We start from the raw sequence: 116,519 nt of genomic DNA, 5'->3' as shown, positions 1-116,519 counted from the left end.
AACCCTGTTAATGCCCAGAATTTAATATTCCTTAGATATTTCTGCACCTCTTGAGGTGTATAGGGTTTTGCAATAGGGGCGCTCGAACCTTGACAGTGAGTAGCGGCCATGTTGGTGAAACTAAAGTTGTCAAATTTGGAGGTTTTAATAATTAATGTTAAGCAAATTATCATGAAAAGTTAGTGTCGAGCAACGCTTGCAAATCATTAAATTTTACTATCAAAATAAGTGCACAGTTCGAGGTATGTTTCGGATGGGAAATCATCTTCAGCAACGAGGCCCATTTTTGGATGAATGGCTGTGTAAACAAGCAAAATTGCCACGTTTGGGGAGATAACAATTCACACAAGATCCGTGAGTTACGAATGCATGCTGAAAAAGTCACTGTTCATTGTAAATTTTGTTCCGGTGGGGTCATTGGTCCATACTTCTTTTAAAATGAACAGGCACCGCCGTGACTGTCAATGGCGAGAGGTACAGGTCGATGATAACCAATTTTTGGTAGTCTGAATTGGAAGATATGGATCTCAACGACATGCAGTTCTAACAAGAGTGCGCTACGTGTTATACAGCGCATGTAACAATGGATCTTCTGCACCACAAATTTGATGGCAGTGTTATCTTGCGTTTCGGCGACATCAACTGGCCACTGAGATTGTCTGATTTAAGGACATTAGACTTTTTCTTGTGATGCTACGTTAAATCACGTGTCTATGCGAATGAGCTGTCGATGTTTGATGCCTTTTCTTCTTCGTTTTTTAATGGCCTTTTCACCTCTTAACTCGGGTGTTCTTATGTTTGATGCCTCAAAAGTCAATATAAACCTTAGAGTAATAATACGCTATTGGCTAATAGAGTTACCCGTACGGACCAAAACCATTCTATGATTATTAAACACGAAGTTAGCTACAATATAGAACAATACAACAGGGGAAACCGCCCACCACACATTTGTTAAAATAAAAATTTGGATCTCTATTGTTCTATGCAATAGAGCTAAATGGCTTCTCTTACAAATTATTACTATGAGATATAAACGATGTCATCAGTAATATTGAGTCTAATTTATGGGGTTAAATCATCAAAAATTGAACCTCTAGGATACACGCTGTCCAGCAAAGCCGCAGCGGCTATTTAGCCGATATCATATTCCATTCATAATGTAATCAAATACTCCAAATAAGATTTTTTCAAATAATGATATCTCATACACATCTTGTTTTATTTAAATTTAATCTTCGAGCGCCTTTAATGAAAAACCCTTTACATGCGTTTATTTTGTCTATAGAGATTAAAAAAGTTTGGCTTTTGTATTAAATAATTTATGTGCCTTAGCATAAATTTTTTGCCAGTGCATTTTATGACTGTTTAACCGAGATATTATTTCTAACCATATATTATATATGTATAGTGCCGCTTCTTGTCTCACTTAAAGGCCGTTTATACATAGACAATACAATATTGTTTTGTCCCAGAACTTGACGAAAAATTGTATAGAGACATTGCCACAGAAATAGACATGCAGGCTATCTCCGCAGAACAATGATTACCCCCACCACCGCAAGCGCCTGCATTTTCCTTGTGTGAACATGCACAGACAGGATCTTGTGACAGTAGCGATTTGCTCGATGTGAACGTGTCGCTTCCCCACATTTTTTCTACTGAAAATTGTGGCAGAAATAAATCCTTTTTATTGTTTAGTTTGTTCTTCAACAGTTTCAGTACATCTTGGTATAAAATAAATAGTATTTTTTGCAAACTCTCTCGAAATAAACGCCGATGTATATTCATTTTCGCAGTGCTGACGTGTGAACTGCGGCCGAATGTTTGTATTGTCTCAGCATTATGTCCTGCTCGGTTGAGGCTGTTCACGGAGCTGGGACAAGACAATATTGTCATATCTATTGTATTGTCCACATGTAAACGGTCCTTTGAAGTCTTTTAACTGGCAACCTTTCCTTACTTTGTTGTTAACCAAAAATGAGGCTGGCTACACACAATATATACAAGTTTTATCGTGTGCATTATATAACATAATTTTTTATTTAATGTAAACGTTTTAGTATATTCATTAAACTATTTTTATGTTTTTATCATTATATTTGACAAACTACAATATACCTGCTAATGATACTGGAAATTAGAGATATTCTTATTTTAAAAGTAAATTATTTTATTTCAATAATAATAGGGCACTACATTGGTACTTAAATCGCAGCATATATGGATCAATTTTATTACACGGAACGTAAGGCGATCAGCCGACTGCTGCACTAGGAGGCGGACTTATCTCCACTCGATTTCCTTTTTCAGGATGGTGATGAAATCAGGCGAGAGTGTAAATCTGGGGCAGGTATAATTGATAAGATTAAGAAAGGGTTTCTGAGATGGTTTGGCCATGTAGAATGAATGGTAAAACAAGTATATATGGCGAAAATGAACGGTAACGTGAGACGAGGACGACCAAGGAAGACGTGGCATGATCAGATAAACCAAAATCTTAAGTCTAGTCATGTTGAAAGCGGGCAGAACCGAAGGGCATGTACGACAAGATGTATGAATTCGAAAGAAGCTAGAAATGTATGCCAGGATAGACGTGTGTGGCGGTCCATTCCTTGATGGTAGCAGTAGGATTTTTTTACTTGAGATCAGCCACCTAGTCAAAAACACTTGTCAACGGTTCCGGTTCTGTTTCTTTCTTCTTCTTCCCCTGGGACACGGAGAAATATTAATATCTATATCACTCCCGTTTCTATATTTTTTCTGATTCAATTCCTTCAACTGGTTTGCGGCAAACACTCGCATCTCCTTCTCCATTCATTTCAGTCCTCAGCGGCCCGTTTCAACTAGCCATATGATGTTAGTTCAGATCTTCTTTAATTTGATCTTGGATTGGATCTAGGCACGAACCATAGAGAATAATCTTTTGGTGGAGTTTTTATCCTTTTTTCTTAGCCCTTTTACCAGAGCATGTGGGGTTATTCTCTATGGTTTGTGCTTACTACTATTCCTTCTAAAATAGTGTGCAAGAGATTTTTGTGGGGTAAAATGTGGTCGATCCAATTCCCACATTACAGCTACCATATTTGCACTTTTTAATGATATATTTGCCAATTTCCAGTATTAGTAATATGTATGTATGTATGTATTAAAATATGTAGCTAAAATACTTGTGTCAAACTATTATAAGCAATTTTACTATTAGGAATTAAAATGATTGCCAAAATTCCACCAAATGTATTTGCATAATTTCATGTACAAATACATTACATTACTATTGACTTAGCTGGTCTACAATTTCAGCTGACATTTGCTCTCCGCATTGTTTAATACCGGTTTAATAATGAGGAAGTTAAGTATTATCGGAAATGGTATTTTTAAAATGTTTTCATTGACATAACAATACACACATTTAATTGTAAAGCAAAAGTTTGGATACATATTAAATGCGCATATGTGACGCCATCATTCACAAATTAGTTTGCCAATCATGAATGTATGTAGAAGTGAAATGTGACTGTATATCTTTAAAAAATCAGTGTCGTCAAAATAAAACAAAAAAAATGTTTTGGCTTAGTGTAGTAATCAATAAATCTGTTTTTTATTTAAGGAAAACCTTAGTTTTTTCATAGGTGATTTGGTGAATGCACTAGTTCACATTTTCAGATATCGTTTTTTAACAATTAGGACAAATAAATGCGGTTATTTATTCATGGTTATAAGTATTTTACTAATTTTAGCAGCTCATTTTGATACTGGCATATTTTTAAAAAACAAATTTTTTTTCCAGATTTTTGCAGTAATCCAATCTCATTCACAGATTTAATGCACTTAATGTTTAATAAAACATGTGTTCATTATGCTCTTGCATTACAATTTTTACTTTTGTTTACCTCAATGTAATATATTCTCTATTTTTGTACATACATCCTTTGGATAATGTAAATAGTCACTTTTAAATCAAATAATATTTTAATTGCATTAAGGAGACATCTATAAAAAATCAAGATTTTATACTTACCCACTTATTTTTACTATATTAACAATTGCATACATACCAATCAAAAATTAAAACTGTGATTTTATTATGTTATTTCCAAAGTATTTTGTTCTCTTACAAAAATGCATACGAGGCTTTATGAAAAATGTGTACTTCATTTGGTTCAGTTGTAAAACACATTTTCATTTTTAAATTTATTGACGAGCTTTATTTGTTTTACATGCGAATTATTGAATTTTTTTCTAATTATATGTATGTATTTGAATTGATCTCCAAAAAGTGATTTAAAATGCCAAAAGAGAAATCAAATTGAAAAAAATATTTTGATATTTTTCTCTTATCTATTTTTAAATTGCTGAATTTCTTTCTTCAGAAATGGTATGTTATGTTACTTTTTAGAGGTGAATTATAGCATAGTATGTATTAGTTTATTTTAATTCTATCAGCTTGCCATCAATATTTGTTTTAAAATCCTGTTTTTATTCTTATCTAAAATGGCTTTGTGTCCAAAATAAAATTAAACAATGAATTAATAGTTATTCTCATTAATAATTTCAATACTGTGTTGAATACCCAAAAGCTAATAATTCTTCATGAAAATTATAAAATTCCCACTTGAATGATAGAAAGTCCAACACCATGTCTGGAGGAGCTTCCGAAAGGACATCCTGGGGGAAACGGGTCCTGCCAGCAGAACTCATGTTCATGGTACGATTTGTATGACCGAATGAGAGTTGTCCTTCTGGCAGTGACTTCACGTGTTTTTGCCTTTTTTTTTTCATAAAAAATGCAGTTTTTGCCCATATGCAGATGCCATGTCTTAGACGGACCTAAGAAACATGATTCAAAAACTCACAAAGAGAGAAAGAGACGCACTACATTAAAAAAAAAACTGCATCCTACTAGCAACTCTAGAAATTTGCGTCCTACTGGTACGTTCTATCATTAATGTTAGATTTTGTATGTGGTGAAACTTTCTTACAGTATTCCTGCAATCATAATTACAACACTATATTTAAAACGTTAAATAATATAATTATTCTGCATTAAAATCTCACATTTCTATGAGCGCCTTTGTGTGTACATATGTGATGTGATGTAGCATAGTGTAACAAGACAAAGTAACATTACATCTAAGCAACTGAACCCTATTCTCATCTTTATCTATTTAAACATTCATCGTTATTATTGAAATGCCATTTAAGTTAGTGTAAATATGAATAATAAATTCACATAGCTTCTAGGTGATACTCTATAGAGTATGTATTTTTTTGTGTATTAGGTAGGTTTACAAATTGAGATTTTTCTAATCACAAATTGTTACAAGCTTCATCATTATTATATGCATGTCTTATGTGTCAATTACAACTTTTGGAACCTTCAGAAGTTTCTCACAAAGTAACTTACTAAGATATTTTCTTGCATACATTATTATATAGCAATTTTACACTGAGGAAATCAGAAAAAAATTCAATCATTTACATGATAAAATAAATTATTATTTATTAATTTATATATTTCTTTAGCACTTGTGAGAAAATTTGAATGAGCCAAGATTCCTCTGTATTATTTTTTCACCAAAAATTTTAAACAATAATGTTTGTTACTTTTATAAAAAAACTTTTTGGTGTTATTTATCATAATAAAATCAATCCCCAAAATAATTGGTCTTTGTGCGCAATTTGTCCTTGTGAACAACTTTAAAACAATATAAATGTTAATTTTTAAATATCGTACATGTATTTCTAAAGTGACACAGTGAAAAAATTATGTTTTGAGAAAAAATCGAAGAACTGTTTGCAAACTTAATTTTTTTTTTAACAAGACCAAAAAGATTTTTTAAAGTAACTGGCGCTAAGAAACAATTATCAAATTATAAGAGAAGAAAATAAGAAAGCGCCCAGAAACAATAATTAAACACGAATTATATCCCCTTTTGATTTTCAAAATTTCTAAAGTGACTCGAAATATTAACAAACTTTTGTTTAACCTTGATTGAACAACTTTTAAGCTGACACAACTTGAAATAAAACTTTTTTTTCATAAATTTTATCAACAGAAATGTCCTTTCTTTAAATGCCATACAGAAAAGTTTGACGTTTCATAGACAAAAATGACATAACTCGAAATACTACAGTTTTGAACACTACCAATATGCAGTTGATTGAAGTGAGTCGAAACAACAAAAGTGACACTAACGCCATTTGTCCATTGATTTTCAAAGCTACTACTACGCTCTTAATGATTCTTAGATAAATATTTTCTAATCCCCAACATGCGATAACTCGATAACACAAATTTTTGAGTTGTCACTTTAGAAATACATGTGCATTATATTCATTAAATGAAATTTACACTATGTATTTTTTATTATTCAATTACTGAAAATTTGTTTTCACTACATTATTTTTCGTCACCGGATGTGAGAAACACCGACGATTGGTGGGGCTCTTACTAATTCGGAAAACTGATAAGTTAAGAGAAGAAATTAATAAAACTAAGAAATCCAGCTGAATGAAAGTGTATATATATATTTTTTTACTATGATTTCACAAAAAAAAATGAGCCTTATTATTTGATCAAAAATTTAAGACGGTCAAGTGAATTTTATATTTAAAAAAATATTTTTTAAGTTGCTTGACATGCGGTATATGGGGTTTCTGAAAATTGCAATTTTAATACTCCCCATTTCCCTTGGCTTTTTGAATGTAACTGTTCTGATTTATTATTTTATTTACCTATTTTTTTACACTATTTGTTTTTTTTTTTACCACTTGACATATCTTTGATGGGCGGACATAACTGCATTTTTGTTCATTTCACAATTTATATGAGAAAATGTTCCTTGTGTATTCCTGCATCAATGGTAATAGCTAATAACTAATTCGTGAATTTGTCATAACTTTTAATGTAAAAATTAATGTTTTAAAAACACAAATAATCAGTTTTGTGCCTATTAAAATTTGGTTTTAATAAATTAAGTATTTGTATCATATTTTAAGTGGCACAAATAGTACAAGATGGTCACAGTTATATAAGTAGACGCATTTCTAGCATTCGTTGAGTGGTACAAATATTATAAGTTATTTCTAGTAGGATAAGTAGACTCATTTCTGTCCCATCTTTAATGGTTCGAGTAGGATACCTGGAATATTTCTTTTATTTGTACAAATTACTCCCATGTGGTTACACATATGAAATGATCTGTAAATAATAACCCATTTTGCAAAATATGAGTTCTGTAACTAAATAATTGGGTTCATAATAATGTTTTTTTTGCTCTCCTAAAAAGTTACACTTCACGGTTATACTCTTATGTCTGGCCATCGAAGATATAATATAAGTAATGTAAATTAATTTTGTGTTGACCTATACTTGTAAAACATAGATAAACATGTCTATACCACCATTGTTATTATATTGTATTATCTTTTTGCATTTCTGCTGGGCAACCAAACAAATAAAATGAAATTATTATCGAGGAAACTTATAAAAGTTTATGTTGATAAAGTAAATTCAGAGTAGGTTCCTGGAAGATTTTTCAAAGTTAACTTATAAAGTTAATTGAGATTTATATGTATTTTATGTTCTATGATTAAAGTCGATTGTGTATAATTTTCTTAATTTATTTAATAAACATTTTTTAAATATCTGTTGCCTTTTCTGAAATCATTTCTTTTGGCAACATAAAATAGTGTGATACTAATGTAACCTAATGTTTTATCCAAAATGTTAGCTACGTTGATGGTCACAAAATAGGTTATGAAATGTCACCCCAAATTAGCTTAGTTTATATTAAGGTTGCACGTTTAATATAATAATTTGTAATTATAATCGATAATTTGATAAATAAAGTGTATTACATTTTTATTAAATACGATATTGACAAGATGGTGAATTCTCTATCTTGTTTAATTTTGTATGTAAATAAGCTGTAAGGAATGATGTAGGTACACTTGCATATCATTTTGAAAAGACTGAGGGTTGTGATTTTGAATATAAATTAATAATAGTGATTGTCTTGTGAATATTTAATCTTTTTGTCAATTCGCACTCTTAAATAGTTTCACCTGTATGATGTGTAATTAATTATATTCATAGATTGGTTTGAAATATATGATATTCAAGAGTGTGGATGTTTTATTACATAATAATAAAACATCTTTATTAACCATAATACATAAAGGTGTCTCAAAATCGAATTGAATTTGAATTTTTATCAAAACACATACTGCGGTTGAATTTTGAGGGTGTTTTCTTTTCTAAAGTTTATATTTGAAGCACTAACTTTGTGGTTATTCATTATCATAAAATAAATAAAACAACTTTGTTTTTAACCACAAATTTTTACAAAAATTTTTATAAAAAAAAAAAAAATTCGTGGCTAAAAACAAAGTTGTTTTATTTATTTTATGTTTTCTTTTACGGAGGTTACATGTGAAACACAACATCCGACCAATGCCTGCCTTGACTTTGTTGGCGAACGTTCACCCTTTTCACTAAATTTTCCATCACATTTTGACATAATTGTGGATGAATTTCGTCGATAACTTGTTGATTTCCTGTTTTGAGCTCCGGAATTGTCTGTGGATTATTTCCATACACCCTTTCCTTCGGAAACCCCTAAACCAAAACGTCCAGAGGTGTCAGATCTAGTCAGTCTCACAAAAGGGTAGTGAATTTTCACAATTTCTATGCGCTGCTCGATTGGAAAATTCTGCATGACTTAACCTCAAACTTTTCTGATGACAACCGAAAAATATCAGCCTTTTATGTTTGACAACAAATATTATTTGAAATTCAAAATTCAAGTGGATTTTGAGACACCTAATACAATGTGATTAATACAAAATAATAAAACAAAGCTATACACGGTTGAATGGCAGACTTATTGCCATTAGCAATTTCTTAGCCTGACCAAAAACAAATAAAAATATAATGTTAATTAAAATTAAATTCTTAATAATAAATAAATTGTCAAAAGTTATGGTGTCCAGTGCTTATATTATTTACATAATGCATTAATCATTTTAATTTACTCCTTTGCATCTTCCAAATGTTCATTAATACCATAGTGACATTTATTTATTAAGAACACTTAACACTTTCAAAAATTTTTACACCAATGATTTCCATTGAAGTTTATTAAATATTTTTACGGTCATGCATATGGGCATAGAATTAAGAATAGTCCAGAAGGAGCGTAGAATCATATTTGAATACATCGGACTGTGTCCAATAATCCCCCCACTATGCTCTACTTTCGCCGCGTAATGTTGCACGATGGGAAAAAATATAATTTAACACAAATGTAAGGTAAAAAAAGCAATCTGTTAATTTCTCTAAAATTTTATTGCGCACGCGGAAATATTGATTGACACAACAGAGTAGATAAGTAAAGGGTCATTTAATAAGAGTAATTGAATTAATGAACATTAAACTTAAAATATAAAACAAATTTTATTTTTCATAAAACGGATATTTTTATATCATGTTAAATAATATTTGATGTTTTAAAGATAATGTCGGTCAAATGTCCACCACAGAGTTGTTTAATCCGAGGTCAAATTTTCATTAGTTCTCTCATTAGATGAGCAAAGTAGGGTAAAAAAAATACTACCCTGGCAACACTAATGAAATGTTCATTTTGTTTCTTCGACAATCTGACAGATGAAAAAATAATTAATTTTTAAGGAATGCATTTGCTACTTACATATTCGTTTACTAAGTACACATGAAATGTGATCCTATCCTGTTTCTTTAAGATCCTAGCAGTATTTCTACACTTTAAAAGGACACAACACGCCATAGTTTAATTCAAATCAGGAGTTGCGTACTGAGCGACGTCTACAAAGAAACTAATGGATCAAAACGTAAACCTACTCATTTATGAATAGTTTAGTCGCCTTCTGTTTGATGTGCGTATGCGGTTTCTGGACTATTCATAGCTCTATGCATATGGGCTTTTTGAATAAACAGTTTTTTCACCTTCGGAATTTTCAATTTACTTCTGTTTCTAGTAATGTGAATGTGGCTATTTTCATGTTTACAAAAATATTCAGGTCTCGATTTTACAATAAGACAATGTTCCATAGTATAAATACCCGTCAATGTTAATAAATTTAGTCTAGAAAAATTGGCCTACATGTTTCCAAGCAATCAGCATTTACCATTTTCCTAATACAGTCGAACTCGGTTATAACGATCACGAAAATAGCGAGATCTCGGATGTAAAGAGGAAACATTAGTTGACATTTTAGTTCATGGTTTTCTCCATACAATCATTCACTGTTATAAAGAGCTACTTCTCGGACATACCGAACCAAAATATTGTCAAAAATTACACAAAAAATCTTCAATTGTTAAAAATATAATTCTCTCTAATAAAATCCAAACGGTCGGCTAAGGTAAAAGTTAAATACTGCAGGGCGTTGGGATCGGATCATGTTTATGATAAGTGTCTAGGTTACCTAATTGGATGTTTCGCCGACAATATTGAAAAATGAATACACATGGTTTTTAAAAAATCCAATCTTTGTGAACTTAGTAAGTGCCGGTTCGGAATATTGTTACAATTTACAGTTGCTTTTGTAGTTTATGAATGACATGCTTGTTTCGGGGGTTTTTTTTAGATTTGTAATGTTCTATGCTTATTTTAATACACAATAAACATTACAAGTGGGTGATGTCAAATGAGTTCTCGACCAGGGCTGGTATTCCAAACGAAATTATAGCGCGGTATAGTGCGTTTTTACGTAATGAAAATACGCATTATAGCGCGCTGTAAACGCGTTCGTCGTACCAGCCCTGATCAGTTAAAACCGAAACCCCGAATTATAAACATGTCTACTTACAAGAGGAAGAGTCTCTCAATTCGTGAAAAAGTGGCCATTTTCCCTAAAATTAAAAAAAAAATAATGACACTGCTTTTTATAAGTTGACATCTCTGGGCATCGTTAAGATGGTTGCCTTGTTGCGTCATATCACAGCATATCATGGCCGCTAAATAACGGCACCGCTTTCATAGGAAACCATAGCTTTAAGTTCTGTATATATTCAATTAACGTGTGGCATTGAATAATGGAATTCCTTACCAAACCAATAAATTTATTTTATGTTACTTATTTAGTTTAGCAAGCATATAATATCTATAATGACACAGAAAGCAAATAATTCGTGAATTTGTCATAACTTTTAATGTAAAAATTAATGTTTTTTTTAATCATTTTTAAGTGGTCACAAACCATTGGAATTTTGCAAAAATCAAATTAATGGGATATTTATATGTAAAGTAAACCAAAACCCAATAAAAAAAATATAGAGGAATTTTTTAATTTTTTATTTAATGCACAAAATTCACAATTTTACATAGACACAATTATATGTTTTTAATGTCCCGACTTGTTAGAAAATTCCGTGTTAAGTCGGGACTCTTCGATATATAAATCAAAAATATTTATTTGCATATTAAAACAATATACAGGTAGTCAAAACAATATGCAAAATAATCAAAACAATTTACAAAATAATAATAGAAAAATATACATAATAATAATAGAAAAATAAAAATAATAAAAATTTATAATATATGTCGTAAATGGAATCAAAAGTTATATAATAATACGTATGACAGTGATGACATACACATATACGATATACGTATATGGATAATAATGAAAACAGCAGCGATGTTATGCATTTATTCCCGAAGCAATCTCATACAGTGGTCTCTACCCCTTGATACAATCCAATTATGGATCTTCATCTTAAATATAGACGTTGTTTTGGAGAACTTAATATGTTCATCCAAGACGTTGAACACTCTTGGAGCTATATATGAAAAGTGTCTCCGAGCAAACATCGTACGCGTTCTCGGTATTAAGAAGTTTAGGTTACGCGAAAACCTTGTACGGGCATTCTGTTGGGACCTTCTTCCGTAGTCGCCTGACCAGAAAATTGTCAATACATTCTTGATATAGATTTGACGAATATCAAGAACTTTTAACAATTGAAATAATGGTTCAGATGGGTAGGTCGGAGGGCACCGAAACATAACTCTAAGAATAAGTTTTTGCGTCTTGATTAGGGGGTTCATGACAACTGTCGAGCAACCTCCCCAGCCAATTATGCCATAAACAGCCACCGATTGAAAAAGCGCAAAGTAGACATTTTTAAGAGTGCTAACGTCCAGGATGTTTCTAAGTGAGCTAAAGACATGACACAGTTTTCTTAATCTAGATACCAGGGACTGAACTTGTATTTCCCATCGCAAATTTCTGTCAATTACAATGCCTAGATATTTTATATTATCAACTGGTTTCAATAATTGGCACGAATTTCTAGAGTTTATATGAAGCTTTAAACTGGCTTCAGGTGGTGACCCATCTCTTATTCTAAATGTAAGATATTTTGTTTTATCCACATTCAGCGTTAGCAGATTGTCATCCAGCCAGTTTTTGACACTTCTCATACCACAATTTGCTTTTTGAGTTCCAGTCACTAGCCTCAAACAAAACAACTGTGTCGTCAGCAAACGCTATAGTTTTTCCGCCATTACTCAAATCACACAAAGAGTTTATATATAGAAGGAAGAGAACAGGTCCCAAGACACTTCCTTGTGGAACTCCATAAAGGATATTGGAATCCTCACTTCGTACAATTCCCTGTGGTGTTTGGAGTATTGTTGATTGTGACCTATAAGTAACAAAATCCTCTAGCCACATAAGCGCCTTTTCTCTGATACCAGTGTGTCTGAGTTTTTTTACAAGTAATAAATGAGACACAGTATCAAATGCCTTGGCGAGATCTAGAAATATTGCGATGACTCTTTTACCACTATCAAGACTTTGAGTGATTTAAAGAGTGACAGCAGCTATAGCGTCGGCAGTGCCTCTGCCCTCCCGGAAGCCATATTGGTTCTCCGACAACAAACCATTTATTTCAAGAAAGATAAGGAGTCTAGTTTTAACAATCCTTTCGAAGATTTTCGATACAACACTCAAGAGAGATGGGACGATAATTTGAAATATATGTTTTTTCACCTGCTTTGTAGATAGGGACTATTGTTGCTTCTTTTAAGCAAGTTGGGAAACATCCAGATTTGAGACGTCTTTTATTGAAATGTCTTTTATCTGTGTGTTTATTGTACTGATTTTATTTATTTTTTTGGTTCTTTGCTGGTATCACAGAGTTTTCATTTGAAATATATTATGTAGATCATTATTTTGTACGGCATATTTCAAAATCAAAAGTTTTATGAGGTACAATATTTTGGACCCCTGGATTTTGAAAAGAAATGTTATAGTGCAAGCATTAGCCACCAAATAAAATTATTGTAGTAGGTATTAATCTAAATTCTAAAACAATATTTACAACTAAAAGAAACTCACTCTTAGAAAAATTGACATTTACCTACATATTTTCTTAATTGAATAGATGAATTAACCTGCATTCATATTTTTATAAATATATGTGTGCATAAATTCAGCTTACGGAACAAAATAAGATAATCTGGAATTCAGTATTAAGGTTATGTTTTTATAAATGTCTTTTTAAATCATTTATTCAATAATTAGCCCAGATATGAAATCATTGAAATAGTGCCCTAAAGAAATATTTGGAAATAATGCGTTATATCAATTCCATTTAGTATTTCAAGATGAAGTGGTTTTTCTGTGTGTTTTGGTATTTTTGCATTTATAAAAATGTGGAGGCAGAGTTATTTACTGCTATGGCAGGTATGGAATCACTTCTAGAAATTGAAGATGCTTTGTTAGCCTCTCTACACGCTAACATAATTCATCAGGAACATCAATTAAAAATGCTGAAGAAGTAAGTTTCTAATAAATTTACACTTGCATAAATTACATTTACGTTTAAATTAGATCTGAAAATAATCTAATGAATCATTCATATCCGGTATTTCAAAGATAAAAGACATTTGGGCGATGAGCATTTTGGTTATAGAGGCCTGTGGCCACTCAAAAAAATAGTATCTATTGAGGGGGGATGGCTGGCCACAGAATTCAAAAGTTAAGAGAAGAATTCATAACAAGTGGTTACCTCCCCAGGATGCCAAACAGATATTTCAAATGATAAATTGAATCAATTAATGTATTCGTTAATTCATTCATTCAATTACTAATTCATTCAAATGAATTACTGCATTCGGACTTTAATTCGAATGCATTAGATTATTTACATTCTAATTAATTATCTCTAGTTTAAATGTTGTTAATACCGAATATATGTTTGTGATTTTAGATTGTATGAAGTTTACCATTCTGAATACGAAGCTGCCATAAAGGATGCTAGTAACTATTTGACTAATCCAATAAATTCTTTCAAATTAATAAAACATATTACATTAGACTGGACAGAGGTTGAAAGAGGGATTAATGAAAGTGCTGTTCGTAAGTGCACATTGTATATTAACACTTTGTATCCCGGAGCCGTGTAAACACGTGATTATATAACCATGCGTTGTGTCCCGGTCCCGTGTTTTCACGTGGTTTATCAGCTGTCTAAAAAAGTGCATTTTATTGATATCTAGTGACTTTTATTAGTACTTTTTTGCTGCTGGTAAACCACGTGAAAACACGGGACCGGGACACAACGCATGATTATTATGATCACGTGTTTACACAGCTCTGGGATACAAAGAACAAAAAAAGGAGTGAGGCCCTGTATATGTGCGAACATTGCAATGCGCAATGTGGCTCTCCTCCATAAAAGCCAAAGTTGGCAAAACTATCATACAAAAATGACTTATACAATTGTTTCAAATAAATATGAGAAGTTTGAATTTGTTTAACCCAGTATTTTCATAATTATGACACTTTTAAGAAACCCCTCACAAAGCATGAAATTTCACAAAAATGGGCCGGGCACAGGGTAAATTCTATGTGTATTCGGCCGGTGCTCAAAGTATTAAGACTACATTCTCGCTATTTGAAAATTTTATTGACTCACTGCTTTTTTGTTTTTGTGAGTAAATAAGTTTTATTTGTCACAGTCAACAGTCTAGAAGATCTGATTGACAAAATAAATATTTTCAGATCTTGGTCATAAAAATAATTATATGTTATGTATGTTTATATTTTTCACAGATTACCTGACTATTTTTAATGCTCTAGCTTGAGTTTGTGAATATATATTATTTTTTACAGTTTTGTTTTGATTTGAAATTTTTGACTCAATGGCTGCTCTTAGGTAAAAATCCTGAATAAGGAAATCAAGTGGAGATACGCCTGTCTCGTTGTGAAGTGGTTGGCACATTTGCCTACCATTATTAAGGTCCTAGGTTCTATTCCTGGTAGGATGGACATAAAATACTGATTTTCAGGTTGTTCCACAGACACTATTTCATTGTTCATAAGACTGGTCACTTTAGCTTCACGTAACAGATTATCGAAATGCGTATGTCCTATGCACCACTGGATGTGAAAAGACGCTGATGACGTTGGAAAGGAAAAAGGTTACCAGGTGACATGTGGCAACTTTATAGAAGAGCCAATTGAAGTTTTTAGTTTTATTTTATAATTAATAAAGAATGTCATATTTTAAATTTTTATTTAAATAATGTAGGAATGACGCCAAAATAATACATATGTATGAGATTTTTTTATTGATTAAAAAAAACACGCTTTGATTGGTTCTTCTGTAAAGTTGCTACATGTCGCTTTGTAACTTTTTCCTTTCCAGCGTCGCCATGTATATTATGTACGATTCTATAATTGTCTACATTTTATATGTAAATATGAATCCATAATGTACCTATGAAATATATATTTTCACGTCTACTTAATGCAATGTGAATTTTCAGTGTTCTCTAGTAATATAACAATATTGAAAGATGATCTTACATTTCCCACGATTGAAGATTTAAATGGTTGTGCTGAAGGATTAATAAGACTACAAGACTTGTATAATTTAGACACGTGGGATATAGCTGAGGGAAAACTTAATGGTGTTAAATACAGGTGAGGTTAGGAAATCAACGTATTTTTATATAAATCTATTAATTTAAACTCCCTATAATGAGTCATTTAGAATATTCAAGCATAAATATTATTCCACCATTCATAATTTTCCTCCTGCACACTTTTCCTGCTTATATTAGTTAATGTTTTGAACCAAATTGAATTAGGCACTTAAAAAAAGACCACGGCATATAATATTATGTTAATCATGAATTAAAGTCAAAGAATTTACTAAAGTAAATATTTTCTTTCTTCTTATTTTTTCACATGCTCCTAAGTGGAGCATGTGGAAAAATATAGGAGACTGCTGCGCCTTGTTTTGGAAGTTAATGTTAATTATGAAATCGAACTCCCTAATATTCTTCTTAAACACTTACTCTCAAAACTCAGAAGTTTGGCGCTTTGAGTTTTGGTAAGGCGCCAGGATTCGCACTCATATACGAGAGTTGAATAATTGGCAGTTTGTTTTGATCGGGTTTAGACTCGAGTTCCAGACAGCACGCATTGTGTCAAAAGTTCTGAGCTCTTTGTGCATGCCACCATCCTCAGTCATGTAAACTCCTAGGTATTTAAAGCTGTCAACTTTCTCGATTCTCTGCCCATTTATTGTAGAGAGACTCAGCACCGGATTTGTTGCACATAATCTGGGTCTTTTTAGTATTAATATTAAGACCCGAATGAGCACAGTTTTCCTGGAGTTTGTCAACAATTATCTGAGGATCACCAACAGACTTTTCAAGAAGAACCGCATCATATGCGTACTCCAAGTCGCACAACTTTTGGGGGGAGTTCACTTCTATGCCTCGATCGTAAAAATAGGCAATTATTATTTTTACAAAATAATATTTTGCTGCAGTGATTCAATGACAGCCGAGGAATGCTTTGAAGTAGGCAAACAAGTATACATCTCGGGAGATTTTTACCATGCGGACTTGTGGATGATGGAATCATTACACAGATATGATGAGGAAGCAAACAAAACAATGTCAAAAATACTCATTCTCGAGCATATTGCTTACAACTCATACTTATTGGGTATGTTTCATATTTTCTATTACCTTTTTACTTGCATTTTACAAACTAGGGTCAGGTGGGGAACAGTGGAACACGGGGTACACTATAACTTATAATAATATTTCCTTTATTTTTTTTCATTGCAAAACTGTTTTTCTACAGCCAACGAGAGTATTAATTTGTAAATCGAACAAAATCAAACAAAAATAAACTATTTATTCTTCTTTAACGTTTGACATCTCACAAGTCATCAGTTATAAAAATGCATACAGTTATTTAATTATCGAAACTTCTTACAGCTCATTTTATTTTTAGTTTGATAGTTTTTATTTAAGTCTGATAGTTAATTTAATATTGTCCCAACCATCCTTAAGAACACTTAACAACCACTGGCGGACATTACACATGACACGTGTATGACAAAGACGAAGCTCTACAATGCCAAATATAGCCGGTCTCTTTCTAAATGCCGACGTACAATATATATTTCCGGGTACTGTACCTAGTTAGGCATACTGCACATAATTAAGAGATATTTATTATCATGAAAAATAGAGTAGATAAAGATATTTCCCCAGTGAGGTCACAGTATTTTTCTTATTAAACATTGTTTGTAATGTGAAAAAAAATTAAAAAATTGTAATTTCGTTAATAAACTATTATTATTGGTATTATATCAATGAGTAAATACTATTTTACTGACAAGATATTATATGGAATATGTACTTACTGAATTCTTAATTATAGATGAGATAATAAATTGATATCTGGTAATATCTCCTATGTTTTGATTTTCAGGGAATATTTCTAATGCTCTATTTTTTTCAAAACGTGTTCTGGAAGAGAATCCCAACATTACTAGAATAAAAGAAAACATAGAAAATTATGAAAGAGAAATTCTTGAAATTCCTGACGAGGTTAGTATTTCTGTGTCTTGGGTCTAAAAGGGCCAATGTCCGATTTCTTTTTTTCTGTCCAACATTTTGTATATGGTTTATGTTAATGAAAAATATAAATATGTAACAATTTTATATAAAGAAACATGTGTTTTTTTTTATTAATAATAGTTTCAAACACCTCAAATAGTTTGTTATAACATCACAAAATTACTGTAAAACTACTCTCCTGTAATGGTGTGATTTATAGTATTGGCCCTTTTAGACCCAAGCCACAAATTAAATTGGTAAAAATATACATTTGTGATGGAATAGTAATTTATAAATATCAGAATATTACACCTTCCCTTATACTGTGCTAATAAAATCTGCGTCTTCCGGTGCTGTGTAGTCAATACACATACACAAATGAGGGATTTACGATCTGAAAAATGGAATATTCATAGGCAATTGCTTCACTTAACTATATTTGAAGTCAAAAGTCATAGTATTTGAAATATAATTGCTAAAATCATAAAAAGACCGTCCTTGGCAAATTTCTGAGAGTAACTGAGAGTGAACGGCGTTTTGTGGCCAGTGGTACAGGCTGGCCTGCGTCGCGCACGAAATTGTCTCTCTTGCACGCGAATATATCTATAGCATCGAGAGTGAGACGTAAAGAGTGTTTGAGACAGTCGTATAATCGGTACTCTTTTACTAAATAGCCGCGACAATGTGACACATTGGTAAGCTTTTGATTGTAAAAGTGATTTACCTCCAAATTCTAATAAAATGCTTTTTCTGTGCCCAATAAGTATTTATTGTTTAATAATCAATTATTTCAATCGATACGTAATAACATTTGCTATAGTATAATTTTTGTTGTTTTTGTTTACAGGAGAGAGAAATGGTTATGCCGAAATTCCCCGATGAAACTTATGCAGCGCTTTGCAGAGAAGATCTAGAATTACCTTCGAGTGTAAAGAGACAGTTAGTTCATTATATTAAGAATATTGTATTAAATACTAAACTAATGTCACCAACATAATTTATCAATTTATTTATTTTTAGTTTAAAATGTCGTTACTTTTCTGATAGTCATCCATTTTTGAAACTAGCTCCCTTCAAACTGGAAGAGCATTACTTGGATCCATATGTGGTAGTATTTCATGATGTCATGTACGATAAGGAGATGGAATATATCAAAGAAACAGCTAAGCCAAGGGTAAGATTTTAGTCATTCAATTTATATAATATAATTTTCATGGTTTAAATTTTGTGATTCAACTAAACCCTAAACCCTAACGGGTTAAAAAATAAATAAATAAAAAAACATTTGTCACTGAATATTAATTTGTATATAGATAGACTCTAACTGACATTTTTGTAGTATTTTCCACCATATCACCTATATATTTTTAAACATGTATAAGTGGATATATTCCTTCTAGACTAATTGCCCACTATAAATTATATAGCGCAATTTTTTAATTAATCTGACTTCTTACAAAAATATTTTAGTACATTTATGTCTTATATGTATATCGCACTCCGAATGTAAAACCAAAGTATGTGCAAATACTGTAGTTTAGAGATATATTTATCACTTTGCTTAAAAAATGTGGATTTTAAAATGTTTTTTGTTTTTTTTTCGCCTTAATATTTTTATGTATAATTACTTTTTTTTTGCACATTCAAGATTGTGACAAATGGGATTGCAAAAGCATTAAAACCCCAAAAATGAGAAATTTGCCCTTACTTTAGTTTTTCACACAGGGTGTAATATTATATGATTGCCCTTAGGTAATGTAACTGTTATTTTATAATAATTTCAGCAAAATATTTTTTTATCGCTCTAAATTATATTTTTGTTTTAGTTCACTCGAGCTACTGTAGTTGACAGAGATACAGGAGAGCCGGTCAAAGCAAAGTTTCGTATTAGTAAAGCAGCTTGGATTAAGGATTCTGAAAGTATAATAATATCCACCATCACTCAGAGGGTTGCTGATATGACAGGACTAGACATGGATTCCTCAGAATATCTTCAAATCGCTAACTACGGTATTGGTGGACATTATGAACCCCATCATGACTTTACAATGGTACGACCTTAAGTTATTTTAGAGTATCAATGTTATTAATATAACGGATGAATATAATTGAAATAGTAATAATTTTATAATTTGTCAGCGATCTACCCATTTTTCTCAGTATCTACCATGATTGTTGTATCTGGATACCAAATATCACTAAAGCTTTGTAATGCTGATTCAAGCGCGTATTTGTGGAAATACAGTAATGGGGAGTTTTGTAGCAGCAGTAAAATGTTTGCGTACTTTTTAAAAAATATTTAAAATTTAATAATTTGTGTCATTTGCAAACACATGGATTCTCCTTATAGGCGAGTGTGCACTGTAGTTTGTTGTAGATACATTTATAAAGAAGAGTTTTTCAAATAGACGATTACTTTTCGGTCTTGAAGCACCTTTAACCACTGGATAATGCCGTTTAATGATTACTTCTTGGCCCCAGAGCACATTTAACCACTGGATTATGCCGTTTAATGATTATTTCCTGCTCTGAAAGCACATTTAACCATCGGATTATGCCGATCGATTACTTTTTTGGACATGTTTCACTTCCAATTTTTACTTTTGTACTTTTTCAGAACGGTAAAGTTGATGATTATGGTGTACCCTCTCCCGAAGGAAACAGGATAGCTACGCTGTTATTTTATGTAAGCTTAGTTTACTGTAATTTATAAGACAATATCACGTTAATACATTTTTATAACTGAAAATTGATTAAATTTGCAATAGATGACAGATGTGGCTCAAGGAGGAAACACCGTGTTCCCAGATATCGGGCTGAGTGTGAAGCCAAAGAAAGGAACGGCAGTTTTCTGGTTAAACCTGTTTCCCTCTGGAGAAGGAAACTTCGCAACTCGTCACGCTGCTTGTCCCGTACTGCAGGGAGAGAAATGGGGTAACTTTCAAAAATTTTTCAAAGTTTATTTATTTATTTATTAACAGACATTGTCCATTTATACAATTTATAGGGTTTAAATATTACAATGAAGAATAGTTAAAAACATTTTTAAAAAAAGAAAAGAGGCATTGACAACATGGCTTCATGTCGTCAAAATCGACTCTCTCTAACTTAATTTTATATGAAGACTATATTTCTAAATCGTTTTTATTGCAGAAGCAAGCTGATTCTGTATATACAGATTTCAGTAAGGCATTTGATAAGGTGGATCATAAGATTCTCATACAAAAATTATCAATGTTTGGTGTAAGTGGTCCAATGCTGTGTTGGTTTAAAAATTATTTGACTGAGAGAACACTTACAGTGAAAATTTGTGATACTTTGTCAAATCCTTTTCTTGCTACTAGCGGGGTTCCACAGGGATCGCACCTGGGACCATTATTGTTTTTAATATTTATAAATGATATAGTTGACATATTTGAAGGAGTCGAAGTATTATTGTTTGCAGATGGCATGAAGATTTTTAAGACTATTAACAATGTTGATGATTGTGCTATATTGCAAAATAATTTAGATAAGTTATCTGTATGGTGTTCTATTAACAACCTTCAATTGCATATAAAAAAATGCCATATCATGAGATTTTTCAGGATAAAAAATCCTATTTTATTTGACTACTCAATCGGTAACACTGCATTGGATTCAGTAACTGAGATGCGGGATTTGGGTGTGATTTTTGATCAGAAATTGTCTTTTATCAGTCACATTAATGATATTAGTAGTAGATCTTCGAAGACGCTTGGGTTTATTTTGCGCATCACTAAGGACTTTAAAAATATAAACACTTTAAAAATTTTATACACCTCCTTGGTGAGAAGCATCTTGGAGTATAATTCTACAATATGGAGCCCTTATTATGCCTCTCACCAAATTACCATAGAAAGAGTTCAGAATAAGTTTTTGAGATATGTTAATTTTAAATTAGGAATACATAATGAATTTCGTAACTATGATTAATTATGAAATATATTAAATTTGATTAAATTAATGGACAGGAGAACTATTAATGATTTATTAGTTCTATTTAAAATCGTTAATTCAGTATTGGACAACCCTGAAATTTTGGCCCTCATTGGTTTTAAAGTACCAGTTAGAGTGACAAGGCTAGCTCAACTTTATCACTGAAACAATCATATCTCAATATATTCTAGCAATTCAGTACTGAATCGTCTACATGCGCTGGGTAATAAACATTCGGATTTAGGTGACATATTTTTATTGAAATTTCCAGCTTATAAACAATTACTTGTAAAGTGTGGAATCAATATTTTAATTATGTTCTTTCTAAGTAAGCATTGAAAAAGTTGTTACTGTATATACTCCACTGTAAATACTGATGTATGTATGTAATGTAAAAGGTACTTGTACCGTTAATTTTTGAAAATAAATAAATAAATAAGGGACATCAAAACAAGATCTGGACTATTTATTTAGTGCTTTTTAAAATTGTTGTAAACTTAACCCAAAAAGTCAAAATCTTGTCTTGAGTTAACAATACCACAAAGACAGTGATCATCATTATCTGTCATGATAATCTATCTATAAATAATAATTGGACTAGACTATATTTATATATAGTCCGGGTTTTGACGAAAATGTGTTGTTACTGTGCGTGACTCACCAATGGATCTGAGACATATTAATTACGTAGAAACGGTTAGTCGCTTTCTAGTATTTGGTTAGATCGCACCGCTTTTTTCCTTCATTTTCAGGCTGTTTTAACCGTGTATTGCCAAATGGATTAAAAATATTAATTATAGAGAAGAACTAGACTGTTGGTATATTTAGGTACTAAGTATTTTTAAATGTCAATTATTCTCAGAAGTCATAAATTCTTTAAATAACACATACCTTCTTTTTAGTAGTTGCCAGATACCTTCAAATGTTAAGCATCTACATTTTTAAATTTCAGTGTCCAATAAATGGATTCATCAACTTGGTCAGGAGTTTCTTCAACCGTGTAATTTGGAATTTCAAGAAGAAGGATTTAACAATATGGTATATCCAGAACCCATTTGGAAACAAATGTAGAGAATATTATTTCAATTCAACAAATCAGATTTAGTATTTTTAGATTTAAACAATCACTAAGATAGACCAGATTTTGTCTTGAGGTAGTAATTATTATTTTATTTTTGTCCTAGCTCTCCTCTCTTCAGAGTATAGTGTTATTTTTTTATGTATTTTTATTTTCTTAATTCTTGTTTTTAATTTTTGTATAAGATTGTAAGATTCAATATTCTCTACTTGTAATTTTCATTCAAAGTACTTGTAATTTTCTCAAACTGAACGGTTTAGGTAGGTAGAAAGAAATTGCCTTAAGGTAATATGCCCGCCCTTATATGTATATGTATATAAATTATATATGTATATAAAGTGTTAAATAAATAAAATAATAGGGAAATATCACTTTTTTTCATTTTTAAAGTGCCTATGAAATACTGTTGAGTAAAAAAAAGTTTTTTTGCTACTTATTAGTAGCATGAAAAATATTCTTAAATTTGTAATTTTTAATTGAATGTCGGCCTCGTGGTGTAGCGGTCAGCGCATTTGCCTACCGCGATTCTCGACATGGTTGACATGAAATATTTATTTAAAAATGTGTTTTTACACTAAAATATTTCATAGTCCCCTGGACTGGCACCTGAAGCGTAAGACTGATCATCTTACCTTCATGTAATAAAAATAATCGAGATACGCTGCGATTGGTCTACCAATTCAGTGCCCTATGCACTATTAGGTGCGGAAAGGGAATGATGATGGTGAATTTTTAATTCCCGCAAAGACGGTCATTGCATTGGCCACGCCCCTAATACATCACGATTCATGTTATTTCGAACTTTGTTCCTAATTGTATAAAATTTTATAGACCATCGTCACGAAACTTGACGTCACAACTATCAATGCCAAACATGTCGCATTTTTCTAGTGACATGTTTTTTTATAATTTTTTTTTTGAACTTATGTATGAAAACATTTCTCCACAATATCCATACTGATTTTGAAAATACAATTAATTATTTTAAATCCATTTTATGTATTTTTGCTGGTATTCGTAGTATGTGATATTTCCCTATTCTATTTAGTTGTATTTTATTTCAATTGTACCTGTAAATATTATAAAGAAATGCATTTACCATTGTTAAATTGACCTTAAACGTCCATAAATAAATAAATCATATGTTTTACCATTAAAGGGCAGTATATTAAACCAGATCAATAAAGACAGAACCTTTTTGGATTCTATATTGGTTTTCCATAAGTCTTTTTTGTGTAATATTTTTGTCATCTAATGTTTTGTTTAAAATTTGTGTTAATGCCATTGTGTGAATTATCATACATGGTTTGAAGTCGTGAGTATGCAATAACTTTTATGTGAAAACGATCACTATCTTGTTTATAGTTTTGTAGAGTAAGACAAAAGTATTACTTTAGTACTTTACTCGCATAACCATTTCCAACAGCAAAACTGTTTCACAAAATCAAACAGTTATTTTCTATAAATATAATTTAAATGCTTTTCGGAATGTGTAATTTTCTTTGTTATTGAGAAATCACACTTTTAAAAAATATTTTTATATACGAGGTGAGTGAGTTACGAGCTATGAGCTGAAGTATTACGTTAAAAAGGTAAAAGGCTTTTTAAAATTTAAAACATATTCAAAGGAAACATTTATTAAACACCTCTTTTTTTATTGATTGATTTGGTGTTTATTTTGTAGAACTCCATATTCAAACTTATAATATAAGAAATCAAACACTGATTTGAGTGTACTGAACACTTTATTTTATTTTTACAAATATAAAAAATGATACTGGACTAGATTTAAAAAAAAAATCTACAATAGTGTCTGTATGTTGCGCATATTTTAAGTAAACTTTGATTCTCCCGTATTGATGCTCATTTTATATCTTCTTCTTCTTCCTCTGGGTTTATGTCGCATGACCTGTTTGTGACGGTGGGATGTCCTGAGATGATGACGTCCAGCTGTTCTTCCATCTTTTTGGCCGCTTTCCTGGTAGTCTACTCCTACTAGGGTTTTCAGACTTAGTGATTTTTGCGATCCTCGTATCTTCCATGTGGTCCATATGGTCCCTCTAAAAGCGCCTTCTGCTTCTTCCCCACCCCACTATATCTTCAACACCACTGACAGATCTTTTTGTTTTATTTCTGATCTGATATCTAAGAGTTTTGCCTGCGATAGAGTGTAGGGTTCTTATTTAGAAGCAATGCGAAACTTGTAGAGCATTCTCTGAAGAATATCTTCATTTTTTGGTAATATTGCAGCGGTTTCGGCATAAAATACTGTATTGATTACTTTATTTTTCATTTTGTCACCCAGGCCCGAAGAAGTCACCTGCTCTATAATTTTATCCCTAAATATGTTAAAAAGGAAAGGACTGAGACTTTTGATACTGGTTGCAGTAGCTGCCTCTTATGTTAAGTCTCCATTTGCCTTGATTCGTGTCTTCCCATTCTTTTATGTCTTCCTTTTGGTTTTTGAACAAAGTACTTAAATAACAAATTGTTGTTCATATAACATCACAAAATTAATACTTTTTATTTTATACTTTTGATTGTTTACAATTGTTTGATTTTTTAAAAATCAAGTTACTTTTTCGATAAAAGTTTTACGCTTATACATACAGAGGATGTTCGCCGGAAAGATTTACTACTTTATTTTTGTAAAATTTTATGGAAAATGAAAAAAGTTTCATGTTGATAAATGTTTAATTGAATGTTGGGAATTATGTATGGAAGACAATGTCAGTTAAATGTTCGCCTCTGTTAGCTTGACAAATGTTGGCTTTTTTAATAATATTTTTCGTCACATTTTTAAAATTTCAACCTGTATTTCATTAATTTCGTCACAAATTTTTCGTTTAAGTTGCTCAAGTATTTCTGGTTTATTGACATGAACCTTGCTCTTTAGATATTCCTACAAAAAGGAGTCCGGGGCTGTTAAATCCAGTGATCGTGGAGGCCAATCGACATCTTGAGATAAATTGTTGGGGAAACAAATCGCCAAGTAATTCCTTCGTAACTTTAGCCGTATGTGAAGTTGCACCCATCTTGTTGGAACCACATGTTAAACAAGCGCAAAGCATCCAATTCTGATATTTAAAAGTAATAACTTCTAATCATGTTATGGTAACATTCTCTAGTAACAGTAACTGTAACGCCACGTTCATCTTTAAAAAAGTAAGGATCAATGATTTCTCCAGACCACATAGCGCACCGTACTGTCACTTTTGATAGATGCAAAGGTGACTGATGAACAATTCGAGGATTTTCTGTTGACCAAAACCAACTATTTTGTTAATTATCCATTTAACTGACAATGCGCCTTATTAATCATTATGATTTTTTTATGAAAAATATGGTTATCATGAGCAAGATGTAACATGAAATTGGCATATGTAAGGCGTCGTAAATAGTCTAGCGGAAGAAGCTTTGTATCAACTGAATTTCAAATAGATGCAAATGCAAATCTTTATGCATAATTTCCCACAAAGTTGTTGTCTTGAGTCCAATTTCTTGAGTACGAATTGAGGTTGATGGATTGTGTCAAACACTCGCCCAGGGTTCTGGTTCTATTTCACACAAAGAACTGTATTCTTTATCTGCCTGGACACAGAGGAAACGTGATAATTTTCGACTCAATGGGTGCTCTCTGGTAAAAATCCTGAATAATGATATCAAACGGAGATAAGTTTGCCTCGTTGTGTAGTGGTAAACGCGTTTACTTATCATTCTTGAGGTTCTGGGCTCGATTCCTGGCAGGATGTAAGTAAAATATTGATTTTCAAAGTTTTTTGAACTGCAATAATTCCATTTTTCCTAGACTGGCACCCGAAGTGTAAGGCTGATCACGTTACCTGCATGTAATAGGTGATCGAACTATACTAAATTTGGTTTAACAATGCAGTGCCTTATGCACACTGGGTGGGGAAAGGGAGATGATGATGTCATTAAATTTGTCAATCAAATCAAATCAAATTTGTTGCAACAGACAGGGAAAATATTTTTGAGAAGGAAATATAGAAGTCTTGGCATTTACAGGACTTATTACTTGTCATTGTCTGGTTTAAGTAGCCACATACACTGTGTAACATTCACTATTCTGCCTTTGTTTAAATCCATCCAATCTATGGACGAACGCGCATATGTGACTGTTTTTATCATTTTTATCAGGATAAAATATTTTAATACGCCCTGCCTATCTTAATGTGCAAATAGATAATAGCTTTTACCATTGATTTATCATTCAAATCTACTGATAATTTAGTACAACCTGAACACAGATTTGATATCAGTGTTTAGTATGTGAAGACTTTAGAATTACATTTATTATTTAAAATATAAGTAATTTCAATAATTATGTAAGAAAACATTTTATATTTTGTACATACTATGTAATTCGTTTTGCAAAATGAATCACCTTGTCTACATCGAGTCTTGTTATTTTTAAAAAATATTACGAGGTAAATCCAGAAAGGAAATTCCGTTTGTATTTCTTGCCATCACATCGTCGTGGTGCTTGTTTGAAATGGCGAGCAAAATTAGAAATCCCACCGCTTGCGAGATAAGGTCTGTAATTCATTTTCGCAAAGAACAATAAACCAGTCCACATTCATAAGCAGATATTGAAGGTGTACTGAGAATATCTGATAACTGACAAGTTATTCAACCGTAAGAAGATGGATGAGACAGATCAATGAAGTTTGTGATAATGTGCACGACGACGAACGATGTGGGCGTCACTCTTTTATGAAGGGGGAATTCAAAAGCTTGTGCCGCGCTATGACAAGTGCCTACAAAATGGTGGGAGTTATGTTGAAAAAAGTTTAAGGTCTAAAAAATTTTTTCACAATTTTTTTTTCTGTGTGAAAGTAAAGTAAAGTCTGTTTGTCTGTATCTCTAAATGCATTACTGACTGTACTTTAAAAAATCTATTTGAATGCTTGAAAGCCTTTTCAACATATTTTGAACCTTATAACACACTCATGAAAGCATTTTAGTTCTTTGAAATTGTTTCAAGATCAGATTTCGATAAAAAATATTTAGTAACTGCAATTAATGGTTTTCACTAGAAAACATTAAAAATATTAAAAACTTTTTAGGGTTTTTATACATGCTTACTTTGAAACTAAACCTCGGAGAATTCAGAGGATTTTATCAGTCAATGAAACTCGTAAAATGACATTACTGCATTCATTGACATATTATTACATAGACGCACCCTATAGAGTAAAATATTTTAAAAAGTACTGACACAAAAACGTCCCCATAATAACAAAGTTTTTTTTTATTTACACCAGGGCTGTATTTAACGATCATGCATATGCTATCAAAAACTGGAGGATACTTATTTTTCGTATTTAACAAATATGTGTTTGGCATGACTGAGCGTTTTAGCATGAGTCTTTGGGGGTCATCATTTTTGAGGGCTCAAGACATCTATGTGTATTAATATGTCAATGACTGCATCTTTAACTTGTTTTCTCAAATTTTGTCATTTAGAGGGTTTTACCAGTATACCGACAGTATGTACTCGCTTTATTTGCCCTGTCAAATGGAACTCACTTTCTGGATTATACCTCGTATATTGGAGTGAACTATTAACTTTACTCATTAATATTTGCACATATTTTCCACCATTCTCCCCTCCCCTAGTGAACATGGACTTGCTCCACACCACTCCTGCTGCAGTTAAATGAGCTATCCTTTCCATTGAATGGCCATCCCTTCAATTCTCATTTTTTTGATTTCTATTCATCTTTACTTATTTCCTCAGAGTAATAATGCGCCATGCTATAGACGAGCCCAAACGTAGGAAAACCATTATATGACTATCAGGTATTAAGTTAGCTACAGTTCGCAGCAAAACAATGGGCCGTACTCAGGTTGAGAATTGCCAAATGTATATTGATTTGCATTGTAAATATTTTTAAATATGTACCTGTGTATTTATTATTGCACGGTTATTCCAATTTATTTTTATATAATTCGCCTATGTTTATTTTATAAAACTGAAAATACATGTGTGTGTTTATATTTTTATTAATTTTATTTACAATATACTTATGTTACATTTATTGAGACATAAATCCCAACTCCATGGAACCAAAGTCCTGAGTTTGTTTGTTTGTCTGTCACATCTCCGAAACAGCGAAGCGTAGCTGCCTGAAATTTGAACACGTCATTTAAGATGCGATTTCAAGGTTAACGTTGCTATTTTCGAGTGAAATTTGAATCGATCTCTACCCGATAAAGACTCAAACTTCATATGGATGCCTATTGCGGCCCCGATGTATTGCACGTAATCAACTATCATTATCAACAGTAAACATACTTTAATTCATAAATGTATCTCCTAAATTGAGAACAAACAGTATTTGAAGTAAATATGTCCATATACGGAAAGTTTTTAAGCAACGTAATACACGTGTCGGGACAATAAATACCAAAAATCAATGTAAATCATGGGAAAATATTTGAAATCAATTACCTGTGAAAACTGGCTACTTTATATATATAGTTGGATAATTTATATAGCGCCATTTTTGTGAAAATCACCTCAAGGGCGCTGTACAATTAATAAATATCCCAGTACGTCTTGCAGCTACAGAGCGCATGGACGGTTGGGATTCTAGTTCCTCGTTTTCAATTAAGATCAATAAAAAATTATAACAGATAGGAGCTAGATTACAGGACGTCTTGCAGCTACAGAGCGCATAGACAGTTAGAAATTTAGCCCCCATTTACACATTTTAAAAATTGACAAATAAATTTAGTGTATTAATGTTACTAAAAAAAAACTTTAACACCTTTGACGCTCCTACTGCTGCAATTAAACATACTACAATTCACCATAGTCGATTTTTATTTATAATAACGTAAATATCCAAGTTATTTACAAACAAAGTCAAGCATAGCGACAAAAACATCAGATATAACCATTATGCGTATGTTGTCAAACAAAACAAAATGGCCGCCAATTTGTTGGTAAAGCTAGGGTTTCCTAGGACAGCGGTGCCCGTATTTTAACGGCCGTAGTGAACGGTGATGCAGTGGACAGTCGTCGTAACGGTGACTAGAGTGTGGTTTCCTAGGAAAACGGTGTTATCAACACCATTTAACACCGTTTTCCTAAGAAACCACTCTCTAGTCGACGTTACGACGGCTGTCTACTGCATCACCGTTCACTACGGCCGTTAAAATACGGGCACCGCTGTCCTAGGAAACCCTAGCTTAACCAACATCGCTTGCGTTCTATGCAACATGATGATAGGGCTTATCTATAGGTTGACGCATTATTACTCTGAGCTTATTTCCTTTTTATTTTTTTAAATACATTTAATAACATCCTAGTGAAATAATTATGATTAAATTTTATGTCAATTGCTATAATACTTTATGTACTTCTTAACTAGATATTGTAAGAGCCCCCGGGGCGTTTATAAATAAATAAATATTAAATTGGAATATTTCAATAATATCGATTATTCATCTAAAGTTATAAAATAGCCGGTTGATTAAGAAAAATAAATACAGTAAGGCCTCGCCAATCCGGACCCCCGCTTATACGGTGATCGTTGTGGGAGCATTAGATACTGCTTTGGAATGGGGTAGTGAATTTGATAGCCACAAAGTTATTTGGTGGACTAAGAGACTGCGCTTTTGAAATGATGTTGGAAAAACATAAGCAAAAGAGTATTGCAGACTTTTTTAAGACAACTAAATTACTTAAACCGGTATAGTTTTTAGGATATTATGAAAGCCGACAAAAGATCTAAGACGATTTCGATTTTGCCAAATCGATTGCACGCGTCTTCCCTTTAGCCTCACTGGCACTATTTGCCGGATCCTAGAACACCCCGCCATTTTGGTCCACTGCAATTTTTATTATTATTAAAAGTGCACCGTGACCTCAAAAAGGTTAAGAACCACACATTTAAACCTCTGTTTTTTTAGCTTCATTTCAAATGTACGGCGTTCCTTCATGTTTATTATTCATCGTTGTTAAAATTGTCGAGGTAGTCTTCTGATAATTAAAGAAATTTTTAAAGCTATATAATATATGTTTTATTAACTTTAAAGTATTGCAGACCGCAATCTAGGCAGCTTGGTAATCCGCCAAGGTCCTGTTTTTTGCCTGTCCGGATTGTCAAGGCCCTACTGTATGTACAAACTGGAAATTTTAATAAATAGTTTGTTGGAAAAGTTTATCTGTACATTATTAAGACAAATTGGTATGAAACTTGTTCTTTTTCCTTCTTCGAAATAAGTATTTTGCATAGCCAATTAGGTAAGTACTTTTAAATGTAGTCTGTGGGCTCCTTGGGCATAGAAATATTAATATTAGAACTGTAATTAGCACAAACAAAAACTGTTTTAGATTTTCTGTAACTGAAAATAAAAAATAATCAGTGCAGTACACAGTACACATTTATAAATAAGAAGATACCAATCGATTTTAATTTCAATAAATTGCACAAGTAAAATGAATTGGATCGTTTGGTTTTTGTGGTTACTGTGTATTTTCATAAAAGTTCAGGCGGAAGTGTACACTGCTATGGCAGGTATGGAGTCACTTCTCCAAACTGAAGATGCTTTGTTAGTGTCTCTAAACGCTCACATAAAGCAACAGGAAGATCAATTGAAGGCATTGAAGAAGTAAGTTTGTAACATGACATATATCTATAATTGTATGCCAATTTTATGCGAAGATAAGCATTAATTTATTTTATTTTACAGAACATTAAAAATTTACCGTTCTCAATATGAAACTGCCATGAAAGATGTTAGTAGCTATTTGTCCAATCCTATAAATGCTTTCAAAATAATTAAACACATTACTCTAGATTGGCCTGAAGTTGAAAATGTTATTACTAAAACTGCTGCTAGTAAGTGTATTTACATATTTTTAAATAAATTTAAGTATTTTTTTGTTATTAAATGGGTACATATTTTAAAGTGCAGAAACAAAATGTAACTAGTTCGAAAATTATATATATATATATTAAATAATAATATATACCTAAGATTAATGATCAAAACTTATATTGTATATTTGATTAAATAAATAAGCTGGTCCAGAATAAAAGAAATCAATATTAATATCTACAAAAGTCTGTCAAAATAAAACTATAAAATAATAAGGTGCTATTATTTTCCTCTTATGATAATCACCTGTATTGGACAACAGTTTTTAAATGTGTTGAGCATTGTGATCTTGTCATGACCAATCAGGAAACAAATCACTCATAAGTAGGTGTTGCTAGTGTAAAATCAAGTTTTCTTATTTTTACTGATTTTGACTCTTTTTTAATAAAAACTTACTTTACAATCAGACTCAATAACCTGTGTCAAAAAGAGTTGAAATTTATAATCCGACTTAATAACCCTTGTCACAAAGAATCTGAAAACTTGTTTTAACACCGGCAACACTAAATTATGAGTGACTTGTTTACTGATTGTTTTTAAAATAAGTCCATTGAGTGTAAAACGTAAAACATAAATAAGCACATGAAAAACAGACATACTATTGACAAGGTATTTATGCAGATTTTTCTAGTAATGTCGCTGAGTTGAAATCTCGCCTGACATTTCCAACATCTGAGGATTTAAGTGGAGCCGCTGAAGCATTAGTAAGACTGCAAGACTTGTATCACTTAGCCACACGTGATGTGGCAATGGGAAAACTCAATGGTGTCCAATACAGGTGAGGTTTGAAAGTTTCCTGTAGTACTTTTAAGTTCTTCTTCACCAGGTAATAGGAATAAATAAATATTGATAAAATGTATTTGTATGTATGTACATTTTGAATTTATTAAACAAAACTTTTGTAAAGTTTATATTTACACCTGATGATGGGTAATTCAGAATACCTTAAACTAGGGGTGTTATTATATGTATATTAAACTCTTATGTGGTAAAAATTACAAAGTGTTTAATTTTAAATAAATAACCATAGAACTTGAATGAAATATTTTTGCAGTGATCCAATGAAAGCTGAGGAATGCTTTGAATTGGGGAGACAAATGTACAATATAAACAATCACTATCACGCAAACCAATGGATGACAGAATCATTGCATATATATGACAACGAAAGTTCTAAAACTGTGTCGAAAGAATTTATTCTTGAACATATTGCCTACAATGCGTTTTTATCAGGTAGGTATTACTAAATAACAGTATTTATGTAAAAAAAAAAGAGAAATTTATAAAATTAAGAAAACATATTTTTCATCAAGTAATGTCAGAAGAGAAACCAGAGAGCAGCTAGAGAGAAACTCAATCTATTTACTGATTTTTACACTGGCAGCACCAAATTATGGGTGGATGGTTTTCTTATTGATCAAGACAACACGATGTTCTATTTTCAAATTGTTTTTAAAGTGTTGTGATGGAGAAAAATCATAAAAATGCCAGTGCTATTATTTTTTACTCTTTTTTTGACTGACTAATCATCAACAAAATACAAATATTAAAAAATTTAAAAATTGAGGTACGCAAGTATAAATATTTTTGTTAAAATAATATATCTGCTGATCAGTTAGTGAGAGTTTATTATAATTGAAAATTGAAACAATCAACATAATTTTTTTAATGATTTATTATAACTATGAAAACTGTCAAACTGAAATGAGTTATACTTATATTTATGGAATTCATAGGGGTTTTTTTTTAGCTTACGTTTTTAAAAATTATTTTTTTTATTAATAAATTTCATAAAAGGTACACGTTTTTAAAAAAATTCTAAACAGATCTACTTTCATACATCTAGTAAATGTTAACACTTTAACTCTCCAAAAAAAGAAACAAACTCTTGTGCTTGGAGAGTGACTTACACTATTGTAGTTATAAGAGTTTATATAATTAACACCAATTTATAAGAGTTTATATAATTTTAAATATACGAATACATGAGAAAAAAAAACATAGGATAAATAAATTAAAAAAACATAAAACATTAATACATTCATACTAATTAAAATTTAATGTAGTTTTTACACATGTTCAAAAAATTTCTTTAGATTTACTTTAAATTTATTTATTGATATATTATTTTTAATAGTTTGTTTAAAATTAATTCTAATCTGACCATGTCTTGACAACATTGAAATCAGTTATTAGTGATAAAACTAAGTGAATTTAAGCAGCCATTAATATAACTCAATTTTATTAACAAAATCATAGGCAAAAATTTAGTTTTAAAGAAATATTATGAATTTGAAACATATGTATTAATATTTATTGGTATGAAAACAAGATAGTTTTATATGATTTTATTTCCAGGAAATCTTTCTGATGCAGTAGCATTTTCTAAACAAGTTCTAGAAATAAATCCCAATAATACTCGAGTTCAGAATAATATTGTGAGTTATGAGGACACTATTCGCCAAACACCTGATGTGGTTAGTAATTGTTGATGAACAAAGAAATAAAAAGCAAATCGTTGTAAAATGCATAAATTTTGAGTACAAGTCACCGCACATTTTCTTAAATCGTGGAATCAAACTGGACACTGCCAGTCTCGTTTCTTTTTTTGGCTTTTCTCGCACTTTTATTTCTATATTGATTTTTGGTCCATACTTGCTTTTTATCACGGCCACTGACGAAAACCCAGCTTCTTGCAAATGTGTCGATGGAAATAAAATGTTAATATGAAATATTTATTTAAAAGGGTGTTTTCACACCAGAATATTTCATAGTCCCTGGACTGGTACCGGTATTTTAATGGTATTTTATCTTTATGTAACAAAAAAAATATGACCAAGATATGCTGCGATTGGTGTACCAATGCAGATCCCTATGCACCATTAGTTAAAATTCACTCAGCTTTATTTATTGCAATCCAAAATTCTGTCAATTCCATGCTGTAATATTTAATTTTTAAACGCTTACACTTGTCACAAGACAGCTCGACACGAATTCTTCTTCTGCACCATCGACCAATTAATACATAGAGACGCGCCCTGAGCCCTCAAATATGATGACACTTAAATGATGCTCGACACGTATTTAGTTGTTCTTCGACCACGGTGTGACGCTTAGAATCAAAACCAAAATGCCTGTTTGTGTTATGAAACCGTGTAAGAACCTTTCAGATTAAAATTGTAAAAAGGATCATGTAACTTTTTATTGGTAAATATTTCGCCGGAATCGTAGAACAACGAGTGTGAAAAATGCGACATTGATTATTATATTATATTTGATCTTGATAAGGTTTATAAAAGCTTTTTTCCAGGTTTGGAAAATACGAAATATATTTTCTTTTATTTTTCTTTTCTTTTGACTAACCCAAGCATCAAATGATATACTTTTGTACTTATCAAGTTGTGACATAAAGTGTAAAAAAAATAAATAAACAAAGTGTAAAAAATATTTTTTCCTGTAAACATCAAACCATTCTGTTTGAATGTGATGCTTTACATCATAAAAAGAGCCTTTTCCTCGGGCGACCACTTGTTAAACCCGAGGATGTTAAAGAGCTCGCCCCCTACTTAATTGCCCGATACTTTACGGATCTGGGCCGGGAGGGGGATATTTATCAAAATAAGAACTCTCGCATTGCACACAGCAACCAGGCTCTTTAGAGACCTGGGCTTGGAGGACGAGAACTATTCACGGGGATCTGTCACAATAGATCTTCACAGGTCGCAGTGGCGTCAGGAGCTTGCATAGTACTGACCCCCACCTCTAAGAATAAAAACATCAAACTACGCCTAGCGGCGCAATTGCGAAGCTTTTCTTATTAACAGGGATGCACTGATAGGAATACGTTTTAAAAATATTATAAAATTTATATTATTTTTGCATTTCCCAAAATCCAGTGAAAGAAATTTTAAGAAAGAATTCGATTGTGATCCACCAAAAATGAATGTTGATTGTAAACATTAAAATGAACTCATTTTTATACACCAAAAACAGTATCCTTCAATTTTCTGTAGTATATGCATGCTCATTGAATGCAGCCCTGGTTTAAAAAACTCAGTAACTATGGGTATGTTTTCGTGTCCATACTATTCAATATTTTACTCTATAGGGCGTGTCTATGTGTAAATAAGCCGATATTCTGTACAAATAAATTTTGACAGAGCACGAGTGTTAAATGGATTTTAAATCTATGCAAACATAAACATTACATTTTTTTTCATTTTAAAATTATTTCTGAAACCCATGGTGTGATAAATGCAACTACTATAACTATCAGAAAAGTTCTTTTGAAGTAAAAAATAGCTGCAATATGTAAAAAACAGACCTTTTCTGAACTTTCGTTAAATTTTCTTCTCCATAAATAGGGTTTTCTTATAAAAGAAGATTTTTTTCCATTTGCTTCAAAAGATGCATGTTTTTTCCCTGCATATTTCATCTGTGATGACAGCGCGGCTCCACAGGGCACTGCAGCACACATTAGAGGTTAGTCTCGGTGTTTACAGGAAGTCCTGTAAATTCAGACTTCCGCAAGGTTAACATAAGTATGATCTCTCATTGGCCGGTTTAACTGATTACATTACACACTCACCATTCTACCCACGTTTTAAAACTTGAAAAATCAAGTTACTGATTTTTTATTTATTTATCATGTTTACACATTTTTTATAGAAAAGCAAAAGTTTTCAACCCTACATACCTGAAAGTGTTTATTCAGAACTTTGTAGAGAAATCCTCGAGTTACCCGAACGTGTAAAGAAAAAGTATGTTTATTTAATTTTGTACTATTATTATTTCTATTCTATGTTTTACAAACAACTTGCCCATCATATTTTTCATTTTTAACGAGGCAAAGGAGTCCAAATATTTTAACTTTTTGTGGAGTTAAAATAAATATATGGCCTTATTTTTAAAAAAGAGAGCACATAGCAAAAAAAAAGTGTAAAGTCAAATCTAAATATGCAGTGTTGACGCCCATATAAAAAAAATGATAATAAAAATATTGCTACTGCTACAATTTTATCATTTTCTTTAGTGTTGTTGTTAGGCAGAGAGGATGGAAAGATACATGCATCTATCATCTATTATTCGTATCTTCTTCCACATTCATACATCTTGTCATGCAAATTGTGGTCCCGTGGCTAGTGTTGCGGACTCACAGGCCAGAAACAAAACCCCACTCTACCCCAACTTGATTTCCATTTTCTAATAGTGAGTTATTTACAACTCGTTGAAAATGGCCACCAAAATTGAAATATTTGGGTAAATTATAAGAATGCTAATATTTCTTTTTTTTTTTAAAAAAAAGTTCTTTGGTTATGTTCTGCTTTTGACATCACCAGATTCGAGATTTTGATTTATTTGATCATGCCACATCGTTTTTGGCATAAGAGACTTCTCATATTATTTGCCATACCTATCTCAATATTCACAGGGTAGAATAATATATTATTTTTTATGATAGAAAATATCAAATCGAAAAATTTGGTAATTATTGTTATGTCCATGTTCTGTCAGATTCAGAATATCAACTAACGACCCTTTCTAATACCTTCCGTGAGTTCTTTTTACCTCTACCAACTTATCTTAGAACAAATAATTTTCTAGTTTAAAATGCCGCTATTTCTCGGATACACATCCATTTTTGAAACTAGCTCCCTTTAAACTGGAGGAGCATTACTTGGACCCATATGTGGTGGTATTTCATGATGTCATGTATGATAGGGAGATGGAATATATCAAAGAAACTGCTAAGCCAAGGGTAAGATCAACCTAGCCTTATCTCACAATGTTAGCTTTAATTATTATTGTAGTCAATCTATTCAATGCTTATAATATGAGCTGTCGGAGAGAAAATAATATGTATGTTGGTAAATTGTAGACAATTGTAAGCCATAAATATTATTACACAAAATAATAATTTTGTGTTAATAGATTATATCCAAATGTTTGTGAACAATATTGTTCATTGTGTCGAGCACTGGCGTATTCCCATACTAGCTACAACTAAGAGAAAGCAAACAGAGCATTCCTTTCATCAATTTTGTTTATCTAATATATTTAATTTTTTTTTAAATAGAATACTTCAAGTCTTAATATTTTTACTGTAATAATTAAAGCCCTTCACTTGAATTGCGAATGCTGGATTAGAATGAACAATATTGTCACAAACTGATTCAACGATGCTGCATGCTTGCACCATTCCTTTTCACAATATTTATGGATTTTATATTTAGAAAGTCAATACCACCAGACCGAGGAATATCCATCTCCTCGTCTTCCCAAAAATTCTGCATCCTAGAGAACGATGCGGTTATTTTTGACAACTCAGTCAGGGTCAGTCATAGCTTTTGATTGAAAATGTTATTTGTGTAAGCTTTTAAGACTAAAATTCACAATAATTTTACAACCTCATCTGCATTCATATGCTCATAGTACAAGACATATATTTGCTGAATTTCAGTTCATTCGGGCAACTGTGGTAGATTCGAATACCGGAGTATCACTTAAAGTTATTGATCGCATCAGTAAAGCAGCCTGGATCAAGGATCATGAAAGCAAAATAATATCCACTATAACGCAGAGAGTTGGGGACATGACAGGACTTTACATGGGATCTTCGGAAGAACTACAAATTGCTAACTACGGAATTGGTGGTCATTATGCTCCACATTACGACTTTTCAAAGGTATATACTAAAAAGATTTATCATATTTTTTCATCTAGACTAGTTGGTATTTATAAAATTCTTATGGTGCATGGCAATTTATTTTGCAATGAATAAAGATTTGGAGCTACAGTTAAATTACTCTTGTAAATTTTTGACCCAGGAGACAGGTCTTTGTCCTGCACTGCGTTTTCCATCAATCTTTCCTCGCAACGTACTTCAGACTATTTTGTACTTTTCTTCTCTTATAAAATTCTAAATTACTTTAGCTTCCTCAGTAAACATAAATACAAAAAAATCCAGTTACAATGTCCGTTTTAAAAGGAAAATTTGAAGTAAAATATATGGAAATCACGTATCTCCCCAATTAAAAACTTAAGAGATTGGTTTCGCTGTAGCTGCAAATCCTAATTTAAGGCGACTGCAGACAAAATGAAATTTGTCATGATGACAGCCAACCTCTACATTGGAATGGCGCCATAAGAAGAACAATAGGAGAATTTATTTATTTATTTAATAAACGCCCGTGGGCTCTTACAATATATAGTTAAAAGTAAATAAAATATTACAGAAAATAACAAAAATTAAATCATAACTATTACAATTAACATGTAATTCATTCTAAAAAGAAAAAGGAAATAAAGTGAAGATGAATGGAAAAACACATTAAATAGGAGGGAATTGAGAGGATGGTCATTCGATGGATAGGATGGCTAATTTGATAGCAGCAGGAGTGGTGTGGAGCAAGTCCAACAGCTCAGCATAGTTATTAGCTGTTCTGTGAATGCGTGCCAGGGGAGAATGGTGGGTAAAGTTTGTCCTATTGTACTCACACTGGAACATGTGTTGGAGTCTGGTGGTCCTTGTGGGTACACGAAAGTTTATCAGGGACAGTAGTTTTGGGCAATCTATTATGGTGCATATCACTTTGTGCATTAGAGTGAGGTCAGCAATTGTCCTTCTGGTGAAGGGCAATGGTAACTTCAACTCACACATCAAAGTTTGGTAGCAAATTTCATTTATAGGTTTACCCTTTTTGAACTTTATGTAGCACAAAAATTTCAGCTGAACTCTTCCCAAGTTAAAAGAGTTGCAGTTGTACAAAGGTCTCCAGACTGACAATGCATATTCCATATATTAATTTTTACTCTTACATTTTCATATCTTTCCAGAAAGAAGATTTAAATGGTTTTGGTAGCAAATCCCAACAAGGAAACAGAATAGCAACAGTTTTGTTTTATGTGAGTTTAGTTTGATGCATTCATTAGTATAATGTAACAATGTCACATTAAGAACATTGAAGTTTTGTAACTGAAAATTGATTCCATTCATTATAGATGACAGATGTGGCTCAAGGAGGGAACACCGTGTTCCCAGATATCGGGCTGAGTGTAAAGCCAAAGAAAGGAACTGCAGTTTTCTGGCTAAACCTGTTTCCCTCTGGAGAAGGAAACTTCGCAACTCGTCACGCTGCTTGTCCCGTATTACAAGGAGAGAAATGGGGTAACTTTTTAAATCTATAAAAATTCTGATACGCAGAGTGCAGAAGTTTAAGGGATAAAACTAAATACAATCCTGTGCGTTACAGAATGATGTATGGAGTCTATAATATGAGAGATATGACATGATCTCCGTTCACTTAAAATACTATATTAAACCAATAAAATCAACTTTTCCAGGACAGGAAAAAAAACGTTTTCATGGCTTTAAATATATTTTTAACCAACTATGCAGGTCTTATACATATTCTAGTAAGTAGTAATTAAACCGCTAACATCTTCTGGTACCAAAATTGTACAAAATTTTTGCCAGAATGTGTATAAGACTCGTGTTATTCGTTAAACACATATAATAAGAAATAAAACAACTTTGGCCAAAATTGTAGTTTTTAAAGGCTGAGTCCTAAACACAGTCGAAATGTAACATTGTATTTTGTATTACAGTTTCCAATAAGTGGATTCGACAGCTTGGTCAAGAGTTGATTCAGCCTTGCACTCTGCATTATCAAGAGCAGGGATTCGACAATAAGGTGTACCCGAAACCCGTTCATAAACTATTAAAAACAAATTAGATAAGTGGATTTTGGTATTATGTATGAATGTTTGATAACAATTATTTTCTATTAAAGTTTACTTTTATAAAAGACATCCAATGCGTATAATACTTTTTAATTTAAACACCGAATTGTAATTTTGTAAAATGCGGTAGGTATCTGAAAACCTTATTTACTTCTTTATTTGGTTACCAAGCTTAAATAAAAATAAAAAACAGTTTCTTTCAAAAAAGTTAAAAGTTATACAATCGTTACCATGGTTTCCTTTCCACACCTAATGCTGCATAAGGCACTGCATTGGTACACTAACGGCATCATATTGTGATATATTTTTTTTTACATGAAGGCAAGATGATCAGTCTTATTCTTCAGGTGCCAGGCCAGAGGCCAGGGACTATGAAATATAGTAAAAGTTTAAAAGAAACCTATGTCCAGCAACAGAACGAATGTGGCTAGCAGTAGTAATAAAGAAAAATGGGAAGATTAAATTGGTGTTAAAATAAAGAAAAAAACATTTTTAGCAGTTTATTATAGTTTATTAAAATAATAAAATATGAAACATGATATGAAATATTTATCTATCTTTCATTTATAAAAATCAATAGGTACGTATACCCTTTTCCCTCGAATAATTTTACAATATACTTAATATAATAATAGCACAAAAAATTAAAATCTCTGACAAATCTGTTAAATCTCTTAGGTACAAAATAAAATATAGGTACTCGAAAAAAGGTACCCTTTTATATATTTTTTTCAATTCTCAATTATAAAATTATTATATTCATGGAGCAATATTCCAAGGTGTGAAAGTGCCAGGGAGTGGTTCCTCAAACTGCAAAAAAGTTTGATCAATGAAAATCATTATGTCAATAAAAAAAAAGATTTAAAATAGAAAATAACAAGAACGTCGGACAGCATACGAGTTTAACCATGACAGTAAATATTAATCAATCAAACAAAATAAACATCAAACTCTGAACAGAACTCAAACTCAAACTGAAATATTCTTATAAGATGAAACAATTATTACAAGAAAAGAGAATGTTAAAAAACATTTTTAATATTATGTAAGAAAAGGAATAGCTAATAAAATATTAATCCAAAATCGTGTTTAATTTGAATAATAATTAAATATGAGGTTTAATGAAATAAATATCATCTTAATAGTCATATTAGGTGTAAATCTTGATATTCGTATTAATTGTTTATTTTTTTTCTGTAAAAGAAAATATAATGTATGCTCACCTTAGTAGTAATGTGATCTTCGCACGCCATTCTGATTCTGGAAGCTGTCGCAGGAGACATTAACTGGAAATCAGCCCCAAGTCCTGACTCTTTACGGGCGGCTGTGATGGCTTCTCTTATCGCAAAGAAGGCGGAGGATGCGAGGAACAATGGAGGCTCCCCGATGGCCTAAAAAATTTATTTTAAAAAAAGATGCTCCCTATCACAAAGACATTTTTGTTTTTAATAATAATTTCACTATGCAATTAATAACAAAAAATAAATTTTTTAAAATTATTGCAACATTAGAATTAAAACTGAAAAAAAAAAAATTATACCCCTCCCCCCCCGCTATGCATCTTAAAAAGAAAGTACAATTTTTTTTAATTCTTTTTTATCTGACCCGTTAAAATATAACTACATATCAATTTATTTATTTAAATTAGTAATATGTACGAGTATACGTATAATGTACTACACACCTTGGAAGAATAAATGGCTCTTGGGTTAGGGGCTCCTTTTAGAAGGGACACATTGAATTCTGCAGGTATGTCAGTAAATCCAGGTATCTTGTAGGCTCCAGGACCTCGGCTGTATAGAGTTCCAGTTGGAGAGAAGATGAGTTCTTCTAATGTGTATAATCCATACCCTTGAACGAAAGCTCCTTCTATTTGCCCAATGTCAATAGCCGGGTTTATACTGTCTCCCACATCCATTACGATGTCCGTCCTGAGAACTCGGTGGTCTCCTGTCAAGCAATCAATTTCAACTTCGGAACAAGCTGCACCATATGTGTAGTAACTGAAAGGGGTCCCTTCATTGGTGTCTAAATTGTACCCGATATCTGGTGTGCTGTAGTAACCAACAGCGGAAAGGCTAACACAAGTAAGATAAGCCTTAGCCACCCAATCTTCCCACTTCCTGTTCGGGTTACTCTTTCGGATCGGAGCCAGCCTCTCTAAGATTTGATTGCAAGCGTCCATCACTGCCATTCCATTAGTATCAGAGCTGACACTCGCCGCTGTAGGAGACGTATTCGGTACCTTATCAGTTGATGTTTCCGAAATGTATATTTTTGACGAATCGATTTGGAGAACTCTAGAGGCAACCTGAATCATTTTCGTATGCAGTCCTTGACCCATTTCTGTCCCTCCGTGAGATAACAATACAGACCCGTCTGCGTAGACCAATACTAAGGCTCCGGCTTGATTTAAGAAGCTTATTGAGAATGCAATCCCAAATTTAGTAGGTACCATACTAATACCTCGTTTCTTCCAACGATTGTTCCTGTATATAAACAATATTACTTACTACATTAATTTATTTTATTTTAATATTAACTTTCTTAGCAAATAATCACAAAAAATGCCTGGCTTATTTTATTAGCAGATAAAAATACATGTTAAAGTCAATTTATCATTATATCAGACTACAAACTTCTACTAACAATATCTGTGTAGTTTTGTTTCTACATATTTGCAATAATATTTGTGCATATTTATTGTACTTTGCGTCATAAACGGCAAAAATAACAAACAACATTTCATAACATACTTGTCATATCTCAGCATAAATTATTGATTTATTTGTTAATGGACTTAGTCCATTAAAAAAATAGCAAACTCAAATCTTTATAATACATACAGGCACAATTGAAATAAAATACAAATAAAGAAAATTAAAGCTAGGACAAAACACCAAATAATGTTTATAATGTAACCCTCGAATACGAGCTCCTGGTTTTACGTTAATATGTTTGCGTTGACTATATTTTAGCCCCTTTCTTTAGTATGTGGTGTGCCACAATGAAATAAACAGTGTGTAGAATTAATAGTGAATTTTTTAGTAAAAAAATAGTTTATAAAAGATAATAATCCTCATCCTTGAAGGGTTAAATTGATGCTTCAATATTTATTGAGTTTGGAAACAGCAGTTATACATAGGTAACACTTCACTCAATAAACTTCAAATGCAAATTTTGAAATGGTAAAATTTTTCTTTTAAAAGCATGATAATCTATTTTTTTTTACCTGTTGTATTCTTCCACATCCTGCCAGCGTTTCTCATAATCAGACTTCACAAAACATTCATCCCAACACCTGATTAAAGTGCAATGTGTCAGGCTCTGCTTAAAGTGTGTGCTCTGTCCTTCCTCATACAGATTCATTCGAGCAACCTCAATTGGAGATTTTCCGAGTTTCAAAGCAACTTCTCGTAGGTAATTTTCAGCGCATAACATCGCCTGTGGACCCCCAAATCCACGGAACGCCGTATTCGAAGGAAGATTAGTCTTACATACATATCCTACAACTTCCAGGTTTGGAATGAAGTAGGAATTTTCACAATGCAATATAGCTCTTTCCATTACCTAGAAGAGGCAATAAAATATATTTTAAACAACTGCAAAAGAGAGTAAGTTTGATAATTACTTTGAAAAAAATATACATATTATCCTAAAATTAAAGTTGAATAGTTTTTTGTAGTACAAAGTTAATTGAATTTAGAAAAAGTATGTACAGTGAAAAAAAAGAGGCCATAATTTACCGCTGGTGATAGGTCCATTGAATATCCTGCATTGTTGTACATATATATTCTAGCTCCGGTGATTTTTCCACTTTTCATGAAAGCTATTTTGTACTTAAAGTAAAAGGGATGCCGAGCTCCAGATAATAACATGTCCTCATCTCTATCCAACATACACCTAACTGGCCGTTGTAGTCTGTGGGCAGCGAGGGCTACTGGAACAGCCACTAAGAGTCCCCGAGACTCTTTCCCACCAAATCCACCTCCGATTCTCTTCACTTTTGTTACAATACGATTGATTGGAATGTCCAGAACGTGAGATACTAATTTCTGAAAAATGTTTAAAATCACGATGATACTCTTAACTAAATAAATATCAAAGGTAATAGGAATCAATAATTGATGTAGGTACTTACACTTATTTCAGAAGGGTGCTGGCTTGAAGAGAATATTTCCAATTCATTATCTTCTTTAGGAATAACTCGAGTAGTGTGAGTTTCTAGATAAAAATGTTCCTGGCCACCAATGAAAAATTCATTCTCTATGACAAAGTCTGCATTTTTCATTGCTGTTTCAACATCACCTCTTACAATTCTCTTAGGACTGCCGGGGATATAAGATTTTGCGTCAATAGCATCTTTAATTGTAATGATAACAGGTTGAAGTTCTTCATATGTCACTTTGACGGCTTTTGCTGCCTTTTGAGCTATTGCTTGAGTTTCGGCAACTACAACTCCCAATACTTGTCCTTGGCTTGTGACCTTCTTGGATATAAATACTTCTTCATCATGAACTATAGGACCCATTTTGTTATTCTTCTCATTAATATCTGACGCAGAAAAGAATGCTTTGGCACCTGGCATCGCAAGGGCTTCACTCGCATCAATAGACAAAATATTAGCATGAGTTTTAGAAGACAAAACATGAGCCAAAAATAGTTCACCTTCTATGAGGGGCATGTCGTCGCAGTACACAGCTTCTCCAGTAGCCTGTTTTAAACCTGAAGCGTGTACTACAGGGCGACCGACAGGATCTTCTCCAGACTGATTATCAGAAGGCAGTTGAAAGTACTGAGACGATTTAAGAGTACTGTGACTGAAACCTCCTATCCCACTTATGTCACGATCAGATACTCTATTCACATGGGGCATGTTTTGTTGAGCAAGTTCATTAGCGATTTCTAAATATGCTTTGAAAAACAAACTCAATGTCAAAGAACGTCTGTATTGAATCATGCCACCAGGTGCAGACGGAGATAGCGGTAATTCAACTATTAAATTTTCAAAAGCCTTTTGCATCATACTCTCATTCCAATGCTCTCCGATAAGACTTTTCGTTGTGTTTTTTGCTACAACAGTTACTGGTGCCATCCCGCCAAATGCAAGGTTCATGGCAGTGATGGCTCCATTTTTCATATCAAATTTGACATTCATAGCCATGTTTACTATTGCTATATCATCATCCCTTCTTTTAGCCTGTTTGAATGCTTTAAAATATTCATTCTCTTTGGTAAATGGTACTTTAATTGAAACTAAAACTTCCTCTGGCTCTGCAATATTCTTTCTGTAGCCAGTAAAGAATGAATGATCCATAACAAGTTTTCTCTCCTTATTTGACTTTTTAAATGTCAAAGTAACACCAGCTGCAATAAATATGGGATTTAAATCGGAAATAGGACTGCCTGTCATTATGTTACCTCCCACAGCAGCTACATTTCTAATTTGTTTTCCAGCAAACCAATAGAGCATATCAACAATGGCTTTAAAAATTCTTGTTTTGAATGGCGGTAATGTTGCTATTAAAGAGTTCATAGCAGTTTCCATATTAGTTAGAGTAACTGCGGCTCCTAGTATTACTCCATCATCTAGAATATCAATAACATTGAGTTCTGGTACTTGGTTTGGCATAATGATGATCGGGTAGGTGTAATTTTTGAACTTGACTTCAACTCCAACTTCAGTATTTCCAGTAACTATTTTTGCTTCTTTGTGGATAGATTTGAGGTTTAGGAGATCTTGCAAATTCTTTGGACGATACCAAGTGATACTTGTTCCTTTGAAAACTAGTTTTTGTGAATCATATTCAGATGATAATTTAAGTTCTGGGGGAAAAATGGGTTCTTGAGATGGATCAAATGGTACAAATTTACTAGGAGCAAATGTCTCTCGAGGTCCATCGTTGTTTTGCTGTCCATTCGTTTGGTTTCGGCAACATTTTTCTCCCTTGCCACAAACACCTTGGGAACTTTGGGCAAGTATTTGCTGACTCTCCCATTCTTCAGTAAATGTCTTGTACCCTTCGATAATCGGCCTGTATCCTGTGCAGCGGCACAAATTACCTTGGAAAGTTACTTCCAAGTCCTTGTAAGAGGGTTTAGGCATACTCCTAAGGAGAGTATACATGGACATCACGATACCAGGAGTACAAAAGCCACATTGAGAACCGTGGGCCTTAGCAATTCGCTCCTGTACGGGATGTAAGCGAGTTTTAGTAGATCCGATTCCTTCGATAGTTGTAACCGCTAGTCCGTGCATAGAGCATACTGGAGCTAGGCAAGCATTTACCGCTAAATGACTGATAAATTTTAGTCAGGAAAATACATAAAAAGTCTTGTACTTCTACAATTCACTAAGAACCAGATTGCTGTCCCGTGGCTAGTGTCGCGGATTCACGAATCAGAGGTCCGAGATTTGAACCCCGCAGTACCACAATTTGATTCCTACTTTAAAAGTTATTTACAACTCATAAAAAATGGAATCAAAATTGAAATATTTGGGTAAATCATTAGATGGCAAATATTTATTTTAAAAAGGATAAAAATTTGTAATATCTAAAGCAGTGTTTTTCAACCTTTTTGAATATGCGACCCCCTTACGAGTAGAAAAACCTTGCTAATGCTTTTGCGTTTGAAAACCTCGAATAAAGTAGCCTTGTTTGGAGGGGATTTTTTTTAATCTAGATAATTTTGCGTACAGTTCTGTTAGTAAAATACCCAGAACCCTGGACGAGTGATTTAAATTCGATCCCTAAAGTAAGGTAAAAATCCTAAAAAAGAAAATCAAGTGGAGATAAGTCTGCCTCTACTGACCTATGATTGAGGTCCTAGGTTCAATTTCTGATAGGTTGAACATGAAATATTGGTTTTTATGATGGTTCTACACTGCAACATTTCATTGTTTCTGAACTGGCCACCGGAAGCATAAAACTGATCATCTTACATTTCCATGTTAAGAAAAAGATCCAGATATGCTGCGTTTGGAGTACCAGTGCAGTGCCGTATGCCCTGGGTGTGGATAGGAAAATATATTTTTTTAACTGTCTAAATTGATTCTAGGTGCTTTTAAATTAGAAGTTATTAACACGAGAAATCCTGTTTCGTGATAAATTAGAAAGGATACATAATTTTATTGTTGTTCCTGTCAAACTTGGAGACCATGACAGTGCAAGCGCCACATCCTCCTTCTGCGCAGCCGAGTTTGGTTCCGCACAGCCCCAGCTTCCTTCGTAAGTAATGCAGAAGCGTCCATTCCGGATCAGGATTGTTTTCCACCACCTACGAATCAATTGAATTGAGAATGAATAAACCCAGTATTTGAAAGAATAAAAAAATGAATAGATCTAGTCAACAATAATACTTGTAGACATGTAGATATTACAACAGAGATGGAGAGAGAACATTTTTGAGAGAGGAATTTCTTTCAAATTAGGTAGTGATGAAAATATTTGCTTAGATTAGATTTATTTATTTATGACAAAATACATTGTTTTTAACTTTACGTATTACATTACATTACATATTTCATTTGTACGAAATATTCCCAATTAGCAAAAGTGCTGGTATGAGGGGATATAATATATTATGACACAATAGTTTTAATAAAAAGTCAATAAAATAACATCACATATCACTCGTCACACGGGCTGTAAGAACTGTTTTATTTAGGTGTTTTTAGTATGTACATTAATAATTTAGTACGTATATGTTTTGTATATTTTTAGGTCATTAGAAACTTGATTGTAGAACTTTATTTCTATATACACAAAACTGTTTCTTTTTTTGTTAGTCCTAGGTTGTTCGCAAGTTAAATTATTTGACTCTCTTGTATTTCTTTGATGTATATTGTAGTTAAAATTAAATTTGTAAATAAAAATAAAAAATTCTCATACACAATAATACATTTATTAACTGATCATTTTATTTCATCAGAAAGCAAAGTTTATCATGTTATCTTTATCAATTATTTGAAATATTTCATAAATACATTTTTTTTAATCACCTTAATTAAATTAAACTTGAATTATATTTCAATTATTATTTTTGTGTTTATATTAAAATTAAATTTTTTGGTTTACAATAATTAAAAAAATAATTTTTGTTTTATGTGGAATTAAAGTATATTATTTTTATTTACTTAATTATTTCATGAGATTCGACTGAAACGCAGATCGAATTCACGCCTTTTCATAATTTTCTAATACCTGAGTGTTTTTTTTGTAAGTAATTTATTATTGGAGAATGGATAATTTAATTCAGAAAGAAGTGAAAAGTTATTTTTATTTTTTTTTTGTGTAGCACTGACTGAAAATTTTTTAAAGTTTTTTTTTATAATTTATATGTTATACTAAAAATATTAACTGATTAAAAATAAAATAAACGAATTATTGTAAGACGTCACTCCCCATTTTATACACAAGATTTGTTTTTTTTACGTAAAGCGAAATGTTAATGTAAATATATGTATTAAATTTATATAAAAATTGTATTTAGTAGTAGTGTTGTATACTTATATTTTTTTATCTAAATAAAGTAAAAAATAATATAAAATGTTCAAAACAAACGCATAAAATCATGATGTATCAAAGCGACCCCACCCGAAGGGTTCGAAACTGAAAAAAGTTACCCCATTCTACTTACTCTACTCGAATCATAAATTTTTACGTAAAAACTATCTCCGCATCCGATGACGTCAAACTAGGTGACGTCATGAGTTGTCTGTTTTTATTTATTTCTAAATGACTAGACTTTGATCCTTTATATCTCTCTTATTTCTTGACGGATTTTAATAAGAATAGTACCGATTGTCTTGTGATTTTTAAAATTAATTTATTAGCTAATAAAAAAATCCGTGATAATTGCCCATTATAATTATGCCGTAACGTTCAACGGTACCTACGTTTAAAATAACTACGATTTTTTTTTCTGTATCGATTATATATATTATTTATCGTCTATGCACACAATTTGTAGAATTCCATAGTAAATTTGGTAATTTACTCTTACTTGGTTTACTCGTTTATTGGATTTTAATTCTACTTTATTTTTTTTAATATACAAGAGCGTATATTGTGACGCGTTTTGTCTTGTTAGGACATTTTCAAACGAGTTTGAAAATGAAAATGAGAGAAAAATATATATATTATTTTGTAACCGTAAGTTTCGATAATTTTCATGAATCGGACATCACTAGTTTAAGGGGATTTCCCTGGATAACTTAGTGACTTTTGTATGAACTACCGGTTACCGAAATAACCTAATAAATCCGACGAAATATATTCGATTATTTAATAAATAATATTGTCTTACTTTTGGTGATAAATTTTTTATCACAAAAAGTAAGATAAACACAATTAAACATTATAAAACAACTTTTATCAAAAAACGCGCTGTTTAATAAGTAATTTATAACTGATTTTTTGATTGCCAGAGATTACGTCTCTTGAAATTTAGATAATAGTCTGTTTCTTTTTTACTTTAGAAGTTTTATAGTAAACACCTAAACATGAACAAAACTAACGAAAACTGCCCCCAAAAACGCTTTGGTGTTTTATTTCAGTCCGTTTCGACGAAAACGCTACAATAAGGAAGTTCATTGGTTTTATTTATTTATTAATATGTTGTCAAACTAAACCAAAATAAATATTATTTGTGAGGGCACTCGACTTTCTAAAAGAGACGGTGGCGTCTGCGCAGCGCCCCCTGACCGCAGCCCCTCTCTCGACGACGCCAGTACCTGTATTCGTCGCACGAGCGAATCCAGGGTCCAGGCGCTGCTAGCGACGCACCATCTCGGGTCCGGACTTACAACCCAGATCCAGGAACTGGACCATAGTCAGATTGGCGAAATTTTCATTGGCCAAGTGGCCGTCCGTGCCCTTCTGGTGCGGGCGCGCACGCGTGTCGGCAACAACACTTGTAGATAATTAATTAGCTATAAGTGGATCGATCTCTTTTTTCGTATCTGATTACAAATCAATAAATAATTTAAAACGACAAAATGTGAGTTGCAAGGGCTTACGCTCAATCTGATTCAGCGTACCTACATTTTTGTTATTTTTCTCAAAAGAAGTAAGGGACAAATATAAATTTTTTCATCGTTAAATATTAATTTATTTATTTATGACAAAATACAAGGTTTTTAAACTTTACATATTACATTTTATTACATATTTTATTAGTACGAAATATCCCTAATCAGCCAAAGTGCTGGTATGAGGGGATATTATATATAATAATACTTTTGGGTTGTGGTCCTGTGGCTTGTGTTTTGGACTCACGGACCAAAGGTCCGTGGTTCGAATCGCATTCTACCCCAACTCGATTCCTATTTTCTAATAGTGAGTTATTTACAACTCGTTGAAAATGGCCCTCAAAATGAAATATTTGAGTAAATCATAAGAACGCAAATATTTATTAAAAAAAAAATAGTTATAAAAAAAATTCAATAAATCAACATCACATATCACTCGTCACACGGGCTGTAAGAACTGTTTTATTTAGGTGTTTTTTAAGTACGTACATGTTTTGTATATTTTTTAGATCATTAGAAAGTGAATTGTAAAAAATTATTGCTGTATACAAAAAACTGTTTATAATAAATATAAGATTAAAATGTTGATCTGTGTATTCCGTATTAAAGAGTTTATATTTATTTATTTAAGTGTACAATACAGCACAACTTCCAATTACCTACAATGTAACATAGGAGTTGATATTAACGAAACCATGTAGGCGCACTATATGTCATTTAAGGAACAACATGTAGTCCATAAAACTATAATAAACAAAGAAGACAACTAAATCGCAAATACACACACGATATATATAGTTAGAGAAAAGTCCGGGTAAATGTTCTACTTTGAGAGTAGATATGCTATTGAAATACGATATTCAGATAGGTACCTACTAGGAATAAACACAACACTGCGTTAAATAAGGTTTAGCTTTAAAGGGGAATCAACATTACTAGATACCATTTTTATGATAGGTAATAATTTTTCACTGGCAGTCGTTTGTGTGCCCTACTTGCTGTTCATTTTTAGGAAAAAAAAATGTGAAAAATTTATACAATCCTTATGTTCGGAATTCAGATGTAAATTTTTAACACGACATATTTTTGACAATACAATGTCTATGTAATCGTAAGATTTTTAGATAGGAAAATTTAAAAAAATACTTATCCAAAGACGCGAAGTGCTGTAGGATGGATTATTGTCATTTTGCAAAAAAAGGTGTAACAAAAAGACCCCTTGACGATAATAAGAGTTCCTTCAATTGCTCCTAGTAGTAGTTATTTACGTATTTTGAAAATGTTTTTTTTATTAATTGGGTTGTTAGGATTCCGTATTAGGAACATTAAAAAAAACCGAAACATTAATTTCTAAATCGTCAACGTTAAGTGATAGGTGAATACTTTACAGCTAATTGCTTTTGAAAAAAAGAGTTACGAGTATTATTTTTCCATCTTGTTTATTAAGTATGTTGAAAAACATAAAACCAACATTGAAGATTATACTAAGGGCCAGTTGCACCTCAAAAACAAAAAGGTTTTTGTCGAAATGGGTAAATTTATCTTAATGCATATTTTTTAAATGAAAACAATTTAGACGAACACGTTAGTACTTGCACGTTAGTGTAGTGAGTGTCCTGACGAAGAGACGGGAACGTCTCGAAACCGGTAGACATAAAAAGTCGGTAAGTGGTTAAATACTAATATTTACTAACTATAATAAATACATACTTTCTTCTTGATGTATAATACGTTTAGAAGTAGAAAAGAAACCACACCAAAAATTAGTACCTCATCTAGCTGAGAAAATAGTTTTTTACGCAATTATTCACAAATTAATAAATTTATTGAAACCATTAGTTTACTAACACAGTGTAGGTAGGTACTCACGTACTTACCTAAATATATTTCTTTATTTAAACCAAAAATGGTTAATATCAGCCAAATAACATGTTTATAGATTACATATTTACAAATTACATAAAATTAATTACCTAATACGAATAATACAATAAATAAAAAACGGCAAGTTCAGTATTATAATGTGCCAGCCAGTATTTAAATATGGAGGCAAACAAAAAAAAATAGCGTGTCATTCGAAAATAATTGACCAAGTATTTGTAGTTTTCCAATATAGAACTCGAAGTTATGCTATTTTTCATCCAAATGAATTAAAATGATGATTAAAAAGTGTAGATATTTTAGTATCAAACTACGTAAATATTATCAATCTTGATAACCTACGCAAGGAGTTATGTTATTATTATTGATAACATAAAATAATAATGAACTTCTGATCTTAGGTTCATTATGCATTACCTACAAGTCTGTGATTACCTAATGCAGATAAAACGTAATTTGTGAAATGTTAAGGTTACCTTCTTTCCGTTTACGAAAAACGTCAAAGTTGTGGCAATCGGGGCTTCGTCAGACATTTTAATTTTTAATCCGAAACTGTAACACTAAACCATGAAATATTTGAAGGGGAATTTGTCTACAACTGTAAATTATTTAATCAAAAACACGAGCAGTGAAACGCGTTATCTCCCATTAACAGTTAAAATAAGACTAAAGCTAAAGCAACAAGACGAAAAAACGTCCAGCAGAATGGAATAAATCAGACTGTGGATACACTGGATACCGGCTACCGGCCCAGTTTATTTACGAAATATGTACTAGCCACTAGCCACAGATTATACACGTTAATACTAGTAAGAATTATATTGTACAGCCCACACACACAGCGCATAGCCATTTAATTTCTTGCTGATAAGTTCGAAAAAGACGTTATGTAGTTGTAATATGTATCTATTATAGATAACATAATGTAATTTAGGTACTTTACAAGAATTTGACGCAATAATAAAATAATAATATTGAAGGCTATCATTATTTATCAGTAAGAAAATTCAATTAAAAGATAAACAGTAGGTAAGGCCTGTTTCACACCATGGTAAAAATAAAAGATGAAACAGATATCCGGTAACTACCCGGTACGCGGCCCAATTTTAGTGTCCGACCGGATACCGGATAGGTAGTAGCTCGATATCCCGGGGATACGAAATATTCATTAAACTGCCAAAATTCTACGAAATCAACGCCACTTAATTTATTTATTGATATCAGCTGTGTTTGGGAAAAAAGAATTAAGTAACCCTCATTATTTCAACAATTGACTATTTTGCATTAAAATACTCGTAGTCATCAGTGTTTAGTATACATTACTCAAAAAGAATTTAAGTTGATAAATAAAAAATGTTTATAAACTATTTTTTTATTAAAAATACATATATTCGCGTGGAAAAAATAAAGCGCAAGGGTGAAACTACCCAATACCATTATAATTATTAACTCGATAAGCTTATAAATCATATTGATTTACTGCATGAACTATCATTAATCGATAAATGATCATTAAAAATATCAAGAAAATATTTTAACCCCTTTTTATTTTAAATCCATATTTTTTTTTTTCACCATTAGAGAAATTCAAGTACAGGGGCATTTTTATTGTTTTTTTAGACAATGGGCCCGATATATATCTGGCTTAGGGGCTCGCCGAATATTCAATATACGGCCAAACTATTATCCGTTTCATCACCAGTAAAAATCCATACGACGCGGCGCAGCGTCACGATAAAATAGCATATGATGCATCAATATTAATTTACCGTATCGTAATTATTTTTATTTATTTAAGGCCAGGCAAACGAAAATATATACTTTTCTGTTTAGACTATAAATAATAATCATGTCCCACTGAAAAATCATTTCCTGAAACTATTCCTCGATAACCCTTGACTTCTGCTAGTGTTGTTATTATTGTCCCTTGCCCCTAAAAGTTTTCGAGATTTGTCCACTTACTATATATTGTTTGGATTTAATTATACCCATACCTATCTACATCTGATTATATCTTAATCTAATTGATTTTAATTGCTCCTGAATGAGTTTGCAAACTCATGGAGTACGATTTATGTAATGTGCGTATTTTGTATTTTGAATAAAAATAAATAAATTAAAAACTTGTTAAATACTTACCCAAGTCTTGACCGTTTTATCGCTGGATGTATGATATGTTCCATATCTCAGTTATGAAATAAAATCATTATGCATCAAGCGAATGCCTCTTGCCGTTAGGGACTGATTTCCTGCCGCGTTTGTTTGTTTTGCTCGCGGCTTTTATGATTTAATAATGGTATAAATCCACATAATTAGATAGAACTAAAAGGAATTGTAATTTAGAAGTAATAATGAACGGTTACGTTCTTATCCACCTGTAAACCTAAACATAATAATAAACAAGATACTAGTACACCATATTCGTCTGTCTTCTTTTCATCGTTCATCAGCGATTCCGTAACAAAATAACCAGTACACCATAAGGCCGACGAATCCCCACTCGAATTCCTTTTGCACGATTTTTACCTGAGAACCTAGCCGCTGAATAAATTTTAAATAAAAACAAGATAATATAATAAATTAATTTCAAATTACCCTAATTTTACCGTGTCGTGTGGATTTAGAATTTAGAGGATGCGTGTGAAAGGAGCCAAAGTTTCCAATAAGTGATGTGCATAGTTAGTAAAATAATTATTATTCGATTATTTTAACGGTTGAAATATTCGATTGTTTTGATCATGGTATTTATCTATATTTTCCTTTTCCTTCTCGGCCTCCTCTCTCCTCCTCTCCCCCCTCCCCACATCACTTCTCCAGCTGGCTGCCAACAGAGTTGCTTGGACGATTTTTGTGGACACCATTGATCCAACTAGGGAGCGGACATGGAATGATGATGATAATTTGTTCACTACCTAGGGTGACCATTTGTCCTGTATTTTCAGGACGTCTTGTTCTTCAGCAATCATTCATCCATTTACAATATGTTCATATTTATTATGTATTTTCTTAATCTGAACGGTTTGGGTAGTCAGCTGCAATAAATGGTACAAGAAGTTGCTCAAGACTCAAACACAGAAATACGGTATCTTTCATCTATTTGAATCAAATATAGAATAACTATTTTTGAATGAAGAAACAGGGTTTTTCACTAAAAATAGTCTTGTATGTAATTTATTTTAATTTTTTGTCTTGCTTATTATGTACAAGGCTTATATTAACTGCTAAACGTATGTTCCTTCTAATTACTCTGACTATGGTGTGAGGATCTGGTGGGATAATCAGCTGTGGCCTTGTAAGGGAACTTCTCCACATTTGGTTTAAGAAGAGAAAACCACAGAAAACTTATTCAGGAGAAGCCGGACTATTGACAGGCATCAACAGACCTTCCGTTCCACTTTGAGAGCGTTTGGCATTTTGTGTCCTATTTTTATTTATTTAAACAATTACCTTTACTATTTTTACCATGTACGGTATTACCTCATGCGATAAGACTTATTATTGTTACGATATCTTCTAGGTCCTCATCCAGAGGTGTCTCGCCATCACACGGACAGCTATTGATTTCTGAGAGCTTAAAACGGCGAAGACGGCTCATAAAACCTCCTGATTAACAGCAACTGATTATCATTTACTATATCAACAATATTTTGAGTTTGTCCAAATTTTTGTAGACAAGAACTGGATTCAACTCCCTGGGGAGCTGTTTATATTAACATATTACAACAGAGATGAAGAACATTTAAGAGAAGGTAATATAGAAGTCCAGGCATCTACAGGGCTTATGACCTGTCAATGGCTGGTTTAAGTGGCCACTTTACACACTGTGTAACATTCACCATTCTGCCTATATTTGAACATCTATATTCCTTCAATTCTTTCATCTGTTGATGTTTGTGAAGTTAAAGAGCTGAAACCTTTATTTATGCGAGTGAAATTCATCTAATTGAATTATTTCACCTGCATACTAGGCAACGCCTGAAAATGTTATTTTCTCAATTTCTATACTTCTTCATGGACCAGATAATTTAATAACAAAAATTTGGACAAACTCAAAATATTGTTGATAAATTACCTGGTCCATGAAGAAGTATAGAAATTGAAAATTGTGTAAAGTGGCCACTTAAACCAGCCATTGACAGGTCATAAGCCCTGTAGATGCCTAGACTTCTATATTACCTTCTCTTAAATGTTCTTCTTCTCTGTTGTAATATGTTAAAATTGACTATATGTTGAGATTTATAGTAGACTCGCATCTCAAACCAAACAATTTATTTTTGCATAGCTAAAAACAAATAATAATAATAATGTTTGTATAATTTATATAGCGCAATTTTTTGTGAACAGATTCATACAAAATATAGAGTATGAATCTCACACACATAAAAAAAAGGTTTCAGCTCTTTTATTTTGTAAAAATCAGCAGATGGAGAAATAAAAGAGATGTTCAAAGTGAATGTCACCTTGAGGTATTATAAACCCTGTAAACAATAAACATTTAAAAAATAAACCAGTACGTAAGCTCCGTAAATGTCTAGACTTTCATGTTCCCATCGTAAGAAAGTTCTCCATTTCTGTTGTAAATATGGAATGTGGTTTATTTATTGATGCAACTGAAGGAAAATTTGACAAATGCCAACTAAATTTTAGGTTCCATAAGTTCTGCACTCCATAAGTTTCTTGTTCAATGCGAAACTTGTGTGAGAAATAAAGGGAGGGGGCTGCACTTTCAATGTATGTTGTATTTTTTGTTTGCATTACAAATGGTCTTCTTCCTTGACACGAATCCTCATTGCTTAACACATTGTCTGTGATAATTTTGGAGCAAATCCACATTAAAAAGCAGGCATTTGTTCAATTTCAGGCGTAAACTTATTGTAGCAGATGCAGTGGATCAACTTCTCCGATGCAATCGTGCCCAAAATTACTATGTTACTGTATCTCAATAGTTGATGGTGCTATCTCAGATAACTGAGCCGTACTCTAGCTGCGGCCGGGCGTACGAAGACACTCCTACGGAGGTTATCATTGCCTAGAGATCCCTTGTAGGCTTGCTAGTCGGTACTGCCGACGGCTTCAAACGTGTATCGCTGCGGAAGTGTGTTTCGGGGGGTACCCAAGGTCTAAATAATCCAGGGTCTATCCAGCCTCCGAATAAATAACAAGGGGCGATGTGGCAGTCGATTATTCCAGGCAAACTGAAAGGGTCGGGGTTGGAGCAAAGTTGGGAGGCAGAGAGACAAGTTGCAATGTAAAAATGAGTAGTGTTGTTGAAACCAAAATGATTTATTATAGTACTGTGTACCCATTATATATGGTGCGGAGCAGCCTACTCGCCTACTGAGGTCATTTTGCTGCTGACCGCGCTTATTGCAATAAACAATAAATGTAAATTAATTCTTATTCTAGATTTTCCCGGTGGCGGCACCGACATGCAGATGCTCACTCTTCTTAGATAGAACATAAAATATGTCTTTTATTGGAGGAGTGATTTCAACCCATGCACCGGGCCCCATCTAGTTATTTCATTTATAATTATGTTGCAGTGTTACATCGGCAACATCGAAAGCCCCACCCACTTACCCGGATCCATTTTAAAGGTCTTGTGGCCTCTTTTCAGATATGAACGGTGAACGATATTTAAGAAAAATTTATTTGTTTACAAAAGATTTGCATTTTTTAATTAGAATTAACATTTACTGCTTTCAAAGCCCCTATCACCGTGAGATTCAGTCAGGCAACTATTGATTCACGCATAATAGCTGTAACTTCATAACCTAACTTTTTAAATGCTGCTAGGTATTATTACTATAGCAGTACCTAGTAGGCAACTAAATTTTACAGGAATGATAAAAGCTGATAAAATTATTATATTTTTGCATGTCCTAGCATTCATCGTAATTCTAACAGGTGTCTGCGTATGCAATATAAAATCACTAAGAACACTTGACCTTGGCCCGTAAAGTGTACATAAAAGCAAACATGTTTACAAGCTCTGTTTGTACGACCATAATAGTTACATAAATACTCAATAATTCATTATAATTAAGACACAAATTTAAACATCACATTTTTGTTGAGTTATACATTTACTCATATTTTATTCACGTTTTATATAAAAAATAAGTTTTATAAAATATAAAACATTTAACACTCGTAGTGTTTAAAAGTCTCCCGATCTTAAATATTATCTGACAAATTCAGATCAGTTGCCGAGTGCACTGTGATGTGCTTTAGAAATGGTTTATTGCACAACGCATATAACAAACAAGTTTGATAATGCACAATTTATTTCATATATCCCCAGTCATTTTGTCCATTTATTGTTTTCTTTGAAGTAATAATAGCTCTTCACTAATAAGTTCAGTTCTTCACTAAGTGTTTTGATATGTCCCACGTTCTAGCGATAATATGTTTGTATTTACCCGGTTCCAACAAATGGATAAAAGGTATGTAGACATCTAATAAAACATCATATAAAAAAAGACATTGTTTTATTCAGTCATTAAAAGCTTAACTAATTTAAACTACCTACATCAGTAAATAACAATAAACATTTAAAAATCTGTTTGCAACATTGATCTTATTTCAACAATAAAAATCACAATATAACATGCTAATATGTAGTTGAAAAAAGAAAAAAAATAAGCATTGTATCAGAAGACGAAAGCAAATACATCACTCAAAAACATTGTATTAAATTTGCAAGATTTGAAAATATGATCTTTTTTAGTAGAACATTTCATGACATTATTTATTAATTTGACGTAACCACACGTTCGCATTGCACGCATCGGACGGATTGTATCAAACGTATTTTAGAATTCTTTGTAAAGTTGGTAATACAAGTGCGTCTACTGATCAGTATTGGACGAACCGCAATTGTATGACTAACTACATAAAGAATTCTAAAATCCGTTTGATACGATCTATCCGATGCAGACACGTGAGCGTTTACCTTTAAGGTGCCTTTTTACTAATGTGATTTGGAATGAAGTTTTCTTAATTTGTGGATTAAACAAATATAGATCATTTAAAAAGTTTTGAATTAATTATCATTCCTTACAATTATAGGTGATGTGCACCTAATGAAATATGAAATCCGGGATTTGATTTCTAGTGAAATTGGCTTAAAATATTATTTTTTTTACAATAGTAAAATAGTTTTTACCGACTAGCATCAATCTGTAGTGTAAAAATGGTCCAGACACTAAATCAATGTTTCAATGCAATATTGCATTTACTATTAGATGTGGTTACAGTAATAAATTTGTAAATTTATTATTTGTTAATATTTTATTTTTCAGATGCTCTAATTGACAGCCATTAGCCTCACTACGATGGGATAGTCAAGAACTTGAGACACGACAATATATTTATGTATTTTAACTAATTGAAATAACATTATTGGCGGCCTCCGTAGTGTAGCGGTCAAGACGCTTGACACATACGGAAGGTTCAGGGTTCGATTCCTGGTGAGAACACAAAAATTACATGTGGTTTTTCTCAAGCCTGGGTGTTCTGTGATGTAATTTACCACTGTAATTGGGCCTCCTGGCCTGTTGTGGTGCAAAAATGAAATAAAAAAATTATATAAACTATTGTTTTTACCCTGCAACACTTCGACAAATGGTTCTCTAAAAAAAAAAGATACATATTTTTTAAGGAATAACCCACTAAGCTTCTATTTAGAGGCTTGAAGGAGGTGGAAAGGAGAGTATAAGGAAGTCAGTTATGACAAATACACCACGACACCCAGACCAATTGAAAAAAGACTTTCCTGGATTTTTTTCCCGGAACTGGCGGGAATCAAACCTGTTACGTCAGTTTCACAGTTGGCCGTCTAACCAACTGCGCTATGGCGCCTGTCTAATTAAATAATGATTATATATTTTTAAATTCTCTGTTGTTTTCGTAAAAATACATTGAATTTTACAATAGAGATACCAGTCTCGAAGATGCCGTGCGAAGATGGTGCAAGTGATGAAGCCAGTCACTGGTTATTTATTTCCATAATAAATGCGATGAACTTCCACCAAGAATTTTCACTAACAAACTTGAATGTTTTAGAAAAGTATCGGTTTATTCACAAATAGTGCTTGTGTAATATCTAGTAGCAAGGAGGGGAAGTCATCGTACACCATTTAATTCTGTTTAACGGTTTCAAGTGTAGACCAAAAGTTGTACAACACGCACCGGTCTACTCTAATAAAATCAGTGAAAAAAATAAAAGCTGAAATTTAATAAATGCTGTACCGTAAAGGATAAACCACAGGAGTCACATTGAACAAAATGTTCAGGAAATAGTTGTGCGATTTCCACATCATAACTTTTGAACCAAATGAGATTTGACTTTGGTGTTTACGCATAAAATAGCTTATTGCGATTATTTATGCATTTTTAACTTCAAGACGGCAAAAAGTGGGCTCCCATTTAATCTTATATGGAACAGAATTCATACAATAGTATTGTATTATCTATTTACATGAGTTTGAATGTTGCAAACACCACTTTTAAGCAGATTTGAGGTCTAAACCTTCACCAATAGCCTTTCGTTCAATAGAATCTTCCGCTGTTTCTTCATTTATTAGATGGTCTTGCATTCCGGCTTGTAATTTAAGCATTTCAAATTTAGTAACAGCGTATTGATAACGACACACAGTGAAGAATCCAAAAGTTGTAAGGCAAAAGCTTCCAATGCTAACGTGAGTTGCCATTCTTGTACGAGAAGTGAACATGAAATATCCTAATCCAGAAACCATTCCAGCGCCGATACCATAAAGAAAGCTATCTCTGAAACATGGTATTTGCGTAATGTCACGTCCGAATAAGTAAAAACTCTGAAAATAAAATACGATACTTAATAAAATTTAAAACTCAAATCGTACTGGCATAATACTGTTTGAATTAATTTTAAAACCTTGGATTCATCTTTTTCTCCGTCCATTGTGTCGGTATTGATTGATAAAAGTATAATATTCTGAATTATAGTTCGAGGAAAACAGGTAAAAAGTAAATAACCTAGAAAGGAGTTGAAGTCAAACTTTAAGATTATTTGACAGTTCTAATGCTGCCAGTAAAAAAAAGTTGCCAAAAGAAAAACTAATAAGTCTTCAAATAATTAAAAATATCGGGGCATAATAATAAAAAGAGTTTTACAATTACATAGCAACAAGAAACATATTATTTTTTGTTTTCTAAAAACGTGTAAACCTTTTTTGAGTTGGATAGTAAATAACACATAGTTAAGTAAATAAAAAAAATTCAAGCCTAGTAATTTAGTCAAAAATAGTTATTTCTTTTACTTTCACACTAAAATACTTTATTATTTACTATACGTCTCTAATTTTTTATTATGTACAGAAAACCTCAAATTTGAAAAAAAGTATTATTACCGCTTCTTTCTTTATAAATTCGTATTATTTACTATTAATGACACGTTTAAATAACAGGAAATAACATTTTATGCGGAGTCCAATAGAAGTTTAGAAATAACGCCACGTCTGAGGGTATTAGAAGCAATTGTAAAAATCTCCATTGAAGGAGTTACTAAGATATTTGCAAAAAGCTATGAAAAAAGAATTGTGAGATTTCTAATTATACAACAGTAACTCAATGGAGAATGCTAAGTTTGCGGTGTCAAGTAGTATACTTGAAATCTGTTTCTGCACGATTGAGAGATGGTTTCAAATTACGCTATTATTTAGGTTTTTATGAATAGTTAATTTTGGCATCAGTATCTAATTTTCCGTTTTTGGTGGAGATTTTTTTAAAGTTTGCTTCTAATACCCTCATATGGCAGCATCAAGCCGTTCAATTTTAAATATTGGAGTAACTGAAGCGCATGCGTAAGACCACGCGACCTTTGAGATTTGGTAAAAATATTACCATTATAAAAAATAATATTTTTCCCACATTTCTTCCTATCTTTCTGAAAGCAAATATGTAAATATCAATAGAGCTGGCTTTGAAATATTATGTAGGTAGATAGAGATGGTTGAAAAATTAAATTTACCGTCTCAGGAATTGTCAAATGTTATTAACAAATCATATTTATGCTGGGGTTTATTGCTTTAATTGCGATTTATTTTAAGTTTTAAATCTTTTTGAAGTTGGTTCTTTTTATAACAGAATCCTATTCAAAATATGAAAGAAAAATGCCTTAGCGTTGAACGCAGAGTTTCGGCAATACTTATTGGTTCAATTTTAGCATTCAAATCAATTCATTTATTTTAAATAACATGTATATTACAAATTAAAATTCAAGACGTCCATATTACAAAAATACATAAAGAGACTCTTGTCAAAGTAATAGGAGAATCCTGTTCCAAAAAACTAATGCTCATCATATCAGAATTATCGACCATACCGTCCGACAATCGATAAAAATGTGTAGTCAAATACACATTCCTTCTAGTCTCTAAATCATTGCCATTCGTAGCCAAGTATACCCTGTAGAAACTCGGTTGGGTAGAGCCAAGGATAATACACGCACTCTTTCATGAAGAAATATCTTAGAAACTTATATTGCTTTTTTCTTTATCATAAGAGAGTACTTCAGTTCATGCGGCCCCCAAATCATCGAGCCACTCTCGAGTCTTCTTCGCACCAAGGAGCTGTAAAGAGTTCTCAGTTCGCGGGTATTTTCGAAAACCCTGGCAGTACGCTAAACGAATCTTAACATCTTTAATGATTTACCACTGATTGTCTCTAAGTGATCATGAAATGTCAGGGTGCTCACAAATCTAACACCCAGATCCTTAACATTTGATGTTAAGGATCTGGGTGTTAGATTTGTCGCAGCAGATTCTAGTCATTCATTTTGCAGAAAAAAAAAAGAGTTTTTGGGCCCCAGTGAAGGACGTGACCGGACACCTGGAAAGATGAAACCTAAGTTTTTTTCGTCTTCCCCGTTCAGATATATTAGACTTATCCGCTTGGAGAAGACGGAAATAGTCAGAAGTTATCACCTTTAAGAAAAGTTTCAAGTCGTCCGTAAATAACAGAAACCGCGAGTTTAAAATTACATTTTTTAATATTATAAATGAAAACAGCGAACAACTATGGACCCAAGTTAGAGCCTTGCGACACCCGAGTTCAGACATATTATTTATTTATTTATTTTTGCACCACAACAGGCCAGGAGGCCCAATTACAGTGGTGAATTACATCACAGAACACCCAGGCTTGAGAAAAATCACATTTTTATTTTTCGTGTTCTCACCGGGAATCGAACCCGGAACCTTCCGTGCATGAGTCAAGCGTCTTGACCACTACACCACGGAGGCCACCACGGAGGCATCATATGATGTCTGAGATAACATAATGAAAACACGTATCGACAGGTCGGTAGAGCATACCGAAGTAGATAAAGATAGTAGGGAAGTTAAATATACCTTCTCGGTACGTATTTATAATATGTTGTCCCAATTAAACGCCTTCAAAATTTATTTTATTTGTATTGATATTTTAGTCCAATAAAAATGAATTAGAATTGAGTGATTGTAAATAATGTGTATAAAAACAAACTATCGATTGAATCGGGTTTTGATCCTGCGGCTAGTGTCTTGGACTCACGGATCAAAAGTCCGTGGGTTCGAACCCCACTCTAACTCAACTTGATTCCTATTTCAAATAGTGAGTTATTTACAACGCGTTGAAAATGGCCCTCAAAACGAAAATTTGGGTAAATCATAAGAACGCAAATATGTCTTAATAAAATAAAATCTTTGAATATTACAGTTTATTTCTCAATCGAATGGATAGGGAGGTAGGTATAAATGAATAGGTACTTCAAACTTTCTTGCGTAGCTCTGAATGTCGCCGGCTGGAAAGAAATCAATTCACAATTGCTTAATAATTTATGCTCTATTGCTTCGGGCACAATCAAAAGGGAATGCCATTTTTATCCGGGTTTTCACTGAGAATCATAAAAGAAAATTAATTAAGACGACAGATGTTAAGGAACTTTAGTCATTCGAGCAAAGGACTCGAGTTAGGACTATTTACACAGATCGAAGGACCGAATTTATTAAAATGCTGTAGCTTTGTAAAAAGTTCAGTTCAGTATAAAGCGTGTTGATATCTTTTGTGTAGGAACTGTACACTTAACATTCAATGAATATAAGGGGGCACGTGAACATGGGTATAATACTAGATTCTAAGCTTTTATAAGGCCCACATGTAGTTGGTTTATAAAACATACATACCGTAAAAGCATACAACTTTTTCAACTTCAACTGACTATATCTTTTTATATATTTAATACTACGCTTTCAAATTTTGACACAAATTTGAGTCTATGCTCCAGGTACAGAAGCATACCACATGTGTGGACATTTAAATATATTTCAACGTATTTTTTATTTTTTGTTGTTGTCCCAATTTACCTGCAAATGTTGCAAACATGAGACACAATAAAAAAGTTGTTTCCCATATGGCATTTTACTGCTTTAACCACGCGACTATAAAAATTAAAAAAATATTCAGTTTCCAGAATAATATTGATAAATATGCCACGCACAATTAGAGAAATTAAATAAAACAAATTTTCAGCTTTAAAAGGCATGATTTAATTTGAAACGCTTACGTCATCAAATAAAAAATAAATCAAAAACAAAATTAAACCTCTTTCAAAAATCGTAAAAAAAATATAATTTATAACTCAAAATCGAGACTGTGTAATTTGAGATATGTATAATTAAAATGCATACACTATCTTCACAGTCTGTACTTTTCTGTAATAAAATAACTACTGTAGTCGTACCTATTTATAAATAAATTGAGTTTTCTCCTAATTAATTGACATTACTATCAGACAATTTGAGACTTGATAATTGAGACATAAGCACCTAATTTGAGACATAGTCTCAATTTGCCTTCCAAAAAAAAAATGCTTTCCATTTCTGCGATTTTTTAGTTTCATTCTACCAACCTACGCTGAAAAAGTCAAACATGGCGTTGACTTGTTTACGGAAAAGTGTCTCACGAGATCGTATTATTAAATAATAGAGTTTTGAGGCATATGTAATTCAGAAATATGTTTGAATCAAAGTCAATTTCTCAATAAATACTATATACTTTGTCTAAATTTCCTCTTGACAGTCTTGGAAAGACACACCGAAGATTCTTCCGAGACTATATTCTCGAAGCTCAAATTTTGTTGTTTTGGGCGCAAGTGAGTGCACGATTCGCACCCGTAGAGGAGAATAGGTGCTATGTAGGCATTATATAATATTCTCATTTCCAATTTTTTGTATATTTTTAATAGGAGTAACCAGCTCCTCAGCAGGTGGGAAAGAGAGAAAATGGAAGGAAGTTATGAAAATACACTACCAACTCCCAGACCAGTTGAGAAATAATCCATCTTCAACTTTTTCCAGCAACTGGCAGGAATTGAAACCGAGATGCCAGTTTCATAGTTAACCGTCTAACCAACTGCGCCACTCACCCGTCTGATGGCAAAACGATGCATCTATTTGCCGTAATACGGATACAAATATTCTACTCTCTGAGATCTGGTGTTTAGGATTATTTTGTATAAGGCTTCAAAGCTAATTGGCAACTTGGCGCAACTATGGAAATAAAAGATTTTAAAGGCGACCATCTCAGTTCAAACTTTTTTGAGATACAGGCGTAAAATGAACACAGATATTATGAAGATATAAGGTTAGGTTCCGTGTGAAAATTCTAAGAACAATCTAACATGTTTATTTTATACATATCATATTATAAATGTATTTAATAAATACAATTAAAATTTGTTAACAAAATAAATAATAATATCTTGATATAAATAATGATTTTTTAATAATAAATATTCACCAGTTCGTTGGTACTAAATTAAATTCACACACTCTTTTGAAAAAAGCATCCCTTTTCATTTGCTTTGATTGTTTCTTCCTTTCTTGCAGAATCATAGCATAAACTACAAATATTTGAATATACCTTTAATTTTAATGAAAGAAAAATAAAATAAATTAATCGTACCTTTTTATTTTTCTTAAAAACAAAACGAAAACTAACTTGGAAACAATTCACACACACATAGGTTTCTCGCGTACACGGTAATAGAATAAAACAGCATGTAAAAGTGTGTCTGCTATTAGTCGGCTGAACTAGGGGATCCCACGCCAGCACCAACCGGCGTAGTTGTAAATCAGCGTAAATCGAACCGGCGCAAAACGACGTTTACCTGTACATCGTTTTGCATAAGACGGGCGCACGGCGGGGCGTCGTCCACAATTTTGCTCTGAAATTGATGCGTCTTATCGTCCAAAACATGTTTTTCTTTCTAAAAATTGATAGATAAATTTCAGGGTGTGTCGTGATCCAAAGCGTCTTATCGTCCACAAATACGGTCAGTTCCATCATTAACGCCTTATTTTGAAAATAACGCCTTTTCTTGTATTTATTTTAAACCATATTTTCGAAATAGTAATTTTGGTAGGTAGCGATGATGATTTGCACACATTTTGTATACATGTTTTTTTGTCGAGCCTATTCGTTTTAAATTAAAGGTACCAATATTAAAAAAAATAAATTAGGCTTTTTTCTTTAAATCATAAAAAAGGGCATTAAAAATTTGCCACTAGGCGCAGGTATACCTTTATACTATGTAAAGTTAAAATATGAAAAAATGAAACGGCTGTCAATTTTTTTTAAGTATGTATTTTTATTTTAACTAAATTAGTCGGGGAGAACGCAATCCATCATTATCTATTCATATTTCAGCCATATATATTAATTGACGGCTAGGAGTACCCTACCTGACCCTTAACCAATCACCCGAGGACACGCAGGACCAAAGAATAAGTTCTCACGGTTTTGGTAAAGCATTCCAACAGGAATAAAACCAAAATTTGTATGGGATCAACCGGTCCCAGCAACACTTTAAAAAAGGATCGCTTATTGGTTATTTAGATGTAAGCCTACGTCAATAATAACATTATATTTTAAACAAACATTTTTTTTATACGGGTCTTTATTCAGAAATAAATGCTTACAGAGTATTTTACAAAAAAACACCATAAAACGTTTTTTTTATCAATGACGAAGTTTGGCAGATTTTTATTTATTTTTTAATAGACGTCAAAGAAAAACTATGATTTTTTGATTGAATCTATGATTTTTAAAGTTTTGCAATTTGGAAATTACGCCGCGCGAGACGTCACAAGTTATGACGTCTCGCGCGTCTCCAACACGCTCTCCAACACTATGGTGAGTTTTGTTGATTGGTTAATTAGCTTCCCGTAAACCAGATATCTATCACAACACTCTATAATTGATTTATTCGGAAGCACTAGTGAATGTCTTTGAAAGAAGTTCGTTTTTATAAAAATAATTTTTTAATACATTTTAGTAATAAATTTTTTACGCTACTTTGCTTATCTAATGAGAGAATTAATGAAAATGGGACCTCTCGGACTAAACAACGCCATGGTGGTCATCTGACCGACATTATATTTAAAACATCAAATATTATATTACATGACATAAAAATATCCATGATAATGACTGTTTAACAAAAGATTTAGTCTTCTTGGTCTATTTGGAATAACGAAAGTTTATTAAAGTTAACAGTTCTGGGTAATCTATTTTATTATTTAATTTAATCTATACATAAAAAGGGCAATGTTCGTTTGTGTGTCCTCGATGGTCTGAATAACTACTGGACCGATTTAAGTGATGTTTTCAGCGAAATGTAGATATTTGCCACGAGCGTGTTTATAGCCATTAAATCATCAATTTATTAAATAGAAAAAAAGTAAGGAGCGTAAATATTTTTTTTATCTACCGGACTGCCTTCGACGAGAATGCATATAATAAAAAAATGTGAAGATGTAATTTTTAGTGCACAAAAAAAGTTTGTTTTTGAATATTTACAAACAACATTTGTTTTGAATAGATCCCAACAAGATTATTTCCTTAAATTCCTTATAATTTCTAGCCGTTTGATTCATTTTGCTGGATTTTTGGTAATACTAAAATAATATCAACTGACATTCGACACATTTTTGAAAATAGCATTCCTAAAAAAAATTCTCACCCCTGATGGTGAAAAGATCTGAGTTTGACTTTTGCAAACAGAATTCCATATTTGAAAATGAATTATTTATGTTTTGGAATCCAATCACGAACAAGTACTTAGGTACCTACTTAAATTTTAGATTTGGAATTCAATCATAAACAAGTACCTAGGTTCCCTACTTATCTACAGAAAGTCACACCATTAAAAAAAACAGATCTTTGGTTGCGTAAAAGCACTATGAAGCAAACTTTATAAATGTACTTAATAATGTTTTATCTTAAGAAGAAACGCGGTCTGAATTTTCTATAAAAAACGTAATTCCGTATTTTCTCTCTGTTTTTGGCACAAGAGCATCGTTTTTTTACACACTATAGATATTTACCACTTCCCCTTTGTTTCGTTTTCATCCGGAAAAATCTGGAAAAAAACCACAGTTTTATCTGCTGTCTTCGGGCGCACGGTATACAAATATAACTATTTTTGAAAAACGCAAAACGTTCTGATACAGAAAATTTTATTCTGATACTTTGTCTAAAAAAACCATAGGAAAATTGGTACATAAGTGTTTTCTTATATTTTATTGTCCGGCCAAGAATCTCGTAAATGCATGAAAAAAATTATAAAAATGAACAAATTTGAATTACGCCACAAGTTCTTCCGAATCAACCAATGAAAGAGTGTTGTGATGGATTTCCAGTTTCCGGGAAGCCAATTCACCATTCAGCGGATCTCATCAAAGATAACTTATGACGTCACTGGTGGAGTAATTTCAAAATTGAAAAACTATAAAAAATCATATCGCTCACGATACATAAAACGATAAAAAAAAGACAAAAATGGCGTAGTTTGATAATTTATTTATAAATGAGTAAGTATAGTTGAACAGTCGGAATAGTAGTTTGTATCAACCGCCTTTGGTAAAAAGCAATACAATGTAATTGCTTCAAAAATATTTAATGATTTATTGCCAAATATAAAAGACTCAAAATGTAAAACAAAATTTAAAATAAAAATAACTGCACACATAAATAGTGTAGCGAGAGATTTTTTGGAAAAATAAATGTATCCAAAAAACGTCGTACTTTATGTAATTGGTACACATATTATTAATATTTTTATGTATTTCATTACTTTATATGTGTTTTTTATTATACATTATACTATATTATTTATGTAACATGTATTATTGGCACATATATATTTATACTTTATATTAATATAATAACGATGTTTAATTTCTTACATTTGATTAGCTAGGCATTTATAATTAGGTAGTTTTACTTTTATTTGTTAATGGTTTTTTTTTTAAAAGAAATATTAGCGCACTTATAATTTGTCCAAATATTTCAATTTTGGTGGCCATTTTCAACGAGTTGTAAATAACTCACTATTAGAAATTGAAAATTGAAATTAAAAGTTGGGGTAGAGTGGGGCTCGAACCTCGGACCTCTGATCCGTGAGTCCGCAACGCTAGCTACGGGACCACAACCCGACTTATATTAGTATAGAACTACTTATGCTCTAAAAGATAAAAAATCTCCATCTTAGAACAGGCGAGCCATTTCAGATGGAGACTATTATAAACAGAGAACACTCCGCTTTCATTTTCTATTCATTCAGTATTATATAGATCCTCTTTTATTAAATATGTATACTAATTTTATGCAATAAATTTATAGAATAAAAAAATAAATAAATACATGAAGGTGCTGAATACGAGACAACTGAATCTAACAAAAGCACCTACACACTTCTGGTGGAACAACAAGGGGAGGACTCAGCAAAATGTCCGTATGAAGTTTTCCCAGAGCACGAATTCTGTCATACCCAAAACCCGTACGACTTTTGCAGCGAGATTGTTCAACATAGAAGAGCGTATTTAGCTCTCGAGCACAAAAACTATTTTTAAGAGAGGAGTTAAGGATTCAATTTTCCTTAGTGGGGGGGAAGTAATGTCATGTCCGCCGAGTGGGCTTCTAACAAACATATGGGGCACGGTAACGTAATAGGTGCCGTTTTCCCATAGATAGCGAAACGTCTCGTTATCAGGCAATTCGAAATATGGGTATTTAAAACCATTATAGAATGTTAACAGGACGTCGCCATCGCCTCGAACGGAAAAAAATAATACCGCTACCATCGTAATTTTTTGCCTACTGAAAAATAATAAATTTAAAAAATAAGTGAAAAAGCCAAACCAAAGTAATACTTGTTGGCTATGAGCAGTAAAGAGATTTGCCGACATTCAATTTAATTCAATTCAATTCATTTATTTAAATATAACATATACATTACAAACATACATTTAATACGTACATATAATAAAAAAGAAAAAAATACATGAAAGAGATTCATGTCAAAGAAGTAGGAGAATCCTGCTCCGGAAAACCCCTTCGGATACATGGAACAGATCAACATCCAGACCAATGTTTTTGTCCGCCTCATGGTGGAGTGGTTGCTACGTTCGGCTACCGTGCTTGAGGTCCTGAGCTCGGTTCTTGAGAGGGTCGACATGAAGTATTAGTTTATAAGGTGGTTTTTATTGAAATATTACACTGTTCTTAAACTAGCACCTGAAACGTAAGATTAATCACCTTTCTATTCAATTAATTTATTTCAAATATAATATATACATTACAAACATATATTTAAAACGTACATATTATGATTTTTTTTTTAATACACGAAAGAGACTCATGTCAAAGTAGTAGGAGAATCCTGCTTCAGAAAACCCCTTCGGAAACATGGAACAGATTAATATCCAGAGCAATGTTGTTCAGCATAGCGTTAGCCCTTCCAACAGGCATAACTATAGGCAGGTTGGTCCTGAATATCGGAATATGAAACAATCTATGCTGACGCTATCTCAGGTAATTATCAGGAACATACAAACCAATGCTCATCATAATCTCAGGATTATTGACAATACCACGCAACAATCGATAAAAATGTGTAGTCAAATACACATTCCTTCTAGTCTCTGAACTGTTGTAGCCAATCATACCCTGGAAAAACTCGGTCGGATAGAGCCAAGGATAATACCCGCACTCTCTCATGTAGAGATATCTCAGAAACTTCTTTTGGATTTTCTCTATCATATGAGAGTACTTCAGTTCATGTGGCCCCCAAATCATCGAGCCACTCTCAAATCTACTTCGCACCAAGGAGTTGTAAAGAGTTCTCAGTACGCGGGTATTTTCAATAACCCTGGCCATTCGCAGAACGAATCCCAACATCTTCAATGCATTTGCCAACGAAGTCAACTCGATTTTTTTATTTTAAGATGAAAGTATTTGTGATATAAATAGTTGCCAAAATTGCAAATCTTAATTGAATATTCGAGATTGCCTACCACACATACAAATTTGTACAATTTTTTTTTTTTTCAATAGGAAGAATAAGTATTATATTTAATCGGAAGCCTATGGTGCAGTTTAGCTCTACGGGAAATAGGATATAAAAAATGTTTTCTTACCCGCGTTAAAAATTAAAGTATTAAATTGTACGGCAAAGTTTCTTAAAAATGCACGAAAAAAATAGTAAAAACGAACTGCTTTAAACGACGTCTCTAGTTCATATCAATCAACCAATAATAAGAGAGTTTTAAAAGATTTCCGGTGTACGGTAAGTTGACGGACCAATCAGCAGAACTGACCGCAAAGAAGCGGAAGCGAATTCGAAAGTCCATTCGCTCTACACGTCCAAACCAACGCAGCACCCCTTTCTTGATTCTGTCAATAATGCATATCGCAGCCTTACACAGTTCACGGATCTCGACATTTGTGCACCTATCATGCATCGTTTTGCCACACATTCGCCTGAGGGATCGCATTTCAACAGCATTTAAACTACTTTTATCATCATTTTTCTAATTCCATACTTCGCTCCCATACATTTGAGTTGGCACTAGAACTACATTGTGAACTGCTAGTTTTGCCTCCTGCGATAAACATTTGTTTGCCAAAGTAGATAGACAGTGCATCGTTCACCCTGTTCCCGGCACTCACCCACCTTTCAATATATTTCTCGGTCTTTCCATCCCTAGTAAACATACTTCCCAGGTACACAAATTCTTCTACCTGATTCAGAATATCTCCGTTCACGCTGATCTCACATTTAGTTATATTTTCGTCCCTTTCAAAAACCATCACTTTTGATTTATCAACATTCATAAGCAAATTGCTTTTCTTGCATACATCGTAGACTTATGTTACCAAGAATTGAAGGTCTTCTTTGTGCTAGCAAGAAGCACGGCATCATCCGCATACAGAAGACAGTTAACAGTTATACCACTAATTTTTGCTCCCATTCTTAAATCTTTCAGTTTTTTCATACAGTTATCGATCTTCTATTAGATATTACGAAGGTAAAATGATGAGATACCCGTGTAAGGTTTTATAATTTATAATAAAAAAAAACACGATGCCAATCAGCTTAACTAAAAGTCCAAAACCGAACAAGAATCGGGCTGTGGGCCCGTGGCTTGCGTTGCGGACTCACGGACCAGAGGTCCGAGGTTCGAACCCCGCTGTACCCTAAATTGATTTCCATTTTCTAATAGTAAGTTATTTACAACTCGTTTAAAATGGCCACCAAAATTCAAATACTTGGGTAAATTGTAAGAACGCTAATATTACTTTCTTTTAATAAAAAAAGAACACGGATATTTTCAGTCACCATCCGCAAATCACGACAAAAACATTGCGTTGACCTAGCAATTCCCAAAAAACGAAGCTTACCTAATTTAACATGGTAGAAAAACTAAAAAGTATTTATAAAGCCAATAAACAATCAATCTAACTGGATTTTTTGTGAATCGAGTAAGATTCATGAATAATAGTATATATTGTATTTTTAGTAAAGATTGTGTCATATTCCTAAACATTTTAACTATGTGCAAAAATGTTTTTACTGTTTGTGTCTTCTAAACTTTTTCATTTATTTGTTTTTTATTTTATTTTTAATTAAAAAAATATACATTTTGAATTGTTTTTTTATTGAATTTTTAAATTTAATTTTGGTAAGACTGTAAGAAATTGCTAGTGGCAACAAGTCCACCATTTAACTGTGTTTACCTTTGTTTTTTTTTTGTATGTATGACATTGTATACTTTAGTTAATAAAGATTTATTATTATTACTATTATTATTAATATATTTTTATTAATAATATATTTTTATTAATAAATAAAATGAGTAACTTCAATCCTATAGAAAATTTGATACAAAAATGTTTTTTTACGCGCGGAGCTTATACCGAATATACCGAATAGAGCATTAAATTCATTAATATATTTTTATTTCAATAATCTTTGTTTTTAATTTTTGTATAAAATTGTAAGATTCAATATGTCCATGTATTTGTAATTTTCTCAAAGTGAACGATTTGGGTAGGTAAGAAGAAATTGCCTTAAGGCAATATGCCCGCCCTTACATGTATATAAATTGCATATGTATATAAAGTGTTAAAAAAAATAAATAAATGTAAAAGATCCATGAAAATGTTCGAAAAATATATTTTAATTACTAACTACTTTGAACTTCGCGTCGTCATAAGTTCATATGAAATGGGATTTGTAGACGGTGCCATTTGTTTCATGTACCAATATGTAAAACATCGTATGTTTAAAACGATTTTTTTCGTAGGACTTTTACAGTGTACAATACAAAATTTAACGACATAAACTACACAAACATTTCTCTGTCAAATTATTAAAATTTACACTAAAAATGTCATTGATTTATTATTAATAAATCAATGAAAAATGTATTATGTGACTTAGTAGACATTATAATAAAAAATATGTACATCTCCCTTCCCCTCCTTATTTTTTCTTCGTGCATCCTTGTCCTAATCCCGCCCAATTTACAATAACTTACTGTTCTTTAGAAAAAAAATATTTTCTTTAATTATTAAAAAATATATACATGAAAATAACATTTTTATATGTATGGCCTTACATATATATATACACTCGTAATATGTAATGTATTTTCTTTATTAAATTTGTATACTTTGTGGAAATCTGTTATTGGTTCTGAGTGTATACACTATATCTGTTTGTTTACCATAAATATGTATGTAGAACTGTTGGATTCCCAAATAAAATAAAATAAAATATTGTGGTAAATAATTCTTTAAATCTCAGGTTGAATTGGCAAAGGCTCTCTCAACGTATCTATACGGATAAAAATGTTGACCTCGTAGCGATGAAAATAAAGACAAAAAATTTTTTACCTCCCTGAATTTATGTCGTTTGAAGGAATTCACGTATTGAAGAACGTAGACTGTAAATTCTAATTTTTGTCACAGTGAAATACCAACCATTTGAATGTGGGTGCGACATAATAATAAATAATGTTATTCATCCGAGGGATACATTATAATATTATTATCATACAACCCTTTTTTGTAAAAGGGTACGAGGGACACTAGCGCCGCGCGGTGAGATTAGCGGTATAAATATAAATCAATGAGTGACGTTTGTTTCGAGCGCCCGACGTCTACTGCCATCTATCGCCAGTGCCGCGCAGTGAGAGGTGCGAGGTGGTTGTGTTCTGTGGGGTCTGTGTGTTTGTCAGCTGCCATATATTCTTTAGTGTGGGACTATAGTTTTATCAGCTTTCCTAACTATAACCGATTGCTCCATGAATGAAAGCTCGCGTGCTTTTGAGTGATATTACCAGAATTAACGTGACTTTTGTGCCAGAGTTTGGAATACCAGCTCCCGGGACTCGGAACCACAGCGAGGTAAGCTTACCTGTCCGCCACTTGTATTGTTTAGTACGAAGGAATGTTGTGAAACGGACGATGCCGAGTTTCAATTGTTTATTATTTATTTATTTACCCCGCCGTCGGGGGAACATCATACACCAAAGTGCTACTTTGATGTTGTAATATTTTTGTTAGTCTTATCGATTATTCGATTTTCTGTCGGAGCTGATTCACAGGTGTCTTCGTTACGCCTATTTCGAAATTTTATGCAATACGAGAGTCTAATGTTTTCTGTCGTTGCTTGCCTTTTTTTCTGATATGCATCTGAAGAAGCGAGATTGATTAAGTAAATTTTTTTATTAATTTTACGCGTTGGTCAGTATTTCGATGGCTGTAAGATGAAATATTTTTAAATGTACCCATATCTGCGGTTTTGTAATCGCAATTAAGCGATTTATCACGCTGAATTATAAAATAATGTTTCTGACCAATCAGCGGAAAAAATAGAAATTACAATAAATAATTAAAGTGGAATCTTATTCTCAGAACTACCCTCTCTGAAGTATATTTAAACCTTTTGCAAGGAATACAATCTGGTCATTTTTGTGTTTCTATTCATCTATTGATGTTCGACCATTGCGGTCCCTACATGTTTTTATCGATGCGAGTCGTTTTTGAATGGGTTCTAGCAGTTGAAAAAAATGTTTTTCTTTTTCATAAAAATACATTAGGTGTATTTCATTAGAACACATCTTCGGGCCTGGTATTCCAAACGCTTTCGTGGTTGTATTATCTCGTGTATTTACATACAAAATACACGAGAAAAACTGTTTTCTCGTGCATCGAGAGTGGTTCAGAATAGCACCCCTGGCATATCACAGGGAGTACACTCAAGTCTCATATTAAGTACCCATATTATGTATATAATTATTATAATACTTACGCACTTGTACTTCGAAGTCGGTTGTGTGTGTTTTTAAAAACCATTTTTGCTTTTTTAAATAGATATTTGCATAATTGTAAATAACCTTAGATTTATTCATAATAAGGTATTATGAAAAGTTATCATAATCCGTCGACTACCAACCTACTATTCGTATCGTTAATCAATAATATTAACGTTAAAAATAATAGGTCTCCAGTATCTAATCATGCGAGCAAAATAAATTAGTTTACTAATTATACGTGAGTTCGAGAGAAGTTTTATTTACGTGCGTAATTACTCTAATTTATATTCAACGCATGACATGGTTTTAGTTTTAGAGGTCTAGACATATTTTAAATGTGTTTGTTTAAATTAAAAGGCGAGTAAGTACTGTATTATTAATAAGTAAGGGATCATTTTTAATTTATACGCCCTTCTCAATGATTTAATAATTAGATCGTTGAGTACCTAATATTGATTGTGCCTGCATACCTGGCAGAGGAAAACTCGTCGAAATTCTGCTCAAACAATAGGTTCGAAGAGCGTGCTTTTGCCGTTGCCGGCCCCACGTCTGGAACCAATTGCCTTAAAACTTACGAATCATCGAAAGTCCCAGTCAGTTCAGATCTCAACTGAAATCTCACATCTCTCGTTTATCATACCCTCAATTTTAAATAAAAAAATATAAAACGTAACTTAAGCTCAGTTAGAATGTAAGTTTACGTATGAAATTGTAAAGCGCCCGTGAGGTGATTTGTCACAAAAATAACGCTATCTAAATCAGACAAATATTTTTGTTATTATAACCACATTTATTTATTAAAATCATACGTTCCAGTTTTCCTCTTTACCGCGCATCTCGATCTATTTATTACACAAATTATGACACAAATCTATAGTGAAAACAACTTACATAATTGATTATTTCAGTACTTTTGATTTTGATTAAGATGGTGCCACGTTAATTGAATTTATTATGTAAAATACTGAATAAGGTAGGTAAACAACGTAATACATACACGGGGAATACCCATGTATATAGAAGTAATGTTATTGTTAAGAAACAACAGCTAGGTAGCATTATGTTGCAGAAATTAAAACTCCGTTTAGTAGATAATATATATTATATTATCCGTGGGAAATAAGTGGGCAGGTATCCATACTGACTGTTGATGAAATAATTTATTTTAATTAATTTTCAGAATAAATCACACTAAAACAAGATCTGAATTAAAAATTATGCTGCTGGTAGATATTAACATATTTCACATTCATTCTCTTATCTGCACCAAATGGTTTATAAGCATTATCACTCAATAATCTCGTTCATATTTTTTTCTGCATGATCAGATTCTCATCACAAAATACAAATTTATACAAATATTTCTTCTTTTTTTTTATGTGATAGCTGTAAAAATACCAAATAAAATAAAATAAATAAATTAAGTAACCATTCTGCCTATGTTTAAACATTCACATTTCCTCAACTCTTCCATCTGTTGACTTTTGCGAACTAAAAAAGCTGAAACCTTTATCATGTGGGTGAGATTCATCCGGTTGAACGTGGGATGCTACTGGATTTATAGGCTTTGCCTAGTAGGTGAATTTATTCATATTTAGTTGTAATTTTGCCTGACTAAAATCGCGGTTTCGCTGTTCCGTTTTTCGCACCCCGAAACTGAACCGATTGTTTGACTTTTTTTAAAGAAATAGTATCAGAATGAAATTTTCTGTGTAAAAATACGGTAATACGTTTGTTTGAAGAAAAGTGAGAAAGCGTTTTTGAACGCGAAAGAGAGAGATGTGTTATAAGCGCGTTAACGCGCTCTCCGATTTCGTGCTCGTTTGTTTGAAGAAAAGTGAGAAAAAGTTTTTGAACGCGAAAGAGAGAGACGTGTTATAAGCGAGGGTCGGCCATACAAAAAGTCGAGGTTAAGTATTCCGAACGATTTAGATTTCGTACACTCTGAGACATCTGTTAGAAGCTTGATGAAACACTAGGACATGAGGAATCGAATGAGGTTCAAATGAGAGTTTCTAAAAATTGATTAAAATTTTGCGGCTTGCGGCAAACTACCATAGCAATACCTAGCGGTACAGAAAAGGCCAATACGGACCCTGTGCCTTCGATATGTTAGTACCTGAACGCACTAACCACTGCGTCATGTGACGGATACTGAGAAACTTAAACTGGTAAAATTTTTCATAGAAAATGGAAATGATGAATTAAGTCTAGGTGTTTCCTATTCCAATCCTAGTGACAATAATAATTTCTAATTAACACGACCACTCAATTAAGATTCTACGTTTAACAAAACTGTCAACCCTATCGTGCGAACAATAGTTAACTTTAACCCGCAGATTTTACCGTGAAAATGATTCACTTCATCCTCTGGTTTATGTTAAACTAGCGATGGTTTCATGGGGCTTATTCTGACGACGTGATGCTTTCAGTATGAAATGAGATCCCCCGCTAAAGTTGCGAGTAATGTTCCGACTGGGGCTCCGGAATGAAGCAGCCCCGAATCCCGGACAGAGGTGTAAAAGTTTCCCACTTTGAGGTGTCCCGAAGGATCTGATATTCCAGAAACTTCCACTAGCGCTGTACGGAAAATTTTGGATATGGCAGAACGTGATTTTAAAAGTTGATTTCACCATTTCGTGTTCATAATACCATACTATATTCTACACGTTTCTTTCATTAAACATTATACTACAGCCTCTATCGTAAGTAATAACAGGATGCGGTACTTAAATATACTTTATATTTTATAATAGGTACTGTCACTATTGTAATTTCCAATAATTTTATAACCATCATTTTTCAATTTACTCCAATTTCAAAAAAATACGTCATTTTTAAATTACTCAGTCAAGTGTGCGATTTTTGTGCGTGCTTATTATTTTTTTTTGTCTAATTATGTATATCATCATTCCCTTTCCGCACTTAATGGTGCATAGGGCACTGCATTGGAACGCTAAATGTAGGGTATGTTGATCATCATCAACAGGGACTGTTAAATGAACGAAGTTATGCGGAAACCAGCCAGTCCACAATTAAAAGAAAAAAAAAATATTTGTGTAATCAAGTTCAGAAAGGTTAATTCTATGTTCTGCTAAAAACAGCCAGGCCGCTTTCATACAAAAAAACTGTTATAATCACCTTCTGAAAATTCCATGATGTCACGAAAATGAATGCCGACCCATACATTCTGATTATGTATGAGGTTTCATTTTATATAAGAGCTGGCTGTTTTCTAAAAAATGCATATTTTAGGTTGTGTAGCCAGATTTAACAAAATCGCCAAAATTCCTTTAAAACATAGTTAAATTATTTTTTAATTTATATATTTTTTAAATATTTAAATAATTCTCTACAGTAAAATAATGCAATCGCAATGACTGACACACATCAGAGTTTTACTTGGGCTGGCTGTTTTCTGGAAAATGCAAATTTTAGATTGTGTGGTCAGCATACATAATGAAAATCGTTTTTGTATTATAAAAAAACAAATGCATGCATAATTTATCATTTGTCAAAGTAAAAAACATTCCAACTGTTGTGTAGATTCGATTATTCATCTTTTTCACAAAAGTATTATTATCTCAATTTCACTTTTTTGTGGCTTGCTACTTTCTGCATAACTACGTTCAAATATTCTACTTTAAAAACACGTTTTTCGACCTCTTGCAGGACCTCTTGCAGGGTAGGCACACGTGCTGACCATTACACCACATGACCCGCGGACAATAGGCTTTTTCTCAAAAATACATCTTCTTAAAATCAGTTGTATTTTTTGCTACTTTTGTGTAAAATACATGTCTGTCTTTATATGTGTATAATTATGTAAAACATTTAAAAGCCTACAAGGCGTTTAAAGAAATAAATATAAAAAAATCATTATTACCACCGAAAAAGTCGAAATTTGCCAATTTTTCGATAGATTTTGATTTTGAATTCATGCTGACTAAACCGCCAAATACCAAGGGCTAGTACCTAGCTTATTATACAGGGATTCTCTAGTCTCTAGTCTCTAGTAATGGCAGTTACAGCCCCCACCTGGTTTTAGTTATGTAATATTAAATTAGACACCAGCCCAGGTGGGAATCTCGGCCGGATTTAGCGGGGCCCGGGCAACTTTATCCAGGATTTACAACTAAGATTGCAGACCAAGAGACATTCTATTCACAAGATTTCTGTTTACCCGTGATATCGAAGAACCGCAAATACCATTCAGTACTTTGATGATCATATTATTTTTCCAAAGAAGCGCATTTGTAAATGACAAAACATCTCCCCCGATAAATCGTTCCAGGAAGCCGAATTTTTAAAGCTAAAGTAAATTTATTGTCAGCGGTGACAAAATATGTTTTTATTTATTTATTTAACTTTTTGTACATAATGTTAATGTACATTGACGGGCTTATTGTCAAATGGCAATTTCTTCCAACCAACCAATAAAATAAAAGTTTTATTTTTATAATTCAAGTTACAGAACATATTCAATAGGAAAAAAAAGATTAAAAAGTTAAAAATATATAAAAATACAAATAAACGTATTTGTTTATAAATTACCTAAAATCAAAACCATTACTCAATGGGAAAAGGGAAAAAAAAGAGGAAGTAGGAAAAAGGAAAGGAGGAGAGATTAAGGAAGAGAAAGGAGATGTTTCTTCAGACGTGATTTAAACAGAGATAATGTAGTAACATCTTTGATGGTGGATGGGAGATGACTCCACAGTCGAGCCGCATGGACACTATATGAGTTAGAGAAGAAAGAGGAATTGTGGAGGGGTATTAAGAGAGTGCCTTGAGAATTAGAACGAAGAGGTAAACCATGAACTGATAAGTGTTGAAATGCGCTAACACTTATTTGCTTTAAAAAATATAGATTTCTCATAAATACATATATTTTTTTAGTATACCTTTATTTATATTGGCTTAATCTCTTGTATTTGGCAAGTGTACAAAATAATATCAAATAGAAACAAAAATGCATAGCAAATAAAAAACAATTAAAAATTAAAAATATCAAAAAAAAAGACAATGAATTTACATTCACAGGCATAATATAAATATATAACAGAGAGGGAAAAAAATTGTGAAAGGAATATAGAAGTCTAGGCATTTATAGAGCTTACGACCTGTCATTGACTGGTTTAAGTGGCCACCTTACACACTGTGTAACATTCAATATGCTGCCCATGTTTAAACATCCACATTTACTCAACTCTTCCATCTGTCGACTTTTGTGAAGTAGAGGAGCTAAACCTTTATCATGCGGGTGAGATTTATCCGGCTGAACCAAATCACCTACTAGGCAACGCCTGAAAACAATTTTCCATTTTTTTAACCTTTTCTTTTACCAGGTAGTTAATTCAACAATGTTTGAGTATGTCCAAATGCTTGCAGACCTACTGGATTTCCTACCAAAGCAGTTATTCATATAAAAATATGTTGCAACAGAGAGGGATTTTTTTTTGAGGAGGGAATATGGAAGCCTAGGCATTTACAGAGCTTATGACCTGTCATTGGCAGTTTTAAGTTGCTACAGCCGGTCTGCAAGCATTTGGACATACTCAAACATTGATACATATTATGTATTTGATGCAATGATTAAATTATATTTAATAAGACATGTTTCAAAATTAGATGAAATGTCTCCCTCGGCACGGGACATCCTAGTAATAGCTACAGAGTTGATTTGTCGCCAAAGTATTCAATGTCTGGCTCTGTCACTATTGAAATACTACCTACATGCAAACCAGGGGAGTGTAGTGGGGCTTTTGATTAGGGAAACAATCAATATATAAAAAAAAAAAAATATGATTTATTGCCAAATATAAAAGACTCAAAATGTAAAACAAATTTTAAAATAAAAATAACTGCACATATAAATAGTGTAGCGAGAGATTTTTTTGAAAAATATATGTAAATAAAAAAACGTGTACTTTATATAATTGGTACACATATTATCTATATTTTTATGTATTTCATTCCTTTAGATTTGTTTTTTATTATATATTATACTTTATTATTTATGTTTAAGTAACATGTATTCTTGGCACATATATATATTGTATATTTGTATAATAAAGATTTTTAATTTCTTACATTTAAATAGCTAGGCATTTATAATTAAGTAGTTTTAGTTTTTTTTTATTATTGTTTTATTAGTATAGGGCTACTTATGCTCTAAAAGATAAAAAAATCTCCATCTTAGAACAGGCTGAGCCATGTTAGATGAAGACTATCGTAAACAGAGAACACTTCGTTTTCGTTTTATATAGATTCCCTGTTATTAAATATGTATACTAATTTTATGCAATAAATTTATTTAAAAAAATATATATTTAATATATATAGGTAATTGGTACATAATAATATGCATTGCCCTTAAGAAATGAAAGACAAACTAAATAAAATGTCAGAAATAATAACACTAATTTTATATATGTATTTTAATAAATTGTAATAACAAATCAACCAACTTCAATATATATACTATAGTAACTGCCAAGTATTTTGTGGCGTTATATTTTATTTTACTAAACTGCAGTGAAACCAAAATAGATATAATTGTTTCATTATTCCCTTTCCGCACCTAATGGTGCATAGGGCACTGCATTCGTACTCCAATCGCAGCGTATCTTGATCATTTTTGTTACATGAATGTACTATGATCAGTCTTACGCTTCAGGTACCAGTCCAGGGACTTTGAAATATTCTAGCGTAGAAACACCCTTTCAAATTGATATTTCATATCAACCATGTCGGGAATAGAACCCGAGACCTCTTGCATGGTAGGCAAACGCGCTAACCATTACGCCACGAGGCCGACAATGAAATAGATATTATCTTGTTAAAAAACATGACTTTTCAACTAAAAAGAATTGGTCATTATTTGAACGTGAAAAATCAACATGGTAGATTATAAACTTTTTTCTTTTAGTAAATAAATATTATTATTAACGTTATTATTGAATTAAATTCTACATTTTATTTTGTATTCCTACTCCATCACAAAATAATTATTACAAGTAATTTAACGTTTAGAGCCAAAATACCAAAATCGCATCTGCGCTGCGCGGCGTCGGTGCAGCCGCATCGCGTCACAACTACGTACGAAAAATAATATATCGGTATGTTTCGCTTGTTTCCACAGCCTAGTGAGAATTTAAGTTTGCGCCTGCGCGCGAATTGCGCGTTCAGTACGGCGCTGGAACGGAATTTCTATTTGGTTCCATCGTTCTTTGCTTGAGATCGATACGTAGCCAGCCAGTAGCAAGTACGCGCCGATCAGTACGCGCATGACAACGCTGACGAATGGATGGTCTAGGGGGTTTTTTTATTTTTATTTTTTTTTTTTATTTGAAAATTTATTTATAAACCCTTACGGATTATTACATTCATATTACATAAAATAATATATACATTTTTAATTTATACTCTGTTGTTCAAAATAATAATTTTTTAGTCCTTTGAAAAGTTTGTCTGAGTCTTTTGTTTAGTTTTGTCTGGTAGTTTATTATATAATTTCAGTCCCTGGTTCATTAGTCTTGATTGTCCTTGTCTTGTTTTAGAAAGTTGTATATGGTATTTGTCTGATATTCTCGTATTATGTCCATGTTGACTACAATTTTTTACTAGTTTTAGTTCTTCGTCTACAATTACATTAGTGGCTAATTTATGGATAAATTTTAATGATGTGTTGCTTTTTAACATTTGTTTATAGCTCGATAGTAAAACTCCTTCGCAATTTATCGTGATTATTAAAATAATTACTTACTTTTTAGTAGTAATCTAAATCGTGATTTAAATCTTATGACAAATGATGAATTTATTTAACATGGAATTTTATAAACATTATTAGGCTAAATTTAGGGGACGCAATGGTTCCATGCGTCCCATGAACAGACCGCGCATGATACATTCTGTATACACTACAACCTACTACAACCTACAACCCCATCAGCCCATCCTACCTATATGAAGGTCCACCTCACTCGTAATTGGCAGTCTCGGCAACTTCAACTTAACTCGTCAACTTAATGTAGGTAACCCTTAACTTTTGTTCAAAACCTAACCCCGGATCTCCCTCTCCCGAAGCTGGGACATGGGAAATTTACTTAAGCCCGACACTTGAATTAATCAATCCAAGAGAGATCTTACCTATATTACAATACATAATTAACTATATTGCTTATTTAATTAGAACTTGGCTTCAAATCTACATACTATGACTTATGAGGAAGGTTGATGCTACATGAAATTTGAAATTGATAAAAATATTTCACATACAAAAGAATAGATTAATATAAAGTAAAACGAACAAATATCACAAACTAAGTACTTATTTCAAAAATCGACCTTTTTATGATGGATTGTCTATGAAAAAATAATATTTTAAGCAAAGGTTATTGTAACAGTTTGTAAAGTAATTTTCATTTATAGTTCATTTTCTTGTTTAATTTTTAAAATTATAAATCCTCTTCTTTCTCTCTCCTTCCAAACTCATTACCTGATTCCTCATTCCTCATCCTTTAATCTACTTTCATTTATGTTTATATGTTCAAACATTATCTCCCTATTTACAATTCAATGTACTTCATAGTCCTAACACTTACACCCAACACCTGCCTGAAAAATTTTAACGCTTATCAGCTCATGGTTTACCTCTTCGTTCTAATTCTCAAAGGACTCTCTTAATACACATCCACAATTCCTCTTTCTTCTCTAACTCATATAGTGTCCCTGCCGCTCGACTGTGGAATCATCTCCCATCCACCATCAAAGAAGTTACTACATTATCCCTGTTGAAATCACGTCTGGAGAAACGTCTCCTTTCTCTTCCTTAATCTGTCCTCCTTTACTCTTTCCTCTTTTTTCCATTTTCCCATTGAGTAATAGTATTGATTCAAGGTAATTTATATACAAATACATTTATTTATATTTTCATACACCTTTAGCATTTTTTAATCTTTATTTTCTATTGAATATGTATTGACTTGAATTATAAAACTTTTTATTTGATTCGTTGGTTGGAAAAAAGGAAAAAAAAACAGCTGTTATTTTATGTCTTTCGATATATATATATTTTAGTTCTAGTTTTAGACCCACAAATAAACGATATTTTAAAAACTGAATATTTAAACATATTGTTTTACTAACTGAGATATGTTCTAATCATCAGGATACTTATGTACTTAGAATCACTCGTGTTACTTTATATTATGAAATATTGAAAGAAAACTTACTAACTGAGATAAATGCTGTAAATGTGTAACCTGCGTTGTAAATCATCTTCTGACTCTGCCAATAGTGGGTTGCATCGTCTGCGTAGCATGTGATGTTAACGACCTTATCTTTCTTAGTCCTAGATTTACCACTTCCTGCGTTTCTTGAAAGAATTTTTATGTATCTATTTTGTTTGTGTAAGAAGAGTTTTTTGGTTTAAATATTGTAGTGATATATTCAGTTATAAATATGTTCAACTTGCTTTTTTTCTTTGTTGTTCTGAATATGCGTTTTTATAAAAAAACGATATTCTCATTTAAGTGCCGAATTAAGTTATAGTAACTCCTGTAGCTCAATCACAAATAACTATCGACGGGCTGAAAAACATGCTAAGCATTTGAGCGATCACATTGAACAAAAATGAACATGCTTAAGTTATCGTAGTCTTATATCAACGCGTGTGTAATCTCTAAGTCAACGCTCGTGTCGGTTTGTTTATTGTTTTCCTCGTAAATACATACAGTTAATTGGTGAAAAATCGGCGTTAACTATAAAAAAAAACAATATATTGTATTACAACAGTAAGGAGTATCTAACACAAAAAAGGGAAAATTAATTTACTATTACTATGGCGACTGCTTTTCTTGACATTTGGATTTCCAACCACCGGCTAAATGCAATAAATAGCGTGATAAATAATAAATAAAAATAGAACTTTTGGAATATTTTCCATATTTACCCCGGTGAAATTGAAATATGTGATTGCGCATCAGGATTACACGTCGCAAAACGTTAATATTTTGACATTTAATATTAGGTGTTCACGGATGTTCCATTGTGATGGCGAATACGATAAACAACTTTAGTGAGAAATTTTTATCACGTCGCTTATTAGCGCGTCGATAGTTATTTGTAATTGAGCTACTGGGAATGTAATTTATTTAAATTATACTTTGTATTACATGATTTATACATAAATAAAAATAAAAAAATCAAATCACGGTTCTAAGGATATATATGTAGTAAATTTTCAATGCGTGTTTTTAAGGTGAACAGAGATGTGCATTTTTAAAATTAAAAGTTTGTAATTAATTGGAGTCTTGCACCTTAAACGGCAAAGGAATTTACCCTATTCAAAAAGGATATTAGTAATCTATTCATTAGTTGGAGCCGACCTATTTATATGTTAACTAAAGGCATTGAATACAAATTTCTGTGCATCTATGAATTTCTCATACATTATAAAGTTGGCATTGCGGCGTCCTTCTCCCGGGAAGGGAGACAGGGGGCCGACGCCGACGCCCGCGCCGCGGCGGACTGGCGAACTAACAAATCGAATAAAGAATCCTCAGAGCTTTTCGTTACAACAAAATACATTAGTTTCGCTGGGATTGTTGAATTTTCCTGCAGATAGAAAAGCTTTTAAATTAAATATAATTCTGAAAAAGTATGTAATGTATTTTATATTATATGCACACATTAAATTATGTGTACACTTATTTGTTTTACTTATGTAGGTAAGTTGAATATTTTATTTACGTAGAAGTACGTTTTGAAATGGTGTAAATAAAAAAATATCCGTAAAATGTGTCAATCTTTTGTGAACAAAATGGCCGTGAACGTTAGATGATTTTTTCTAACAAGTAACGTATTTAAATATTCGCCCTCACACCCATACACCTCCACACACACATACACGCACCCCCTAAAATCAAACAACACTCCCATACCCACTCGGGGCGAATCGTTAAAGTAAGCGATTATGCACAGCTGACCATTTTATTTGTCTTTCGATAATAATGTTTTATAGTAACCATTTTTATGGGAAAATAAATAAAATAATTATCATATTTATTTATTTATTTATTATCATATTATATTACATACACAAAATTATAATTTATACAAAGTTGCTTTGACTATCTAACTAGGGTTATGTACCCCGTTCTAAGACAGTCAAAAAATTATAAAAACAGTAATCAATATAGGTATAGAAATAGTTATAAAAATAGTGGACAAAGTGAAAAACAAAGTAAAAAATGGAGTGAAAACGTGGTAAAAAATGCAGTAAAAAGATAGTAAAATGTAGTAAAAACAAAGTTTAAAAAAAGCAAAAACTTAGTAAAAACGAAGTAAAAACAAAGTAATAAATGTAGTGAAAACATACTAAAAAATGTATTGAGAACATAGTAAAAAAACATTTTTTAAAAAAACATACGTATCTAATAGTATTAAAAAATATTTTAAAACTCAGTAAAATACGAAGTAAAAATAGAATACATAGTAAGAAATATATTTAAAGTCATAGTAAAAAAATAAATGTATGTGTATAGCAAAAAAAATATTTAAAATATCGAGTAGAAAAAGAAAAAAAAACCTATTAAAAAATAAAGCAAAAGACGTATGTATATGTATATAGTAAACAAAACCTATTTTTGAAAAAAAAAAATAGTATATATAGTCTTCCTACCAAAAAATATCTAAAAAGTACGTCCAGCGCCCAGGCCGTTCTCAGTGAACTATGAAACTAGCCGATTACCTCAGCTTATTACTCCATACAAATAAGTGCATTATGTTTTATATCTTTAGCCCAAGTCAGCTTTTTTAGTACTAAAACAAGCTTGTAGATTACAAATATTAATTTAGGATTCTCTATTTGGAAACTAGTATTTCGAACATTAATATTTACGAAGGGCTATTTTTCTTTGATAGGATACCGTTGACATATTATGTATCACATAGGACATGTGGCGTTCGCAGTGGTGGTTTTTTGGGGTTATTCATTTAAAAAGGAATCGGCCAGTGCTCAGGTAAATCATTATGGAAATATCTGCTGAATGTCATTATGGCATTTGTTAAAAAACGTTTATACAAGTATTGTACAAAAATAGTCATTTATAATTATATTACTTACATATAATGTACTTATATGCAGGTACAAATTAATTAAAAAAAATTGTAGATTACCTATAAAATAAATCACAGCTCGCCACTGATACCCACGCACTTTCACACGAATAATTATTTTGAGCATTTTTGTATGTTTTCTTTTCCTTACTAAACTAGATGCTTAAAATTGTGTTTCTGTGGAACACTTTATCAGCTTTATTTTATGCTTTTATACTATAATATTGTAAATATATTTTTTAATGATTTTGTTTTCCTTAATAAACAAAATAATTTTATTTCATGAAATAAAAAAAAACTAAAATAAAAAATAAACTCTGCGATGTTAAAATATTTTAGCCGTCTTTATTTTTAAAAATACGTAAACAAAAAATATAATGTAATTCGTCCATTTGCACATTGCTGTGTGTTTCTATATTTTTTATTGTTACATCATGTCGTGAATCGATCCCGAACTTATTGCATAGTAGGTAAACGAGCTGCCCATTAGACTACGAGGCGAATACGTATAATTACGTTCCTAGAATCTGTTTTAATATCAGTTTGTTATCAGGTACTTAGACAAAAAATATTTTCCAAAATGGCTCTAATAATTGATAATAATGTTGATAAAAAAGCTGTCATCTCGTCTATGCATTATAAAAGGTATATTTTTTCGCAGATTATTTTAGATGATCTGTTTTTTACTAACGCAAACAACTCGAGCGTCCTCATTATGTTATTATAAAAATGGCGGTGAAAATCGGTTACGTCGTGTGATGCAACGTTCCGCGTTCAAATTCAAATTGTCGGTTGAGAATCGAGAAAACGAAAGTCGTTAAGTTACCGTTAATCCGTTGGCGCTAGTGAACTGCGGCCGTTCACTCGACTAACTTGCCTACCCGAGTCTTGTACCGAGTGGAGGCTGTACGCTACACAGCAGGCAAAGGCAGCTTTTTCTAGTCTAGTCTGGATTTATTTTATTTTTATAGAAAATATTATCAGTGTTCTTATGATTAATCCAAATATTTATATTTCGGGGCCATTTTCAACGAGTTATAAATGACTCGCTATTATTAAATGGAAATCATGTTGTGATAGAGTGAGTTTCGACATCTGATCTGTGAGTCCGTAACATTAGCCACAGGACCACAACCCGATTTATGTTGCCAATTTTCCCCTGAGCTGTGGGCCGGAATATCAAAATAACCATCCACACATATAACAATTGTATTGGTTTTAAAAGCCAGCAAACACCGCATACAAATAAATCAAAATTAAAATAAAAAGAAGATGTGATGCACTCCGGATTGAAATAATTTTCCTGATGAATAGTCCAATAAAACCCATTTTAACGTTCAGTTACGACTCACGACCGAAGCAGATTTGAATTTATACAAACGCGACCGCAAAAATCTGGTGCATTGTTAAAAAATTTAAACCTAGAGTATAGAATTAAGAATAGTCCAGAAGGACCGTAGAATCATATTTGAATACATCGGACTGTGTCCAATAATTCCCCTACTGTGCCTCACTTTCGCCGCGCGCATTCGTGATGCCGCCGTGTAATGTTGCACTATGGGAAAAATATAATTATAATACAAATGTAAGTAAAAAAAAGCAATCTGTTAATTTCTCTAAAATTTTATTGTGCACGTGGAAATATTGATTGACACAACATAATATATAAATAAAGGGTCATTTAATAAGAGTAATTGAATTGAACTTTAAACTTAAAATATGAAACAAAATTTATTTTACATAAAACGGATATTTTTATATCATGTTAAATAATATTTGATGTTTTAAAAATAATGTCGGTCAAATGTCTACGATAGAGTTGTTTAATCCGAGATTCAATTTTTATTAGTTCTCTCATAAGATGAGCAAGGAAGGGTAACAAAATGTACTACCCTGGCAACACTAACGAAATGTTCATTTTGTTTCTTCGACAATCTGACAGTTGGAAAAATAATTCAATTTTTAAGTAATGCGTTTGTTACATACACATTCATTTGCTAATTACACATAAAATGTGATTGCATCCTGTTTCTTTAAAACCCTAGAAGTATTTCTACACTTTAAAAGAACACAACCCGACATAGTTGAATTCAAATCAGGTGTTGCGTACTGAGCGACGTCTACAAAGAAACTAATGGGTCAAAACGTAAACCTACTAATTTATAAGTACTTTAGTCGCCTTCTGTTTGATGTGCGTATGCGGTTTCTGGACTATTCTTAATTCTATGACCTAGAGCAATCGTTTTTATTACTGCTACTACAGCGGCTCAGTGTTTCGAGTTTATGCACGAATTTTGATATTGTCATTTCCGAGGGGCAGGTTGGATTAAAACGTCCCACGGGCCGGAGGTTGCCCACATGTGCTTGTACAGCATAGAGATGTGCCTCTCTGATCTTTATTCGCACAATCGTAGTTCGAACGTGTCTACTTAAACATAAAATTACTAAAATTCTATGTTTCATCTTATTTGTACGATTTGCAAAGGAACTTACACATGCGGTATTACGTTCTGATTACAGAATGCAGAATGCAGAAGAATTAATTATTAAATTTTATATTATTACTTTAAGTTTTACACACAACACAGGACCTTTTGTACCATGGAGTTGTGACTTATGTTTCTAAAAATTTATAATAAACTGTTAATAAGTAGTTAAGTACTTAACTTAAATTTATCTGTAACGAGAAAGTTTAGTAGATAATTTGAATTAAAAAATGTTTTCTTACGCGCGGTAAAAATGAGAGCATTAAATTGTACGGCAAAGTTTCTTGAAAATGTATTAAAAAAAAACAAAATGTTTTAATAATAACGAACTACTGTGAATGACGTCACTAGTTCATATAAATCATCCAATGATAAGAGAGTTACAAAAGTTTTTATGTTTGAGGTATATGTAAATGTTTTCTTACGCGCGGTAAAAATTAGAGCATTAAATTGTACGGCAAAGTTTCTTGAAAATGTATTAAAACATTTTTTTTTAAAAATATTTTTCTTTTAAATAACTTTTTAAAAAAATATCGAACTACTGTAAACGACGTCACTAGTTCATAGAAATTCGTACATATAAATAAATGAGGATTCAGGAAGAGGAAAACTTGTCGAAATCCGGCGCTCCCCAAACACTAGATTTGGAGATCGTGCTTTTGCCGCCGCCGGCCCCTCTGCCTGGAACCAATTGCCTTCAAACTTACGAATCATCGACAGTCCCAGTCAGTTCAGATCCCAACTAAAATCCCACTTCTTTAAACTATCATACCCTCAATTTTAAATCTGGAAATATAATATATCACATAAGTTTAGTTAGAATGTAAGTTTAGATATACAATTGTAAAGCGCCCTTGAGGTGATTTTTTTACAAAAATAGCGCTATATAAATCAGCCAAATATTATTATATATTAAATCATCCAATGATAAGATAGTTACGAAAGATTTCCTGTTTAAGGTACGTCAACGGACAATCGGCAGAACTGACCGAGAAGAAGCGGAAGAGAACTTGATACGTCACACGCGTAGTAATTTCAGAACTACAGAACTTCAAAAATCATAGCGCTGATAATACAATATATATAAAATGTAAAAGAAATTTTGGCTCAGTGTGATAGGGCTTATTACTAGCAAAGGTTTGCTATCGACCTTACGAAGCTCAGCCGAAATCAAGTGAGGGTTGTCACTAGAGCTCGCCCAGGGCACTGCAGATTGAACATACACCTTGCTAGAATGAACTTTTTCTGATTACAGCATACAGAATTTGATTCCAAGTATTAATTATTAAATTTTATATTATTACTTTAAGTTTTACATTGCCGAGTTTTTAAAATTATTTCTACCGGTTTCAGGTTGAGTGATTTATATTCAGGACCGATAAAAACTAACTTTTAAAAATCAATATTTTAGTGATCACGAAAATTGCTCGGAGAGAGAAATACATGAAAATAACAGCAAAAACATGACCTAATCTATCGATTGTGTAATAATAATAGCAGCCTCCGTGGTGTGGTGGTTAAGACTCTTTACTTGCGCACGGATGGTTCCAGGTTCAATTTCCTGTGAGGACACAAAAATCAAATGTGATTTTTCTCAAGCCTTAGTTTTCTGTGCTGTAATTCACCACAGTAATTGGGCCTACTGGCCTGTTGTGGTGCAAAAATAAATAACTACTGACATTCGACTAGTTCATAAGCAGTAATTATTTAGCTTATGTTGGGAAACAAAAAAACATGAAAATGAAAAAACGAAATTAAATTGATGTATTTTTTTTGTCAAAAATGTTTTTAGTTAGTTCAAATATTGGCAGGTAACATTCTCTTTAATATAAGTAAATATTTGTACCTAACCACTTGCCGACTTTTATACTGGTTTCGAGACGTACCTGTCTCTTCGTCTTTTCCATTTCACCCCTTAAATTTTTAAAAATGATAATAATAAAATTTGAATCAGATTCTTATTAATAAGTCGATTTTTTGCAAGTAAATACGTCTCGGATAATGTTACGTAAATCTATTTCGGTGTTATTATTGTTACGATATTAATAAACATGCCATATTGACTTATCGAATGGAATATGATACGCCGATAGTTTTCTGCTGAAGACGTGAAGAAGGCAAACTTAGATCCTAAATAAATATCTATTGTTATTTCAAGCCGCACATCTCTATTAGGGGAATTTATAGGAACATAATTTATTTATTTATTTATTTACTTAAGTTAGTTAATATTACATTGTATATTAACTAATATATTTACAATTATAACAAATACTTATTAAATATTTCTTACATAACTACATTATTACAATAAACATAACATTTTTTTTTTAAATCCGTAAGTTTTCTTTCATTCTTCATACTTTCAGGCATCTCATCATACAGTTTTAACCCTTTATACATTAAGCTATTTTGTGATTTTGTTTTTTTCTTAAGTGGTAGTCTTATCCTATTTCTATTTCTTGTCCTATATTCATGTACATTTCTATTTAATATAATTTCACTTATAAAATACTTTGGCATGAGATTATTAAACACTTTATATATAAATACAAATACATTATACAATAGTCTTTTCTTTATTCCTATCCAGTTCAATTGTTTTCTCATTTTTTCAACACTATTATATTTGCTTTTTTTCAGTATAATTCTCATTGCTCTATTTTGTAGTATTTCAAACTTGTTTATGTCTCCCTCGTTAGCTAAATATAATATAGTAGAGCAATAGTTCCAATGAGGGGCAATTATTGTTTTGTATATAAGTTCTGCACTCTTTTTATTTATTTTTTTTCGAATTCTTCCTAGGAAGAAAATCTTTTTTGAAATTTTCTTATGTATATATTCAAAGTGTGATGTTAAATTTAATCTGGAGTCAAGAATAATTCCTAAGTATTTCATTTCATCAACCCTTTCAATAATTTTACCATCAATATTTACATTCATTGTTATGCCATGTGCTTTATTACCTATTTCCATATATTTTGTTTTACTAACATTTAATTTCAATTTATTTATCTTTAGCCATGACGATATGTTCTGTAGATCTTCATTCAATTTATTAATTGAGTCTTAGGGCTCTTTGAGCATTTTAGGACTTACCAATAATTTCTTACAAACACTTATCATAGATTAACATGATAACAACGGAGATGGAAAATGTTTTTACGTAGGAAATATGTCAGTCTAGGCATTTAAAGGGCTTATGATCTGTCTTTGTCTGGTTAAAGCCTATCAAGATGCTGCGATTGGAGCACCAATCCAGAATCCTATGCACTACTGTGTGGGGATATGTAAATTGTACTGTATTTGTATTTATTTAATTAGCTTGTAAATTTACAATATTACATACATTTACTCACTAGTTTAACACAATGTTTAAAATCAAAATAAATATTTTCGAAGAGCGTATGAAGCTCTCAAGGACAAAACTATTTTCAAGAGAGGAGTTAAGGACTGGATTTTCCTTAGTGGGAGGGATTTGAGTGGGAAACTCTTTGATGATTTTACGAATGTTTGAGTTTGCTATTTACCATACTAATGTGCCATATATTAAAAAAAATAAAATATTATTATGTTTCTGATCCTCTATAACATTTGTGATGATATACTCGTATGTCTGTGTTAACTAATTACTAATTACTCGTTGCAAATCAATAAGGACTTTTAGTACCATGGAGTTGTGACGTATGTCTCAAAAAATGTGTAATAAACTGTTTATAAGTAGATAAACATGTACCTAACTTAAATTTATCAATAATGATAAAGTTTTGTAGAAAATTTGATTAAAAAACTGATTTCTTACACGCGGTAAAAATTAGAGCATTAAATTGTACGGCAAAGTTTCTTGAAAGTGTATTAAAAATAAAACAAAAGTTTTAATAATAACGAACTACTGTGAATGACGTCACTAGTTCATATAAATCATCCAATGATAAGAGAGTTACAAAAGATTTTCTGTTTGAGGTACGTCAACGGACAATCGGCAGAACTGACCGAAAAGAAGCGGAAGAGAACTTGACCCGACACACGCGGAGTAATTTCAGAAGTACAGAACTTTAAAAATCATAGCGCTGATAAGACAATATATGAAAATTTCAAAACAAATTTTGGCTCAGTGTTATAGTCTATTACTCGCAAATGTTTGCCTTCGACCTAATAAAGCTCAGCCAAAATCACTAGAGCCCGCCCAGGGCACTGCAGATTGAACCAACACATTGCTAGAATGAACCTTTCCGAAACTTCTAGATGTAGGTTCTGCAGTGCGGATGAGGAAACACCTATACACATTATATGTGAGTGTGATGGTTTGCATTACAAAAGGAGCCTCAACCTCAGGGAACTACCGGTTAAACCTGAGGATGTAAAAGAGCTCGCTCCGTGCCTAATAGCTCGATGCTTTACGGATCTGGGCTTGGAGGGGGAGATTTAGCAAAATGTAAACTCTCGCCTTCTACAAAGTAGCCAGGCTCTTTTAAGACCTGGGCTTGGAGAGCGAAAACTACTCACGGAGATCCGTCACAATTGATCTTCACAGGTGCAGTGACGTCAGGAGCTTGCATAGCACTGACCCCCACCTCTAAGAATAAGAATAAAATAGTCTATTAATAAAAGACCCCTTGACTTCCTCATTCTACATAATATATAGTTTATCCCTAATATAAATAACGCATTTTGATCAAAAGGTTGAGACGTTTCTACCTTCCCCAGACTTTCGTGCAACTCATCAAACATTTTAAAACCTTTAAAGTAAGCGTTGTTTTGAGTTCCAGTCAGGAAACCTTAGGAAGCCTGAACTCGCCTTTACTTCTCGTTCCATATTTGTGGGAATCCTTATTAAATTTAATACCTTCCGTCATGAACCCAGGAAGTAGTCCGTTTTTCAACTTGTGAACGAAAGTTAGAGTATTGAACATAGTGTATTTTTGTATTATTAAATTTAGTACTAACTGTTATTTGGAATATTATTTATTACTCTCATTTCTAACTAAAGAAATAGAAACCATATATAAACTATCATTTCAATTACGTTTTTGTAATTTTTTCTATTTTAAAAAAAATAAAAATATTTTTTATTTATTATTTACATACAATATTCCATTTTAGTTATTTTAAAACATTTTTAATTTTCTTTTTTTTTTTTACAGGACTCACCAAGCTAATGAACATGGCTTGTCGGTAAAGATCCTTTACAATTAATCATATGATAGTCCTACATGGTTGTATAATTACTACTAACTTAAATATAGGGAGCGAAAAAAAGTACTTGTAATTTATGCTTTCAATAAAATATTTAGAAGATGTAAAAAAAAGCAAAAAATAAGTGAATGATAACGCAATTTAAGATAAAAATTAAATAAATACAGAACCGGAGTACCAAAATTTTAAACAGAAGTGCGTACATTTAATAGGCACAAAGCATTTTATTAAAAACATTATTTATTAACATATCCATATCTATATCTATATCTATATCTATATCTATATCTATATCTTTATCTATATCTATATCTATATCTATATCTATATCTATATATATATCTATATCTATATCTATATCTATATCTATATCTATATCTATATCTATATCTATATCTATATCTATATCTATATCTATATCTATATCTATATCTATATCTATATCTATATCTATATCTATATCTATATCTATATCTATATCTATATCTATATCTATATCTATATCTATATCTATATCTATATCTATATCTATATCTATATCTATATCTATATCTATATCTATATCTATATCTATATCTATATCTATATCTATATCTATATCTATATCTATATCTATATCTATATCTATATCTATATCTATATCTATATCTATATCTATATCTATATCTATATCTATATCTATATCTATATCTATATCTATATTTATATCTATATCTATATCCATATCTATATCTATATCTAAGTCTATATCTATATATCATCCTCATCCATATCCATACATATATACCCGTACATGCACACATACATATCCATACATACATATATTCTATTGATTTAAATGATACTATTATTTTGTATATTTGATTATGTACGCATCTTAATTTGTATAATTTATATCTGATTTTTTTTTACATTGTCTTTTTTGGAATTTTATTTTTTATTATTTGTACCTTGGTTTTTTGGATTCTTATTCTATTGCATCACACGTCAATATAATTGAATTAATTAACAAATTAAGTTAATGTTTATGGCTTTACCATGGGTACAGCGAACGAGTGCAATTTTGAATCAATAAATAAATAAATCATTTTTGTAATATCCAGAATATTTAATCTGCAATCAATTATGTCCATTTTGATGAAATCGCAACGGTTGTCCAGTCCAATTAAGCTATGATCTTTTTCGGTGCGACGGGCACCGAAAGAAACACAAGAAATATGTCGGACATAATGTTTAAGATTTGATATCTTCGTGTTGTGAGACGTTTATTTGAAAATAACATTTCGATTACTGAACTCACGGAAATCTAAAACAAATAACCTCTACGCTACTTCAAATACACATCTTCGTATCGTTGAGATGATATTACCAGTATGGTGTATCGTGATGATCTTTTCTTATTTTTGAATAATGTTAAAAAGTTTAATGTGCGTTGCATAAAAAATATTTAGCATTTGAATGCTTGTTGATATTTGTATATGACTACTTACCAATGAAAATTGATTTATTTTTTAATAAATAGAGTTTTAAATATTTGGGAATTATTTAAATACTAGGAATAGCAGGCGCCACATTCAGCAGTATGAAGGCTGTCTGGAGATCGGCTATTTACTCAGTGAAAACCAAATGCCTAAATATTCTCTACAGATGCGAATCGTAGCAACTCACAAAGTACCAAAACTGCTAGAGTTTCGAGAATAGAAATCTCAGAAGAATCTTGGTGCTTTGACTTTGTAAGGAATGAAGTAATAAGAGTTTTGTAATTGGGTTGTGGTCCTGTGGCCAGTGTTCTAACAAACTAGAATCTCAACCATCCATGCGCTATGAAGCTGCAAGACGTGTTGGGATATTTACTGTACAGCGCCCTTGAGGTGGTTTTCACAAAAATGGCGCTATAATAATGATAATAAAAAAAGAAGAGATATTACATAAAAGTAGGTAGGTAAGTGTGCATAATCAAATATTTTTAAAAATTATAATAGTTTTATGCCAAAAAATTCAGTAAACAATAGGTATAATTTAAGTGTAGGTAAGTTAAATACAAAGGTCAGTGATTTTTATAACATTTTGATTTTATCGCCGATATAATTTTTATTTTAATATCTGACAATGGAAAACGAAACATATCATTTTTTCCATACTCGTTTCCGAGCCGGTGTAGAATAAATAAAATAAAAGAAGTATATTTTAGAAATTTACATCAAGTTAATTTTGGTATCAAATTGTTTATAATATAGTAAACAGACACGGTTCGTTTCAGATTGATCCAGACAGCAAAACATATGTATGTGCACCATATTCATAGTCAAGTAGTTATAAGTTGTAAAACTCGATCTCGCTCACCCTGCCAGTCTAGAATGTAAACTTGATCCATACAACTTTGCAAGTATGGAGACCATAGCCATGCAGGGAACAAGTATTTGCTTTGCCAAGTAAACCGTAACCCTTAACAGAAGACTAATTATTTTGAATCTTGCTTTGCAGATTACATGTTGTTACTAATTATCGATCGATATAGCGTCCATCGTTCATTTATTTTAAATAGGCAAACATACTTAAATACTAATACCGATGAAAATATATGAAATGGATTTAGAACAGTTAATTGTATTTTCAAAATCAATATGGATATTGTGGAGAAATGTTTTCACACATAACTTTAAAAATTAAATTATTAAAACATATGTCCCTTCAAAAACGCGACATGTTTGCCCTTGATAATTGTGACGTCAATATTCGTGACGATGTTCTATTTAAATTTAAACGGTCACAAACAAAGTTCAAAATTTACCCGAATCGTGGCCAATGTAACGGACCGCTTTCACGAAAATTCTAAATTATATATATATATTTTTTTTAATACTAATAAGTAGTTAATTTTTTTTTACTCGACAGTATTTCATAAACCCTTATAAATTAAAAATGATATGAAAAAATATATATTTCCATATTAGAATAGTCTTAAATGTTATAGTAAATACATTTTTAAAGGAATCTATGCTTATCTGATACTTTACGCTGACAAAAGCTATACACGTTTTTACATATATTTTTAATCAATGAAGATGCAAAAACCATAACGCCGTTTCCCCGTGAGGGTAGACAGACATAATTGAACGCCGCTTCCTCAACATTCATACATCTTCTCATGCATGCTTGACGATTATTTGTATTTTCGACATGTCTCCTTTATGTATTGTCGGATTTAGTCATGCCACGTCTTTCCCGGTCTTCCTCGATTTCTGCATCCGTCAACATTCGGATCGCAAATCTCTTAAGTCGTTCCGTCACTGTCCATTCGCTCTACATGTCCGAACCCACGCAAAACTCCTTTTTGATTTTTTCGATAATGCTTATCTCTGCCTTACATACGAGACTGAATTGTTTTTGAGATCCGCGCTTCTTCTTTTTCGTATAAGGTTTGCTTAAGTGCAAATGAGTGTTGCCTTTGAGGATATCTGAATACAAATATTTATTTATTTAATTGACGGACTTATGCAGTCTTCTTACGATGGAAAACACAATTTCTTATAATAAATACAGGCACCAATAAAATAAAATATAACTAAATAAAATTAAAGCTAGGACAAAAAAACGAAAATTACTTCCTCAAGACAAGATCCAGTCTATCTTAGTGATTTTTTAAATCTATTAAGACTTACACTTAAAAAGTCCAGATCTTGTCTCGAGTTTACAATACGACACAATCGGGACATTGGTGCATGCAAGCCATAGTTTGTGCTGCGTTGATCGAGGAACAGCACATTATTATTTCGCAACCGGCGAATTGGAACATTGATTGACATTTGTTCCCGTAACGATGGTACATCAATCAAGCCATTCAGTAAATTAAACATAAATATGGAGTCAATGTTATTTCTACGTTGTTGTAGACTTGAGAATACAACTTACATCCCCTTTGAACTTACCAAAGACAAATAAAGGGAAATTTTTTATCGAGACCAAATTAATGCAAAAAGATCTAACTTTCACCATTTGAGTTGTACCTTCCGCGGTTCGGTGATAAAATGGTACTTTTGTTCTGGAAATGGAGCAGTAAAAAAGCAATGTTCTTTTTTCTACATAATTCAATGGTCGAACATCTTTCTCTTTTCTCCTTACTCGAACTTTTCAGTTAGTTACTTCTTAACTATCGATGTTACCATGGTACAAAACCAATATTATTTTCAAGTATAAGTAATCAACAGTAATCAAGTAATATGAAAGAAAAACAAACGTATGTAAAAACACTTTTTTTAAATATATTATTTTTATTGACTTCAACGTGACCTAGAACTGCGACGGGGGGGGGGGGAGTAGAATATACTTTGAATTTTAATACAAAATACCTATACATTTTCGTACCTAGATATCGATGTTACTTTGTACCGCCTCGAAATGTACCGATGAAAATACGGTTCATAATCGCGGCCCAGGATCCCGATTACAGTCGAGAGTAAACACAATACTAGTTAATAGTAATAGTAGTTAACAGAGTTATCTTCGACTATCCATAAAGTAAAATCGAAATTTAAATACCAAAAGATGTAAAATTTTATTGATCTTCGTCGGTTACCTGTAATTAAACATGTTTAGAAAAAAAAAACAATAAACATATTATATTTTTAATATAGTAAACTTAATTTTACTTATATTATTTATTGTTTCAGCATTTACTTTGTGGAAAAACATTTTAAATTATTTAAGATAAAACACTTTGTAATTTTTTACCACAGACATAAACATATTACAACAGAGATTTTAGAGAAAGTAATATAGAAGTCTAGGCATCTACAAGGCTTATTACCTGTCATTGGTTGGTTTAAGTGGCCACTTTACATACTGTGTAACATTCACCATTCCGTCCATATTTGAACATCTATATTCCTTAAATTCTTTCATCTATGGATGTTTGTGAAGTCATAGGACATAAGCCCTGTAGATGCCTGGACTTCTATATTACCTTTTCTAAAATGTCCTTCATATCTGTTGTAATATGTTAATATTACCAACTCCCCAGGGAGTTGAATCCAGTCCTTGTCTACAAAAATTTGAACAAAATCAAAATATTGTTGACATAAACTTTATATTTACACCTGATGATGGGTAATTCAGAATACCTGAAACTAGTAGTGTTATAATATTAAATTCGTTTGTGATAAAAAAATACAAAGTGTTATATTTGAAATAAATTTTCTTTTACTTTGTACATAAAATTGCAGATAACTGTTAACTTCCTATTGTAATACGGGCCCCGGGCCCCAATTGTAAGGGGAAGGTAACATGTATCTTCAATTTTATCTACAAAGTAAAATTAAATTTTCTGTATGAAAAGCATACATTTTTTTCTTTTAAACATGTTTAATTATAGATTACCGACGAAGATACTTTCAATGTTGATGAAAATATTCTCATTTTCGTACACAAATATCGGTTTTATCTTTATAGACAGTCGAATATAACTCTCTTAACTTCCCATTGTAATCGGGGCCCCAGTGCCCGATGCTTTATTAGCGTTACTTTATTTTTTTTTATTTTTTATATTTACAAAATATTCTTAAATTAAAGTCTTGCTGACTTGCATACATACAACTCGTCAGCAGGTTCTTAGAATTGCTTCGATTATTTATACTTAACCTACATTAATAACAATTTTACTTGAAAAACATATACTTTATTATCAAAAATTAAAAACTATCACTAATACAAAAAACTTTTTTCTATTAACCATAATTTAAGCATACGTCTCACTCCTGTATTAAACTCAGTATTTTAAATATTGTTTGGTAACATGTTTAATATTTTAGGTATACTGTATTGCAGTGTCTAGGAACATCTAGGAACATCTAGCCCTTCCATACTAGTAAACCCGGTGTTGTAATCATGTACCAACTTGTGTTTATATTCGGAGTGCGACGCATGCTGACAAATTAAGTTGTACCAAAGTAGAGCCCCAACTGATAATTTATTTACGGATTTATACATCAATGATATTGAAATATTGTGTCTCTGGCGGTATATATCTTTATATACATAGTTGCAACTGAGCAAGAAATCATATATTCGGTGTGTCCAGCCTCGCTAATCCAATCGGAGGATTGTCAAAATGTTAGCATTATTAATGTTATTAAAGATTTACACGTTGACCTAGAAAGCTCGAGTGTCGTTCCGCTGGGACGTCGCGCGTCGTCTCAATGACAAAACGGCGCAGGTAACATAACCATTGCCTCTGCTTCTTGGCAGTTCCCAGACGTATCATGTACTGTTGCCACATATTAGCGGACATGTGTACAATATGTACACGTCATGAAGGATGCCAGGAGTACATTATATTACGCTATTGTGTTGCAGCATCCGAGCGTACCATTTGTTTGTCTGGAATTGTATTGTAAGTTTATATTCAAATCGAAATCACGAGTTACCTTCGGCCGTAAAATTTTGATAAACATAGGTAGAACTAATTAAATTTTCACAAATATTTCGATTTTTGTTAGGATAAAAATGAGTTTTATTTTTTAATTTTTTATTTTGTTTTATTCCGAAAACACAGTTAAACATAATAAGTATTAAAAACAATGATTTTCTAAGATAAAAAGACGAATTAAGTTTTCATAAATGATCTATTTATTTACTTAAAACTTTAAGTACAAAGAACAAATAATTTTAATATCTACGAACACGCACAGCGCAAAGATCTATGTTTCTCTGAAAACCGCACGTAAATCGGTTAAGACGTTTAGGGGGAGTACGGTGACATCACACGTACAGAGGAATTATATATATAAAGATGTGTAACTGAATGACCAATATTCAAATGTAGATTTATTTTTAATAAAATGTACAACATTTACATTTTTAGTTATAGTATAAGTTGTGTATGATTAATTACTTTATGTTATGCATAATTTTTATGTGACATTTACAATAACAATTTTATGTGGAAGCCTCTAATTGGACTTTATGATATGTATTTATAGTATAATTGTATCTGACAAATTTATAAATGTCTGTTGGTTTTCCAATGAAATATAATAAAATAAAATAAATAAATAATTAATTTTTCATTTAAGAGCGTTATTACTTCTTTATCGCAGAATAATTTAGATATTATATTGTATTATAAAAGAATAAATGTTAAATGTTGAATGTGAACGGGAACGGGAAGGCGATATAAAACAAATGCGCCACGGAACAAAGCAGATTTAGATTTATGATAATGGCTTCCTCTTTACTACTGCTTCTCACAATTATATCTCTCACCATCACATATTATTATAATCTCATATCTGCCGCTTTCTGTTTTAGTCTAATCCTCCTTTTAATGGCTCTAAACAGTTAAACTTAAGAAGATTGATTGAAAACAGCGCTTTGACATTTAACTGACGATATTTTACAACCAAAAATATTGAGATGACGAAGAAGTTCACACTTTATTCACTTATCAGAGTTTTGTTATATTCTACTGATTTGTCAGAAAAAAAACTTATTTTACTAATCAATAACTTACCAAAACTTTAAATATTATTTTTATTGGTAATTGGTAGTATTTATATTGTAAAGACAAAATAATCTGCTTGAATAGAGAAATGTGAAAGGAAAAAAAAATCAGATTTTATAATAAATCAATAAAAACGCAGAAGACGAAACAATTTTTTTTATTTATCTATTTCACATTGAATTCTGTACCTACCTACTTTTACTGAGTATTATTGAGCTGTTATTCAGCATTTCGATACTTAGGAAAAAAATGTGTATTTATTCAAGGTACATATTAGCTTTTGTAATGAAATGCTTGAATTGTAATTTTGTACCTGGCATGTAAAATACCTCAGTAAAATAAAAAAATAAGACGTTTTCTGATGACACTCTATCTACCTATGTAGATGTTTGTTTTTAACAAAAATCATCGCCATCTCACGAAACTATGCGATAGACCCAGCATCCCTAATCTCTTTTGGCAACTCATTAAACATCTCAAGTCCTTTATGATGCAGATTCTTTTTATTTGACTGGATTCTTTTTTCGGGGAGTCTGAAACCTTCACCTCCCCTCGTAGGGTAGCGATGAATTTCGTTATCACGCTGAACACCACAAAACATTGTATTCGTGCAATAATTTATTTTTTAATTTAAATATAAAACCAAATTATTTAAAATTACTCTTTGCTTTACCGAAATCATGTTCAGTATTGTCAACATATGTTGATTTTTTGGATATCTGCCATATCTCGATATTGTCCTCATTCCCCTATTCTGAGATTTTTGCATGGCTTTACATTGATTTTCAGCATTCAGAAGAACACTAGAACAATTGTTGAAATGCGCCAAAACAATTGCCTTTAATATATATATCAAGTGTAATGTTTCCTCCCTTGACAGATCCTTATGACTAATTACTACAACTGTTTATTAAATAAGTACCTACATATTGCCTTGTTATACCATGAAACGCTTGAATTTTAATTTTGTACCTGTCATATAAAAGTCCTCTGGGCGTACTTAATATATAATAAATAATAACATGTATTGTATTGTTTTAGAGAGAAGATAAAATGCAGATCTTTGTGATGTTAAACGGTGTGTAGTAAATTACTCTTTTGAAAATAATATAAAACGGTTTTTAAATTTCTTTAACCGGAAACATGTTTGTAATAGGCTATATCGTGGGAACGTGTATACCGAGTCCGCGCTACACAACGTAATATCTCCTCTATACATTCCTCCTATGCTATTTCCTATCTCAAAGTTCCATTAAGAGAGAAAGACCCACTCTAAAAGTACTCTTTCTTTCCCCGTAATTATCTGAACCTTTGTTTAACTTTGTTATGTTCGCGGCACTTTATTGGCGCTATCAAAATAATGCGTACCCATTTATCCGGACCGAGAAAGATAGATTTACTATTGTATGTTTTCATCGCTTGTTTATCGCCGAACATAATATCTTTTTTCTAAACAAAAAATAGGAGGGATCAACCAATCTCTTTTTTGTCATTTTTCTTAATTCGTTTCCTTAAAACATAAATAAATTTTAATGCATATTTCCCTCCCTCTTAAGTAACATTTTTTTTATTTAATTGAATATAAACAACTTGTTTTAAATCAACGCTTCCCATGCATACTACCCAATGTCAGAAATTAAGATAAGGGTACATAATATTACGTTTCCAAAATGCTTGAATACCAAAACTGAGTTGATTTTTCCCGAGATTTTATTACAATAAATTATTACCCCATCCTCCCCGATTTTTCTTTCAAACTGCTGTTTTTGCCATTGATTTGCTTTCTAAGTTCGAGTCTGATATCAGGCGAGCAGAAATAGAGTTGGGTAGACTGAATTGTAAGGCAATGCGGTCAAATTACAGAGGACCGCTCAGCGTGCGTAGCCTTCCTCCTCCTCCCACCTCTCGCCGCCCACCGTCTTCCGTCCTAGTAGCGGGCACTCCGTGTATAATAAAATACCTCTCTGCCCGCACTGTGCTCCTGGTAGGAATCGAGGGAAGGCGGAGGGAAAATTGAGTACGGACGTTAATGGTACATAAATTTCGATCTTCAAGGGGTCGGCTATGCCCTTTGACTAGGCCCTTATGCATTTAGTTCCGTTTGATAAATTGAACAAAAAAATATGGCGGTTCCTTTGTGGAACTACGCTTATGATTAACAATGGTATTATTACATATTATTTTATTTCGTTTTAATGACGAGAACAATGGGCACTTGGGAATAATCTTTAGTATGAAAGTGAATTCGGAAACGTTATTTCCCACATTTTACTTAGATAAATAATTAACCCCAAATTATGATAAAACCTGGGTGTTTCTTTTTAAAGCCAACCACTGGATTGTTATTACAAGTTTTATTTTTTACAGATGTGATATGTTTTATATATAACTATAACTAGTCACTGAATTATTGAATAAATTACACGAATAATATCCAATATAGTCAAGCATTTAGCATCACGAGCCTTTACTTTAGTCATCTGCGTTATACAGCATCATTGATTTATAAAATAAAGTAACAATAAATCATCAGTGACGTAAGAGAGCCTATCGGTGTAGTATTGAGGTGTACTCGTATGTCCCACGCATGTTAATTTAGGTGATTAAAAGTATGTAGCAATAATTGATTAGGTTCGTTCTTGACCTACCTGCGCCCGCCAGACAAATCATTACGTAGCCAGACATAACAAATAACACGAGGCACCTATACTCTATGCCTTTTAACTTGTACACAATAATAGTATGCGTGCGTCTTGTTGTGTGGGATGCTTTAAGCTATAAGCTCCAGACACGACCAACATCATCCAGCATATTAAAAAACGTCTAACCTACTGTTATTAGTCGATACCATATTTTGAAAAGGTTTCATTTGTGTTTCAATATTTTAAGAGATGTTTTAACATTGAATTTGAAAAACTTCATTCTTATTCGAGATGCGATTGAGGCCAAGTTTAAGTTAAATACTAATTGTCACGTTGGCATGAAAAACAGTTATCATTTGGCCAATTTTTATTTTGTCAACTGCCCTTCTGAATAAAGATATAGAACCCGAGTGGAACCACTCTCTCGAGTTTTTAAGCAAACAGATACGTCTTCTTCCTACACGGCGTTTTCCTTGAAAAAAACTTGTAATATGATATGATAAGTACTCTAGCTTTCTTTTCTGATTGTTTTTAGTATATTTCCTTATGTTTCTTCTTTGCGACTTACCCGTTTTGCCCATTTTTACGAAAACGTAACAATGATTTAAACATTAAATTACGTTTTTTTGACGCTACTGGTCCTAACAATCGTAAATGGTGTTAAACAATGACAATTGCACAACGTATGCATGCTATTATACAATGCGCGCACTTTGGGGTTTCATAGCTAGAATTTAACAACTATAAAATATATGGTTTACAATTTTCCCATGCAGGTACAATAAATAAAAAAAGGCATTTGTATTGAAATGTATTTTATGGACGAAGACATAAACAGTTTTCTCCTACTTCGCTCTTTCCATCTCTCTTTAATATGACATTCTAATTACACCAAGATACTATCTCTCCCTTTCCTTCGTAAGGTCGTCCCATATCTCTGGTAGGATCTCACTTCTTAATAATTTATCATTCAGAAAAGGTGCTCATATATATTTCAGTGTAGTTTCCCAGATAGAGTACCCACTTGCCTTTGTTTCGTCCTAACTACCTCCATTCGTACGTAATTCTATGATGTCCATTACAAAATAACTCCATTTCTACATTTTTACGTAGGCATCATATACAACTTACATCTCTCGTTTATATCGCAATAAAGTTCTACATATTATTCACAAATCTTCTCTTCACGAAAAATTAAAATACGAATGTTAAAAGTATGTAATTTTGTGAAAATTCTACCGTGATATTTTCATATATTTTACAGCGAAAAATACATGTCTGAATTTTCACGTCCTGGCTTCGAAATAGCGTGTATTTGTAACATACATGTACATATTTTAGTGTATCGGTATATGAAAGAGTGTGACGGTAGACGGTATGTGCATAGTTAGTAAGGACTCTTTACCGCCACCGCCACCGGTATTATTGCATTCTGGTTTGACCGGTTCGCGTAAATATTTACGTCCGAGAAATTTTGCGCGAATTTCAAGGTTCCAACGGAAATAATAATGTACAGAATACAGATACACACCTTGGAGTAACTTACTTTGTTAGTGAGGGCTATCTAGGCAAAAATAGAACAAATTTTCGCTTCACGAGTGAAGCATGACTTTTTTGGATATCCATCTTTACTTCAAAAATATCAATACCCTTAAAACTTTCTTCTGTTCCCTGGTTTGGCCGCACCTAGAGTATTCATCTGTTATCTGGTCTCCATATTATGATGTTCACATCATATATATTGAATCAGTTCAAAATCGATTTTTAAGAAAGATAGGCTGGAGGTTGGGCTTATCCAGAGACCAATATACGTACACTGAGTAAGAAACCAGCTTAATTATACCCCCTCTTCAAGACCGTCGAAATAAACCCGACCTTCTTGTCCTATTTAAACTCACTCTTTGATGCGCCTGAACTACTGAGCTCAATAAAATTAGATATTCCAACTAGAAACCTCAGACAAAACTTACTCTTTCATACCGATAACCATAGAACTAACTATGTTTTTCATTCCCCTATGCCCAGAATTCTTAGGTCTGCCAACAAACATCTTGATTTCTTTAAAAACAAGTCTTCTTTCAAACGATCACTGAATCAAATTCAATTATAAACACCTCTCTCCCGCTTCCACTCTCACCAAGTCTACTATATACAATTGTGTTTTTTTACTTTCCTTTATAATAATTTTCTATGCATAAAAATATATCTTTAAAAATGCTCATTGGGCGGATATTTAAATAAATAAATAAGTTATGTACCATTTCTACTATTATTGTGTTCCATCTCTGCTTTTCCGATATACCATAAAATTATTAACAGTCTAGCTGATTCGTCCCAGCTCCTAAATAAAATTCAAATTAACTGTCCATCACGTGCCCTACGAAATCACCCAACCTTTAGAATACCTAGTGTCAATACGAACTATTGCCAGAATTCGTTTTTACACAGATCGTGTTCCACTTTTAACAGCTTTTTTAACCATATAGATATATATCATACAGGATTACAATTATTTAAAAATAGTGTATTAAAAACTTTTGAATAAAACTCCGGTTGGTCCCTTTTTCTCTTATATCACTCAAATTACATACATTAATATTATTATTATAAATTAAATTTCTCTTTTGAAATTTTGTATTACTACTAAAATCGCTTTAATGAAATTTTATCGACTTCTCTTGGTTTAAAATCTTCTTCTTATATTGCTTTTTCAAATTTTAAATGATTACTTGCCATACTTGTTATTCCTTCTTTATTTTTTATTTTTTCTCTGCTGCCATTGGCATGTTTTTATACTTGTTATACTTTTAAACTACTTTTAATTACTTATATTGTATATGTTAATAAAATCAATATATTGCTGCTCTTACTATAATGTGTCATTAATTTTGAAGATGTTTTTTAAATTGACCTAAATTTAAATTTACTGTCTTATATTTCACTTAAAGATTCTTCTCATCGTTTCTTTGAATCCCTTAAAATAAATATGTGTTTATGTTTTTCCTTTTTAAAAATGTTATTACTATTTTATTTTATTTTTACATCTGAGCATGTTTTTCATTCTTTATTTCCAATCTTTATTCTTAATTACTCTTACAAATTTTCTTCATTTTTAATATTATTTCCATTTGCAAATACTCACTACAAACTACAAACCTTAAAATATATTTTTTTCACTTAAATTAAAATTTTTAAACAACTTTCATTTATGTTTTCTTTTTCCTTCTCTTTTTTATACTTTCATAATTAACATTAGATTTAATTGCTTTTTAATATGGAAACTTCACTGGTCCATTAGAATTAAGTCCAATTGTGTAAAATATTAAACTTTGTAACTGTACTGTATGTTTCCTGAATAAAAGAAAATAAAATAAAATAAAAATAAAAATACCATGTCTACTTTTCTTGTGTACCATCTCTACTTTTATTGTGTAGGTACTATATCTACTTTTTTGTGTGCATTCTCTACCTTTCTTGACTACCATTTCGACTTACAGTGTGTGCCATATCTACTTTTCTTATGTACCATCAATACTTTTGTCGTGTACTATCTGTACTTTTCTGGTGTTCCATCTCATATTTTCTAGTTTACCATATCTACTTTTTCTGTGTACATTCTCTTCTTTTCTGGTGTACCATCTCAACCTTTCTTGCGTACCATTTCTACTTAATTGTTTACTATATCTAATTTTCTTGTGTACCATGTCTGCTTTTACTGTGTACTACCTATACTTTTCTGGTGTACCATATCTACTTTTATTGTATACCATCTCATATCTTCTGGTTTACCATATTGACTTTTCGTGTGTACCATTTCTACCTTTTTGTATACCATTTCAATTTTTATTGCGTACCATATCCACATTTCTTTTGCACCACGTCTACGTTTATTGTGTACTATGCATGCTTTTCTGGTGTACCATATCGTCGTTGCACTTGGCAAATTCAGGTGCTTTTTCTTTTTTTGAAGTATTTGTAATTTTTCATTAAGATTACAAAACTTTGTTGCAACAAAATATGGATACAGAAATATTTGTTCAATAAAATTACGTATTATTCCTTTTATAAAAAAAAAATTGTTAAAAAAAACACATCATTAAATGGCGCATTGTTTAAATTACCTCATTACATTTTTAATGGATATTGCAGGCGCAAGGACGATATCTACTTTTATTGTTTACGATCTTTACTTTTCATCTGCATTCTTTACTTTTCTTATAAACCACCCACTTATATTTAACATTCTACTTATGTGAATATGGTCAATTGAACTTGAAGAATATGAAAATATCAAATATTACAGGTCTATAAAATACTGTAGAGTAAAAAAAAATTTTTGTTACTTGTTAGTGGCACACAAATAGTTTTGAATTTGTAATTTTGAATTCCCGCAAAAAATGACATTGCATTGGCCACGCCTCAATACGTCACGATTCATGTTCATTTTCAACTTTGTACATAACCGTTTTAATTTGTATAGAACATCGTCGTGAATCTTGACGTCATAATTATCAATCATCAACATGTCGCGTTTTTCTTGTGACATATTTTTTTATAATTTCTTTTTTAAAGTTATATATGAAATCATTTCTCCACAATATCCATATTGATTTTGAAAATACAATTAGTTATTCTAAATCCCTTTCATATATTTTTATCGGTATTCGTAGTATGTGATATTTCTCTATCGCTTATTATATATACATATGTACATATTTAAAAAAATTGTAAAGGTAATTTTTTTTAGATTTTGAATGTTCTTCAGTTTCTAATAAGTGAGACGCCAGGTCACATGTTTTATACTCAAATAGAACTTGATATTTTGGAACGCAACCTCTTACTGAATTCTCATAAAAATACTAACATAATTTTCGTTATTTAATTTCGCCTAATGCGTCGGTTTAATTCACAGAAAAGTTTAAAAATATAATCGTAAATACTTAAAGTCGGTTTAAAAATACCGAAAATATTCACTTTCTAAGAATGAATGTCGTTTTGACATACTGCCGATACGGTGTTCAATGATATTCCACAAATTTCTATGGATATCGCCTACGCAAGTTGCCGCTACACAAGGGCACCCCTTTACCGACTGAAAGACCTCAATATGTGGGGGCGGTTTTACACCAGCATAATATATATATATATATTTTTTTTATTTTATATATTTTTTTATTTTATATATTTTATGAAGGCAACAGAATACAACACAATAAATATATAATAAACAACAAATACCGTAAAACATGACAATTTTGCCCACTGCCGAAATCCTTAACAAAATCATGTACTAAAGTTAAAAAAACTACTGGCATCATTAGCATTACATTTGGTCAGTACATTTTGATAGTTCCATGGCAAAACTAAATATTCAGTTGATCATTTGAAATTCGAAGTTAAACTTGAAGGTCTGTTTTTGTATATTCATAAATAGTGTCAAAACTCTTGTTGTTGCGGAGTTTGTGTTGAAACGAGGCAAATAAGTTTTATATATTTCATTGGATTAATAATAACAACGCTTCATAAAGTATTTCTAAATATATATTTTAACAAACACAAAAGATATTTAAGTGGGCAAAATTACCTTAGATTTTTTAGCTAGTGTTTTGACAATTTCGCCCACGTCTAGGGTTGTTGCTACATACTACTTTGAAAAAACATTATCCAAGACGATAACCAGATTATTGAATAATAATTACACATCAACTGACCCGAAGAAAATGCAAGTCCCTGCTGCTTAAACAAATTAGAAAATATAAAAAAAATGAAGTAAGCGACAGAAACATGATTTAAAACGAGGTAAACGGATATTTTGTTCAAACTGGCCCATAAATCATTTTTTTTGCCAAAGATTTAACAAATAAGGTTTATAAATCTGAAAGGGGTTTCAATTCAAATACAAGCTGAAAATGACAAGCCAGTTTTTCTGTTCATCAAAACGTTTTATACAACACAACAATTGGATAACAATCCATACGATGTTTCTTTGCCATCAGGATCAAAAGATACCTTCACCTTACAAAGGATAACATTGAAAAATTTGTCATAGCGACACGAACACAACAGACTCTGATGCCTACTCAGTTGATATAATAATGATTATTATATTTTTGTATTGAGCTATACAAACCGGGATGCGGTTGTAGGCGCAAGACATGATATTAAATGATGTACAATTTTGAGGATTAGTCGGTCCAAGAATGAATACCTTAACGTATTGAACATCGAGGCCTTTAAAAGCTATAAAGATGGCCGTTAGGTGAGGCCATTCACATATTATAAAGAATTTTTGTCCGACAGTAGTCATCGAATTGAAAAACTCGTCCAGGCTTCTAGTTCTATTTCACACAAAACTGACTTCTTCATTTCTCTCGAGATATTACAATTATGAAAAACAATATTTTATTTGAATTCTAACGTAGTTATGCAGGAAGCAGCCAGTTCACAATTTTTAAAATTTGTAAGATCAATTTTGTGTTCTGCTAAAAACAGGCAGCCCGCTTTCATACCAAAATCATGTTAATCACGAGATGAGAATGAGAATGGTGTCAATCACAAAAACAGCATTTCTCAATTTGCAGAAAACACCCACACCACTAGAAAAATCTTTCAGTACTTAAAAAATAATTAAAACTGGTCAAATACATAATTAGATTTTTGTTTGTAATAAAAAAAAAACGTAATTTATTCATTGCTTATCATTTGTCAAAATCTAAAACATTCCAACTGTTGTGTATATTTGATTATTCACTCTTTTAACAAAAGTTCTTTAATCTCAGTTTGACTTTTCTATGGCTGGCTGCTTTCTGCATAACTACGTTAATATGTTTTTACTACTGGGCTTTTACATAAGTTATCTACTAGGGTTATGACCTGTCATTGGCTGGTTTAAGTGGCTTTAAATTCACAAACATCAACAGATGAAAGAATGAAAGGAATATCAAATATGGACAGAATGTTGAATATTACACTGTGTAAAGTGGCCACTTAAACCAGCCAATGACAAGTCATAAGCCCTGTAGATGCCTAGACTTCTATATTACCTTTTCTGAAATGTTCTTCATCTCTGTTGTAATATGTTTATATTAACAGCTCCTCAGGGAGTTGAATCCAGTCCTTATCTACAAAAATTGTTAAACAATTATTTAATAATGTTTTCTCTTTCATTATTTTACAATAAATTAGTCAATAATTTATAGTATCTTTAACTTAAACTGTGCAAAAATCCCGAGCAGCTTTGGCAGTTTTATTCCCTCGATTGATCTCGAACAAAGGGTGCTGTCTCAAATGCTAAAACCTATGCCAAAATCTACTTGACATTCCATTTTGAAGGCTTGTAATGAAATAAAATAACGGATGTAACATAAAAGCAAACACAATATTTTATAGAACAGAAAATTTTCTTTCAAAAGACGCATAACCTTTACAATTTTGTTTTACTTTTGGTACTCATTTTTAAATTTTGGAAAAAACGGACATAACTTATGTTAACTCCTAATATATAATGAACTTCCACTAAGAAATTTCATTGCCTAATTTGAAAACGATTATCTCCATGGATTATGGCACTAGAATAGTGATTTTTGCACGATTTAGATTTGAGCACGACAAGGCTTCTTAGCCAATCACATGAGGAGATAAAACGAAAAACGAAACCTCATTACGAATATATAAATAGCTCGAAAAGGCAAAAATAAATTACGTGTGTCCTTATTTACGAAAAAACGTTTTGCTGAACCAGCTTATTAGGAATATTGGTAATTTTAACGTTCGAGAGTATTGGTAATTTTTAGTTTTGGAATTCAATCATTTCCAAGAATCTAGGTACATACTTATCAAAGAAAAGTATTTTTTCCTTTTATAACAGTCACACACCAGAACAGTTTTTGCACGCCTTCACGACACAATCAGCCATTTTTCTTATCATTTTTTTTGGGTTCGAATAAGGTATCGAGCTCACGTCAAAACACGGCAGGCGGTTACAGAATGACTAAATTCGCGTTGGGCATGAGTTAAGTGTCTAGAAGGCTCAGTGTAAAACATGGTCTGACTTTTTTTCATTGACACGTATTCCCGTATGTTCTCCCTGGATTATGGCACTGGAGCAGTGATTTTTGCATTATTTTGATTTAAGCACGACGAGGACTGTTAGCCAAAAAAGATAAAACGAAAAACTAACCTTTATTACGAATATAAATAGCTCAAAAGAGTCTAAAATAAATAACGTCTGTCCTTATTTACGAAAACACGTTTGTTTAACCGGCTAATAGCAGGCAAGCCAACATTCGGGCAGGACAACGTCTATCGGGTCCGCTAGTTGTTTATAAATAAAATTAAAAAAATATTTATTTTTAGTTACATTGAGAACATTACAGAGTTCCCAATTAATTCTCAACACATTACAAAATAAACATATCAGATTTATTTATATGGCGCCCCGCCGCCCAATATATAGATATAAGATACAGGCGGTGTCTATCTATTATAAACTTTTTTTTAAGTCTTTTTTTTAACCCTTATCCATAGTGCACGTTCGTCCTTCTCGGGCCCGGGCCCGGGCCCGGTCTCAGGGCCCAGGGCCCCAAGAAATCATGACTCGTGACGGCAACCACGATTTATGTCGTTTAATATCCACCCGGGTGGGATCATCTCACTCTTGATACAGTAAAAACAAAACTTTCGAAGGCATATGCTACAATAAAACAAACCATTACGGTCTTATGTTACATTTTTTATAGCAGACGCTTAACGATATTAAGGGTGATCGTATGATTTAAAGGTTTTGTGTGCTTTGTATTTTGTGATAGATGTTCATGGTAAGAAAAATAGGGATATAACCAGCATAGTCATGTATTTTTTTTACAATGTTTTGAGCATGTCCAAATATCTGTAGATAGGCTGGATTTCAGCTGGCTTTTTAAACCAACCAATGACAGGTCATAAGCCCCCGTAAATGCCTAGACTTCCATATTCTCCCCTCAAAAATATTTTCCCTCTTAGTTGCAAAGAATTAAGATTTTTTTTAAAAATTATTGAATCATGCAAATTGTTTGAACTCCCAGGGTACGTATTCTGATGGGAAGGTTAAATTTATTTTTAATTTTATCTACACAGTAAAATTAAGTTTTCAGTATGAAAATATATGATGTTTACATTTTTTTTTTCTAAATGATGGTGATGTATTGGTTAAGACGCTTGACTTACGCATGGAAGTTTCCGGATTTGATTCCCGGTGAGAACACAAAAATTGAATTCGAGTTTCCTCAAGCCTGGGTGTTCTGTGCTGTAGTCTGCCGCTGTGATTCCTCCTGGCCTGTTGTAGTGCAAAAAAAACAAATATTTTTGTGTGTTTTTGTTTTTTGAAATTTGTGCATAAATACTTTAAAAATTCATGGATATTAAAATTAATTTGAAATGCTTTAGGTTAAACAAATAGTGCCTGCAATATTTGAAATGCAACGATTGTTAAAAACATGGCGTCTCTTCTGTACTTATGGCGTATTTTTTCACCGTTTTTAATGTTCCCTCTTGCACTTATGGAGCAGTTTTCTTGGTCTTTGATACTCTCCCTAAGGGTGTATTTAAGCGTTTTCCAACGCGGCCCAGTTCATTAAGTTGTTTACTGTTTTCTTCCTTACTTCATTTTCTTTCTTCCCCGCCTAAGTGACATGACGTCACAGGGAGACCCACATCACGCCATGTTTTCATTAAGGAAGACTAACAGAAAGGAATGCAGAAGATTGATTGTTTATTGCGTTAAGGAGTCAGGAATCAAATCTCCTTGTCAATATATTTCCTAATTGAATCCTATCCCTCTTAACTTACGTTTTTTATATATTTTATTCATTAATATTGTTACATAAATAGATACATTTCAATTCAATTCATTTATTTTAAATATAACATGTACATTACAAATATATATTCAATACGTACATATTATAAAAAAGAAAAAAAAATACACAAAAGAGACTCATGTCAAAGTAGTAGGAGAATCCTGCTCCGGAAAACCCCTTCGGATACATGGAACAGATCAATATCCAGAGCGATGTTGTTCAGCATAGCGGTAGCCCTTCCAACAACCATAACCATCCTGAATATCGGAACATGAAACAATCTACGCTGACGCTGTCTAAGGTAATCAGGAACATACAAACCAATGCTCATGATAATTTCAGAATTATCGATCATACCGCGCAACAATCGATTAAAATGTGTAGTCAAATACACATTCCTTCTAGTCTCTAAACTGTTGTAGCAAAGCATACCCTGGAGAAACTCGGTCGGGTAGAGCCGAGGATAATACCCGCACTCTCTCATGTAGAGATATCTCAGAAACTTCTTTTGGATTTTTTATATCAT

At 32.1% G+C, this 116,519-nt stretch overlaps 4 protein-coding genes and 1 long non-coding RNA gene across 7 annotated transcripts; 2 read left to right on the top strand and 3 right to left on the bottom strand.

Annotated features, from left to right (window-relative positions):
- Positions 1-18,533: 18,533 nt before the first annotated feature.
- On the top strand, positions 18,534-23,056 carry LOC148281083 (prolyl 4-hydroxylase subunit alpha-1-like). The gene is made up of 6 exons (XM_088227317.1): positions 18,534-18,860; positions 18,942-19,095; positions 19,748-19,972; positions 20,539-20,607; positions 20,690-20,855; positions 22,831-23,056. The coding sequence occupies exons 1-6, from the start codon at positions 18,778-18,780 to the stop codon at positions 22,947-22,949; spliced, it is 816 nt and encodes a 271-aa protein (XP_088083443.1). The 5' UTR covers positions 18,534-18,777; the 3' UTR covers positions 22,950-23,056.
- A 1,679-nt stretch (positions 23,057-24,735) lies between these two features.
- LOC148281082 (prolyl 4-hydroxylase subunit alpha-1-like) lies at positions 24,736-40,678 on the top strand. Of its 3 annotated transcripts, none has more exons than XM_088227314.1 (12): positions 24,736-27,302; positions 31,322-31,599; positions 31,681-31,829; positions 32,491-32,647; positions 32,924-33,102; positions 34,228-34,346; positions 36,538-36,629; positions 37,474-37,627; positions 38,330-38,554; positions 39,706-39,774; positions 39,871-40,036; positions 40,477-40,678. In XM_088227314.1, the coding sequence occupies exons 2-12, from the start codon at positions 31,427-31,429 to the stop codon at positions 40,602-40,604; spliced, it is 1,611 nt and encodes a 536-aa protein (XP_088083440.1). In that variant the 5' UTR covers positions 24,736-27,302; positions 31,322-31,426; the 3' UTR covers positions 40,605-40,678. The 3 variants fall into 3 exon arrangements, with proteins under 3 accessions (XP_088083440.1, XP_088083441.1, XP_088083442.1); XM_088227315.1 differs by lacking the exon at positions 24,736-27,302 and adding an exon at positions 27,554-27,772; XM_088227316.1 differs by lacking the exons at positions 24,736-27,302; positions 31,322-31,599; positions 31,681-31,829; positions 32,491-32,647; positions 32,924-33,102 and adding an exon at positions 33,298-33,436.
- A 422-nt stretch (positions 40,679-41,100) lies between these two features.
- On the bottom strand, positions 41,101-53,295 carry ry (xanthine dehydrogenase rosy). Its single transcript, XM_088227313.1, has 8 exons — positions 53,002-53,295; positions 47,735-47,889; positions 44,753-46,910; positions 44,358-44,666; positions 43,844-44,181; positions 42,296-43,100; positions 41,835-42,002; positions 41,101-41,421 (listed from the first exon to the last, which is right to left on the bottom strand). Exons 1-8 carry the CDS (start codon positions 53,056-53,058, stop codon positions 41,371-41,373), a joined length of 4,041 nt encoding a protein of 1,346 aa, XP_088083439.1. The 5' UTR covers positions 53,059-53,295; the 3' UTR covers positions 41,101-41,370.
- Positions 53,296-58,999: 5,704 nt separating this feature from the next.
- On the bottom strand, positions 59,000-61,576 carry l(3)87Df (cytochrome c oxidase assembly factor COX20 lethal (3) 87Df). Its single transcript, XM_088227312.1, has 2 exons — positions 61,443-61,576; positions 59,000-61,362 (listed from the first exon to the last, which is right to left on the bottom strand). Exons 1-2 carry the CDS (start codon positions 61,467-61,469, stop codon positions 61,036-61,038), a joined length of 354 nt encoding a protein of 117 aa, XP_088083438.1. The 5' UTR covers positions 61,470-61,576; the 3' UTR covers positions 59,000-61,035.
- A 49,909-nt stretch (positions 61,577-111,485) lies between these two features.
- LOC148281079 (uncharacterized) lies at positions 111,486-115,470 on the bottom strand. Its single transcript, XR_015822443.1, has 3 exons — positions 115,362-115,470; positions 113,201-113,278; positions 111,486-111,890 (listed from the first exon to the last, which is right to left on the bottom strand). It is a non-coding gene; the product is annotated as an uncharacterized LOC148281079 (long non-coding RNA).
- Positions 115,471-116,519: the final 1,049 nt, after the last annotated feature.

Source organism: Micrasema longulum, unplaced genomic scaffold (genome assembly GCF_059751315.1).
Source record: "Micrasema longulum isolate JH-2025_06_02 unplaced genomic scaffold, ASM5975131v1 h1tg000499l, whole genome shotgun sequence".
Classification (NCBI taxonomy): domain Eukaryota; kingdom Metazoa; phylum Arthropoda; class Insecta; order Trichoptera; family Brachycentridae; genus Micrasema; species Micrasema longulum.
The sequence above is the reverse complement of the archived record's forward strand: the minus strand, read 5'-3'. Positions and strand labels throughout refer to the sequence as shown.

Bases quoted from the DNA above. Each gene is read 5' to 3' on its own strand.
- LOC148281082 (XM_088227314.1), top strand. From the start codon at position 31,427: ATGAATTGGATCGTTTGGTTTTTGTGGTTACTGTGTATTTTCATAAAA. The intron at 31,830-32,490 runs GTAAGTGTATTT...GTATTTATGCAG, and splicing joins TATTACTAAAACTGCTGCTA to ATTTTTCTAGTAATGTCGCT. The intron at 40,037-40,476 runs GTAACTTTTTAA...TTTGTATTACAG, and splicing joins ATTACAAGGAGAGAAATGGG to TTTCCAATAAGTGGATTCGA.
- LOC148281083 (XM_088227317.1), top strand. From the start codon at position 18,778: ATGGTTATGCCGAAATTCCCCGATGAAACTTATGCAGCGCTTTGCAGA. The intron at 18,861-18,941 runs GTTAGTTCATTA...ATTTATTTTTAG, and splicing joins CCTTCGAGTGTAAAGAGACA to TTTAAAATGTCGTTACTTTT. The intron at 19,973-20,538 runs GTACGACCTTAA...GTACTTTTTCAG, and splicing joins CCCATCATGACTTTACAATG to AACGGTAAAGTTGATGATTA.
- ry (XM_088227313.1), bottom strand. From the start codon at position 53,058: ATGTCTGACGAAGCCCCGATTGCCACAACTTTGACGTTTTTCGTAAAC. The intron at 43,101-43,843 runs GTAAAAAAAAAT...GTTTATATACAG, and splicing joins GATGTGGAAGAATACAACAG to GAACAATCGTTGGAAGAAAC. The intron at 42,003-42,295 runs GTGTGTAGTACA...TAAATTTTTTAG, and splicing joins GAGCCATTTATTCTTCCAAG to GCCATCGGGGAGCCTCCATT.